The following is a 126,079-nucleotide window of genomic DNA, read 5'->3' on the forward strand; positions in this document are numbered from 1 at the left end:
ACCAAGTAAACTCAGGACTTAAATATGTTTCAATCCAATGTGTAGCCTACCCTAAGCATGATCATATGTTTATAGGGCCTATTTACAATTCTTTTTTGGAGATGGGGCCACACCTGGTGATACTCAAGGGTTACTCTTGGTTCTGCCTCAAAAATCACTTTTGGTGGTGCTCAGGGGATGTGTACATAGATATGTATATATACATGTCTATGTATCTATAGATATTGCATTTATGTGGCATGTATGTGGATATATATATTGACTAACATGCACATTAAAAACAAAAGTTATAAGATTTTTTAAATATTGCATTTATTCATAAGCAGAATATTTTCTTTCTCAGACTTCCCTACCAAAATAAAAGTAATAGCTTAAAAAAAATTAAATGGTAACAAGCTAAAAATTGTAAATAAGTCACTTAGCAGAGACAAGAAACTGAACCTTCCAATATAATCTGGGACCTAGTTTAGATCCCTAATCAAACTGAAGGTGAGCAAGTTGAACCTAGTGGAACGGCTCAGGGATGGCCCGGGACACAGAGGGAGCTTCCTGTGTCCTTATTTTTTCACACTTGTGCCTGAAACACTGGTGCCTGACATTCTGGGGACCAAGAAAGTTTCATGACTTTTCATTGACTTGAAAACAGTTCAGCCAAGAGAAGGAAGAAATGAAACCCATAGAAGAGGCCTTGCCCTTAGCAGGCCCCGAACCTGAGGCACGGAACTGCCAGACTGGGCAGCACCAGGGGTGACCACCCACACCAGCACCCCTGGGGATGGCCCTGATCATAGTGACCGTCATCACCACCTTCTTCATCTTCCTCTTCCTCATCTTCATCATCATGTCAGGCCAGTGGTGCTGAGGTGCCTTTGGTGGTGCTGCTGGCCCTGTGCTGGGGGGTGGGTCGCCCTCTAGAGTTGGTGGCGCCCCTGCGACTCTCACTTCCTGGTTGGCCGTGGAGCTCGCACACCTCCTGGTTTGGTCCTTGTCAGGGCTGGCAACCCAAGGTGGTGCTCACCGCCCCCCCCTTCTCCCGTCGCCATCATGCCAGGGATGACAGATGGCCAAGCTGCCAGCGTCGTGCTCGGGACACGGGGCAATGGCAGGAATTAAACTTGTGACCGTAGCCCGCAAGGCAGGTGCACCAAGCAACAGCGGTTTAAAAGGTTTTAATTTTGATTGATTTCATAGAAGAGTCAGGGAAGGGAGGGGCACGATGGCCAATCCTGGCCAGCTGGACCGGTCTGGCGGTTCCGGGGGCCAGAGAGTTTGCTCCCTGTTGGTAGGTGGGCCAGGCGTTGCCAGGCATTAAACCGCAGCCTTGCAGGCGGTCCAGCTGTGCTCTGCCACGCCCGGCCCCTGTCCTAGGGAAATGTGAACCACGCTTAGCAACAGACCTCACACCAGCCCCGTCCGGGACAATGAAGAACTGGGACTAAAACCCCCTGGTGGGGGCTAATGAGCCGAGAGCAGAAGAGTTCGTTCTACTGACACAGTAAAAAAACACAGTACATGTCCGGGGAGCAGAGAGAGCCTTTCACAGAGAAACGCCAGCTCATCAGCTGGTGTGGAATGACACAACTGGAGAAACTGATCGTGGCTGGGTAGCCATAGAGGGATGCACCCCGCGGGCCGCCCTGACTGGCTGCTGGAACCGCTGGTGGAAACTCAGCAGGGACTGAGGTCTTGACCTGCCCTCCTCCTCGCTGCCTTTGGACTCTGTACTGGGTTCCAGAGTGAGAAAGGCTCGACTTCAGGGGGAGTAGCGGGGATGCGAACATCCCACTGAAGGAACCAGGGTCCACCCCGCCTCTCCAATGACGTGGGAGAGATGGGAGAGAGCTGGAGTCGTCGGCAGATCCCTGGCTATCCCCCCGCCAAGCCATCACCTGAGTCTAACTGGGGGACACCAGACAAACTCACAACCCACATGGATGGGCCTTCTAGAAAGTTACCCGCCTGCAATCTTGGACAGTGCCGTGGTCCTCACAGTCAGGGGTAAACTGAGTCAAGGCCCTGGATGACTTTAAAGGAGAGGCACTCCAGGGGCTCCCTCTGGGTGCCCTGCAGACTCTCCACACAGACCTCTCCCGGCAGGATGTCGCTGGCATCACTGGGTGCTGAGGAGGGCCGGTGGTCACCAATCCTGTGATTTCCTGGTATCCTTGGCACTCTGGTGAGTTAGGAGGTGCCCTGGATCCCAGCAATTCCCCACAAAAGTGTTCAGGAAGCACAGGGCATTCCAGCAGGAAAACGTCCTTTGTGCTACTTTTAGAGTCTTCCTCTGCACGTGATAAATGTCCCACATATAAAAGCAAGGGGCGGGGGTGGGTCTGCAGACAAGGGGACGTTCCTGTGGCCAAGCTGCACGCTGGAACCCTGGGTCACAGGTGTGCGGATTCTTTTTTAAAAGCCTGGAAATAAGGAAGAGAGAAGCAGCTCGGGAAACTCCCCAGAAGGTGTTTTTCCTCCTGCCAGAGAAGCGTCTGGGCCTGGAGACCCTCTGTCCTGAGGTGGGAATTCAGTCTGTTATTCCTGCGTGGTGCAGGGTGACTGGGAATCTTTTTTCTTTCTTTCTTTCTTTCTTTTTTTTTTTTTGCTTTTTGGGTCACACCCAGCGATGCTCAGGGGTTACTCCTGGCTTTGCACTTAGTAATTACTCCTGGCGGTGCTTGGGGGACCATATGGGATGCCGGGGATCGAACCCGGGTCGGCTGCATGCAAGGCAAATGCCCTACCCGCTGTGCTATCGCTCCAGCCCCTCTTTTTTCTTTCTTAGTTTGTGGGCCACACCCAGAGATAGGCGTTATCCCCAACTTTTCACTCCTGAGAGTTTCCTGCCCACATGGGACAGCCTTGCAAGCTTCCCATGGTGTATTCATATGCTAAATCCAGTAACAAGCTGGATCTCACTCCCCTGACCCTGAAAGAGCCTCCAGTGCGACCTTGACATTATTGGGAGGGCCAAGTCCAGAGAGACTTCTAAGGTCTCAGGGAAAGGACGAGTGGAGAGGTTACTGAGCCCGCTCGAGAAATCGATGATTAACGGGGATTTTGTGATTCGTGATTTCACTCAGGAATGACTCCTGGCAGTATAGGATGCCGGGGATCGAAACCCAGGTCAGCCGTGTGCAAGGCCAACGCTCTGCCTGCTATCCTGCTGCTCCAGCCCAGTGTAACTGGGCATTTGCAGGGATACTTTCCTATTGTCCCCCCTGAGAGTAAGGGCCAGTGTGAGGGGAAGAGAGGTGGGACTTCCTCTGGTGCCACACAGTGACAACTACCCCTGGGCCATCGAACCACACCTGTGTCAGTCTCTGAACAGAGCTCCATGCCACTAACACACACTCGTTTTGCTTTTGTTTGGGGGACACACTTGGCAGTGCTCAGGGCCTCCTCTTGGACCTGCTCTCAGGGATCACTCCTGGTGCTGCTCTGGGATCCTGTGGGGTGCTGGGGGTCAAACCCAGGTCAGGCGCTTGAGAGCAAGCACCTTACGGGCCGTGCTGTTTGCAGACACCCACGGGCCTGGGCTGCTCGGGAGGGCCCGTCTCGGGGTATTATCTGCTGTGAGAAGCAGGTAGGGGTTGGGGCTGTCACCACACATCAGCCAGCATCAGAGGGGACCCCCGCCTTTGGAGGACAGGGACCCCTTCAAAGTCTGGGTCAGCTGCGGGCTCTGAGGATGGACCTCAGTGATCACCAATGGAGTCACCACAGTGCTCAGTCTTCAACACGTGACAAGCCGCCTTACAGGGGAAGTTGCTGAGGGGGGACGGCAGAGTGCGGGGGGCGCCAAACCGGCCTGCTAGGACATTTTCGGGGCAGCACCCTGGAACTCACGAGAGGGGACAATGTGCTTGACGGCTGCTGAAAGGGGACTCGCACAGCACTTGGGGAGAGAGTCAAGGAGATGCTGCCCAATCCAGACCCTTGCGCCCCTTCGGTGGGCTTAGGGGGTACCAGCTCCAAAAACGGGATGTGAAGTCCAAGTGCCTGACTTCAGTGTCCCAGCTGAGACACAGGGGCCCGGCCTTGTTCCCACCCTATTGTCTCCATGAGCCGAGACTTCCCCCAGGGCAGTCCCCGGAGGTGATACTGATTTTTGTCCAGAACAGAGTCCCCGAGAACGTTCCACTTCCTTGTTACCACCCAGGTACTTTCTTTGACTCTTGGAGTCCACGAAACCTTCCTAACCTCCTGTTGCTCTTTTGTTAATGCCAAATCAGTTGGTGTCAGTTACCTGCAAGTGCAGAAGTTAGTTTTTGAGTGAAATTAATTGATGGCCTTACAATCTGCTGCAGATAAGCCTGAGAGAGGACGAGGTGACTGACCCAGGGCCATCTGAGGGCCAGTCCCTGTGCGTTCTTGGGAGTTTGACTGAATCTCTGCTAGAGCATCTACGAGTCTCCCCTAAAATATGTGAACTTGCGACACAGCTAGACATGAGTGAGGAGGGGAAGCTGCGGGTGGGGGAGTTTCCTGTCTCTTCAGAGTGAGTGGGGTTGGGTTGAAAATTACCTTTTGAATCACACCCGTTGGCCCTTTACGCCAGCTCAGTCACCGTGTAGGGACTTCTGACTCCAGGAGGCCCTGTTAATAGTTGAGGACCCCCATGGTGATAAGGAAACCGCCTCTGCCCACATCTCAAACAGGCCAGCACCGGGAAACAGGGGCGTGACATAACCCTGGAGGGCATTAGGATGGCCTTGAGGTGGTCCTAGTCTTGCTCTGTAACCTTGGTAACCTGGAGTGTCCTCTAAAATGGGCTCATGTCCTCGAGATGGCCTAGGACCTGCTTTGCTAAAAAAGAAAAAAACACATCCTTTGGAACTTCTTCTTCTGCACTCTGTCCCATCAGATATTCTCTAGACTGGAGCACTGGCCTTCGTTTGGGGCCCAGTCTTTGGAGCCTGAGCTCAGTTGGGCCCATGGATGAAATAAACACGGCTCTCATGCTTCAGGTGTGCTGCTTGCCTTTTTACTGGCCTTGGGTGGACATTTCTACAACAATCAGAGCAAACCAGCTTGTTACTCTGCATGAGAGCTCAAAAGGTGCCTCAAATAGGGATGAGCTTAAAAGAAAAAAGAAAGAAAAGAAAAGCAGCATCAAACCCATCAGATGGCTTCCCACAATGTCATTCGAACAGGAGGCGCATCGTCCAATCAGGAGGAAAAACAATCTAACACGCACATAATTTTGAGGACATGGTCTCAAAACTAAGCAAAATCTATTTTCTTTGAAAAAAATGTAAAAAAGGTTTCTGGCTGGGGGGTGCCTAGCACAAGAGATTCAGAGCAGATAGATGCTAGCGTGTGTGAGACCCCACATTCCGTCCTGATACACCCCCACACTAAGCACCGGGTTTAGTCCTGGTGGCCCCTAGCATCACATGAAGAATCATACTGCTGGACAGAGAATATTCCACCCCTATAAAATATTTAAGTGGTGTTTGGGGGATGTGACTGCAGTGGTGGGCACACGTGTGAGGACCTGGGCTAGACCCCCCGTACTGCATGGCCCCTGAGAACCACCACAAGAACATCATTAATTAGATGCTTAATTTTCAAACTTTAAAAAAAAAAAACACGGTAGGGCTGGGGAGATGTACAGAGATTAAGCCAGGTGCCTTGCCTGTGGTCTATTCTGGTTAGATCCCTGGTACCACAGGGCCCCCAGGTATCATTGGGTGCAGCCATGGAGGCCCCCAAGCACTGCTGGGGGGACCCTCGTGTTCCCCAGCACTGCAGCGCCCTCGTAGCATCACCTTCTCAGGCCTGAGCCTTGAACCATCAGCCCAGTTACCTGAGAATCGCCGGGCCTGACCCCTGAGCACCGCTTGGAGCCCCCAAAGACAGCAACAGGCTTTACGAGATGAATGGAACATCCTGAGCCCTAAGTGGCGAGATGGGAAGGGAATGGCGGGGTCGGGCTGAAGCAGGCAGACACTCGGGGGCCCTGAGCTGGAAGCACCCTCGAGGCCTTCACACACCTCCCGGTGCTCAGTGAACAGGCCTGTGACTGCAATGGTGCAAACCACACGGAAGAATCTGGAAGGGAAGTTGGGGTGAACCTTGGTGCTCTGTCTCAGGAGCCATGTGAATTTCTTCCCTTTCTTAGTCCTTTTGTGGTGTGTGGGGTTTGGTGACAATGAACAGTTGTCGTGTCGAAGGTGGGGCTCATTCAGGCAGCCAGGAAGCTCACGGCTGCGTCTGGTTTAGAGGGCAGGTGGGCCAGCCGGGGAGAAAGCGGGCTGTGGCTGGCGGCGTGTCCCCACTCCAGAAGGGCCATCTTCTCTCCTGAGACCTGCAGCTGGGTCTCTGCCGCACCACCTGTGCTGGGGGAAGGCAGGAGAGACTCCACTCCTCAAAGCAACACCATCCTAAGACCATGACTGAAGGCCCCCTTGTGCTATGTGTGTGGGGGGGCAGGGTACATTGTAATTGTTGCTGAAACCTGCATGGCTTTGTAACAACACAATCTGATCATTAATTTTGGTGGAGCCAAGAAGTGTGCGCTGAGGTTTCAGCGTCAGAAATTTTGCACACACCTGGCCCTGGTAAGCAAAGACACTTTCTGGGTGAACGCTACGAAGCCCGGGCTAAGGGGGTGGTTCTGATTTCTCAGATCCAAGAGATCTTTCCCCCAGCCCCAGCACCAAGACCTCTTGCATGTAAATGGCCTTCAAAACCTGTCTACAGTAACCCCGTAGACATACCTGCTTCTTTCTGGGAACTCCGTCTACCTTCTCCCTTTGGGGGAACTTGTTGGTTGTCACCGTCAAAGAGGTGGGCAGTCTACTTTGCTCAGCTGACCTTGGTGTTGGTCTCCTCAATGACACCTCCACTGCCGTTTCCAGACGGGGGGTTTGACCTGATGTCTAGGAACTGCATCCAGGTCAGTGAAGGGTTTTCCAACGCAGTGGCCATTGGTTGGAGCCTGGGCATGCACTCGGGTCCTGGAAAAACTCTTGTGGAAATTGACCACAATAAAGCCAATGTGGGCCAGAGAGGCAGTACGGTGGGCAGAGCAATTACCTTGCACATGGCCAACCCAGGTTCAATCCCCAGCATCCCATCCGGTCCCCAAACATCTCCAGGAGGGATTCCTGAGTGCAGAGCCAGGAGACACCCCTGAGTATCATCACTGGGTGTAGCAAAAATTTAATAAATAAAATAAAGCCAAGCAGAGGAGCACCTTCAACCTCTTTGGGGCAGGGGTCGGTCGCAGAGAATGAGGCAAACACACAAGGACTGTCCGACAAGGACTGGGTCCCTCCGAGAGTGAGTCACAGGCTGGCCTTTATATAACACAGTACCGCCCCTGCCCTGGCTCCCACCACGTGGGCCCCTGTTCCAGTTGGCAGAGACCTTTAGGGTAGCAAGTAGGCACAGCAACACGCAGCGTGCATGTCGAGGCTGGGATGTTTCACACGGCTAATCAGCTGGCACCCCTAAAGTACAGAGAGAAGGCGTGACAACTTCCTCTTCTAGCTCTGCCTGTGTTTCCTCCCCGCCGGAGAGACCCTAGACCTTCACTCTGTCCTTTCCTGGGCACACGTCTGCTGCCTGTCATTTATTCTGTTCTTACCTGGGAGTGTCCGTATCTACTCTAATGACCCCCGCTGTGTTGCCCAGGGGACTCTCCTGGCCTTGGGGCTTGAGTTAGGGGATGTTTTTCACACCCCCCTCCCTCCCCCAGTAAGAAAGAGCACCCCACTGACAACACACACAAGGATGCCCGGAAGCAATAGGGGAGTGACACAGACTCAGAGAAAGAAAAACACGGGGTTCAGTGAATCTCAGGAGCAAAGGGAGGTGGAGGCTGGGGGCCACCTGAACCCATCACTTTTGTGCCATCTGTGGCTCCAGCCAGTCCTCTCAGGGCCCCCCCCCACCCCCGTCCTCTCCATGTCCCACCTCCTCTGTGTGGGGGTGGGTAACTGCACCAAGTCCTCCTGGCGCCCAGACCAAGTTTCACCCGCGACCCTCCCTGGGCCCACATCTTGTCCACCACCAAGTCCCAGCTGGGGTTCCCATCCCCTCTTCCCTGGACTGTGGCTTAAGCCCCAGTTGTACCTGTCCCCTCATTCTTCCCCTCTGTCTCTGACCATCTTCGACGCGCTCCCAGAGGTGAGCGATGCTGCCCCTGAGTCAGACCCCTTCGCCCGCCCGCTTTCTTGAGGGGCCTGGGGGATCCTCTGTGGAGACAGGCAGCGCCTGCTCAGAGTGGCCAGAGGGGACACTGGGCAACACACGGTGGCACCCTTTTACAGAGAGAGACGCTAAGGGCCCTCGCGTTGGCACCAGCACAGGGCGCCAATAACGAGTTGGAAGCTACAGGATTTCTTTGTTTGGTCTGGAGTCATGCCTGGTGGTGCTCAGGGGTCACTTCAGACATGCTCGGGGGGACGGCTGTGGCGATGGGATAGATCAGGGGCCACGGCCCAAGCCATATGCTAGGCAAGTGCGAGACATCCTTTGTTCTATTCTCTGGTGGCTTAAATAAAGCGACTCCTCCCACACAAGGAGGCAACACAAAGTTTAGACTGATTTTATTTTTCTCTGTGTTCCGATGTTCACTCAAGGCTGGAGAGAGAGAGTACTGCGGGGAGGGCACTTGCCTTGCAAATGGCCCACCGGGGTTTGATCCCCAGCACTTCATATGGTCCATCAGGAGTGAACCCTGAGCATAGAGCCAGGAATAAGCTCTGAACACCACCAGATATGACCCAAGCATTTAAGAGAGAAAGAAAGAAAGAAAGAAAGAAAGAAAGAAAGAAAGAAAGAAAGAAAGAAAGAAAGAAAGAAAGAAAGAAAGAAAGAAAGAAAGAAAGAAAGAAAGAAAGAAAGAAAGAAAGAGAAAGAAAAGAAAGAAAGAAAGAAAGAAAGAAAGAAAGAAAGAAAGAAAGAAAGAAAGAAAGAAAGAAAGAAAGAAAGAAAGAAAGAAAGAAAGAAAGAAAGAAGAAAGAAAAGAGAGAAAGAAGGAAAGAAAGAAAGAAAGAAAGAAAGAAAGAAAGAAAGAAAGAAAGAAAGAAAGAAAGAAAGAAAGAAAGAAAGAAAGAAAGAAAGAAAGAAAGAGAAAGAGAGAGAGAAAGAAAGGAAGAAAGGAAGGAAGGAAGGAAGGAAGGAAGGAAGGAAGGAAGGAAGGAAGGAAGGAAGGAAGGAAGGAAGGAAGGAAGGAAGGAAGGAAGAAGAAAGAAGAGAAAGAAAGAAGAGAAAGAAAAAGATTTTTACTCAATTGTCAATCCCAATTACCAAAGTCAGTCTTAACATTCCCTTGGCCTGTCTTTGTTTGTGCTCCTTTGCATATGCATTAACCTCTGTGAAGCTTTCCTGGGTCTGCCCTTGCCCCGGCAGCCAGCCGAGCATGGGGATACCCAGGTGTGGAGGGGAAGGGCAGAGGACCGTAGCAGAGCCCAGACATACATCAGCTTTTCCTGGCCAGAGGCTTGGAATTCCAGTGAAATTCTGAAGTGCCTTCCACCAAGACACAGAGCCGAGCACTGGGTCATCTGCGGGCTGAAAGTCGCTGCTGGAACTTTTGACGGGAACAAGCATCAGAGGATGTGGGTCTCTTTTGTCAGACCTGAAGAAGGACAAACAGGCAGCACAGTGTTGCCTACAGTTGTAATTATCCATCATTTCAGACAAGAAAGCTAAAAGCGCCCCCTCCCCCACCTCGGCTTTGCTCTGCTCTGTATGGTAAACCCATCAGGTAGGGGTTTTTCTGCCCTTGCTTGCATTCCTTCATCTCCTCTCACACCACGAGTCACTGACTCACTTCTCTTCAACAGATGTCGCAGTTACTCAAACGCTCCAAAATGTTTGTAAATCAGGAAGAGAAGCACACTTGTGCAACGCTATTCCTTGAGTTTACTTTTAGCTCTGCCCCTTTCAAGGGAAACGATGAAGTAAATGCCAACAAGTCTCTCTCAAAACACCCATCAGAGCTCATTTTCTAAAAGTCAAAAAGAAATCAGCCCCCCCCCCCAAATATTCCCACTTCCTCCAGCCATCTCACAACCAAGTCAAAAATGGCGGCCACGCAGCCACGTTGAACTGAGTCGGAAGTGGATGGTTCAAATCAATTACCAACCACTTATTTTCTCTTTGGAACGGAAACTCAGATTGCCCTGGCAACAGAACACTTGGGTGGCCCCAAAACAAACCCCAAAAAGATATCTGGGGATAGAATCTCTGCATTTCTGCTGGAGCCTCAATTAGGGGACCAGCCCAAAATGACATCTAGTATCAACATATGACATCCTTCATATTTTCTGATCACTGTATCATTGTATCACTGTCATCCTGTTGCTTATCGATTTGCTCGAGCGGACACCAGTAACGTCTCCATTGTGACACTTGTTACTGTTTTTGGCATATCGAATATGCCACAGGTAGAGAGCCCGGCAAGCTACCGAGAGTATCGCGCCCACATGGCAGAGCCTGGCAAGCTACCCGTGGCATATTGGATATGCCAAAAAAAAAGCAGTAAAAATAAGTCAATGAGAGACATTACTGGTGCCTGCTCGAGCAAATCAATGAGCAATGGGATGACAGTGACAGTGACAGCTTGCCAGGCTCTGCTGTGCAGGCAAGATACTCTCGGTAGCTTGCCGAGCTCTCCGAGAGGGTCAAAGGAATTGAACCCAGGTCGGCTGTGTGCAAGGCAAACGCCCTATCTGCTGTGCTATGAATTAATAAAACAAAATTAATTTGGCCGAACCGTAGAGTGAAAGTACAGAGAGTAGGGCACTTTCCTGGCATACTGCTGACTCGGGTTCAATCCCTAGCACCTATAGGGCCCCCTGAGCCCTGCCAGGAACAATCTCTGAGCACAGATCCAGGAGTAAGCCCTGAGCAATTCCGGGTGTGGCCCCAGAACAATAACCAAAAAAAGCTCTTGGAGAGATAGCACAGCAGATAAGACACTTGTCTTGCACCCCAACCTGGGTTTAATCCACGGTATCTGGTATGGTCCCCTGGGTCCCACCAGGAGTGTTCACTGAGGCCACACCCCTGAGCAAAGTCGGCTGTGATCCCAAAATAAAACCAAACAAAAAACGCATTATTGGAGTAATTAGCACCTAAGCACTGTAACAGCAAAGTAAGATGATGGACCATGATTACAGAAGGCAGAGCAGGGTCTACCTCGGAAGTTAGAGATAGGGGCCCAGCCAGGACTCTGGGCGCTGGGACTCCCCAGCGTACCTGCTCTTGCTTAAAGATAAAAAATCAGGGGGCTGGAGCAATAGCACAGCGGGTAGGGTGTTTGCCTTGCACGCAGCCGACCCGGGTTTGATTCCCAGCATCCCATATGGTTCCATGAGCACTGCCAGGAGTAATTCCTGAGTGCAGAGCCAGGAGTAGCCCCTATGCATCGCCGGGTGTGACCCAAAAAGCAAAAAAAAAAAAATAAAATAAAATAAAAGATAAAAAATAAAAAACGATCCTAAAGATTTTATTCTTGGGAGTCGCCAGTGGATAGTGATACATCAACCAATAGGTACCTTGTCAAATACTCATCTCCCAAATGTTATTAGCTCTCTTTTGCTTCGTGATAAGTCACCCTACTACTTAGCAGCCTAAAGCAGTCGACACTTATGAGGCGGCATGAGCCCAGTGGGTGCTTCTGGTTGAGGGTCTCTTGCAATCACAGTAAAGCTGCCAGCCAGAGCAGCAGCACCTCAGGGCTCTTGCACAGACGGAGGATTCACACGCAGACTCTCACTAGTGTGTCTGGCTTCAGAAGACCCTGCTGCCAGTGGGGACGTGTCTGTGGCTGGCCACGTGGAACCCTCTGAGGGCTGCGTGGATGATCCTCTGAGAGCACCGTACATGGAAACCACAGTCTTTTATGTCATCCTGGGGGACATCCATCCAGTTAAACGCAGTTCAATAGGCTCAGCCCTTTGTGGAATATAAAATAACACAATAGGAGACTAATACCCAAGGACAGTAGACACAAGGGCCAGGAAGATTGCTCCATGGTTGGAAGCCCGCCTCATGAGCTGGGGGAGAAGGCAGCTGGGATAGAGAAGGGATCACTAAGACAATGATGGCTGGAGGGAGGGATCGTTCGGGATGGGAGACGTGTGCTGAAAGTAGACAAAGGACCCAACTCAGTGTCTGTATTGCAAACCATAATGCCCCAAAGGAGAGAGAGAGAGAGAGAAAGAGGGAAATTGTCTGCCATAGAGGCAGGGAGAGGAGTGGGACGGGCTGGGGGCATTGGTGGTGGGGAATGTGCACTGGTAGAGGGGTGGGTATTCAATCACTCTATGACTGAAACTCAAACACGAAAGCTTTGTGACTGTATCTCACGGTGATTCAATAAAAAGATGGGGGGAGGGACAGGTTCAGCCCAACCCAAGAGGGCTGTGGCAGAGAGGAGTGAATTTTCCAAGAGAATGAATGAAACTAGGAGCAGGAAGAAGGGGTTAGCCTGCCAGGCCCAGAGGGTAATGGACAGCCCATGAATATGTGAGTGACCAATGAGTGAAAGGGACAGGAACAGAGAAAGAGAAGTGAAAATGGGAGGAAATTCTGAGCCGGGTGACGCACAGAGCTGGGGCGTCTCCTCCCCTGGCCTCTGTGTGCAGTCAGCGAGACCACGTGGGCCCATGCCCTCTTCCCCAAAGCTCACAGCCAGACTGTGTCTGCAGACTCTGCATGCCCCAGACGAGCCCAGAAGCCTCTAAATGTAAGTGCCTGAGCCCCGGAAGGCCAATGTCCAACAAGGCCTTTCCCAACCTCCCAGTGGAGTCAGAGCATCGACTGCGGCTGAGTGTGCTGAGTGTGGAGCGTGTGGAATGTGAATTGGGCTCTGTCACAGAGGTTGGGTGTGGTTCATTGCTCCCGTAGATAAGCAGATCTCACACTCCAGGTGGTCAGGATCACTTGGTCTCACCACCAGTAGCATGGGCTAGAGCATCCAGGAGCGTAGCCCTGGGGTAGGGGGAGCACTTCGTAGAGCAGAGAGAGGACACGGCTTCCTTAATGAACAGCCATTAAGGGTGTCTGAAAGTGAATCCCACCCCCAGGCGCATAAGCAAGCCCACAACAGCCTCCCGTTAACAAAGCTGTCAACTGTGTCAGAACACAACGTCCTGTGTTCTCCTTTTCTTCTCAAGAATCCTCTGCGGTTAGATTGGCGCTGTGACTCCTCCTGGCCAATCTGGCCTGCAGAGAAGTGATATGTCACTTCCGGATTGAGGTTGTGATGCAGTGGGTGGCATCCCAGACATCTTCCCTCCCATCAGTTGGGTGGAGTAGGCTCGAATGATCTCAAACAGACAAGATGGTAGGGCAGAGAGAGAGGGTACAGTGGGTACGTGTCCAACCCGGGTACAATCCTTGGCACCACATAGGATTCCTCCAAACTACCAGTATTGATCCCCGAGCACTGTACCAGGAGTCAGCCATGATGAAGATGAAGTCAGTTTTGCCCCCCGGATGGTTTATGTGAGGTGGGGGCAGAGAGATGGTCACTTTCTCCTGTCACTTTGGGACAGGCGGGGAAAGCTAGGACTGATAAAGTCTGCTCTGAGCCCTGCCAGCCCCCCTAGCCACACCTGACGTCCTCGGGGTCTTCTGGACACACGGGACTATCTCATCCATCCCTGCCATGGACTCAGGCTGGGGCGAGGATCTGCTCTTTGCGGGAAGGGATAGTCAGTCCGCGGCCTTACCCATGGTTTTCCCGCTCTTGTCTCGCCTCGCAGAGAGGAATTTCAGGAGTAGACGAGCAGTGAAGTAAAAATAGAGTTTATATGGAGGTTTTTTCAAATCTGGAAGTTTATAATTTTCAGAAGGGGGAGGAGGGAGGGAAAGTCAGAGAGCCACACACTCACGTGAGAAGCAGCTTCCCCAGAGACGGGGAGCGCCCCACACCTCCCCGCATTGGCCAGGAAAGCACGAAGGTACAGTCTCGAGAGGGGAGATGCGGGCAACACATGTGCTCAGGCATGTGGGCACAGCAGCACATGGGCTCGGGCAGCAAATGCGCGCCCTTTCTTTGCTCAAGGTGGCTTTGAGAGGGTTCTCCCAAGCTGCCTACCTGGGCCTTTCTCACTAGGTCCGAGTCCATTGCTAGGGAGGTGGCCAACTGGGTGGTTGGGAGTGGCCGTGGTCCTCTTTGAAATTCCTCTCCTGGCCTCTTGTTCGTCCCGGAGCTTCTCTCAGAGTGGGGTCGTGTCTCCTCAGAGTGGGGTCTGTCTCCTCTGCTCGGTGCTAGTGCCAGGAAGACCTTATCAGCCCTGGGCCTTGATTCTTGCAGCTTCAGGACTATTGCGTTTATTACTTCTCAGAAATTCCATTGCCCTGGGGGCCCTTCCCTGTCTACTTGCTGAGTCAATACCACAATTAAAAGGAGCCTGGGCCCCCAAGTTACACTGGGCGCAGACACGCTTGGGAGAGCTGCCCTAATACTAATACTTACTTGTATTAGGCTCTGGGGACTGAATCGGTTTTTCTTGTGGTAAATGTCTAAAATATTAGCATCCAATTGCAATGGAACCTAGATTCTGAGAACAAAACTGGGAGGTAAAATTTTTAGGAGAAAAAAACAAAGGGTGACCTCAGAGTAAGTAAGAATTGCTTAAACAAGGAACAAAATTAGATACTACGAGCAGAAAAAAAAATGGATCCATAAGTTCACTATAAATAAGAAATTCTATTACCTATGGATAATAATAGCCTGGGAGGCAAGCTGCCCTTGGAAAATCATTTGTCACCTATCCCATATAACTGACAAAGAAGTGGATAAAAAGACTTCCTGTGAATCCACAAGTTAAAGACAACACCCAGCAGAGAAACGGACCAGGAGAACAGGAAATGCACAGACAAGAGCTCTGAATAACCCAGAAGAAAGCAACAAAAACTCTTATACAATTCTTCCAGCAGGGAGAAAAGAGACTTCCTGGCAAAGCGGAGAATGCGCATATTTTGTTACCCAATATCTCCCAGCCAGAGTCTGAGTCTATACCGCAAATCCTCCAACAACAGGATTCCATTCAAGCCGCCTTTTGTTAGAATGTTAAGAGGAAAAGCGAACTTGATTCCCAGCTGGAGCCTGGCGGGTACAGGCTGCACATTCTCCCCAAGTCTGCGTGGCACCCGCCCACACCCCAGAGATGCGCCCATGAGCCGCACTGGCAGGCCTCCATCCCGAGGAGGAGTCGGGGGAGGGGGGTGCTCTCTATGGGAGGGTGGCGGGTACCCACCCGGCGCTCTGAGCTGTGGGGATAGGCCCCAGCCATCCCCCACCGGAGCTGGAATAAACGCACTGAGAAACGAAATCAGCGAACACCAAGAACCGTTGATGATTAGGAGCACTGGAGCACTCCACTTAGGAACTTGTGATATTTTTGTGCCCAGAAATACACCTCGCGGGAGCTGGGTTCCTGCTTCTGTTTGCTCACAGTCCAAAACATTTTCTTTGGCCTGGTTTCACTTGAAGTCTCACTTTCCAAGAACAATTGACAGTTACGTCGGGACAGACAGAACATGGGCGAGAAAGCACAGAGGAGCCCTGTCCAGCTCACAAATCCACTGACAGCAAAGTCATTTGGAAGTACGTGGGACACTCACTGGAATAGCATATCACTGTGCAGATGAGCAAAATGGCCACGAATCCATCTCAAAAACATAACATTTCACACGTGTCCTGCCCCCTGTACCTCAAAAACAACCAGCACTTGAAAATTAAGTAAATCTCACTACAGGGGGGTAGGGAGTGGGTGGGAGGAAAACTGGGGACTCTGGTGAAGGGAAATGTACACTGGTGGAGGGATGGGTGTTGGAACGCTGTATGACCGAAACCTGATCATGAACAGCTTTGTAAGGGTCTGTCTCACAGTGACTCAATTAAAAATTTTTTTTAAAAAATTTTTAAAAATAAAAATGAAAATCTCATTTTAAGACATAAGAGAGGCCAGAGCACTAGAACAAGGATTTAGCTGCTTGCTTCGTGCACAGCTGACCTCGGTTCAATCCCCGACTCTGCCCCTAAGCTCAGGAGGGATCCCTGAGCCCTGAGCTGAGTTTAAGTTCTAAACACCGTGAGATGTGGCCCCGAAACAAAACAAAACAAATGAACAAAAAATAGGTGCCGATCAATGCAATAGCACAAGCCTTGAAACCTTCACTAAGTAAAACAAGTAAAAGCAAGACGACTGCCTGCTGGGGGCTGGAGCAATAGCGCAGCGAGGAGGGCGTTTGTCTTGCACGCGGCCGACCTAGGTTTGATCCCCAGCATCCCATATGGTCCCCTGAGCACTGCCAGGAGTAATTCCTGAGTGCAGAGTCAGAAGTAACCACTAGGCACCGCCGGGTGTGACCCAAAAAGCAAAAACTAAAAATAAAAAAGACTGCCTGATGCCGGCCGTGAAATGTCTTGAATAGGCAGTTATTAGAAGCAGGAAGGAGGGTTTCTGGGCTGGAGCAGAGAGGGGTGTCCCGCCCGTCCGGGGCTGAGCCTTCCTCGGGGTGATGAAACAGACTTGTGTTCCGAGGGCACGGACGGCTGCCCCGGCCCGTGGGTGAGTCCGTGGCACTGTGTCAGAAAGCCCAGCCACAGCCACTATGCAAGGGCCCGGCTGTGGGTACCTCGCCGCTCTAAAGAAATGGGAGGATTTCTAGGAAGGGTGTGTGCAGAGCGGGGAGGTGAAGGAATCGTGCAGGCGGAGGGAGGGAGCACAAGTGGCAGAGCACAGGCCTGGACCCTGAGTCTATGCCTGGCACGGCATGGTCGCTGGAGCACTGCCAGGCCCGAGTCCCTTGGCTCGGCTCCAGGCCCTGGCACTCCCCTGTGTGATCCCTATTTAAGAAGAAACAAGAAATCTGGAAGGGCGCATGCCAAAATCCCAATGGCTCTTCCTTGTCCTCATTTATTTATTCGAATAGCTTACAGTGTGTGTAAGTTTGTGTGTAACAGTGAAGCAATGTTTCAGCTGACCCTGGCTCTGACCCCCACATCCCATATGGTCCCCTGGGCCCCACCAGGAGTGACCCCTAAGCACAGAGCCAGGAGGCAGCCCTGAGCACCACTGGGTGTGGCCCCAAACAAGGAAACTGCATGATCCTTTTAGCACCATCACACCCTGTTCAGGTGGTCTGGGGCTTTGTGTTGATCCTGTAGGTTTGGGGAGCGGCTGAGCCGGGGTCCACACGCGCAAGCCCCTTCCCCTGCCTTTCTGCGGGTTAGAAGTCCCTTCTGGGCACCTTGCGTTTTCTCTCTGTGGTCTAAGGACCATGGTGGGCCCTTACAGATGAAACCATCGTCTTTCAGTTAGAAAAGGCTCTCCTGACAGTGGCCCTACCACTTCCCGTGGCATTGAAGAATTCTGCATCTCAGGGCTCAGGTCACTAGGTAGGGCATTTGCCATGCATGCAGCTGACCCGGGTTTGATCCCTGGCATCCCATATGGTCCCCTGAGCACCACCAGGAATAATTCCTGACTGCAGAGCCGGGAGTAACCCCTGAGTATTGCCAGGCATGATCCAAAAGCCAAAAAAAAAAAGTCTTTAAAAATATATAATGAGGGGGGCTGGAGTGATAGCACAGCGGGTAGGGCGTTTGCCTTGCACGCGGCCGACCCGGGTTCAAATCCCAGCATCCCATATGGTCCCCTGAGCACCGCCAGGGGTGATTCCTGAGTGCATGAGCCAGGAGTGACCCCTGTGCATTGCTGGGTGTGACCCAAAAAGCAAAATATATATATATATATAATGGGGCCAGGGGGCCAGACACTGTCTCTCTCATTTGAACTGAGCTAAAGACATTGTTTGTTCTACTCTTTGGTATTTGGGCCACTCCTGGCAGGGCTCAGGGGACCATGTGGGGTGTAGGGATCCAGTCCAGATCGGTCGAGTGCAAGGCAGGGGCCTCCCCGTTGTACAATCTCTCCGGCCCCTGTTGGCTTATTTTCATTTGTATAATTTCTGGGTTTGAGGGGCCACACCCAGCTGTGTTCACGGCTTACTCGTGGCTCTGTGCTTAGGAATCACTCCCGAGGTTCAGGGGATCAAACCCCAGATCAGACACATGCAGGGCGAGTGCCTTGACTCCAGGACTATCTCTCAGGCGCCAAGGATTCCAGGCCTCTGGAAGAAGGCAGTAAGGAGGGTTTGAAGAACGCCTCCAACCAAGGGGTGCTTGAGAAGACATCGGACAGGACAGACGGAAGACTGGCCCCCTCGGCCCGAGGACAGTTAGTTCTCTTTCATTCTTCCTGGAGAACCAGGAACTGCTGATGCAGAACCAGGAACTCTTGTAAGCGTCTTACCTCAGCTTCCTCTTTCTTCCTGTCATACCCCTTGACTCCAATTCCTACCGGGAACACTTCTTTTAGGATTTCTACCAGAACTGTAAATCCCAGATGGGTTTCAGGTGGGCACCGTTGTAACATCCCCCGGAGGTTCAGGCCGACAGAATCGCGCTGTGAGTAGGTTTTCTGGCATCCAAGGCCAGCAGGGGAGGAGGCCCCCAAGTGCAGGGGTGAGGGGGTGGGCAGGTGCATCTTAGCCTCTGGACTCATTGTCCTCTGCACCTTCAAACCAAGCCTACACCCTCTGAGGAAAAGCATTTGCTTTCCTCAAATAGGTCAACAGCTTTCATCTAATTATTACTGATTCTTGCCTTCCTAGAGCCACTTTATCTCTTTAAGACATCTTTAGATATTTAATATTTCTAGCTGTTTTAGCTCTTATCAATGTTGCCTTGGTGTCTAAGTGTCCAGTGACTGGGCTGGAGCGACAGTACAGCAGGGAGGGCGCTTGCCTTGCACAAGGCCAACCTGGATTCAATCCCCGGTATCCCATATAGCCCCAGGAGCCCCGCTGGGAGCGACCCCTGAGTGCAGAGCCAGGAATAAGTTTCATGCTCCACTGGGTGTGACCCCCCAAACAAGAACTCAGTGACTGTATTCGTGCTCTGGGTCCTGGGCTCACCCCCTAAAAGTCTTCCTCAAAAAAAAAAAAAAGCCTTCTTATATGCTTCCTACACATAACAGCTTCCAGAACATTCTCTGAGACTAATTTTTAATCCCTCCCTGTGGCCTCCCAGAGTTATAATCAATCTACCCCTTCTTTATGTTTCCAACTCCACGGTGGCAATATCTGAGCTCGGCTAGCTGACATTAACCAAATAGTCCCGGGGGAGCATTTAAAGAGACAAAGTCTGCGACAGCAGAGAACTGCCTCTGGTGGGGCGCAGGCTCCCCTGAGGAGTCCAAAGCCTGTCTGCAAGGAGGGGCGGAGGCCAGACTTTTTATAGGAACGTCATGGCCTACACACCATTGCAGAGCAGGGCACAGGCTCCTGGCGCCTCCGCAGGCTGCCCCGGGCCTCTTTGGCTCACTCTCTGCTGGGCCGCGTTGTATCAAACGGTTCCTCCTAAGGCAAAGAAGGCTTGATTTGCCTCCATGTCCAAATGACTCCACTCAGGTCAACTCCTCCCCTGACTCCAAGGGAATACAGGCCGTGCTGTGTCCCTGCTCAGGGCCTTGTGTCCCGTCAATGGCCGGCCCCTTCCCCCCGCCAAGGAATGGACGTTTCATCTGACTTTTAACGTACAGCTCAAATGCCACCTTCTTTTAGCAGTTACCCAGTTATGCCAGTGCTGAGTGCCCACTAGCTATTGTCAGGGCAGGGATCGTGGATATATGGACGGTCCAGTTGCCCAGGACCTCTGGAGGGCAATGCCCTAGAGCCCAGACCTCATGAGGAATGTCTTGTATTTTCCTTCCCAACAAGAGAATGAAAGGATTGGCAGAAGGCTGGTGGGCCTGGAGTCCTTGTCCATGGAGGCCCCGGATCCGACCCTGTCACTTGGCGGTCCCCTAAGAGCCTCGGAGTAATTGTTGCCCTGGTGACCACCAGCACTGCCGGGCAAGAAGCTCACATTGCTGACCTGAGCTTGGAACTCTCGGGCCTGCTCGGCCAGGCTGAGCGTTCCCAGGGGTGACCACTGGGCCCCTGAGCATTGCGTGGGCCCTCCCCGCACCAAAAGAATTCCCGTTAGACTAGAGCATCTAGGCTAACGTTTGTATGACGCAGCTACTAAGCAGAAATCAGTGTTTGTGCATTTACACTTCACATTATCATTGGTAATTTTTTTGAATCATTGGTAAATTTAAGATAATTTCATCCACCTTCCTTTCCTTTCCCTATCTGTTGTTATTATCACTGAGGTCACATAGTTCATAGTAGTGTTAATGTTTATGCTTTTGGCGTACAAAGTTTCTGCACCTTCACAAACATCAAAGAATCCAAGACTGTCCACCACTGTCCTTAGGCTTCAGCCTGTCCCTTCCCTCCCGATGTCCCCAGCACATTGGAACCTTTGTTCTGTGGTCAGAGTCCAGGAAACCGTCTCCACCGGCCATTGTCTCTTCCCGGTCTTTGCTTTAGATCCCACATAGGAGTGAGGTCATCCAGCGTTTGTCCGTCTCTCTGATCTCACTTTACACGCTCTAGTTTCACCCAAGTGGTAGCAAAAGACCAGGTTCCACCTTTCCTTAGAACCAAGCAGCATCTCAATGAGTACATAGGTCACAATTTCTATAAAGAAAATTCTGTGCACATGGTTATTGTTCCCGTGCCCTGGTTATGGTACTCAGAGTGACAAGGAACATAAGAGTGTGTGTATCTTTCTGAATTAATGCTTGTATGTGCTTGGGACTGATGCCAAGGAGGGAAATTACTGGATCATATGGTAGTTCTGTTTTTAATTTGTTCTGAAGTCCTCCTGCTGTTTTCCACAAAGGCGGAACCAGACAGTGATCCATCGGAGAATGAAGGGTTTCCTGCCATCGCATCTCACCAACACTGCCAGCCACCCTCACGCTCTGACCTCTTTTTAAAATGTTTCCTTTAATCTTGACTTAATTTGAATCAAGTGCTTTATTAATTCTTCCTTCTTTCTATAAACTAGTTAATTATCACAGGCACAAATCTTTATGTAGTTACGTAACTGATTAAAAGTCATGAATATGTTTATACAGTCTAGAGTATTATTTTTACACTTTAAGCACTATTAATTCTGTTACCCTTACTGACTTTTGTATTACTCTGGCTGTGCATTTTCATTCTATAAATATTTGAATTTTTATGAGACATTTTCCAATATTGTTTCAAAAATTAATATTTATTTTTTGTTAATTTTTGTATTCTTTCTGCCTTTCCATTTTTAAATCTGATGTCATTTCTATTTAAACTTAAAGACCCTCTTCTTTCTCTTTTTTCCTTTCTTTCTTTCTTTTCTTTTTTTTTTTTTTTTTTTTTTGCTTTTTGGGTCACACCCAGCAATGCACAGGGGTCACTCCTGGCTCATGCACTCAGGAATCACCCCTGGCGGTGCTCAGGGGACCATATGGGATGCTGGGATTTGAACCCGGGTCGGCCGCGTGCAAGGCAAACACCCTAGCCACTGTGCTATCACTCCAGCCCCCTTTCTTTCTTTTCTTTCCTTTTTTCCTTCTTTCTTGTTCTTGGATCAAATTCACTCATGCTCAAGGTTACTCCTGACTCTACACTCAGGGATTATTTTTGGGGTACATATGGGATGCTGGGGATCGAATCTGGGTCGGCCATATGCAAGGCAAACGCCCTACCCACTGTACTACCTCTCCAGCTCCTACCTCTCGTTTCCTTCCTTTTTCTTTCCTTTTTTTTCCCTTTTGTTTGTTTCTGGGCCACACATTGCTGTGCTCAGGGCTTACTCCTGGATTTCAGGGATCAGGCCCCTAGCGGGCACCCACATGTGGTGCCAGAGACTGAACGTGTGTCAACTGTATGTCAGACCGACACCCTACCTTCTGTACCATCTCTTAGCTCTTCTTTAGTATCTCACTAACTCAAGGCTGCCAGAAGCTTCATGTTTGAACTTAAGCTTTTCTTTTTTTATTTTTCCCCCCTTCAAATTCAGATATTTATTTTTTATTCCAACTCACTACACTGGTATTTTTTCTTAAGTCTTTCTTATATGTATTAGTGTTTTGATTTTAAGCAGTATTACTGTTAGTAGTATGATTATGTTGCCATCATTTGTAATTATTTAGTATTAATAGTAGTAGCATTAACAGATATAAAATGATTCTATATACTATATGGCATTAAAAGTAATGGATTGTTACTGCTAGTGTATTCCTGTCGTAATGATACTGATAATAATATTAGTAGTAACACTTCAGGTGTACAGTTACTACACACACCACTGCCAGAGTCCGAGTCCCTCCACTTAACATTCCTCACCCCCTCCCTGCACCCTACCATTCCAAACTTAATTTTTTCTGAATAAATCTTAATTCTGGAACAACTTTGCTGTTGACTGTAGAATTCTGTTTGGATTTTATTTTTTTGCTTTTTGGGTCACACCTGGCTCTGCACAGGGGTTACTCCTGGCTCTGCACTCAGGAATTATCCCTGGTGGTGCTCAGGGGACCATATGGGATGCTGGGAATCGAACCCGGGTCAGTCGCGTGCAAAGCAAACGCCCTACCCGCTGTGCTATCGCTCCAGCCCCTCTGGTTGGATTTTTTTTAACCGCTTTAAAAATGTGTTCCTCTGTTCCTTTACGTTGTGACCTCAGCTCTCGGCCATTTCTTGTGTATTTAGTCTGTTTCTGCTAAAACTCTTCATTATCTCCAAGGTTAAACTCGTGGTCTGTTGTTGTTTCCTGTAAACACTGTGAATGAATCACCACAATGAAATTAATGAACTCACTCATCACCTCGGGTAGTTTGTGCGCATGTGTGTGTTGAAAATATTTGGGAGCTACTCTCCTTTTATTTTTAGGTTCAAATATCTTATTTTTTCACAGTTACAAAGTTGTTCGTGATCAGGTTTCAGTCATATAATGTTCCAACACCCATGCCTTTGCCAGTGTACATTTCCCACCACCAATGTCCCCAGTGTCCCTCCTGCCCACCTCCCTGCCTCTACAGCTCTATGGCAGGCACCTCTCTCTCTCTGTCCCTCTGTCCCTCTGTTCCCCCCTCCTCTCTCTCTCTCCATTCCTGCAAAGCTCAAGCCGACAATACCTCCTTACTGACTACAGTCACCATACTGTACATTGTGCCCCCAAAGTCACTCCCCTTAATGCTGAGAGTTTGACCACTCCCTCCCTCCCCCAGCCCTGCAGCCCCTGTTCCACCCCTGGGACCTGTGCACTTGCTGTCAGATTCCACATGGAAGTGAGGAGGACGCTGTTTCTGATTTTCCCTGACTCACTGTTTCCACTTAGCCTGACATCCTCTGAATGCTCCCCCATGCTTGCAGATCCAAGGACTTCCTTCTTCTTTTAGGGCTAACTACTACAGTGGCGTCCACTGGCCCCTCTGTCTTGATCCATCTGTCTGTCAACCTTTTGCTTCCCTATCTTGGTCATTTTAAACAGGGCTGCAAGGAACACAGCAACGTGGCAATCTCTGGGAAAACAATTTCATTCCTTCAGTTCTGTCCCCAGGACTGGCAGTGCTAGTTCATATGACCTGGTGTCTTATTTGTTCAATAATCCTGTTCTATCAACAGTTCTATTCTATCAGTAGTCCTATTTGTTCAATAATCCTATCAGTAGTTCTCTGGTTAATTTTTTGAGGAACTTTATACTTTCCACAAAAGTTTTACCAATTTACATTGCCATCAGGTGTTCAGTTTTCTTTCTGACACCCTCACCAATAATTGTTCTCGATCTAACAGGTACTATCCCAGAAGGTACTAAGTGCTAATTCACTGTGGCTTTGGTGATGGGTATCAAATACCCATTCATATATATGATCAGACATCGTATGGTCCTTCAGATCCTTTGCCCTTTCTTCAGTGAGGTTATTGTCTGGTGTTCTCTATCTACAAAATCTTATATATTAATTCCTCATATATTTTGAATATTAATTAATCAGAAATAGGGTTTGCAAATATTTCGCCCTTTCTGTACGTTGCCTTTTCATTTTGTTGGCTGTTTTCTTTGCTGTGCAGTCTTTTAGCTTGATGTAGTCACACTTATTTTTGTACTTATTTTCTGTGATTTGGTGTCATATCTAGGCCACAGAATTAGTTCAGGGATAGAGTGTATGACTTGCCTACGTCTAGGATCTAGGGTTTCAATCCCCGTCACCATAATACATGATAAATAATCATTTTTAAAAATTGAAAGTCATTGGGCCAGAGAAATAATACAGAGATTCAGGGCCTTTGCCTTGAACATAATCAACCCTGGTTCAATTCCTGGTACTACATGTGGTCCTCTGAGAACTAGCAGGAGTGACCCGTGGACACAGAACCAGGAGTAAACCTCAAACCCCACACGTTGTAGCCCTAAAACAAAAAAAGGAGAAAGTCATTGCCAAAACCAGTATCAAAAAAGTTTTTGTCTTGGGGGCTGGAACAATAGCACAGCAGGTAGGGCGTTTGCCCTTGCATGCAGACAACCGAGGTTCAATTCCCAGCATCCCATAGGGTCCCCCAAGCACTGCCAGGGGTAATTCCTGAGTGCAGAGCCAAGAGTATCCCCTGTGCATCATCGGGTGTGACCCAAAATGCAAAAAACAAACTAACAAACAAACAAGTTTTTGTCTCAATGTTTTCTTCTAGAAAGTTTATAGTTTCTGATCTTCTATTTAATTATGGCAGGGGCAGGGAGTTGTTTGTGTTTGGGGTCATACCTACCATTGGTCAGGGTAGCTCCAATGCATTCCTGGCTCTATGCTCAGGAATCACTCCTACCAGGAATCACTCCCAGATATGGTACCAAAGTACAGGAAACAAAACAAAAACAAAAATAAGTGTGACTCCATCAAACTAAAAGACTCTGTACAGCAAAGAAAACGGTCAACAAAATGAAATATGGGACCCTATGGATGCAGAGGATCAAACCTGGGCCAGATGTGTGTCAGGCAGGTGCCCTGCCACCGTGCTCTCCTCCAATCTCTCCATCTAAGTCTTTAAGCCTTCACGTAAATATATGCATGTGCTGTAAGATAATGACCTAATTCTATTCTTTTGAAATTCTTACTTATTTTTGAACCAAAGTTCCTACATTTGGATGTTGCCGGAAGCCACGCGCATCAGGTAGCAGGGTGTGGGAACAGCGCCCGCTGACCCAAGAACTTGGGTTCTGGTGTATGTGAGCTGGGCCCCTCTCAGTGTAGATATCTGATTTCTACCAAAGTCAATGGTTACAAAATCAGTTCATTTAATCTACTGAATTTATCAGGCTTGCTTCATTCGGGGGACCAAGAACTCCTAACCACCACCCCACCCCCATAAGACGCATTTTCAAAAGGACCTGCTATGTTCGTTTCTACTTCTCAGATTCCAGCGGGAGATGTTTGAAATATCTGAGGCCGACTCCCTCGTCCGGGGTGCAGTGGGGTCTGAGGCGTGGCCACGGGGGTTGACAGACTCTCCTCACATCGTCTGCCTCTCCCAGTGTTCTGGTTCTCCTAGCTCTGACCCCCAGGTTCTCTGAGGGCAGGCATGGTCTCCTCCTCAGGGCTCCACAGGGAATCCTGCACCCCAAGAAGAAGAGGCATCGTCGTCATCGTGCAAGCAGAGTGACGGCCAGTGGATCCGGCCAGAGGCCTGAGGGTAGTGGCAGGGCCAGTGGCTTCTTCTCCTGGTGACAGTTTTCATTCTAGGAACCAGGAGATTGCACAGAGGTTCAGACACCTGCCAGGCGTGTGGGTTGGACCCTCAGAACCACAGGGACAGCCATGGAGGCCCTGGAGCTGGGCCTGAGCCAAGTCACATCCTCGGGGGCTTGCAGTGACTACCGGCTGGATTGGCAGAGTGGGTGGAGCCAGTCCCCGAGTCACCTAAGCATGACCCCGGGCCCCCCTTCTAAAAACAATTGCAGGAGAACACGGCTTCTCTTCCATGGCTTCGGGCTTACCTGTCACTGCTCTTTGCATCCTGAAGGCTCTCAGTAGACACCTTGTGAATAAAACAAGCGCCAGCTAACTGGGCCCAAACTTGCCCCCAGAAGAGCCCAGTTGTTTCAGAGGCCTAGTGTGTCCCCACATGGCCTTGGGTACAGCCTCTGGCCCGTGATGGGCAACTTGAGGTGGCTCTCTGCTCTGCGAATATGGACACCCCAGGTGGCCGCTAGAGCCGGCTGCCCCGGGGAGCCACGTGTGTCTCCCATCTTTTAAAAATCCAGTTAGGAATCTTTTTCTACGAGGAAAACGGGTTCCTCATTTGAAATGGGCATTTGTCTTGCAAGCAGCCGGCTCTGGGTTCAATCCCAGCATCACAGTCCCCCCGAGCACTGCCAGGCGTGCAGAGGCAGGAGCAATCCCTGACTGAGCATGGCCAGGTGTGGCCAAAAAGAAAATAATAATTGTGAGCTTTTATGCCTTTATTCACTTAAAAAGAAATTTGCGTTTTGACGCTTTCTGACTTTACTGAAAGGCTTGGGCTGGAGCGAAAGCGTAGCGGGAAGGGCATTTGCCTTGCACGCAGCCAACCTGGGTTTGATTCCCCGTCCCTCTCCGAGAGCCCAGCAAGCTACCGAGAGTATCCCGCCCGCATGGCAGAGCCTGGAAAGCTACCCGTGGCGTATTCGATATGCCAAGAACAGTAACAACACATCTCACAATGGAGACGTTACTGGTGCCCACTTGAACAAATCAATGAACAAGGGAATGACAGTGCGACAGTGCTACAGTGCTACTGAAAGGCTTATGAGGAAGCGGGGGAAAAAAAATCTGCCAGGCTGAGGAGCCCGCCGAGGGCTCAGCCAAGGTGCTTTGCATGTGAGAGGCAAGGGTTCCATTCCCACCACTGCCTGGCTTCCTGCGTACCTCCAGGAGGGACCTACCTCGTGCCACTCTGGGACACACAAGATTGCCAAGTGTCACCCCCTCAACAACAAGGTAAAAAGGAAACAGAAACATCGCAGAGGGGCCTAGCCGAAGCCCGGAATGAGACAAAGAAAGAGAACACTGAGGAAGGCGAGGAGGAGAAGAACGCTATGCCCCGGGGAGAAACTCAGGTGCGCCCTGAAAATTCTAAATTAGCCATAATCACCTGGGGACGGCAAATTAGAAAACTGGTTACACGTCTGTGAGCCACAATAACAAGCGAGTGTGAGTCCAGGTCCGTAACTGCTGGTAACAATTAAACTCAGTGGCAGTAGCAGCTGCTCCCATCCACGGCAGAAACACGGGGAAACAAAATCTAGCTACGTTCCCATTTTGATGAAGTTTTGTGAAACAATTGGGGACTAATATATAGAAAAAAATGTATATCATTGTTCCTTCTATATACGTCTGTTTCTTCAATTATACTCAATACAGAGGGACACATTTCCCTAAACTTCCCGTTAATATTATGCTTCTGGCTCCTTCTAAGCCAAATCTCAGTGGAAAAACATTCCCGGGTATCACTGGCACCGATAAGCACTGGTCATAGATGCGTAACATAGAGGTTTCCACCTTAAAATATCCCTCTTTCCGTGCCACTGGACCCCAGCCGTGCTGTTTTATCTGGGGCACCCCAGAGGAGGGCGGGTAAGGCCCCTCCCTGCCCCGAGGGACCCAGCCTGACAGCCGAAAACCTCCAGAACTCAACTGGCACCAGGCTCACGGCCACTCCCCACACTCGGGCTGAGGCTCACCCACGAGTGAACCTATTCCTGGACCGCACGGTCTCAGACCTCACACACCCAGACTCCAAGAGCAGCACCCCACATCTGAGGGGGTTTAAAGTAGGAGGCACCCGATCTTAGAAGGAAATATATATTTTTATTTATTTATTTTTTTGCTTTTTGGGTCACACCTGGCAATGCACAGGGGTCACTCCTGGCTCTGCACTCAGGAATCACTCCTGGCGGTGCTCAGGGGACCATATGGGATGCTGGGAATCGAACCCGGGTCGGCCGAGTGCAAGGCAAACGCCCTACCTGCTGAGCTATTGCTCCAACCCCAGAAGGAAATATATTTTTACAGATACAGACATAGATATAAGCACACAAGGCTCAATCTAACACATGTTAGTAATCTCTTATAGAAGGGCTTAATGGCTCCTGAGAGAAATTCAACAATCTTCACACACTTTCCCCTAAGAGAACATTTTTGGAGCATTTTCAGTGGTTTACTCATAGCAAATAACACAAAATAAATTATTTCGGTTCTGCCTTAGGGCAGGGGTTGGGGTGTGAGCTGGAAACATCCAGAAAGTGGTGATGGGAAGGTGTAATGGGGGTGGGAGTGGTATTTGAATGTCAAATGCAATCAAATGTTGTGAACTACTTTAAAGAAATAAAACACAATTTTAAAATGAATAAATTTGGGGGGAGTTTTTTGGGTCACACCCGGCGATGCACAGGGGCTACTCCTGGCTCTGCACTCAGGAATCACTCCTGGCGGTGCTTGGGGGATCATATGGGATGCTGGGAATCAAACCCGGGTCGGCCGTGTGCAAGGCAAACGCCCTATCCCCTTTGCTATTGCTCCAGCCTCTAAAATGAATAAATTTTTTTTTAAATGTTAAATATCTCTCTTAGAAACTGAACTTGGGAGATGTTTACTTTAGAGACAGGAATGCATTTGCCCGTAGCTTACAAAACCACCCATTTGTGAAATCTGTTTTTCTCCACTGTCATCAAAGCCAGCATCTTGCAAATAGACCTTCGGGCAGTCTCGGTGCCCGGGAGAGAACCAGGACCTGGGCGAACTCACACACAGTGTGGCAGCAGGGAGGAGAGTCCAGCCACGGACAGCTGTGCTGTCACCCACCAAGGGCACACAGGTGGCCCTTCCTGATCCAAGGCCTGGCTCGACAGGACTGCCAGGGACGGAGGGACACAGGCTGTAATTTGCAGGGTAAACGGCGGTGACAAGAACAAATGACCTGCACGTGAACCTGGCTTTGAAGTGGAAGTTTCTCTCTGTGGCTGCAGCCACGGCACGCGGACAAGCCAAATGTCCTTCATGGCCCAAGTGCTGCCCCCCGGCCCCATCACTCTCTGCCCCTTTCTCTGACTGAACACGTTTCTCCGGACTCACCCCCAACCTGTCCACGACAGATCAGGAAACGGGAGAAAACCCTAGGGGACGGTTTTAGAGGGCATCAGAGACCCTGGAGGCTGGAGGCGTCCCCAGACTGCTCAGCCCTTCCCTCTGACTTCCGTGCCGCCCTCCTCCTGAGACCGGGGGCCACCCCCGTCGGACAGGCGGGCACGGTGCCCACTGTAGCCTGGCCCAGCCTCGGCTCAGTCCTGCCGTGCCTCCCTCCCTGACTTCCCGGATCCTGGCCAAGTCCTGAGCCCAAGGTGCACGGAGCCACTGAATCGTGGCAGCCGGAGGGGGGAGAGGAATGTGTTGGTGAAAACGATGAAACCAACCCATTAGCGAGCCCACCCAAACAAAGGGGAACCGAAGTCGGCTTTCACCTGTGGCATTGGCTGGCCTAACAGCCAGGGAGCCTTCTAGAATCACCGCTCCCGCTCCCTGGCCCTGCCCCCTGCTGCATTCTCCTTCTTACACATCCTGGCGCTCCTGCACTGCGTGTGTCTGTGCCGTGGGGGCCGCTTGCCCCCTGCCCCCACCTCTGCAGACTGGAGGGCCAAAGGGAATGATGGTTTCCTCTGCCACACCCATGCCAGCGCTGGCCGGCCGTGAAAGCTGAATGTGCTGGTTGTGGGTAGAGGGCGACTGTGGCACTCATTCCCGTGGCTCATTTCCAAGACCCCTCCCACCCCCCCCCCACTTCCCTTTCATGCACTCATCAAAGGCTGGCAGGAGACGTGGCCTGGGTGGGCCCCCCTGGGGCCGGTTCTCTGCCCTGCATTGTCCAGCAAGGGTTGTGGGTGACGGTGTCTCTTCTCTTCCACCCGCACTTACAGTCAGTTTCCTAATTTCACGTTGACTTCACAGTAGCTGACCCTGCACTTGGCAGGACTGAATTACTGCAGCTTAAACAGCATCTGACTGGGGCCCAGGAAGAAACAAGGAGAATGTATGGCGATTACAGCACTGTTCACAATAGCCAAAATCTGGAAACACCCTGAGTGCCCAAGAACACACGACTGGTTAAAGACACTCTGGTACATCCACACAATGGAATACTATGCAGCTATTAAGAGAGACAAAGTCATGAAATTTGCTTATAAGTGGATGGACATGGAGAGTATCATGCTAAGTGAAATGAGTCAGAAAGAGAGGGACAGACATAGAAGGACTGCACTCATCTGTGGTATATAAAATAACACAATATGAGACTGACACCCAAGGACAGTAGACACAAGGGCCAGGAATATTGCTCCATAGCTGGAAACCTGTCTCATGAGCTGGAGGAGAAGGCAGCTGGGATAGAGAAGGGATCACGAAGTCAATGATGGTTGGAGGAATCAGTCAGGATGGGAGATGTGTGCTGAAAGTAGATAAAGGACCAAACATGATAACCTCACGATATCTGTATTGCAAACCATCATGCACAAAAGTAGAGAGAGAGTATGGGGTAAATTGTCTGCCATGGAGGCAGGGGGAGGGTGGGAAAGGGGGGGTATACTGGGGACATTGATGGTGGAGATTGTGCACTGGTGGAGAGATGGGTATTTGATCATTTTATGACTGAAACTCAAACATGAAAGCTTGTAACTGTATCTCATGGTGACTCAATAAAAAAATTAATTTATTTTAAAAAGAAAAGAAATAAGGAGACTGGCAGCTCCCATGTCCTGAGTGCGTCCCCAGTCCCGTGCACAGCACCCCCTCGCCCCGTGGACACCCTCAGTGCACCAGGAGGCAGGTCCTGTTACTACCCCCAGTTTCCCAGCAGGCAAGGGAGGACAAGAGAAACCGTGGACCGAAGGTCACGTGGTCGGTAAATCACTGCATCCGGGTCCAACAGCAGAGATGTCTGTGCTTCAGGGAGGAAGGGAGGAAACAGCCGGGCAGGTTGGGGGTGCGGCGGGGGGGGGGGGGTGCAGCCAAATCTGCATTTTGCAGGACCGCCAGCTGTAAGGAAGAAACTTTCAGCTTTTAAAAATGGGATTTTTCCAACTGCCGTTTCCGTGTGAAAGAATGCATTCGGGGCTCAGCGCTTCTGAGTCATACGATGGAGATGAACAGGTCACCGTGGAGACTGAGCACCTAACCGCGGCTCCTGCACGGACCCAGAGACCGTTCCCTCTCCGGCTCCAGGCCCCAGAATCCCCACAGAAAGTCTGTTTTGTTTGTACTTGTGGGGAGGGGCCACAACTGGTGATGCTCAGTGCTTCCTCCTAGCTCAGTGCTCAGGGGTCACTCCTGGCAGCACTGGGAGACCCAGGTATCAAGCAGGGACCAGCTGTGTGCCAGGCAAGGGCCTTCCTACTGCAGGTACGGACCAGCTGCACGCAAGGCAAGCGCCTTTGAATCCTTGTACTATCTCTCCGGTTCAAAGTTTCTGGCCCAAAGCTTATTCGTTTGGGGAGCTGGGGCCCCACCCAGCTGTGCTCAGGGCTCGCCCCCGGTAGGCTCAGTGCGGGCAGTCAGGCCCAGGGAGGTTGTTCGAAAGGCGAACACCCGAGTCCCTGTACTTTCCCTCCAGCCCCAGGACACAAGGTCTAAACGGATCCGCGCTGCCTCCCTCTTTGTCCTCGTGGGTCTGACGTGCAAATCACGGTTCTCAACTCATCAGTGGTGATGTCACCAACGGAGGCAGCAGAACCCGCAGGAACAGAGGAAACGGCTGTGAAGGCCGGGCTCACGGCGGCCCGAGTGAGACGGCCCAGGTGAGGCGCATCCTGTGAGGACACCTGGGCCAGGAAGGGGACAGTGTGTGAACGAGTCACCCCTGGGGAGCAGAGAGCACAGGCTCGGCCCAGCGGTGTCTCAGGTGAAGCCCATCCCTGGCTGAGGAGCCTGTTCCCAGCTGCTGGCCTTGGGGGTGGAAGGGGCAGGCTCCGACTCCCCGGGTGGACAGGCGGCCCAGCGCATGGCCCAAGGGCCTTGTCCTGAGTCACCAGTCACTGTCTTGACCTGTCAAACTGCTTGAGGAATGGGGCTCCCATCTCCGCTCTAACTTCCTGCACGCTGGGGTGAGTCACTCAACGACTCCGGTTTCCTTCCTGCCCCGGAAAATGGGGCTGTCAGCACTTCCTCAGCCCATGTCCTTGGGCCTGTCATGCAGGACAAAGTCCGTCCAAGAATGCAAAAGTCCCCCAGAAGCGGGCACTTGGCTGGCCGGGACCAGCATAGTCCAGGGCTCACTTGCGGCCTCTGAACAATGTATGAGGTGCCGCAGTGCAGCCAACAGTGCGGCATCGAGTGGTTTTATTCTCAGACATGTCACCATGTCAAGATCGACAAGACTATGTAAAATATTCTCTTAGAGCCAGGCCACTTCTGAGGAATATTTTCTTTTCTTTTTTTAAAAAAATTAATAGTTTATTTTTAATTAGTGAGTCACCGTGAGGGTACAGTTACAGATTTATACATTTTTGTGCTCATGTTTCCCCCATACAAAGTTCGAGAACCCATCCCTTCACCAGTGCCCACTCTCCACCACCAGTAAACCCAGCATCCCTCCCCCCCTCCCCAGTCCCGTCTCCCCCCGCCCCACACTGCCAATATGGCAGGGTATTCCCTTTTGTTCTCTCTCTCTGATTAGGTGTTGTGGTTTGCAATAAAGGTGTTGAGAGGCCATTGTGTTCAGTCTGAGGAATATTTTCAAAAACCCAATATCATTGAAGAAGGAAGCGGGCCGACAAACCAGGTGCTGTGTTTTGCATCCCGTGGGATAACGAGAGCTGGAGCAGAAAGCAGACTTCATTTGTTGACCGGTTACAACAGCCCTGACGCATTCCTGATTCTATCACAAAGAATTAGCAGGAGTGACAGAACATCCTAACCCGCCCCAGGCCGCCTTCACCAGGGCAACTCGGAAGGGGGCGGGTTGTGCTTCCCTCCCCACCCCCGCAGAGCCCCAGCAGCCGGAAACCTCCAGCACCCAACCACTGCCATGCTCACAGACGCTCTCCACAGGCTTAGGCGAGCCTCACCCTCAGGGGAATCTGCAGAAAAGCCCAGGTATGCAGGACCCATGACTGAAATCTCCGAGCTGCTCAGAGCAGGGCTGGGCCTCCTCCCTCCATCTCCCAAATTTGCCAGTGGCTTGGCAGCCACAGCCACAAACTGCCCCATGGCACCATATAATCTCATCAGTGGCCATGACCCAGAGACTCAGAAATAAAACTCCCGGAAGAGAGCTCTATAGGCCTCACCCATGGGTGAATCTGCCCTATAATCTAGATTTTAGAATTCCTGGAACACCTCTCATACTCTACACACTGACATACCAAAAGTAGCACACAACATTTGATGGGTTTAACAAACATGTCCATAATCTCTTATATCTCTTATACAAGGGCTTAAGGGCTCCAGGATGAAATACAACAATCTTCACACACTTTCGACTAAGGAAACTTTATTGGGCCATTTTCAGTGGATTATTCATAATAAGCAATGCAAGATTAATGGTTTCGTTTCTGCTTGGGGGGCACATTTTGGGATTTGGGGTGGAAGCATTTGAAATATGGTGGTGGGAAGGTGCAATGGTGGTGGGACTGGTGTTTGAATATTAAATGTAATGAAATATTGGGCTGAAGCAATAGCACAGCGGTAGGACATTCGCCTTTCACTCGGCCAACCCAGGTTCGATTCCTCCGCCCCTCTCGGAGAGCCCGGCAAGCTACCAAGAGTATCGCGCCCGCACGGCAGAGCCTGGAAAGCTACCCGTGGCATATTGAATATTCCAAAAACAGTAACAATAAGTCTCTCAATGAGAGACGTTACTGGTGCCCCCTCGAACAAATCGATGAGCAACGGGATGACAGTGACAGTGACAGAATGAATTATTATGAACAACTTTATAAAAATAAAATTAAAAAACAAAAGAATTAGCAGGAGCTTCCCTTGTGCCTGGTATGACTCGGGGAGCGGGAATGAGACCTGGGCGCAGAGCCCCCTCCTTACCTGCTGGTCTGATGGCAGAGGCAAGCCAGTGGTCGCCCTAATGAATGCAAGTAGTGCCGTTTGCAAAGGTGAGTGGAGGAGCACTGGGGATTTCCATCAGCAGGGGAAACTTCCTGAGGATTTCCACTGTGACACTGCGGGGAGCTCAGCTGGAGGAACACCCAGGAAACGGGAGGCGCTGCTGGAGATGGCCTGGCTAACGGTCAATGGCCAGAGGGAGATTTCAGGCCTTGGCGATGGCCCTGCAGGGAAGTGAGACCAAAATGTAAGTCCCTTATTGAGGACCACTGAGAAACTAAAGAGGGCGTCGACAGAGCCCCCAAACAAACGTGGGGTCCAGCTAAGCACAGCACAGCCCAGCCGGCCTGGTCCTCTCTGAGGAAACAGAGCACAGGGCATTAGGAGACAGGGAAGCCTGCAGGGCAGCACCCCGACTGCATGTCCATTGTGACCGACTGTGGAAAAGCTAGAAAGCTGTGTTAGGGCTCTTTATGGGAGCGATTTCATTTCACTTTATTTCAACCACGGTAGGCTGGGCCAGAGCTAGAACAGGGGCTCAGGCACTAACCCTGCTCAAGGCAAACGAGTTCAGCCTGGCATTGCATAGAGTTTCCCGAGGCTGGCCCTGGGCACTGGGGAGTGGCCGGGAGAAAGGCAGAAAGGTGCAAGGGCTACAGTATTTACTTGCCTTGTATGTGGCTCAACCCTTTTTTTTTTTAATTGCATCATCGTGAGAACAGTTACAAAGCTTTCGGATTTAAGTCATACAATGATCAAACACCCATCCCTTCACCAGTGCACATGTTCCACCACCAAGAACCTCAGTAAACCCCCCATCCCACCCCTCACCCTGCCTGTGTGGCGGATGATTTTCACTTTACTCTCTCTTTACTTTGATTACATCCAATGTTTGAACCCCCTATTATTATTTGGAATTTCCCCCCAACAATCAGACCTGCTGAAAAGGCATCATTAGATAATTTGTTTTCTATTGCTGGTAATGAAGAGCATATGATTTTGGATTTCTGGTATTTTAGTAATTAAGTCCAGAGTGATTTCTGCCAGAAGCCGCTGGGCTCTGAAATTGGTTTGTGTGCCTCTGGGATCATGGCCGTTCAGGAGTGGAGGAGCCATTTGTGGACGGCCACTCAGGGTCACGTCTGGGTGGGGAACAGCGCCGGTACCGCCAGGCCCCACCCCGTCCTGAGATTTCCCGTGGGCCCCCTCCCTGCAAACTCATACCTCTGTCCAATGGGCCCTGAAAGATGGCGTCGACCCAATTTAAATCCCCACACCGCATATAATCTCTTGAGCACCACCAGGAGTGGCCCCTAGGCACAGCCGGGCATGTTTCAAAAATAAAGGAGTGAAAATCAATACATTTACTGATTTGTGTTGGTCATCCTGAGTCTGGTGGCCCCTCGGGATGGTTCCTTCTGAAAATGAAACCAGGACTGTAGAGGCTTCTCAGCTGGAGGGGTTTGGCCTCTCTGCCCTGCTGGCTTTCTTGGTGCCAGCGTCCCGGTGACCTAGAACTTGGCCCTGAAGGTGTGCCAAGGCATAGGTGAAGGGGCGTTCCTGACTTTGTACCTCCCTATCCAAGCCTGGCTGAACTGCCGAGCGGAGCTGCCAGCTTTCCAGCTCCCAGGGATCCAGCCAGCCCATCACTTAGAGGGTGACCCACGCTCAAACCCAGATTCTTCACCTGCATCCAGGTGCTCTCGGTCAAGATCTTCAGTTAGTTAGTAAGATATAAACTCATTTACAAGATAGTTAAGACGAGGCCAGGGCGTCACTCAGCAGGAAAGCACTTGCCTTGCATGTGTGAGGCCCTGGATTTAAACTCCAGCATGAAAAATAATAACAAGAGGCTGGAGCATTAGAACAGCGGGTAGGGCACTTGCCTTGCACATGGCTGACCTGAGGTCAATCCCAGGGACCCCATATAGACCCCAAGCCCCACCAAGAGTGATCTCAGAGTGCAGAGTTAGGAGTAAGTACTGAGCACCACTGGGTGTGACCCCAAAACCAAAAAAAAAAAAAAAAGAACAAACCCTATAGTACATATAAATAATACATGAAGATTTTAATAAATCTGATAATAGCATCTGGTGAATCTCAGGGATTTTCTAAACATATAGAGATGTTCTTATTTTTCCAGAAACAAATTACATTGTTCATCTTCTTTTCGCCTTTACTAATAACTGAAGATAATACCATTTGGTTTGCTTGTTTTGGGGCAACACCTGGCAGTACTCAGGGCTTACTCCTGGTTCTGTGCTCAGAGATCACTTCTGGAAGACTTTAGGGAACATAAGGATTGCCAGAGATAGAACCCAGGTCATCCACAAGCAAGGCAAATGCCCTGCCCTCTGTATTGTCTTTCTGGTCCAGATAGTACCTTTTTTCTTTCTTTTTTTTTAACAGGCTACTTGGTCTTGGATTTGTAAGATGGTCTCAGTACCATCTTACAATGCATGCACACATTGCATTGCACTCGTGTGAATGTGCCAGCAAAATACATTCCTGAAAGTCGAGATGCTAAGTCCAAGGTTATAGCCATTTTCCATTTTGCTATCAATCACCAGGTCAGCCTGGCTGTGGAAAGAAACCTTGATTTCCTCATGTCTGCAAACAGGATAGTAGCGAGTGTCTGCCGTTTCCTACAGGGGCTAGAGGAGGTGAAGGCACTCGAAGTCTCTTATATACCCAGGGAGCAGTAAGTGAGTGTTGACCTCAACCTTCCTCTCACTCAGAACAATAGTGTTCACAAATGTTTAGATGGCTCTGGCTTTGGCCATGAATTCAGCAAACACAAAGATTCACAGGAAGTTCTGAGGCACTATGTCCATTTTAAATGGGGAATGGAACTCCACTGATGTATGTAACTAGTCGACTCTCTGGAGAGACCAAAGAGAATATTTTTGAAATAACTCACATTTGATATTAACTTCAATGTTAATATTGAAGTGTAGTGATAGTTCACTTTTTAACCTACATATCGCTGATAGTAAAATGAAAGCAAATGGAGCCGGAGAGACAGTATAGGGTAAGGCACTTGCCTTGCATGCTGCTGACCCAGGTTTTATCCCTGGCTCCAGATATGGTTCACAGAGCACTGCTAGGAGTAATCCCTGAGCACAGAGTCAGGAATAAACTCTGAGCACTGTGTTTGGCCCCAAAACAAAATTAAACAAACAAGTATACATAAGATAGATGGCCATAGAGAGTATCATGCTAAGTGAAATGAGTCAAAAGAGAGAGACGAACACGACTGCACTCCTTTGTGGAATATAAAATATCATAATATGGGACTAACACCCAAGGACAGTAGAGACAAGAGCCAGGAATATTGCTCCATGGTTGGCAGCCTGCCTCATGAGCTGGGGGAGAAGGCAGCTGGGGTAGAGAAGGGATCACTAAGTCAAGGATGATTGGAGGGATCGGTCGGGATGGGAGATGTGTGCTGAAAGTAGATAAAGGACCAAACATGATGTCCTCTTATTATTTGTATTGCAAACCATAATACTCATAAGTAGAGAGAAAGAGGGAAATTGTGGGCCATAGAGGCAGGGAGAGGGGTGGGACGGTGGGGGCTGGGGAGGTGGATACTGGGGACATTGGTGGTGGAAAATGTGCACTGGTGGAGGAATGGGTGTTCAATCATTGTATGACTGAAACTCAAATGAAAAATTTGCAATTGTAGCTCATAGTGATTCAAAAAAAGAAGATAGATGGCCAGTAGGCATATCATATCATACCAGTGAGAATGGCACACAGCAAAAAGACTGCAAACAAGCAGTCTGGGCAGGGTTGTGGGGAAAAGGAAGCCCCGTTCCCAGCTGATGGAAATGCCGTCTGGCTCAGCTTTACGGAAAACAAGTACGGCTGCTGGAGTCCCCATGTGACCTGGCGACGGCGCCTACCCCCAAATGCAAAAACATTAATTTGAAACTATACCTATGCATACCTGTGTCTGTTGCTGTGCTAAGCAGAATAGCCAGGAAAGAGAAACAACCCAAATGTCCAGTGACAGATGGATGGAAAAAGGAGTGATGCATATATATACACAACGGGATATTGCAGTTGTGAGAAAGAATGAAATCATGCCGTCTGCTGTAATGTGCGTGGAACTGGAGGGCACTGCGTTCAGTAAAATAGGTCAGAGGGAGAACGAATACCAGATGATCTCATTCCTCTGTAGCATGAAGAGACACAAAACAAGAAGAAGACAGAATCAGATGAACATCAACCCTTGGCCTTTGATTGCAGGACTGAGATTGCCAGTCTCAGCAAGGGTGAGGAGGAGACTTTGTGTGTGTGTGTGTGTGTGTGTGTGTGTGTGTGTGAGTGTGTGTGTGAGTGTGTGTGAGTTTGTGTTGGGGGGAGGGTGGGAGAGTGGCACGGGAGGACACAGGGAGGACACAGACCGAAAGTGACACAAGGACAGTGGGGGAAGGTCTTGGGAATTTGAGTGGTGGTGAAGGTGCAGTGACCTCAAACATCAAGGCCACAGATGTTAACACTATTATGGCCGTTACCTAAATAAGATATACGTAGTATGTGCTGGGTTGATTGATCAGGGAAGCGCTGTCTTCCAAAGACTGGCGAGTGAGTAACCAATCCCACCCCTGGGCCTTATCTGAGGAATCTTAAAAGGCTCATTCACAGGGCCATCTGGACCCCTCTGCCACACTATTCACAGTGCCAAACCTGGGATCAACCTCAGGCCCACCCCCAGAGGACTGGAGAAAGCAGCTGTGGTACTCACAGACTCAAAGGGAGACTGCTCTGCATTCAAAGAGATGCAGTTGTGCTGTTTGGGAGGGGAAAGGGATGGAACAGAGGTGATGGTGTGCAGAGGACTGAGTCAGGAAGTGAAAAACAATTACCAGACGGCTTCACTTCAGGTGGGATACAAACAAAGCAAAGCCCAATAAAAGCTTTTTTTCTTGGTGAAAACCAGGGGGGTTACCAGAGTCAAGGGGTAGGGGAGGCCGGAGCTCTAGAGGGGTCTTTTGGCGGAGCAATGCCTCTGCCGCCTCTGGGATTCTGCTGTGTAGATGGGAACTGAGGATGAAGGAATAAAAGAGGGGCGTGGGGTGAAGGAGGAAAAGGAGGGTTACGGTGAACAGGTAAATCAGGACAGGAAAGAAAACCCACTAGGATTTGGAGACACAATCGACTAAGTGGCTGACACTGACTCATTTATTTATTTATTTATTTATTTATTTATTTATTTATTTTTTGCTTTTTGGGTCACACCCAGCGATGCTCAGGGGTTACTCCTGGCTTTGCACTCAGGAATTACTCCTGGCGGTGCTTGGGGGACCATATGGGATGCCAGGGATTGAACCTGGGTCGGCTGAGTGCAAGGCAAACGCCTTACCAGCTGTGCTATCGCTCCGGCCCCCTGACTCATTCATTTAAAAAGCATCATTTCATGGGAGGTGTGTGCTGGAAGTAGACTATGGACCAAACATGACGGCCGCTTAGAACCTGTACTACAAACCAAAACACCCAAAGGGAGAGAGAGAGTAAAAGGGAATGTGCTCGCCACTTGGGGGGGATGGGATGGGGGTGACAGGAGGGACGCTGGGAACACTGGTGGTAGAGAAATGGGCACTGGTGGAGGGTTGGGTATTAGATCATTGACTGAAATGCAATCACCAAAGTTTGTAAGTCTGTAACAACTGTATCTCATGGTGACTCATTAAAAAAAATAAATAAATAAAAAGCACCATTTCCAGCACGGTGATTTACAATCTATAACAACTCAATGACAGAGTTTCACATATACAGTGTTCCAACGCTACAGTTCAACCCACTGATTCACTGATTTATGAAAACCATAACCAGGAAGGATGCTTCAACATTGGCAGGCTATGACGTCAGCGGACAACAAATTACTCCACCACCATGTATTAATTAACCCAATAATCTCCGGGGGGAGGGGAAAGGAAGCGGCAGCTTGCTCTCCCGAACACGTGGCTTATTTATGCTTGCATGAAAATCCGAGAACCCTCCTGAAGTCATAAAATTCATGTTTCCAACCCGGTAGGGAAAAACAGTTTTGTTTTGTTTTGTTTTGTTTTTAAAGTGGCCCCTTTCAGACGCTCCCGCTCCCACTGGGGTCACCTGTTGTGTCTCTCCCAGGCCTCGGGGACGCCGAGGGATTGATTGATTGATTAATTTGTTTTTTCTCTTTCTTGCTTTACAGTTTGCTCCCTTTCGGGGCGACGGGGCCGGCCGGGCCCAGGGCCCGGGAGCCGGAGCGCCGGGCTGTGTGTGTCCTTAAAGCGGCCTCTCCGCGGCGCGGGCCCGGCCGGGCGGCCCGCGGGCCGGGGGGCGTCGCGCCACCCCCTCCGGGGCGCCCCCCGGGGTTGGCGGGCCGGGCGCCGCGCGCGGGCGGGCGGAACAAAGGGCGCGGGCCGGGCGGGCCGGGGGCGGGCCGGGCCGGGCGGGCCGGGCCGGGGCGCGCTTCCGCCGGCCGCCGCCAGCCGCGGTCCCTGGGCGGCCGGGCAGGGGCGGGGGCCGCCGCCGAGTTTCAGGAACTGCAGCAGCGCGCGGCGGCCACTCGCAGCCCAGCGCGGGGCCGGACCGCGGGGAGCGGCCGCAGCGGGCCGGGAGGGCCGAGACCGGGCCGCCGGGGGACGAGGGGGACCGAGGGGGGCCGACAGGACCGAGAGGGCCGAGACCGGGCCGAGACCGGGCCGAGACCGGGCCGAAGGGGCCGCGCCGGGCCCAGCGAGTCCAGCCGGGCCGACTCCGCGCGCGGGGCCGCGCGTCCAGCCGCCGGCCATGGCCACCAAGGTGAGGGGCGCGCGCAGGCCGCCGAGTGGCGCCGCGGCCGGGGGCAGGGGGTCAGCCCGCCGCCCCCGCCCGCCCGACCCGCGGCCACCCCGCGGCCACCCCCGCGGCCAGGCCTTCCGCGGGGGAGGGGGGCCCGGGAGGGGTGGACCTGGCCCCGCCGCCTCTATTGATTACTGCTGGAGGCGGGGGCGGCACTGGGATGGGAGGGGGGCACTGTTGGGGGGTACGGCATTATTATCGGAGGGGGCGTTATTATTATCGGAGGGGGCGTTATGATCGGAGGGGGCGGTGTGATTCGTACCGAGTATTATTGCAGTGGGGGTCGACCCCCCCCAAGGAGAGGACGCTGCGCTTTCCGTCCTGGCCGCTGCGGGACGCCGCCGAGCACCCCCGGACCCCCCGGACCCCCGGCTGGGGGCCACCTTTTCGCCCGTTACGGGGGTGCCCGCTCGCGTCCGGCCCCCGTGGGAAGCGTGCGCCGGCCCCGCACGCAGGCCCCGGCCCCGGAGGACGTGGCGGGACTGGACTTGGACTCGGGCCGGGTCCTGGACCCGGACCCGGAGCCGGGCCGGCCCGCGCCCCACCCCGGCGTCCCGCGGAGCGGGGACCCGCCCTGGCTAGGGCCTGGGGTCTGCGCCCCCCGGGCAGCCGCGATGGGGGCTTGGAAGCCCCGAGTTCTCTGTGGGTGCCGGGACCCCTGAGGCTCGCGTGGCTGTAGGGGACCACCGGGGGACGCCCCTCGGACAGAGTCAGGAGGCTCCGTGCCGTGCCCCGTGTGCAGGTGTTCGTTATCTTCAAGAAACTGTGTGCGTGTGTGTTTTGGAGGGTCACACCTGGCGGGGCCAGAGCATCCGACCCCGAGCAGCTGCGCGCACGGCCAGCACTGACGGTGCTGCCCCTCTCTGGCCCTGATTTACTCGGGAGAGGCGCCCCTCCCTCCCCAGGGAACGTATCGCCTGCCGGGACGAAATAATGCCCCTGCTGAGGTCTCGGTGGCCGGTGGATGTAACTAGCTACCTTTTCCATGGAGGTCTCTTATTTTTGTACATTTTAGTATTATTTTTTGTTTTGATTTTGCACACCCAGCGGTGCTCAGGGGTTAGTCCTGGCACGCAGGAACTGGTCCTGGCGGTGCTCGGGGGACCCTATGGGATGCAGACAGTTAAACCTGCAAGGCAGGCCCTACCTGCTTGCACTCTCCCCAGCACCCTGGTTTTTCCCCCCCCTTTCCTTTTTCCGGTGGGGGACACACCCGGCAGTACTCTGGGCTAACTCCTGGCAGTGCTCAGGGGGCCAGTGGGGGGTGCCAGGGGATTGAACCTGGGTCTGCAGCGTGCAAGACAAAACACTGTGCTATTGCTTGGCCCTGGCGTGGATCTTTCTGCAGCAAAGGTCAAGCCCAGGGTCTCTGAGGAATTTGACTTTGTGGTCCATTGCCAAACATGCCAGAAATCACTAATCACAGGCCCTGTGCTGCATGCATCCTGCAACCTTAAAAGCTGCTTGTGGTCAGTGTCTGTGTGGTGCTCCTGGCTACTCTACGCTGGCCTTTTAAGTGGCTCTCCGCCCCTTGATGAAAATTGTATGTGACAGAGAGTGGTGGCAGCAGTCTCTGTGTTTGTCCACGCTTCCCTGGTTCTGCGATATTTTATTTCTTTCTTCTTATTATTATTATTACTTTGCTTTTGGAGTCACACCTGGAGTTACTCCTGGCTCTGCTCTCAGGAATTACTCGTGGTGGTGCTCAGGGGACCCTACGGGATGCCAGGGATTGAACCTCAGTCAGCTGTGTGCAAGGCAGGTGCCCTCCCCACTGTACTATTGCCCCGGCCCCAGTTCTTCAGTCTATTCAAGAATGAAAATACTCTTTGTTTTCAGGCCACACCTGGCAGTGCTCAGGGCTGACTCCTGGCTCCGTGCTCAGGGATCACTCCTGGCAGGGGCGCAGGTGAACACAGATCCAGGTCAGATCTGTGAGTGGCCAGGGCCTTACCCATGGTACCATCTCTTTGGCCCCCAAAAAAGCTCTTGTTAAAGAAGGACCTTCCTAAATTTCCAGTCCCCTAGCTCCGGGAGCATTGCGTCAAAGTCCTCTGCCCAGTTTCCCCATCAGGCTCCTTCCTGCCTGGATCAGCTGCTGAAAGGTTCACGTCTGGGCTGGGGAGAACGTAATGGGTGAAACGTGACTGCAACGTTTGGTGCCGTCAGAGCCGAGAAGCGCCCACGGGGCTGGCTCCTTAGCAGAGTGCCTCCCTGTGCACGGCCCAGAAGGTGGCTTAACCGTTTTCTACCAATTCCCTTTTCAAAAAACCAAGCGCCCCCCCAAAGCCAAAAATTCCACTGGTAGTTCACAGTAGGAACTGCTAGTTCCTTTGAGAAGAAAAGCCTTTCTTTAATGGGCCGGGCCTGCACTGCTCAAGAAAGTTAATCAGTAACTGCATATTTTACAAGAATCATCGGTTCCTTGCTGCTAATAATTACTCCGGAGACTGCTGAATTCAGCTGTAAGTGCAGACTCCCTCTGAGCCCTGTGCTCCCCGGGCCACAGCTGCATTGTCTTGGCTTCTATTAGCAACCTCGGAAGGTTATATTTTACAGTCACACGGTGAACTTGGGCATAAATTTAATGTTAATTAAAGGATCAAGTCTTGGAAAAGAAACTCCTTCCTTTCTCTCCATATATTTCAAAAGGGACATGAAAAAAAAATAGTTAATGGAAGCCCATCCATCATATATGCAGGGTTGTGGTTTCCATGTCAAAGTTAACATGACTTTGAGTCCTTTTGTGCTCACATAGTCACTTCTAGGAGTCATTGTAATAAGATTCTAGGTGCCCCTGATGGTTTATTTTTAACCATATATTTTTTTTCTTTTCAGCTCTACTCTGTAAAGTTTCACACTTACATATGCATGTGCGATATTGTGTGTGTGGGTGTGTGTTCTCATGCATGGCTTAATTCAGTAGGTGTGGAACATTCAAAATAGTTCAGAAATGAAAGAATTGATGGACTGTTCCATGATAAACATGAGTAAAAACAGTTGAGCCCACATGCGCACTCCTGATCAGAGACCTCTACTGAGGCATAAGAATATCTTTCGAGGGCCAGAGAGATAGCACAGCAGGTGGGGCACTTGCTTTGCATGCGGCTGACCTGGGTTTGGTCCGGCATCCCCTATGGTCCTCTGAGCCTGGAGTGATTCCTGAGCACAGAGCCAGGAGCATTGCTGGGTGTGGCCCCAAAGCAAACACACCAGAAAAAGTAAGTAAAAGATCTTTCTCAAGGTCCTTAAAGATTTTAACCAGTGGATCCTTAGAATTGATCTTTCCCAGGGGGTGGGAAGACTCTTTGGAGCCTTGGTGGAGGGAGATGCTGGGGGCCGTGTGTGCAAGATACTTCCTAGGGGGAAGGTAGATAAACATTCACTACGATGTGCCCAAAATAAGAGATTCAAGTTGCTTTAAGGCAGTGTGGAAAATGTTGATCATTCCGTTTCGCTTTACAGCAGCAGTAGTAGTGCTTCTAAAAGCATCTTAGGACAGATTAAAAAGCACAAACATTTTGCCAACTTTTCTGCTGTGCCATTTTTACATCGACCGTCTGAAAATCACATCCCAGTTTTACATGACGCGCCTGCCCACACCCAACTCCTCACACACGGGGCATTCCTGGCTTCTGGAATGCTCTCCCTGGTCTCCCCTGGGCCAAGTCTCCAGAGCCCCTCGCCTTCTCCTGCCCCGCCCCCCCGCGCCTCTGATGCGAGGCTGTCCCGGGTGCCACTGGCGGCCACACTGCGTGAGGGTCAGCAGCCAGGACAGGCTCCGTAAGCTTTATTACAGGAAAGAATGCTGGGTTTTCGAGCCTGTGCCTCCCTCTGGGTTGGAAGAACAAAAAGATAGTCCAGTGAGATTAGCGACTCTTATCTCCGACTATAAACTGTTGTTCTTTTCCTTGTGGACTTAAAGTAAATATTTTCTGAGAAGTACACAGGCTGGGAGAAAGCCGCGTGGTCGGGCAGGGACTTGCCGTGGATTTGCAGTGCTTTCTCCTGAAGAATCCAGCCTTGCTGAGGGTTCCTGGAGAAACGAGGCCCCTGACCCATTTTAAAGACCTTATAACACACTCCCTGCTTCTGACACTTTTCAAAGGAGTGGTAGAAACATGTTGATTCCCGTAAATACAGAGCTTTTCTCTCGATGGGGCGGGGGGGGGGGGGAGGAAACGGGGCCATGGTGGGGAGATACACTGTGATTATCTGTGATTAATCCAGGGCACTGTTGAAGCAAGGCAGAGATTCTGCCACTGAGCCACACCGCCCCCGCCCCCTTCATATTTTGTAATGATTTCTGGCTTCATTGGAACCAGGGAAATCTGACCCTAACCTACTGGAGGCTGGAGAGATAGTACAGCTGGGAGGGCACTGGCCTTGCCTGCAGCCGCCCGGTTTCAACCCCAGCATCACCCAGGCCCCCGCAGTCCCCTCTGGAAGGGGTCTCCACGCCCAGAGCCAGGAGAAAGCCCTGAGCCCGGCTGGGTGTGGCCCGCAACAAACAGATATTCTACATGAAATTTCCTTGGGCTGACCAGCGCCTAGCGCGGTCAGTTTTCAGATGCTCCAGCCAGGCCCAGAGAGGGCGATGCCTGCCCTGCTAGACCTTGCGCTGTGGATCTGGCCATGGGTGTGCTGACCCAGTGCCCTGAACTCTTTCTCGCTGATGGAGGTGTGGAAATGGCGGGTTCGAGAAACATGTCTTGGCCAGGGGAGAGGACTCAAAGAGCTGGAGCTTCTGCTGTGTGTGCGGGGCCCTGGGTCTCAGCACTGTGCCGAGAGTAGTCCCCCAGAACTGCCAGGAACTGCCTTCCCCGAAAAAAAAAATGATTAAAAATCACTCGGAAGCTTAGAATCAGTGTGCTGTCCGGGTGAATTAAGCTCCATCCTTGTGAAATGATCCCCCGTGTGTGTGTCTTCAGCGACGGCCTTGTCTGACGTGGTTTCACTAGCTTCCTCCGGGCAAGCACTGTGTACAGGTGAAAGTTGAATTTGACCGTTTGATCTGCCTGGTGTGGCCAGGTGCTGTCACCTGCTGCCTGGTTTCCAGCTCCCACCTTAGGGACTGACTGGGGGCTCTCTTCCCCTTCCTGCTCCATCTTTCCCCCCCTCCGTTGTTTTGTTTGCTTTTGTTTTGTTTGGGGGCCACGCTGGAGTAACTCAGAGGTTCCTCCTGGCTCTGCACTCAGGAATCTCTCCTGGAGGTGCTCGGGGGCCCAGATGGGATGCCGGGGGTCGAACCCAGGTTGGCCAGCGTGTTCCCTGCAATACTGTTGCTCCAGCCCCAGCCCCTTTGCTCGACTCTCTGAAAGCTCCGTCTGTATCTGTCTTTTCTCAGTGATTGTCATGTACGTGTACGTTAGTATTTCTAAGCTGAAGTCCAGAATCACTCTGTCATTGCCCTCCCAAATTACGGAACGAACTTAAAACCTCAACTCTAGCCACCTCCCCTAGTACTGTCCCGTGTGGTTAAGTTTACCTTATCTTCACTGATTTTCGTTTTTTAAATATCTAATATTTTATATTAAATCAATTTTTTTTCTTTTTTGGTCATACCCGGCGATGCACAGGGGTTACTCCTGGCTCATGCACTCAGGAATTCCTCCTTCAGTGCTCAAGGGACCATATGGGATGCTGGGAATCGAACCCAGATCGGCCGCATGCAAGGCAAACGCCCTACCTGCTGTGCTGTCACACCAGCCCCAATATATTTAATCAAATTTGACCATGTCTTTGATTATTATTGCTTCGTACATTTTATTATTTATTTATTTTTTGCTTTTTGGGTCACACCCGGCAATGCATAGGGGTTACTCCTGGCTCATGCACTCAGGAATTACTCCTGGTGGTGCTCAGGGGACCATATGGGATGCTGGGACTCGAACCTGGGTCGGCTGTGTGCAAGGCAAACTCCCTACCTGCTGTACTATCACTCCAGCCCCTTTATTATTTTTTTAATGTAGGAGTACTGCTGTTTATTCAGCCATTGATTAAGCTGATTGAATTGGACATGAACTCCACATTACTTCTTTGTAAAATTTTTTTAATTGAAGATCTGTGAAATAGACCATCACAAAGCTGTTCATAATTGGGTTTCAGTCATTCAGTGATCCAGCACCCATCCCTCCACCAGTGTACATTTTCCAGCACCAATGTTCCCCGTTTCCCCACCACCATCCCCCACCAATCTACCTCCCACTTTCCTTCTTGCTCCCTCTCCTTTTCCTTTTATGCATTATGGTTTGCAATACAGGTGCTAAAAGGTCATGGTGTTTGTTCAGGGCATTCGGTATTTTTATGGGGACAGTAAGGCTGGAGTAGCTTTTCAATTGGGTGGCCGTTTTGGGGTGTGGATATGACTGTTGAGGCTTCTGGAAGTACAGGGAGGTGGGGGGTGGTAGCCCATCTGGACCCTGAGAAGGCCTGGAGATCTCAGTCACAAACCCACATACCCAAATTTTCAGCAGATTATGTCTTGAGACATGTCCTGAGATGGTAGAGTCAGGCCAGGGGTATGGTGGTGATTTTGGATTGTGGGAGCAAGCAGCTGCCAGGGGATCTGCTTGGGCGGCCCCCAGGCTAACCTGCCCCTCTGATCAACCCGGTCTGTTCAGCCATGCGCGGGTTCAAGATTAACTGCAGCTTTTGATCTCTTTCGATATATATTTATGGGTCTCTGAAGCAAAGCTGGTAGTACAGCTTACAGGGTGGCACTGGAGTTGGTTCGTGGGGGATGATGCCAGTGCTCCCAGGAGTATTGGGAAGTGGGGGGAGGTAGCCCATCCCGACTCCGAGAAAGCCCAGAGATTTCAGTTGCAAAGCTTCGTGCATTTCAGTCCTTTCTGGGAACATTCATTTCCCTTGGAGAAGGTCTGTCACTGGCGACTCTCAAGTGAGATTCTGTCCACCTCAGTAGGTGTGTTTCTGGCTATGGACTTCTGTGGGTGGGCAGCCTTCACGCTGGTTTTCTCCCAGCGTGCCCCGTGCTGCTCAGGAGGTCGCCCTCCCTGCTGCGGATGGCCTGCCTGCTCCTTGTCCATGTCCTGGGGTCTCAGGGGTTCACCCGAGTTCCCCTGCGGGACGCACTGGGCTCGGCTCGGGATGGTGTTTCCAGGAGTCCAGCAGAACTTTCTGTGCTGTGGGGGAGGCCCAGCGGTGGGCGGTAGCCGCTTCCCAGAGCCGGTTCTTGGTCTGCAGCTAAGGAACCGTGTTTGCGATTTTCATTGAAATAGCTCTGAGTGGCTGATGGCCACTGAATTGCCCCTTGAAGTTCCAGAAACCCCCCTATTTAAGCATGTCACAAATGTTGCCTCTTCTCCGTTCTCTTGGGAATTCTTTACCGGCTCCGGAACCAGTGGGCACCTACCTTTGTAACTCTCCTGTTTTCTTTGTGCTGCATCCGATATTTGTTTCCTTTTCTTCTGTGCTCTGAGTCTCTCCTGACCCTGTGCTCAGGGATCCCCCTGGCAGTGCTGGCGGGGGGTGAGGGGGCAGGGGGGTGGGGAGGGGAGGGGAGGGGTGGTGCTGGCAGTTGAACCTGCGCCATGCGAGGCAAGAGCCCTCCCCGCTGTGCTGTCGCTCCAGCTAAGACTGACCTCTTTTGCCCTATCATTCATTCTTTTTCTTTAGTCAAGCCTAGTGCTCTTTTGTGCTTTATTTGGTTTTATGTTTTTAATGTCTTTTTTTTTTTAACCCCAGAGATGCACAGAGGTTACTCCTGGCTCTGCACTCAGGAATTATTCCTGATGGTGCTCAGGGGACCATAGGGGATGCGGGGAATCGAACCTGGGTCGGCCACGTGCAGAGCAAACACCCTACCCGCTGTGCTATGTTCCAGCCCCTTACGTCTTTTTAAAAATCTCCTTAAGCGTATTCTACATTTATTTATTGTCCGTTTCATCGCTGTGTGGAATCTGGCTTAAAGCCTTGTTTTCACTATGATGGTGATTTTACTTTTTCTGTGAGTTGCCCATTGGAACTTTGGGGGAGAATATGTTGGTCGAGGTTCCCTCCACCTGGAGAGTTGGTCTGGCTTCGGCCTGTCTCCGGGGACTCTGAATCTCCGGAGCATTGTCACTCACCCTCCTGATGCCTGAGCACTCGTCCCTGATGGAGCATTGTCACTCGTCCCTGATGCCTCCTGGACATGCTGGTGGTGGCACTGGCCTTGTGGTTGCGAGGGTAACGCTGCTGTTTGGCACACTAAGTGTTTTCTCTTTGCTCCTTCAGGTCCCAGTTCAGCCTGACGGGAGTCTGTCTCCAGCCCTGCTGGACTCACCCAGCTGGAGTCCGGGTGCCCGGGGTGGGGCGGGCGCGCTCCATGGGGTCCCTCGGCACGTTCTGCCCAAGGGTATCCGCGCTTACTTCCCGCTTCCCCTCTGAGCCCGTGGGTCCCTCTGGGCCACCAGCAGTCTGTGTCTCACTCTGCAGTCAGCACTGCGGTCCCTGCTGCCTGCCACCTATGTCTGCATGCCTGGGGGGCCATGAGGCTGTGATGGGACCCGGGGTGGCGTCTGCGCCAGGGACAGGAATAAGTTGCTGGAAGGGCTTCTGATGGGAGCAGCGCGGGCACACACACAGCACACCCTTCCCGCCCAGTGCGTGTCACACACACACACACACACACACACACACACACACAAAACCTTTCCCAGTGTGTGTCTCACACACAACCTTTCCCAGTGTGTGTCACACACACAACCTTTCCCAGTGTGTGTCACACACACAACCTTTCCCTCCCAGTGTGTCACACATGCACACGCACACACACACACACACACACACATACACCTTCCCACCCAGTGCGTGTCACGCACACACACACCCTTCCCTCCCAGTACATGTCACACACGCGCACGCACACACATACACCTTCCCACCAAGTACGTATCACACACGCACACACACACCTTCCTGCCCAGTGTGTATCAAACACACACACACACGCACACACACACACACACACACACACACACACCTTCCCGCCCAGTGTGTGTCACACACACCCTTCATTTCTCTTCCAGTGTGTGTGTGTGACACACCCCCTTCCTTCATGAGAGGCTGAAGACAGCGGATGTTACTCACGGTGACTTGCTTCTTGGAGCTATTTTTAGTGTCCCCAGTCCCGTCTCGGACCTGCAGAGGCGGCCGGGGAGGTGCTATAGGGCCCAGCCCTGCCCTTCGGGGGAAGCTCAGAGGCTGGGGCATGCCCAGCCGCCTCAGCCCAGATGGTGTTGGGGCGCAGTGCGGACTCTTGGGGCGTTGAGGGGGGGATTGCTGCGCCTTGGAACACCCGTGTCCAGGCCTGGCCTGCCCCGGGGAGCAGGTGGCGGGTGGGGAAGTGGGGGAGTGCAGTGCTCCTGACAGCGTCTGGGACCATCACGACCCCTCCTTGGGTTCACTGGTGGCACCTTAATACGCATCCAGCCCAGCAGGACAGCGTATCCAGGGCCAGTCTGGGGAGTCCAGCCCCCGGCTCAGTGGACACCTGCAGCTCCCCTGTGCGGCTGGATGGGGTGGAGGAGACCGGTCTGGGTGGGAGCGCTGGCGTGGGGCTGGGTGCCCGGTGACCACCCAGAGAGGCAGGCGCAGAGCCCGTGCCAACAGCTTCTTGCTCATTTTTACCCGGTTCTGTGTCCTCGGGATTCAGAGTACCGAGTGTGCACTGCTCTGGGGGTAGGGAAGGGGGCTGCCTCCCATGCCCACTCCTTTTTTCTGGTTAAAACATACGGTTCCAGGGGGCCGGAGTGATAGCACAGCGGGTAGGGCATTTGCCTTGCACGCGGCCGACCCGGGTTCGATCCCCGGCATCCCATATGGTCCCCCAATCACCGCCAGGAGTAATTCCTGAGTGCAAAGCCAGGAGTAACCCCTGAGCATCGCTGGGTGTGACCCAAAAAGAAAAAAAAACATAGGGGTCCTCAGCAGTCTCACCAGAAGATGCCCACTCGTCACCACCTTCTCTTTTGTTTTGTTTTGGGTCACACCCACCGATACTCAGAGGTTACTCCTGGCTCTGCACTCAGGAGTTACTCCTGGCGGTGCTCAGGGGACCATATGGGATGCTGGGAGTTGAACCCGGGTCGCTCCAGCCCAGGTCAAGTGTCTTAACCCTCTGCTATCTCTCTGCCTACCCCCTCCCCACTCCTGCCACCAGTTCCTCTTTTTTGACTGTGTGGGGGGGGGTGTGGGGGGAGGGAACACCTGGTGATGCTCAGTGGTTATTCCTGGCTCTGCACACAGGGATCACTCCTGGAGGCTGCGAGTAAACCTGGATGGGCTGTGTGCAAGGCAAGCACCACACCCGCCGAACTCTCTCTTGGCCCCTCGCTCACTTTCTTGTGAGTGAACACGTCGCTCGTGCTGCTGCAGTGTGTAGTGTGAGAGGGACAGGCGCAGGTCGTCTCAGCGCAAGGGCTGGCCCGTACTCTCCACGGCCAGGGCCCAGTAGGGATTTCTGCTGCAGAGCGGTCCAGGCCCAGCAGTGAGCACTCAGAATTGAGCTCTTGTTACAGTGCCTCTGGACTTGTGGGTGACAGATGTGTCCTGAGTTTTAAGCATCAGACGGGGAGCCCCTAACTGTGCCAGTCACCTGGACACTTACCGTCACTGATTGGGAAAGAGCGTGGGTCCAGTTCTCAGGTCACCCCGAAGCCCAGGCTGTCGAATGGGAGCACGCCGGCATGGGGGTACACCCGGCATGGGGGTACACGCTTGTTTCTCATGTACAAGTCTCAGGGTCACGAGCTCGGGCCGTGTTCTTGGGAGCGCCCAGATGCTGTCGGCTGGGGCCTTCCGGGGCTGCTCTCCGCCGGCCCTTTGGAGTTGGCGTGAAATGCCGGCTCCTGCATTTCTTCGCTGTTAGGGTGGGAGTGGTAGGTGCTTACCGCCTTTCCCGTTGTTTCCAGTCGCCAAGCAAACCTGCCGTGTGGTTTTGTACCTCATCCTGGTTCACAGGAATAAGCCCAGGTGTATCTTGTATGATTTGTCCCTGAAGTGGTTGTGTGACCAGGGCTGGGGAGATGGCTCGATGGTGCTTTGCATGCAGGAGGCCGGGGTCTGATGGTCCCCGAGCACTTCCTGGTGTGGTCCCCAGACAACACACACACACACAGGAGCGAGGGCCACGGACAGCGTCGCTGTGCTGCCGTGGTTTGGAGCAGGTCTGCTCGTGGGCTGCTTTCCCCAGCGGGGGAGCCTCCCACCTAGCCACCCTTGCAGTAGCCTTTAAGGAGCGCGCTCACTGTTCCCGGTCAGGTACCTGCAGACAGTGCCGTGACTTCTCAGTACCTTTCTGCTCTCAAAGTTCTTCTCTTTCTCCGTGAAGCGTATGTCATTGTCTTTTGCCCGACAGTGGGGGGCTGCGTTTACGTACTGTGTTAAGTTTCAGGTCATTGGCATTTCTTCCTGGTTCACAGTAGACGTTGCAAAGTTTCCTTGGCTTGATGTTCCTTGGAGGGTGTATTTTGAGGTGTTGTCACTCCTGATGGAGCGGTGAGTGCGTGGAGTCAGCCTTGCATGTGTGTGATGCCCGTGTGCTGGGTGATGTGTAGGGGTGGGGGGTCCGGCCCAGCCCAGCGACTCTGGGAAGTGACTCTCTGTTGGATGGGGAAGAGTAGCACCTATGCCAGGTGTCCCCGGCCTGACTCGGGTCACCACCTCTCGTCCAGGGCTCAGTGACGTCTGCAGGTGGGATGTTGATGGAATTCCGGGGCCTGGGGGTGGGCGACTCCTGTCCCCTTGGCCCTGGCCGCTCAGCTCCCCCCTGTGCCCTGCTGGAGTTGGCAGCGGGGCCTCTGCCAGCTCGAGCCGTGTCCCCTCCCGCCGTGCAGCTGGGAACGGCCGGCCCCCCTGCGTCTCCAACCGCCCCGCCGCACGGGCTGGCCCAGATCTCACCTTATTTGGGGGCCCTGGAGCCTCGGGCCCCCGGGCCCCGTCCTTGCAGATGTTTCCAAACTAGGCTCCACTTCTCTGTTCCTGCAGCCCCCGGGGACGACCCTGCTCTGCCGTGTGGTATCCTCTCCCCAGGCAGAGCGCCAAGCCTGAAACGGCATTCCAGAGCATTCTCTCCCGGGAGGGGTGGGTGGGTGCGTGGGGTGCTGGAGGGCCCAGACGGGTTTCTCTGAGCGCCTCCTGCTGCTGCTGCTTTACCAGAACCTGCCCAGTCCCCCAGTCCAGCCCCCGGCGCGGGTTCACCGGCCCTGGGGTGCGGGTGTGGGCTGCACCCACGCGCGGGGGCATCTTTTACACATTTCAGCACAGTGGGAACAAGGCGCTGAGCCCCGTGGGACCGAAACCCGGGGCTTCACCAGCACCCCTGAGAACTGCCGCCCACAGCCCTGCGTCCCACCACGGCAGAGTGCTCTCGGAGTCCGGGTCACGGCTCTCACCCAGCTCATGCCCCCAGCCGAGGGGAGCCGCACAGGTGCCAGGGACCGTCCTGAGAGCCCTGAGCACGCGCATTGGGGGATGGGGTGGGGGTGGCTTCGGGCCCCCATGACTTTCCCCCGGAAGGCCTGCGCCTGCCTTTCCTGGCCGGAGCAGAACTGCAGGACGCCAGGGCTCTGTTCACTTGGGCCTTGGCCTCGCCTCAGTTTCTCTCTTCTTGAGACTGAATTGGTTGTAGCTCGTCAGAGTCACGCTGCGAGAACCCCGCTCCCGACGACGGCTTTGCCTTTGCCAGCGTCTCTGTGCAGGGTCCAGCTCGGGTGGGATTCTCACGCCAGGCCTCCTGGTGGGGCTGCAACTTGGCAGGACTGCCCTGACGGAGTAGGGGCAGAGGGCGGGCTTGAGTCGTTCTTCACCAGACTGACCCTCGCCCAGTCAGGTGGTCGTCCCCAGAGTGCAGGTGTGACGTATTCCTGGTCGGTGACAGGCGCTGTCCCTGGGGGGAACAGAACCTGGGCATGCCCTGTCTCAGGCCAGGGTGCTGCCGCCCCGGCCCCGAGGACAGCGGCCCTCTGTCGGGGCAACCCAGAGAACTGGGCCGGAACGTTCCCACCTGCTGAGAGAAACAGCGCCATCCTGGGTTACGGCTGGGAGAGTCTTTAGACTTTTCCTGGTACACTTAAGTGAGTTTTTAAATCTGTGCACTTTGGGGCGGATAGTACAGCATGGCCTTGCCTGTGGCCAACCAGATTCAATCCCTGACACTTCTGTGGCCCACCAGGAGTGTGACCCCTGAGCGCAGAGCCAGGATAAGCCCCGGGCATCACCGTGGTCACCCCAAACCAGCCTTGGCAGTAGGTGGTGACTGCAGATAAAACACACACAGGGTTCTCAGGGTGACGGGGCGTTAGCGTGTGGAGGGGCTGGAGAGGTGAGGGTGCACGTGTGTGTCTGCGTATCCCCCATGTGTCTGCGTGTCCTTCCGTGGACACTTGAGTCCTTAGCAGACCAGGTCCTTCCCCAGCAGGGCCAGGGCCAGGGTCCAGGAGGGAGATTGTATGTGCGTTTTCCAGCTGGGTGGTGAAGGTGTGGCCTTCCCTTAAAGGTTTAAGAAACTGGTTTAAAATGTTTGTGTAGGGGGTTGGGGGGGGTGGCTGGAGAAACCCTGAGCGCCACCGAGTGTGGCCCCCAAAGTAAATAACTGTGGGGAGAGAGCGCCACAGACTGGGCTCTTGGGGTACGCAGGAGCCGGTGGTCCCAGCGCCACACGGCTTCCTGAGCACTGCCGGGCATGACCCCAAAGCAGAACAAACGCCTGGTGGAAGATTGCAAAGGAAACGCACTTGCATTTTAACTTAACATATAGGAATATGCATTTACTAACCAGTCCTTTGCTAGAAAGCCAAAATCTTTTGTAGAGATAAACCTTGATAACCGAGTTATAAGTGATCTCTTGGATAGTGTCAAAATAACTTCCATTTTTTGTTTTTAAGAATTTAAATTTTAAAATTTCGTCAGTTAGGAATCCTGTGTATTTTAAAGAATTCTTTGGGCCAAGAAGTGTGCTTGCCTCGCACACAGCCGGTCCTGGTTTGACCCCAGCATTTGCCCCGCCAGTGTGCAGTGCTTACCTGCATGCGGCAGATCCGGGAGTGGCACCTGAGCACAGAGCCAGGAGTAAGCCCTGAGCCCACCAGGGGTGATCCCTGAGTGTGGAGCCAGGAGTGATCCCTAAGCACCTCCAGGGGTGATCCCTAAGCTCAGAGCCAGGAGTAAGCCCTGAGCACAACTGGGTGTGACCCCCCCCAAAAAAAAATCCAAGAAAGAAAAATAAAATGGTGTTACAGTTCTTACATTCAGCGGCTCTTCAGCGTCCGTGAAACCTGAGCTCTGTGGGTGGCGGTGAGGGGGGTGAGGGGTCCCTTCCTCGCGGCTTTGCTCCAGCTGGGCTTGGGGCTTACTAATACTCGCGATCAGGGTACCTGGGTTACCTTGGGGCAGAGACAAGCCTTGAGCCGGTGCCCTGAGCCTGTTTCTGCCTTTCTCAAACCCAGCAGCAACCCGTCTTGTTGGGGTGCGGAGCCACCCCGCACCTGCCTCTCCCTGGGCCTCTCACCCCGGCATCTGCTCTGTGATTTGCCCTTATGCTGGCTCAGGCCTGTGGCTTGGGGCCTCCTGAGGTGCCCCCAAGGGTGATGCTCAGCCAGCCCTGCCCACAGAGCCGGGACCAACCCCAGGAACCCCGGGCTGCTGGAACAGAGAGGCCGAGTGAGGCAACGCATAGGCCCCGACTTCCCAGTGCCCAGGAGACTGGGCAGCTCCAGGGCATGCACTCTGTCGCTCCCCGCTCCTGCTCTGAGCGTCCTGTCTGGCGGCGTCGGGCTCCTTCCCCGTTCCCTGCAGCTCTGCCCGCCCGTCTCCGCGGGCAAGCTCATCTCGGCCTGGTTCCCGTGGCGCGTGCTCCGGGCCCGGCTGGCTGCACTTGTGCCTGTGTTTCTGGCCCCGAGCGCCGCTTCTGCACACACAGGTGGCGAGGGAAGCCGGCGGCTCACGTGAGCCGGGCCACGGGCTGTCAGCAGTCCCGGGCTTCTCGCAGACAGGCCACAGGCACAGCGACCAGCTGCTGGTTGTCCGTCGGGACATTCTTAACATTTTCACTGAGGGCCACGCCCAGTGGTGCTCAGGGGTCACTCCTGGCGGAGTGTGGGAGAGTTTGCCATGCCAGGGTTTGAAGCGGGCCCGGCCACGCGCCAGGCAAGGGCCTTAACCCCTGCACCATCTCCCCCGGCCCACTGGAAATTTATTTTCAACTTTTTTTTTTTAACGTAATACAATTACATGTAGGTTGTGACCCACTGCTTAAGAAGCTAGGATCTAGGGGGCTGGAGCAATAGCACAGCGGGTAGGGCATTTGCCTTGCACGCAACCGACCCGGGTTCGATTCCCAGCATCCCATATGGTCCCCTGAGGACCGCCAGGAGTGATTCCTGAGTGCAGAGCCAGGAGTAACCCCTGTGCATCACTAGGTGTGACCCAAAAGCAAAAAAAAAGAAGCTAGGATCTAGATTACCTTAAATGGAAAGTCGTTCGAGGGTTAAGATCTGCACACGTGCACGTGTGTAAGGTGTCTCTTTTCAGTTCTGTGAACAGACTCCCAGGACACACACTTGTAACCCGACATTTCTCACAGGTGACAGCCGGGCCCTGGGCATCCTGGGTCGTGGTGGCTTGGCGTGGCTGTGTTGTCAGGGCAGTGTGGTTCTGAAAGGGGAACATGCGTGATACAGACGAAGGGCCAGGGACAAGGACGGGCAGGCAGTCTGGAGTGAGGCCTGTGCTTTTCATTCTGTCGGGTGGAGGAAGGAAAAGCTTAAGAGTTTCAACCGGTTTGACTGTTGAGCGCTCAGCACGGAGGCGCCGCGGGAGCGTACCCTGGGCCCACCCACTCCCCCGCAGCTGCCCTGTCTCCCGGGCACCGGGAAGAAGGGGCCTGCGTGTCACCTCTTTTTTTTTTCTTTTTGGGCCACACCCCTTGATGCACAGGGGTTCCTCCTGGCAGTGCTCGGGGGACCATATGGGATGCCGGGGATTGAACCCCGGGTCGGCGCGTGCAAGGCAAACGCCCGATCGGCTGTACTATCGCTCCGGCCCCAGGAGGCCTTGGTTTCTGTCCTTCCCCGCAATCTGTTTTGGGTGTGATCTGAGTTACATTCGGCTCCATCTCCTTCCTCCCCTGAGCGCCAGCGGGCCCGCGGGCCGGGAAGGCTGCGATTCTGAGCACTCGCAGGAAGGTGGTGATTCAGAACACGGACTCTGACATCTGGCCTGGAGTTTGCGCTTCTCTGCGGAGCTCCCGGCCCAGCTGTCCGGGTCTTTGCAGAGGAGTGCTCGCACCCTGGCCTGGGCCCGGCAGTTCTCAGCGCAGGTGTCCCCCGCCCAGAGGGCCGGCGTGTGGCCGCTCGGGAAAGTGTGCCCACACTGCCCCCCCGTCCACAGCTCCATCCTCTCCTGCTAAAGCAAGCGCTTCTGTGCTCCTGCCCCGCCCGTCCACCGGAGCCGCCTGGCAGCGTGGCCACCCCTTACCACTGGGCTGACTCACTGGCCGGCCCATCGCCCCCACCTGAGCAGCCACCAGCATCTCCCGTGGGCTTGAGACGGCCGGACAGCTGTCGGCAGAAGGGCCTGGGTGTTGGGGGAGGGTCAGGAGCCGTGAGTAAGTGTTTGGGACAGTCATTGGCATTTCGCAAAATGAAATCCAGATCGTGAACTTCGGAGATTTGTGGTTACCTGAGAAAGTGTTCCTGTTCTTTCTGCTGGGGTACTGAAGCTATACTGGATGATCATCCTTTATTTTTCTTTTTCTGTGGGGGTCGGGGGAGGCCAACACCAACGGGGCTCAGGGGCCAGGGGACAGTCACCCAGGGTTGGCAGTGCATGGGCCAGTGTCTCAGCTCCCACCTCGTCTCTCTCGCCCATAAATCTGTCATCTCAAGAACATCACACTTGTCATTTCAGAAGTGAAATGGCCCAATTGAGTTTCCATGGAAATAGCAGTGATTCGTGGCCTTCAGCACCCGAGGCTTGTAAGAGGGCGGGGATCCTGCTGTGGCTGGCTCTGCTGCTCGGAGAGTGAACACTGTGTTGTGGGCAGCGGAGGGGCAGCACATGATCTGCAGAGACCCCAGAGCTCCCCGAGAAAGGGCAGTGGCTGCCCGCGTGCATCAGGGTCGGACCCTGCGGCCTTCTTGCCTGAGCGGAAGCAGGAAGGGGCAATTCTGTCAGAGGACAGGGCAGCACAGCTGGATCTGACGCTCTCTCGGTGTCCTGCCAGCCTCGGGGCCCCTCACCCGAGTGGAGGCCGTGGCCGGGAGCCCAGCCCTGCTCCTGCTTTGGAGGAGCTGCAGTTTCGGGCTGCCGTGGTGCTGTCCCCTTGGCAGGGAGCGCGCCTCCGCCCAGCTTGCACGCAGTCCTTTCCTTTGGTTTGATTTGGTTTTGGGGGCCACAGCCGGCCGTACTCTGGGCTTAGCCCCGAGGGTCTGCACTCAGGGCTCACTCCTGGCGGGCTCAGGACCAGGTGGGATGCTGGGGATCGAACCCAGGTCGGCCACCTGCAGGGTAAATGCCCTCCCGGTTGTAATATCGCTCCGGCCCCCAGATTGCAGTCTTGAGTCTCGTCTTTTATTGTAGAAGAGAATTTGGACACTGGTGAAGGGATTGGTGTTGAAACGTTCTATGCCTGAAACTCAAGTGAGTAACTTTGTAACTCTGTAGCACTGTCGTCTAGTTGTTTGCTCCAGTGGACACCAGTAACTTGTTGTTACTATTTTTGGCATATCACATATGCCCCGGGTAGCTTGCCAGGCTCTGCCATGCTCAAGATTACTAAGTCATCATCATCATCATCATCATCATCATCATCATCATCCTGTTGATCGTCGAATTTCTCGAGCTGTCTCAGTAACATCTCCATTCGTCCTAGCCCTGGGCTTTTAGAAGCCTCTAAAAGATTACTCAAGTAATCTCAAGATTACAAAATATAAATTTAAAAAGAGAAAGATTTTCCCGAAATCAGGTGTGGAGCAGAAAGTTTTATGGGAGAGAGAGAGGAAGGGGGAAGAGAGAGGAGAGAGAGAGAGAGGGAGAGAGAGAGGAGAGAGACCCATCTCTGGACCGAGGAGTGCGCCCTTCCCTAGCCAGCCGGCCGCAGAGCTGGGGCACAGCTGCCACGTGTCCCAGGGGGCTGTGCCCGGCTGCCCCGGGAGGTGGAGTCTGCGGAACCCTCCCGCTGCTCCCTCGGCCTGTCTGCAGGGCAGGGTACTGGCTGGCCGTTGTCAGGGAGCAGGACTTTGAGCCCTGGCCGCCTGCACGTCCGGAGTCCAGCCCGGCTCCCTGGGAGTCGCCGCGTGCGCGGCTTCCTCTCGCGCTCCGAGCCCGTCTCCGAACACGTCTCGGTTTTATGACTTCCTGGAGTCGTCCAGGACCCCGCGCCTCCCGGACAGTCTGCTTTGTCCAGGTTGGGGGCTCAGTAGCGTCCAGACGGCACGTGCCCATGCCCTCGTCCGGGAGGGTGTCACCCGGGGAGAGTGAGGAGGGGACTAACCTTGAGGGACCCGGGTTCTAGTGACCAGCAGGAGGACAAAGGGCAGAGTCCAGCGCCCACATTTCAGGAGTGTCTAGCAGTGTCGGCAGTGGCCAGGACGTCCCCAGGGACAGGCTGGGTTGGACAGTAGCCAGCCAGGTGACTGGGCAAAACTTGGGAATGTTCAGGTAGAGGAAACGTGCGCAGATGTGGCCAGTTTGTTTCGTGGCTGAAGAGAAGCCTCGGGCCAGGGAGTGTTTGGGATTGAGAGAGGTTGTGTGTGTCTGTGTGTTTGTGTGTCTGTGTCTGTGTGTGTATGTGTCTGTCTGTGTCTGTGTCTGTGTCTGTGTGTGTGTCTATGTGTCTGTGTGTGTCCGTGTCTGTGTGTGTCTGTGTCTGTGTGTGTGTCTGTGTCTGTGTGTGTGTCTGTTGTGTCTGTGTGTGTGAGGCAGGGGCAGGGGGTGGCCCAGCAGTGTCAGGGCTTACTCCTGCCTCTTCTTGGGATAGAACCCCCACCCTGCTGCCCCCTTGTGCGAGGCAAGGCCCTCAACAGCAGTTCTCTGTCTCTGTCTCTCTGTCTCTGTCTCTCTGTCTCCGTTTCTCTGTCTCTCTCTCTGTCTCTCTCTCTGTCTCTCTGTCTCTGTCTTGTCTCTGTCTCTCTCTCTATCTCTCTATTGTTTTCCTTTTGGGGGTGTGGCCGCCTGCCCAGGGGGATGCCACTGCTGGGCCCCAGGCTCCGCCTGAGGGGCAGGTCCATCCTGGGAGCAGCGGGGTGTCACCACACACCGGGCACCCCTGTGGCCCTGTGCTCATGACACTGGAGCGACAGAGAACTCTAGGGCCTGGGGGGTCCGGTGGTCGTGGGCCGTTGTGGTGTCCACACGTGGGGTCACCTTAGGGCACCATCTTGGTGACCTCTCAACCTTGCTGGTGAGCGCTTACTGGCTCTCGCTTCACAGGCACCCCTCAGAGTCAGTGAGGTAAAGGGGGTCCCCCACCCCCGACCTTGCATGTGGAGCATGCCAAGGGGGGCGCAAGACCCTGCCCCCACCTGCCCGGAGATCCTGAAGACACAGTCGTGCTGGGGTCCAGGGCACTGTCACCTCTGGGAGGCCCCTTGGCCCCCGGTGGCTCCTTGCCCCAACGGAGGAGACAGAGTCTCAGGCGAGCCCCTCCCATGCTAACCTAATGCTGCTTTTTGCCTCCCAGACAGGTGGGTGGGGCCCGCCTTAGCCACGCCCACGCCTACTGGCACCTCCTGCTTGCCTCTTGGTCACTCACAGGTGCCCCGTCACCAGCCCCTGGGGACCCTGAACTCCGGGTCACTACCAGAATCTGCTCATCTGTGACGCACAGGTACCAGGACCCCGCTCTCAGGAGCATTCACCAAACCCATGCCCGTGCATCATGGCTTCTGGGTGTTTGCAGAGGCGGGTCCCGCCTATCTGCCGGGGCTGCAGCTGCTTCTGGACCGTGTGCCCCGACCCCCCCACCCCACCCCCGCCCCAACCCGTCCGGCTTGGACAGGCAGCTGCTGCCCGGCACTGGCACACTGGCAGCCAGGGTGACCCAGAGCGGGAGGACGAAGGCTGTATTGACACTCGAGTGGGAGCAAATAGACGTCAGCGTCAGTACACGAGGCTGGCGGGAGCTCAAGCCGGCCCTTTGAGAGGGTGCGCGCGAGTGAGAAACCCCTGACTGGTCTGACAGGAAGGAGAGACTGATGAACAGGGTCCGAGTGAGAGCGGAGAAAGCTGAGGACACAGAAGACTTACAGCATCGCAGGACTGGACCGTGAAGAAGTGAGGAGACAAGAGCCCTCGCTGGTGCGCTGGGCTGGACACTGGCCTTGTGGCCAAGTGGGGCACGATGCCCGGTGCTGCCTGTGGTTCCCGAGCACCACCAGGAGTGACCCCTGATCCAGAGCCAGGAGTGAGCCCCGGGCACTGCCGGGGTGTCCCCTCCCCCCAGCACCCTGAGGAACAGGCCGATTAGCAGGAAAACGGAGCAGTCAGAGCCCCCCCAGCCTGAAGGCCCAGATCCAGATGTTCTTACCGGCGATTCCTAGCAAATCTTCGGAGGTGACCGCTGTCTGCCCTTCCCAAGCTCTCCTGAAGCAGCCGAAGAAGAGGGAGTTTTTCTAAATACCCGTCACGGGCCAGCGTGGCCCGAGCAGGCGGCACGGCCCAAGGAACGACAGGCCAGTGTCCCGGTGAGCCTGGGCACGGTCCTCAACAGGACCGTCAAGACTGAACTCAGCAGCACATTAAAAGGATCATCCAAGGGGCCGGAGCGATAGCACAGCGGGTAGGGTGTTTGCCTTGCACGTGGCCGACCCGGGTTCGATCGCCAGCATCCCATATGGTCCCCCGAGCACCGCCAGGAGTAATTCCTGAGTGCAGAGCCAGGAGTAACCCCTGAGCATTGCTGGGTGTGACCCAAAAAGCAAAAAAAAAAAAAAAAAGGATCATCCATGGGACCAAGTGGGATTGATTTCAGCAGTGCAAGGGCGTTGGCCGAACAGACGCAGATCAAGGAACGACTCGTCAGCAGGAAGAGCGGTAAAAATTATACGATCATTCCAGTCAATGTGGAGGAAGCTTTTGGCAAAATCTGGCATCCACGTATGCTGAAAGCTATCACGGTGGGTTAGAAGGAGCATGGCGCAGGAGTGAAGAACGTCCTCACCAATCCAGCGAGCGCGCTGTTGAGTGGCAGACAAGGCCTGTTCTCTAGCGAGGCACAGGAACACGGGCTCCCCACTGTTACTCAGCCGAGTGCTGGATTTCCCAGCCGCAGAGATGAGGCAAGAAAGAGAGTGAAACTGTCAGTGTTTCCACTCATCGCGGTGGCATACACAGGCAGCCTTCGGACTCCACCAAGAGCGTTAGGAATAGTGCAGCAGTGCAGTGCCCGGCGGCACAGTTAACCCATGCAGACCTGTTGCATTTCTTTGGAGAAAAGCATGGATGTTCCTTTACACGGTTTCTTTTCCAGCTTTTGGTGGTCTAAAGAGAACTGCCTCGCCTCATGTTTAAGGGGTGCTGTGCTGGCTCTGGGGTTCTGGGGGGCCGCGAGGGTCACTTTTCAGCAGCCGCCAGATGGGCTTGAGGTGTGTGGTCCCAGCTGAGAAGCTGCGGTCAGTGTTCTCGCCAAGCCGGGCGCTGGTTGCCCAGGAGGGACAGCCCTTTGCCCTGGTGTCCTGTGGTTGATTGCGATGCCTCTTTGCAGACCCGTGGGGTTTTTTTATTTGGATGATTGTTTTGATCATTATTTGGATGATTGTTTTGTTTTCAGTTTTTCAGCCCTCCTGCCTGGCAGTGCTCAGGGCTCACTCCTGGCAGTGCTGGGGGGAGAGGGGACGAAATATGGTGCAGGGATCAGACTGGGATCAGCCGCGTGCAAGCCCGCGCCTTTCCGCAGGCCACCTCATCAGCCCTCAGCGTGTTTGTGAAACCCAGTCGCCGCTCAGAGCTGTGGGCTGCAGTTCTCACAGACTCTGAAGGGCTTTACCACTTCCAGAAAATGATGTTCTGTCTGCTTCCCGTCCTTGTGGGATTGGGGTCGCGTGGCCGTCCTCCCAGCCCCCGAGGCCCATTTTTCAGCCTCCTCTTGCCCTTCGGACAGGCACAGCCCAGCCTGATGCGATCCTCGGTCCCTGTCTTCCCACCCGGAATTCCGCTTCTCCCAGGCACTCCGCACGCCTCCCCTCCCAGGCCTGGGCCAGAAAGTGCCTCCTGGCCGTGGGGGGCTCTGCTCTCGGCCCCCCTGCCGCCTCTCCGGCTTTCTGCTGTTTGATCTTGGCTCGTGGAGTTTTGCCGCTTGAGTGCCACATCTTGCCTGCCCCTGGAACGCATTAGTTTTCTCATTCTCTATTCTCCCGGCTGTCCTGGTCACTAAGGGCCAGCCGAGCAGTGCTGTGCCCCTCGGCCCCGGGTGGGTTCCTTTATGCTGGGGACAGAGGCCGAGGGCCAGCGGCACGAGCTGCTCTTCCGCCAACTCCCGTCAGTTTGGGGTTCCTCAGGTTACCCACAAGGTCTCCGGATGACAGTGGAGACCGTCCTGGGGTCACCCCAAGTTACCCCCAGCAGTTCCCCCGGGAGCCCTGCCCTGGCACACCTGCCGCGTCTGCCACCTCTTCCGGCGTCCAGTTGAGCATCTCTGCACCTGTGAGAACTGCACCTGAGGGCGAGTGGGCTCTAGTCCTTTGTGAGGGCACTTTCTCTTAACGTCTCTGATGCCGGGGGGTCGTCCCTTGGCCGAGTTGCCCGAGTTCTCAGGATACAGTGGCCCGGGGAGTTCAAGTGGAAGAGCTCTTGGCAGCGATCACTAGCATGGAAAAAAAATAAATGACACCAAGTTCAAACAGGAATTCTCTTTTTGGCACCGTGTCACCTGAGGTTCTTACTTACAGCGCCGGGGTGTGTCTCGGGTTCGAGTCGGAGATGCTTTGGGCCGTCCTCGAAACCCTGCTGAGCTGGTGTCACGGAGCCGGCGGACGGGCTCTGTGGGGGAGACCTGTCTCTGCTTCTGCTTGACTCTGGGTTTTGTTGCAGCTGGGACTCGTGCCCACTCCCACCCCTCACCATCCCACCCACCATTATGTTTTTCTCAGGTTGCTGTTTAGAGAAACGAGGGGTTTTTGCCAATTTATTGCAAATTGTTCATTTCTTACTCCGTGCTGGTTATTGTGACTTGTCAGAGGGCTGGGTGCAGGGACCCCCGAGGGTCATACCCCTCGGCCATGCACGTACCCCACACCGGATAGGCTTCTGGGTGACCAGAGTCCCATGCAGAACCGCACAGCCACCCAGGCCCGAGCCCTGAGATTTCTTCCAGAACTTTCCAGAGTTGTGGCCCAGAGCACTCTAGCATACGGACTGCGCTGCTAGGTACACCCGCCTCGGAGGTCAGGGACGCCTCCTGAGCCCGGGGCCCCACGCCGCTCTGGGGCTCTGCACACACGTGCTCCCCGCTCCCTGGGCCTGGGCGGCTGAGAACCGGCTGTGCAGCGCTGGGCCCACCGGGCTGGTGCTACCAGGGATTCCCTCTCTCGTGGGGGTGGGGGGCACTGGGGAACATGCCCAGACGCTGTTCTGGGGGGGCCAGTTTTCTCCCGCTTGGCTCCGGGGTTGGATCTGGGGGGCTGCTGCTGGTTCTCTTGTTTGTTTACTTCAGTGCACAGGTCACTTAACAATGAGGAAGCAGCAAAGCTATTTTGGTTGGGGCCGGGCTTTTCCTGAGGCTGGCCAGGGCGTTGCCGGGCATGGGAAGGCCGGCTGGGGGAGCAGGACTGGGGAAGGAGGGTGGGGGGAGCAGGGCTGGGGAAGGAGGGCGGGGGGAGCAGGGCTGGGGAAGGAGGGCGGGGGAAGCAGGGGTGGGGAAGGAGGGCAAGGGGAGCAGGCTGGGGGAAGGAGGGTGGGGGAGCAGGGGTGGGGAAGGAGGGCGGGGGGGGGGCAGGGGTGGGGAAGGAGGGCCAGGGAAGGAGGGCTGGGGAAAGGAGGGAGGGGAGCAGGGCTGGGGAAGGAGGGCTAGGGAAAGGAGGGCGGGGGTTGCAGGGCTGGGGAAGGAGGGCGGGGAGCAGGGCTGGGGAAGCAAGGCTGGGGAAGGGAGGGTGGGGGTGAGCGGGGCTGGGGAAGGAGGGCAGGAGCAGGCTGGCACCGAGCACAGGGCTGTCAGCTGAGGGGCCGTGTTTCTGCCAGGACAGGGGACCTGCTGCCAAACAGTGTTTTAGAGGCACTTTCCAGTCCTTGGCAGAACGTTTGCTTTTGTTTTTGTTTTTGCTTTTCCTTATTATTATTTATCTTGCATCATGTGGCTTGTGCATCTGCGGTTGTGAGGGCTACATAGATAGGTAATGTACTCAGAGTGTGTTACACCACTGAGATCCTGCTCGTAGGGGCTGGGTCAATCGTACTGAGGGCAGGGCACATAGCCGATCCAGAGTCCCCCGAGCCTGCCAGGAGTGATCCCAGAGCACAGAGCTGGGAGTCAGCCCTGAGCACCACAAGGTGTGGCCCCAAAGCCCAACCAAACCAAGCCAGCAAGATTCTGTTTTCTTGTCTTTTGAGTCAAACTTTGAGGCGGTTTCTTTGTGCTTTGCTGTGCGGAAGTAGGGAAGGGAAAGTTCCATGATCTTTGTTATCCTTTTGGCAGGCGCCCGACTTCCAGGAAGAGCTCCAAGGCCAGAGAGCTGCTCCGCGGGCTCAGTCCAGGCTGACCTGCAGCAGGCCTGGGCTCCGCCCCCAGTGCTCAGTGGGCTGAGTCCAGGCTGACCTGCAGCAGGCCTGGGCCCTGCCCCCAGAACCTTTGGGAGTCGCACCTGAACACTGTCAGGGTGGCCCCTACTCCCACCCCTTGGGCCTGAGAGGGTGCCCACGGCATGCAGCAGGGAGGGTACTGCCTTCCGAGCGCAGGCCCTGGACAGCCCCGGGGTCTGACTGGCCCCACTTGCAGCCCTGAGCACAGCAAGCTCCTGTCCACCTTCCACAGAGAAGCCGACCCTCTCCCTGGCCGGAGCCGGGTTTTCCCCTGTCCGAGTCTCACCCCCGGCCTGGAGCCCTTGGCCCGGGGCCCCTCTGCGGTGTAGTCTGGCCCACTGCGAGTGGGGCTCAGCAAAGTGGGGGGGCACCCCCGGCTCAGGAGGGGCCCCTGTGAGTGCGGCTCCAGACTCTGCCGAGTGCTGCCGCGCTGTCCCGCGGGTGGGAACCCTGCCCCGGCGTCCGCTTACCGCAGCCTGCAGACTCGCTTCCATAAGCCCGCCAGCAAATGCAAGCGTCTGTGGTGTCCAGTTGCCCCCTCCCCGCCGTGAGTAGTGGCTGCGTGGGGGGGAACAGCCTGGTCTGCGGCTGCACTGGGGGCGGTTTCCACTTGGACGTATTTTAGCGTGTTTGGGTTCGGTTTTGTAATTTTCTTTTTTGGCCAAGCAAAGTGGATGCATTTTAATTGGAATAAAAAGAAAATTCTCTCCCTCTCTTAAGGACTCCAGTATTTGTCGTTTGTGTACTTTGGGACCACACCAGCTGTGCCCCGGGCTCAGTCCTGACTCCCCCCCTGACAATCTCCCTACCCACTGTGCCATCCAGCCCATGGCTCAAGGGGTTTGTTCCCGTTTGATGTCCTCTTTACAACACTCCCCTAAGACTTCCTTTGGTACATTTATAGCTTCCTTAAAACCCCTGTATCGGGGACCCGTCCAACACGCTCCCAAGTAGAGCCTGGGTGGAGTCTGAGGGGTCTCCCTCCCCCCACCTCAGGGCCCTGCACTGCTGGCCCAGCCGCGCCCCCACGCCCGGCCTCATCTCTCACACACTGAAAGGGATGTTTCCAAAGACGGAAATCCTTTTAAAATGCCGTCAGGTAGGACAGAGAAGGGACCGCTGGGACAGTGACAGTTGGGAATGATCACTCTGGGAGCTGAAAGGAGGTGAAGGAACATGTATGATCCCCTTTCAGGAACAGCATTGCAAGCCATGGTGACTAAGGATGGGGGGAGAAACCGAGAGAGAGAGAGGGAGTCTGCCTAGAGGCGGGCTGCAGTGGGTGGGTGGGTGGAAACTGGTGGTGACATGTGCACTGGTGAAGGGATCTTGGAACACTGGATGACTGAGATTTGATCATGAACAACTTTGTAACTATAGATCTTATGGTGATGCAATTAAAAATTTTTTAATTAAAGTTAAAATGCAACCAGGATACCAGAAATAGGGTGTGTGTGTGTGTGTGTGTGTGTGTGTGTTTGGGGCCACACCCCACTGGCTCTGCACTCAGGGATCACTCCTGGCATGACTCGGGGACCACGTGGGGTGCTGGGGATCCGACCCGAGTTGGCCGGGCAGACCCCTCCCCCTGCTGCCACGCCGGCGCGGAAATCAAGTCTGTGGCTACCACCCAGCTCTTCAGCAGCCAGACCCTCGGGTCTCCGGCGTCTCGTTGGGTCGGAACCCAGGTCGCGTCCTCCCTCTGAGGTGGGCTCCTAGCCCCTGCCCGAGTTCCTCCGCTCCCACTCCCCCCCTTGGCTGGTTGTTCGCGTATCTCGATTCTCTCCCTCGTCGCCACTGTGTAGTTGGACAGACCCCTGTGTAGTTTCTGTAGGTCAGCGCCAGGACTCCAGGGCGTCTCCCATTGGCGGCATTCCCTCGGCAGGCAGGCGGTGACGCCGGCCCTCGGAGGGTGCCTGGAAGCCCACGAGGGGGGCCGGGGGAGGCCCCTCCTTCTGTCACCCCCTTTCATTGCTCAGCCGTTCTCAGGCCTCACCCTTTCTGTTTTGTTTTGCTTGGGGGCCAGGCCGGGCCGTCTCAGGGCTGGTTCCTGGCAGTGCTCAGGGGCCACGCGGGGTCGTGTGCAAGGCAGTGCCCTCCCCGCTGTGCCGTCGCCCGGCCCGGGACTTCTCTCTGTGCCGCGGTGGAGAACCTTCCCGTGCCGTGGTGGCCCGGGGAGGGTGGCCGGGATCCTCCCTGCTGTGGGCATGACCCAGTGAGACCGCCACGTGGCCGCGTATGTGCAGTCAGGCCCTTGTCCAGTGTCCGAGGGACGTGTTTTCCCTGTGATCTGTCGCAGAGCTCTCTGGTGTGTCAGAAAGTCGGACCCTTCCGGATACGAGTCGCAGGAAGTCTTTCTTCCTAAAGTCGCGTTTTCTCTGTGCAGGACTGTAGGCCCTGGAGCCTGGTCCCCGCCGCCCCGAGGTTCTGTCGGGTTGTAACTGGGAAGCAGGGACGCCTGCCTCCTGGCGCCGGGGGATGCTGGCCCTGCAGCTGCAGAGGCTGGCGGTGGCCGCAGATGGGGACTGCTCCCCGCAGCCTCCACCGGGAGAGAACCAGCCCCAGCTGGCAGCAGCCACGCAGCCTCCAGAGCACAAGGCCAGCTGCGAGAGTCTGTGTGAGTGAGTGTGTGTGTGTGTGTTTGAGTGTGTGTGTGTGTGTGTTTGAGTGTGTGATACGAACTATGGGCAGGGCAGGAGGCAGTCACACGTGTCAGAAGTCTCTGTTTGGCTCATTGGTGAGAGCAATGTTGGACCCGTGTTACAGACAGTTTGATGTGACCACATCAAAGAAAACTTCTTTTTGATGGCTCTACTATAGTCAACCTAAAGAAGCTTTCATCTGTTGAGTTTGGTTTTTGTTTTGGTTTTGTGGCCACACCTGGTGGTACTTGGGCTCTGTGCTCAGGGATCACTCCTGGTGGCCCCAGGGGACCGTGTGTGGTGCTGGGGCCGGGATCTGGGCTGGCCTCATGCAAGGCAAGCACCTCTCTCGTACTGCCTCTGTCCTCGCCTGCCGAATCGGTGAACAGTACCGTCAGGTCACTCCAGCCTCCAGCACGGCCTCCGCGAGGACACTTGCTCAGGTCTGGGGCTGCCCAGGACTGTGGGTGGGGACAGGGTGGGGTGGAAGTGAGGGGGAACTTTGAGACCTTCTTTTCAGTGGGATTGTGTAACTGCACTTTGTTACACTCAGATTTAAGATTATTTCAAATGTTCCTTCTGCATTTATATTCCTGCATTCCGTGAACTTCTACTTACATTTTTGTTCATGTTGGAAAATTCTCAAACTTGACCAGTTAAAAAAAATTCCTTCAAGTGTATCACATTTCAGGATAACAGATAGAAATCCATTTCAGGGAAAATATTTTTGGAGAGCATACCAGTTTTTGCTGACAGTGAAACTTTGTGCATAACAGAAATTAAATTTCCAGCCATTCTCAGCAGACCTTTTCCTTCCCAGACATCAAAAACTAGGAATCACACGTCTCTTACGGAGGTCGCTTCCCCTGGGACAGCTGCGGGCAGCTGTGTCTGGGTGGTATTCTTGACTAGATTACGAAACACATTGTTTTCTTTCCTTCTTCGTAATGGGGTGACCACCCTCTGGAGCTCTCCCAGACCTCCACCTGTCCTGGCTGGCACAGGTGAGACGTGCAGAGCTGCACATCGCTGTCTGAGGACCCTCAGCCAGAAGTTAGGCGGGGTGAGGCCAGAAGTTAGGCGGAGGGAGGCCAGAAGTTAGGCAGAGGGAGGCTCAGGACCCAGAGGGTCCTTCCTAGGCTCGGGGGGCTGCACCTACCAGGACGAAATTTTCCAGGGGTGTTTTAATTCTGTATTTGATTCAGAGACGCGACAGGTGAAGCCGTGACTTCTGAAATCCCGGGTGGGTTTCAGAAGTCTGAAACCCTGCAGCTCCTCAAGCCTGAACCGCTTTGAATAGAGGCAAATCCTCCCTGGTCCGTGGGAGACCTCAGTAAGGCGTGTTACATTGTTTCTCCTGGTCAGCTTGTTAGGTGAAAGGGACACTGGGAAGCACTAAATATGTCAGATCTTACAGAAACTGGGGCGAGTGTTGGTTCCATGAGGCAAGCCTGAGTTGGAGAATACCTCGATTTCCTTGCGTGCAGGAGGCCGGGTTGGATCCCTGCTGAGCACAGAGCTGGGAGTAGCTCCCGGGGGCCACTGGGTGTGGCGCCCCGCAGAGGGTGACGCATGGGTTAGAATCCACGCCCCCGCGCAGGGTCTCTCAGGCTCCCGGCCAGCGGCCCCTCGTTCCCTTGCCTTTCTCAGTGCTTGGGTGCATGCCCCGTCCGAGGTGGGAGGGCCAAGCTGAGCTCTTGAGTCTACTAAGGTCTAGTGTGACATGTGCAAAACCCAAGAGCAGCAGCTCCGGCCCCACCCCGGCTCCTAGCTGGGGTGTTGAGTTCCGTGGCTGCTCCCTCAGGCTCTGGGCTTGGGCTGGTGTCTTTCCCCCTCCCCGAGACGAGCAGGAGTGAAGCGCCTCTGCCCAGCCTTCCTCCTCTGCCGTTCTCTCGGCCCCTCACGGTGTCCACTACACCCCTCGTTCCGCGGGCCGGGCTCTAACTCCCGCCTGCTGCAGGCCCGGCCCTCACGTGTGTCCCCGTGCCTTCTGTGCCGCCTTGTTCCTCGGGCGGCTTCTGCAACCCCAATTAGGACGCTGCTCCCCGGGCCCCAGAGTCGGGTGGGGCCTCATGACACTGTCACGGATCCTAGGACAGGGGGTCCAGCCGGGGTGGGACAGGGCGCGGGGCACCCTGGGCCCGCCGCCTGGGCTCAGCTGCCCTCCTGGCCTTCCCGTTACCGGCGGGCAAGGGAGAGAGTGGCCGGGCACTGGCCAGGGGCCCTTTCTGGAACCCTCGCGCTGCCCTTGTAGCGGAGGCTGTGGCTGGTGGCCGCGAGCGTGAGGCCGGGCCGGGGTCTGCGGTGGCCGTGTCTTCCCAGCTGGGGGGGGGAGGTCGGCGTGGGGCCGGGAGGGGAGAGGCGTGCACCCAGGTCTGGGCCCTGCGGGGGGCGCCCTCCCCCAGTCTTATCCTCAGAGCTGCTGCTCTCCCAGGGTGCCTCCGCCACAGTTCTGCTGGGAAAAGCATCTGTAGGTGTGGAAAAAAGTGTCTCAGCCCATGTTGAAATAAGCTTACCGTGTTGAAATATACACGTGTGTACAGCTGTGCGTGGAGGGAACGTTTAGTCGTGTGTAAGCGAGTCGGGGTTTTCTTCTTTAAACATTTGACCTGTTTCCCCAGGCCCTAAGTTAGGACACTCGGCGCTGTGGCCTTCTGCCCTCGCGGTCCTCGGGCATTGGCTGCATTTCAGCAGGCTGTGGGAGGACCAGGGAAGGGCAGGGGCCTCCTCAGACCCCCGGCCCGGCCGCCCTGTCCCCTGGGCTGTCGCCCCTGTCTGCCGAGTTCCCGGGAAATCCAGATTCCCCCGCGCCTGCTCCAGCAGTTCCTACCTGAGAGTCCGCTCCCGACCGTCTCTGCGGCGGTCTGCTCTGAAGCTCGCCGAGACGCCCACTCCACACCGAGCACCTGACTCGGCCCCTGGTTGCTGCGGACCCGCCCCCCTCCCTTGGGCGTCTGGTTACTTTCTGTGTGTTTCAAGGCAGGGTCGTGGTGTTGGTCCCCGCCCCCCCATCCTGACAGAGCTAACACGAGTGCCCACCAGAGCCTGGCCGGCCCAGCCGCGTGGCGGGGGGCGGGAATATTTGTCAGGTGAGTGCCAGTCCGTTGTTCTGCTTGACTTGTCCGCTGTGTGAAGCTGAAAACGATTTTGAAAACAAACCAGGTTTCTTACATCGTGATCGCCAGTTTTCCAAATGCACTTCCTGCTCAGAGAGACGGCGGCCTGGGGCTTGCACAGGGAGGTCGACCCCGCGTGTCCAAGTCTGTGCCCGGCCCATGGCCGTGCTCTCGCGGGTCTGCGTCGCTGGGTCCGTGCCCAGGTTCCTCTGTGGGAAGCAGCTGGGTTGCTGCCTGTTTCCTGTGAAGTGAAGGTTTCCCTGCAGGAGACTGATTGCAAGTGGCGACAGCACCCTGGGTCACGGCGGGGGCCCCGGGAGGCCGTCAGGAGGGTGGAAATAGACCTGGTGCTTACGTCTGTGCTGGCCCTGAGAATTTACCAGCCTCTGCGGCTGAAGGGTGGGCCGAAGGGCGAGCTTGCACGGGGCCTGCCTGCTTCCCCACCCTCCTCCCAGGGCGTCCTGCGTCCTTCTGGCCTCTCCTCTTCCCTTCCCGGAGCTCAGGGGTTTTCCTACTTGCCGCTGGCACTGTGAGACATCCAGGTTCTTCCTCTGCGTTTCCTTCACAATTCCCCCTTTTCCTCCCCACAGGCGCGGGTTTTGTATGATTTTGCTGCTGAGCCTGGAAACAATGAACTGACAGTTAACGAAGGAGAAATCATCACGATTACAAACTCGGTAAGAGCGTCACTACCTTGAGCTCCAGTTGTCCCTAGGGCTCCTTGGAGGGTTTTATTTGAAAAGTTGATCATCCAAACCCACATGAAGTTTCCTCCCCATTGCTTGGACGTCTTCTGGAGAAGTGAGTCGGCCACATTGACACAGGAGGGGGAAGTCCCGGGGCGGCCAGCCTGACGGGCCTCCAGACAGACAGGGGGACACCGCAGCCAAATCGGGCTGCAGCATCTGGGTTTCTCACAAGGCCCCACGTCCACTCGTCCCCCTGCGTGTGTCAGGGTCTGGCCACCAGCCCTGCCCCGAGCCCCAGGACCTCGGGGTGTCGTTATGAATGTGCCGGTGCCACCCAGAGGAATGGGGCAGTTCCCCGCCTCGTTCTGCTCCAGGTGGCCAAAGAAGGACTCCAGGCCACATCGGCTGACCACCCCCCAGCTCCCCGCCCCTGCCCCCTGCATGCTTCCTCTCCTCTGCGGGGACTACCCCGGGGCCCGGCCTGTCAGCCTGGGCTGCTCTGCCCAGGGGGCTCCTGAAGGCTTTGGTCGGTTCTGTCAGATGTGGCTCCTAAGGGATTGGGCACAGGCAGGGGCCCCGCCCAGGGCTGTAGAGGCTCTGGTGGGCGCGGGAGGGGTGCAGGTGGAGTCAGCCCCACGCAGCCATCCCCCCGGGCCTGCCCGGTCTGGATGCACAGTGGCCGCAGGAGTGCGGCACGTCTCTGATCTCCCTTTCTCCCGCAGGACATCGGCGGAGGCTGGCTGGAGGGAAAGAACAGCAGAGGAGAGCGAGGGCTGGTGCCCACGGACTATGTGGAAGTACGCTCCTGCCGCGGTCACTCGGGGACACTGTCCAGCCCTGTCCCTTCAGAGGACACGCAGGGGGAGAGCTGCTTTTCTAACGAAAAACAAAAGCAAAAAAATACCCCCCAAAATCCTGTACTTGGAGTGAGACTGGGTGGTCCCATAAGATACCAGACCCTTGGCCCGGCCCGGCCCGCAAGGCCCCAGGCACCTCCCCGGGGCAGCCAGGCTCCCAGTTCCGGGCCCACTGCTGACCCGAGGACTGACTCAGTTACAGCTGCCCAGAGCCCACGTCACTCTCCCCGCTCTGGGCTCATCAGTGCCCTCACTCCGGCCCCGAGTCCCGCCCCCTCAGACAGGAGGGTCTTGAATGAGGTGATTGGTGCCAGGCACCGCATGTGACAGCGGGCACCGGGCACAGCCGCCCGGCTGCCTCCACCAGGCCAGCTCCTCGCGCCCCCTGCTGGTGGCTGCAGGTCCCTCGGGGCTGGGGATGGGCCTGCCGCCCCCCTTGGCAGAGGCTGCCTGGTGCTCGGCACTGCCTGGTGCTGGCGGGGGCGCTGTGAGGAGGCTGGGAGGGAGGCCCAGGCTGCAGGCAGAGGAGGCCACCCCTCCGTGAGACGCAGAGTCTGTGGGTGGTGGCAGGACCTGCTGAGCGCACGTGTCCCCGAGTGCCAGCCCTGGCAGTTGTCTCGGGTGCTGGGAGGATGCCGTGTCCGCATGGCCGAGGTTGGCTCTGTGAGCTCCATGTTCCTGCCTCCGCGATTCTAAAGGCCGGCAAGAAAGAGAAAACTCAGAGGGACCAAGTCGATATCCACGTTACTTGCAGTTTTTTTGTTACTGTTTTGTTTTGTTTTGTTTTGTTTTGTTTTCACTGCAGACGTGCCTGGGCTGCCTTCCCCTGGGCTCCGTGCAAACCCCTTCTCCCAGCAGATTCTGGTTCCTGCTTGTCCTTGGTGACCAGGCCGCTGGCGTCACCCTAATCTCTGAAAATAATTGTGGTTCTTTCTGATATTTAGATTTTGCCCGGTGATGGAAAGGATCAGTTTTCTTGTGGCAATTCAGTGGCTGACCAAGCCTTCCTTGATTCCCTCTCGGCCAGCACAGCTCAAGCCAGCTCAGCTGCTGCCAACAGTAATAACCAGGTGAGTGAGCCCCTCCCCCCGACCCCACCCCGCACCCCGAGGCGCGTGCCCACGCCCCCGGGAGCGGAGCTCAGCGGGGCAGGTTTGCGATGCACTCCGGCTGCTGACACCCTTGTGTGCACCAACCTGGGCTGGATGCTTGTGTGGCATTTGTGGGGTATTAACACCGAGCTCACCGGGGAGGCGGGCAGAGACGGGCAGGCAGGCTTTGAGAGGGACGGCGGGCCACTTCCTGGGAGTTGGTTTTCAGTGAGTGAACGTAAACCCCTAGAAATGCCTTTTTGGCTAAGGCAGGTCGTCAGAGAGAAAAGCAGGGTCCCGGGCTGCACGATAGCACAGCGGGGAGGGCGTTTTCCTTGCACTCGGCCGACCCGGGTTCGATTCCCAGCATCCCATAGGGTCCCCTGAGCACCGCCAGGGGTAATTCCTGAGTGCAGAGCCAGGAGTGACCTCTGTGCATCGCCAGGTGTGACCCTAAAAGCAGAAGGAAAAAAAGAAAAGCAGGGTCCTCTGGCTGAAAGCTTATCACTTGCCAGGCAGCGACTTCCTGGCCCAGCCGCGCTCCGACACCCTCGGGAGGGTGGGCACCTTCTCTGGCAGAAATGGCCCCGTGGAAGCTGCTGCTTGTCCACAGGGCAGGGTCTATGCGTCACTCCTAGAGAACTCCGTGGAAGGGGTGACGCGCACAGAGCACGCTCAAGTGTCCTGTGGTTTTCTTGAGAGCCGAGCAGGTCTGTCCCTGGCCCTGTTCGGGTGCTGCCCCGGAGTGGCTGCGGGGAGAGCGGCTCTCCGGGCGTCAGGCCGCCTGCCTGTGCGGGAAGGAGCGGGCTAGGCGCGTGGCTCTGGGTACTCCTTCACCGGGTCACACTAAGGGCAGCGTTTGCCCTCGGGCCTCTGAGTGCAGAATGCCTATTCCTCAGCCTCTGAGAGTCCCAGGACACTGTCGTCATGCGCTAACAGGTCTTACATACGCCACACAGCGCCGGAGCAGGCGGCGTGGGGGCTGGCACCACACTCCGAGGGGCCCAGGGCTTGCTCCTGGCTGTGTGCTCGGGGAGCGCCAGATGGGGGACCAGCTGCATCAAGGCAGACGCCCCTGCACTGTCTCTGCATGTTGTGGACATCTTGTATTACAATTAGTCCGGCTCAGAGACTTAGGATCCAGAGGCCGGGGGATCCCATCGGATCTCTCGGCCGGTTTCCTGCATCCTCTGGCTCGGCAGCACCCAAAATACCAAAGAGGACGTGAGAAGCAGCGTGTGAAGAGCTGGCCTCTGGCCGCCCCTGCGCCTCCTCCTCGGGCCCTCGGCTGAAAGGGCCCTATTCCGCGGGGCAGACCAGGAAGGGGAAGGGACAGTGGTGGAGGGAAGTGTCCCTCAGGAGGACTGGACTGTGGTGCAGGGTCATGCACGGACCCTATCAGTCACAGAACTGTCACCACAGTGCCGGAAACTTATTTTTAAAAGTGCCAGTCATAGAGGTGGGCTGGAGGGCGGGGGAGGGAGACTGGGGGCCTGGGTGGAGGGAGGTGGGCACTGGTGAAGGATCATTGTCTGCCTGACACTCTGTCAGGAGTAATCCACGGTGGCCCTCAGGGTGGGGGGATAAACTAAAGACTCATGTGTCTGGGTGTGCCTTGGGGGTGGTGTCGGCCCGGCTGGAATTCTCAGACAGCTGTCTTTCACCAAGCCACACTCGGTGGCCCCGTTGGGCTCCTGGTACCATTTCAGAAGCAGGGACTAGCCTGGGTGACAGCGCAGAGGCGGCAGGCCGCCTGGGCTGAGGGGACACTCAGTCAGAAGCAGGGACTAGCCTGGGTGACAGCGCAGAGGTGGCAGGCCGCCTGGGCTGAGGGGACACTCAGTCAGAAGCAGGGACTAGCCTGGGTGACAGCGCAGAGGTGGCAGGCCGCCTGGGCTGAGGGGACACTCAGTCAGAAGCAGGGACTAGCCTGGGTGACAGCGCAGAGGCGGCAGGCCGCCTGGGCTGAGGGGACACTCAGTCAGAAGCAGGGACTAGCCTGGGTGACAGTGCAGAGGCGGCAGGCCGCCTGGGCTGAGGGGACACTCACTCAGAAGCAGGGACTAGCCTGGGTGACAGTGCAGAGGTGGCAGACTGCCTGGCTGAGGGACACTCAGTCAGAAGCAGGGACTAGCCTGGGTGACAGCGCAGAGGTGGCAGACCGCCTGGGCTGAGGGACACTCACTCAGAAGCAGGGACTAGCCTGGGTGACAGTGCAGAGGCGGCAGACCGCCTGGGCTGAGGGGACACTCAGAAGCAGGGACTAGCCTGGGTGACAGCGCAGAGGTGGCAGACCGCCTGGGCTGAGGGGACACTCAGTCAGAAGCAGGGACTAGCCTGGGTGACAGCGCAGAGGCGGCAGGCCGCCTGGGCTGAGGGACACTCACTCAGATGCAGGGACTAGGCTGGGTGACAGCGCAGAGGCGGCAGACCGCCTGGCTGAGGGGACACTCAGAAGCAGGGACTAGCCTGGGTGACAGCGCAGAGGCGGCAGACCGCCTGGCTGAGGGACACTCAGTCAGAAGCAGGGACTAGCCTGGGTGACAGCGCAGAGGTGGCAGACCGCCTGGGCTGAGGGACACTCACTCAGAAGCAGGGACTAGCCTGGGTGACAGCGCAGAGGTGGCAGACCGCCTGGGCTGAGGGGACACTCAGTCAGAAGCAGGGACTAGCCTGGGTGACAGTGCAGAGGCGGCAGGCCACCTGGGCTGAGGGACACTCACTCAGATGCAGGGACTAGCCTGGGTGACAGCGCAGAGGTGGCAGACCGCCTGGCTGAGGGACACTCAGTCAGAAGCAGGGACTAGCCTGGGTGACAGCGCAGAGGTGGCAGACCGCCTGGGCTGAGGGACACTCACTCAGAAGCAGGGACTAGCCTGGGTGACAGTGCAGAGGCGGCAGACCGCCTGGGCTGAGGGGACACTCAGAAGCAGGGACTAGCCTGGGTGACAGCGCAGAGGTGGCAGACCGCCTGGGCTGAGGGGACACTCAGTCAGAAGCAGGGACTAGCCTGGGTGACAGCGCAGAGGCGGCAGGCCGCCTGGGCTGAGGGACACTCACTCAGATGCAGGGACTAGGCTGGGTGACAGCGCAGAGGCGGCAGACCGCCTGGCTGAGGGGACACTCAGAAGCAGGGACTAGCCTGGGTGACAGCGCAGAGGTGGCAGACCGCCTGGCTGAGGGACACTTACTCAGAAGCAGGGACTAGGCTGGGTGACAGCGCAGAGGCGGCAGACCGCCTGGGCTGAGGGGACACTCAGAAGCAGGGACTGGCCTGGGTGACAGTGCAGAGGCGGCAGGCCCCCTGGGCTGAGGGGACTCTGGCTCTGAGGGGACGTGAGCCTTTCTCTCCGACTGCGCTGTGCAGGTCAGCGCCCCTTCCTCGGGGACCTCCGTCCCGTCTCTAGCAGCGTGCTGATGGCTGTGACGGAGCCGTTGTGTGTCAAGTGGTGCTCCCAGAATTCTCTCAGCGAGAGCAGGTGCTCCTGTTTGCCCAGGCGCCTGGCGCTCGTGGGACCAGCTTGATCTTAAATGAGACCCCGGGTTAGCATCCGGCAGTTCTGACTGAATTAAAGGACAGGTTTAGTCACTTGAATTTGGGGGGTAATAGCCAATGAGAAGCCTTAGTGCTTTTTTGTTTTGGGGTCTCTCAAGCAATGCTCCAGAGACCGGGGGGCCCCGCCAGGGAATCTGGGCTGGCCGGGCCGGCGATGTGGTCACATGCCATCTGGCCGTGAGCCCGAGCGTCACCATGCTGGCCTCTCTCTGGCCCCGGGACCGGCTTTGAGTGGATTTAGTCTGTTTTGAGAACTTCCCTATTTCAGCAGACTCTGCAGGTTTTATATTTCTCATAGGGATTTTCTGGAGTCAGTGGAGGCTCCTTTTAGAAGTAAGTGGTGTCTTCTGAGCAAACATCTTTTAAAGATAAGGACTGGAGAGAGTACAGTGGGTACAGCACTTGTCCTGCACACTGCCAGCCTGGGTTCGATCCCTGGCACCGCATAGGATCCCTGAATGATCCCTGAGCACAGAGCCAGGAGTGAACCCTGAGCACAGAGCTGGGAGTGAGCCCTCAGCACTGAGCCAGGAGTGAGCCCTGAGCACAGAGCCAGGAGTGAGCCCTGAGCATTGCTGGTTATAACACCCCCCCCACACACACAAACCAACCTTTTAAAGGTGGGAATGTGTAAATCCTCTCTTCCCTTTAGCTGAGATGACTGGGATTCCCCCTGCAAGAATGCACCCTGCAGACCCTTTCCAAAACAGCTGACTCGGCCTTTGTCGGGCACGGACGTGGATGTCCAGGGGCTGGAGGCCAGGGGTCGAGGAGTTCCGTGCAGGGCCGTTGCCCCTCAGCTGTGCAAGGGGTGGCAGTGATGCCCCCCGGCCTCCCAGAGCCGGGCGCTGCTCTGACTTTGTCTCGCCCCAAAGTTCGTGTCTGAGTCGCTGCCGTCCGGGCAGAGGCCAGCCCTTCTGGCTTTGCGCTCCTCCTCTTTGAGATCAAGTGTCCCTCAGTGACCACCTGGTATCTGCCTGTACACAGCCGGGCCCTGCCGCCCCGCCACACCTGACACCCCTGCTGCGCCCCCCTTTCCCCCCCACTCATGTCCCAGCACCCCCCTGGACTCTATCGCCCTCTAGAGGCAATGCTGGACAATGCCAGGTGGAGCTGGTGAGCCCAGGGGTGTGGTGGCACATGTCCAGATGCAGGGTCCATGGTGCCTTCCTCTGACCCTGCCCTGGGCTGGGCAGGTCAGACGGGGCGGGGAAGGCAGCCCTGCCCGCGGCCGTGTCCCCCTTCTCCCAGCATAGCCTGTCCGCGAGCTGTGTCCTGCAGGGGGTTCCTCCTGGCTCTGTCCGTCTGTGTGTCTGTCTGCTCACCAGAACCAGCAAACCCAGCCAGGCGTCACCTCCCGGCCCGCCCTGTGTCTGGCCAGCGGGGGAGGTTGAGTCTCACTAGCCCCATCCCCGAGGATGCAGCCGGGAGCACACACGGGGCTGGAACACAGCCCTGTGTGGCCTGGGAGGGCTGCGGGGGCTGGAGCACGTGCTCCGTCCCCTCTCGGTCCCCAGCACCACCGGGGGTGGGCCCGGCAGCCCCACAGCACTGCGCCACCGGGTGTCACCAGGAAGGAGCCCTGGCTGCCACCCCAACCCCATGAAAACAAACATCCCCCCTCACACATACACACACACACACACACACTCACAGACTCACACACACACACACACATACATACACACACGCACACACACACACGCACAACAGACTCACACACACACGCACACACACACGCGCACACACACACACACGCACTGCTGCGGAGCAGATTCCCTCCGCCCCCGGGAAGTGGGGAAATGCACAGGCACAGGGCGTCACACGTGCCACATGGGGTCCCTCCCACACGCGCCTGTGGCCCTGTGTGTGCACGTCACCTGTCATGGGGACAGGCCTGCGTTAGGGCGTGAAGGTGACTCCCCAGTAGTGGTGGTTTGTTTGGGGGCGACAGCAAAGCACATGATCTGCATCAGCCTGCAGTGGTGCTCAGGTCTGACTCTCGGCTCTGTGCTCGGTGCTGACTCCCGGCTCTGTGCTCAGGGGTTATTCCTGATGGTGTTCAGGGAATCCTGTGGGGTGCCGAGGCTAGAACCCGGGCCGGCGCCCTCCCTGCTGTACCATTGCTCCGGCCGCACTTCTCAGTTTTCAACGTGCCTAACTTTGAGGCCGGCTCACACTTTTCCAGCCAACCCCATTTCCTTAATGCCCCTGACTCATCTAGAGGCCAGTGCCCAGCCCCGCCCGTCCCTCCTGTTCCTGCTCTCACAGCACGGCTCTGGCTGGGCTGCCGCTCCTTGCTCGAGTGCTCGAAACTGGGCAGACCCCAAAACTCTGCATGTGCCCCCGAAACTGGACAGCCTTCAAAACTGTATGTGCCCCCCAAACTGGGCAGACCCTGGAGCTGGGCAGCCCCTGAAACTGTGTGTGCCCCCGAAACTGGGCACTCCTCTCTGTGGCAGCCTCAAGACACGACAGCGGGCCTGGAGAGCAGTGGTACCACCTAGCCACAGGGAGGTTCTGGCCGGCTGGCGTCCGGGTCCTCACTTTGGACTCTGTGGCTTGTCATTTTGTCAGTTGGAGCCGTCCCACCTGCCCCGTCCCTCTGGGAGGCTGGGACTCCGCCCGGGGCTCAGGGTCAGTGAGATGTTCTGGGCAGGACACTTTCTGCTGGGGGGGGTGGACACTGCGGCCCGAAGACATGTCCTGGGTCGGGACTGCCTGCGCCCTCGGTCCTGAGCGGGGGTGACCTGTGTGGTCTCAGGGCCTGTCGGCCACTCCCCTAAGTGTCCCTCCCTGCCTGGCAGCCGGCAGCCTGACCCCAGAGCCCAGCTAGGGTGTCCGAGCTCCCTGAAATCCAGTCCCTCAGGCTGGTTCGGGGGCAGTGTCTCCCTGGCCCACCGGAAGCGGGTTTTACTCTGAGCGAGGGGGTCTTGGCCACCGTCGGCAGCGATGAGTGCGTTTCCCGTTCACGCTCGTTCCCGTTCCCTCGGGTTCTTACCACATTGGATCATTGGATCATTTCTGTTCACTGAGCGGGTTTCGGGAAGGGGCTGGTCGAGGGGTCTTGCTGCTACTACTTTTGTTTTATTTATCCGGATGATTTTAAAATCGTTGCCCTGAATGAATCCCACTCGTGGTGTTTCTTTCCCCGAGTGGGCACTGCCCGCCCCCAGATGGGGGCACTTTCTGTTTATCTGCTTCGGGTTTCTGGTGGTGTGGGCGCCGGGGGAGGTGGACGGGTGGGGCTGGGCTTTTCCTGGGCCTCCGAGCGGCGTCCAGCAGGCCCCAGGGTTCTAGGCCAGCGTGAGGGTTTGAGGGGCAGTGCGGGCCACCCTGGGCCACCCTCGCGGTCGTCAGGGCCCTCCACGGCCGCCCTTGGCAGTGCCCAGGGCCCTGCAGGCTGAGCCCGGTGATGCTCGGGCTCCAGGCGCAGGGACAGAGCCAGGCTGAGCCCCCCGCCCCTAGCCCGCCCCCAGTCGGCTTCCCTTTGTGTTCTGGGTTGCTCCTCGCATGCCTGCTGATTTGCTTCCGTCCTGGGCGCCTGGTGAGGGACCTCAGGACGAGCCAGCTGAGATGCTCGCGTTCCCCGTGGGCCTCTCTGAGCCGTGTCCCGACCGCAGTCACTCGGCTGGTGAAGGTGGCCCCGGAGTGCAGTGTGGCCAGCAGCCCCCTGCAGCGCTGGCCCTCGGGGCCCAGCAGTCACCGGCGACGGGGCTCATGTCCTCCGTCACTGAGGGGGTGACCAGCACCGCTCCGCACGGGTCAGCATATCTGCAGCTGTGCCGATGCCCCCTGCCCCCCGGCCTGCCAGACCCCAGTCCAGAGACCCCCGCAGGGCGAGGAGCGTGGTCTTCCACCGCCAGAGTCGCAGCAGCTGGCGTCCGGCGGGTGGTGGACAGCTGGGGTCCAGAGATGCCTTCTCGGCCGCTGTGCCCGTGCGGGCCCCGTGCTGGCGGGGCAGGGCGTCCGGCCTCTGACGGAGCCCCCCTCCCCCCGCCCAGCGGGCCTCGCCCACCCACCTGCCGCTCCGGGGGCTGCCCCCTCCTCACGCCGCTTAAGCTTGCCCGGGTTTTCCCCCACGCGCGTGCCGCGGCTGTCCAGCCTGCATGCCCCCGCTCGGCTCCTGGCGTGTGCGGGCGCTGCTGATGGCCCGCCGCCCCGCTGGGCTTGGCCCCTGCATGCCGCGCCCCTCCCGCCGCCTTCCCGCCATTCACTCGGCAACTTTTTCACTTCAAGGTGGATGTTCTGGCTCAGGTTGGCTGCGCTGAGGGTCTCAGCCAGTCCCCACCTTCCTCATCTTCTCCTTCTCCTCCTCCTTCCGTAAATAAGGTAAAGCCCACGCGTGAGTGCCAGGGAGCGAAACGTTTCACGCCCCTGAAACGGCGCCTCCTCTTCCCACGTGTGCCAGCTCCCTGCGTGAGCCGGGGCCAGGGAGCGGGGTGTGGGGCCCCAGGGGCCGGGGCCTGGCTGGTCGCTCCAGCCCCAAGTGAGGGACCTGCACGCGCAGGGGGTGGGCGTCAGGAGGGGCACGGGACGCCTCCGCGGGTGGCGCCCACGCAGGAGCAGGGCGGGCCCGTGTGTCAGCGCAGAGGAGAAGCAGGGAGCCAGGAGACGGGAGGGAGGGCTGCCCCGAGAAGGTGACAGGAGGGGTGTGCCGTCGGGGGGACCCCGGAGGTCAGCCAGAGGTCCTGGGAAGAGCCTGAGCGCAGATCCCGGGACAGGCACCGGAGAGGCTTCCAGTGGGTTCCAGAGAGTTCCTCAGCAGGAGGCGAGTTGAGACACGAGAGGTAACGTTCCAGGGAGAATCCCAAGGACAGAAGCGAAGGATCAGAGGATTTGCAGGCGTTGGCGGTGCAGGGACGAGCCCAGACCCGGTCACGCGGCATCTTTCTAGGCATATGAAACTGACGGGGAGGCTGCCGGGCTCGGATTCTGGCCCGGTGTATCCAGGGAGGGAGGGAGCCGGCACCCGGCTGGGGTCCGGGGCCCCTTCACCGGGGTTCTCGCCTGACCCTCGCCCAGGGCCACTGAGCTTATCTCGCTCACGACCCTGTTGCCCCAGTGGGCCGCGCCAGAAGCAGCTCACATGCACCGCACGGTGGATCTGGTCGTCCAGAAACTTCTTCCTGGTGCCACACACACACGGAATCCCACAACCCCAAGCAGGGTCCCAGCCCAGCCTCAGCCCTGCATGTGTCACCTGCACCGCTGTCTGCACTCAGCCTGTCCCTGGGGGAGTTTTTATTTCAGAGGCGAAGGCAGAGTCTGGGTTCCGAGGCCCGGGGGATCTGCAGGAGGAAGGAGGGAAGAGGCTTCCTCCGCCCTCGGCCTGACCGCCGGCCTGTCCAGGGTCCCGAGGAGGCACGAGCCTGGGACGGGTCATGGATGTCACTGTTAGACCTTCCTCCTCCTCCCGCGAGGGACAGGCACAATCGCTGCCTCTGTAGGTGCCCGTGGCCGGGGAAGGGGCGGAAAGGCCAGCCACTGCCCCAGCACTGAGGTCAGCGGAGAGACGGGAGGAGGTTCGGGTCACAGCCTGCGGGTCTTTTCCCCAGAACTGCTTTTCTTCACGTCACCTTGGAACCTGGCGCAGGTGCCCCCGTGTGGAGTTCGCCCCCCGGGAGCCGGGCCGGGTTCCACCAGGCCTGGAACCTTCCACGGGTTCCAGCCGAGGAGCAGGGGCCCGTCCGTGTCCCGAGACCAGCAGCTTGCGTCTGGGAATTGTTTGGTTTTTTAAAAACACTGTTTGTTTTCCCTGAATTTGTCAGTGAAATTAAGATAATTGAAAATGAAAACTGATACATTGTTTTATCTGTTTTCATAACTGTTAAGATAATTCAGAATGAAAACTGATACATTGTTTTATCATTTTCCATAACTGATACATGAAAACTTGCCTTTCCCGTGCCTGAAGTCCAGGTTCTTGGAGCGGGAATATGTGACGCTGTGAAAATCCCTGGGTGACGGCAGAGGCAGGGTGTCTCACTCAGGCCTGGCAGTGCTCCCTGGCATAGCTCCTCGGAGTGTCTGCAGCGGCCGAGCCAGCCCTCGGGGTCACGGGTGCAGGGGAGGCCACCACAGCCGAGGCCAGGCTGCACTGGGGGCTGCTGAGATGCGGAGGGGAAGCTCTACTGTCGGTGGCCGTAGCTAGAAGAGCTGAGCTGCCTTCCCGTACGTTTCACGTAGAAGGGAAAGAGGGAAAACAAAAAGCCCCACTGGTGAGGGGCACAGCGTGGAGCTGGCAAGGCCTGTGTTGCGGCCTCCTGGAAATTGTGTCCTAAGTTTCTCCTGCGGTATTAAGAGCCACACAGCAGGCCCCGGGCACCTGTCTGGAGGGTAGTTGGGGAGGCTCGTTGGCAGGGCCTCGGGCTCTCCGGGACAGGGTGCGAGGCCCACCGCTCTTGCGGGCGGTCTCCTGAGCCCCGGGGCTTCCTCCGGAGAGGGCCACACGGATCTGCCGGTGCTTGTGGACAGAGGGACAGGACATGGCTGAGTTACCGTCAGGAGCAGAACGCTGAGAACCAGACACGGACACTGGCCTGAGCTGGGAAAGTGCTCACGGGGGCTCGTAAACCAGCAGAGGTGCCCACTGACTGCTGCCCCCCGGGCAGTGCATGCCAGGCAGAAAGCACCTGGGGGCACAGAGCGAGAGGGCCCACACGCCTGCATCTGCACAGGGGACGTATGACGGACACGGGCCCCGGGGGCTGGGGGCAGGATCTCGGCAGGAGGGGACCTCTGACGGTTTGAAACTCGTATCCCGTTATCCTTGGCATTTCAAAGTGGGCGTTTATCATTTTCTCAAATAAAAGTCTAATGAAAACTACAGCTGAAGGCTAGAGAGCAGGAAAGTGGCAGAACAGGCCTCACCATCAACACCTCAGAGGCGTCTGGTGTGTGTAGGGCGGGAGCTGGGGTCCGTGGTGTCCCCGGGGGAAGAGTATGACCCTCCCCAGCAAAGAAAAGTGGTTTCCCGGGAAAGGCGGGGCATGGGGAAGCCAGTTCTGGGCCGGGATTTCTCGGTGCCCAGTTTGGAGCTTCCCGAGCAGACGGGACACGCTGCCGGCGAGTGAGTCACCGCTGCGGGCGTCCTCCCCCAGATCCACGCGTTTCTCTCACTGCACCTTCACCGCGGACCATGTGGATGAGTCTTGTTGAGCCCCCTCTGCTGTTCCCGTTCGTGCATCCCCAGTGAGCTAGCGGAGTGATTCCTGGGAGCCACAGAATCTCTCTCTCCTTCCCCCGAACAGCAGGTCAGCGGCGGCAGTGACATCTGGTCAGCCTGGAACACCAAGGCTGGGAACTGGGACGGCACGGATGGCTGGGGGGCCAAGCCCGAAGGGGCTTCAGGCCAGAGGAGCACTGCCAATAACTGGGACACCGCCTTCGGCCACCCCCAGGCTTACCAAGGACCAGGTGAGGTGGGGAAGGGCAGGGGCAGGGGAGCCAGCCGGGGGCCAGCTCAGGACCAGGCCCCAGGTCAGCATGATTGTGTCCCAGAGCAGCCACACTGTCCAGCCGGAAGCTGAATTCCCAAGTGTCGGAGGCAGCCGTGGGCACTGTTACCCAGGGTCCCTGAGGCCCAGGAGGCGAGGGGCAGGCAGCTGACTCAGTGGCCCTCTGTGCCCTGGGAGGGCAGCGGGCCTGGGCGTGCAGGCCCCCCTGCAGGGCTCCTACCCCACCTTTCAACCCCTCCCCCACTCGGTCTTCCTGCCCTGCCGGGGGTCTCCCCTCTCCCTGCTCCCCAACTCCCGCCCCCCCCCCAGGCCCTGTCTGGAAGTTCTGCTCTCTGGAGGGGAAGTGGCAGGACAGACCCTCATTATCAGCACATCTCAGGGGCGTCAAGGGTGTGTGTGGCCGGTGAAAGGACGTGAGAAGCTAGGGGTGGGGGCCGGAGCGACAGCACAGGGGGGAGGGCGTTTGCCTTGCATGAGGCCGGCCCAGGTTCGATTCCCAGCATCCCATAGGGTCCCCCGAGCACCACCTGGAGTAATTGCTGAGTGCAGAGCCAGGAGTAACCCCTGTTCATTGCTGGGTGTGACCAAAAACAGCCAAAAAAAATTTTTTTTTTAATTAAAAATTTTATAAAACAAAAGCTCGGGGTTGCCCAGTGCTGTTCCCTGTCTAAGCTGGTCCCCGAAGCAGGAGTCGCACGAAGGGGCCGGGAGCCTCCTGGTACCGCCCTTCCCTTTGTCGCTTTCCTTCTGGGTCTATCTCCCAGCTTCTCCCGGGGCCTGCTTAGGGTACAGGCCCAGGGCTGGTCCTGCCCGACAGGAAGGGACCCACCCCCAGGACCTCTGCAGACTGAGGCTGAGTGAGGCCCAGGAGTCCACTGGCCGCCCCTTCCCAAGTGCTTTGGCGGCCGCTGGCTACTCTCACTCCTTTCGGGGGGGGGGGGGGCGGGCGGGGCCTCGTCCCCCTCCACGGCTCCCCCAGCAGCATCAAGGCTGGGGGCGTCCAGAGCTACACTGGTGGTGCTGGTTTGGGGAGGAGAGCCCGCAGTGATGGGGGTCAGGCTCGAGGCGTGTGCCGCTAGCCCCAAACTGTGTCCCCGGGCCCTGGGTGACCACTTCCCGTCTCCGTTTTCCCTCTTGCCCTGCCTGGTGCCCTTCAGTCCCTTGTTAGTACACCAAGTGCCCCCACCCCCCGTCCCCAGCTTCTGGCTTCAAGTGTCCAGTCCGCTTCTCTCCAAGCTGCTGCTCACTCCGGCCCCGGCCCGCACTGCCCCTTAGCTGTTGGGACGAGATAGCCGGCCGGTAGTCCCGGGGACAGCCCAGTCACTCCCGTTTGCTTATCTGCGCTTACTCTCTCTGCCCACGTCCAGCAACTGGGGACGACGATGACTGGGATGAAGACTGGGATGACCCCAAGTCGTCCTCCCCCTACTTCAAGGACACGGAGTCTGCGGATGCAGGGGGCGCCCAGCGGGGAAACAGCCGGCCGGGTGGTGCCTCCATGAAGCTGCCCCTGAACAAGTAGGTTGGGAGGTGGGGTGGCGGCCGGGGTCCCGTGGGTGCCTCATGATTCGGTCACTTTCACTTGACTCTTGGCACCGGAAGCTTGTTTTGCCGGGAGCCGTTTTCACGGGGAAGTGGGCGTCTGGTCCTGGTCCTGCCCCTGGCGGGGGACGATTTGATGCCAAGGTCCCAGGAATGCCCCGAGATGACCCTGCAGCGAGTCCATTCGAGTGGTCAGTGTCCAGGCACTGTGCGCGGTGGTGGGTGTGCGTCCCTGGTGGCCCCTGAGCTTGGGAGCAGGGAAGGCGGAGAGGTGGGCAGCTGCAGACTCCCGCAGCTGGCCAGAGGTGGGCACGTCCGGTTGAGGTTCCCTCGGACACTGCAGGCACAGCCCAGAGCACTGTTTGCCGCGAGAGCCCTGGAGAAGTCTGTAGTGACCCCCAGGCAGTGTGACGGAGACAGAATCCAGCGGTTTCCATGAGGCAGTTCAGGCTTCTTACAACAGTCCCAGTGGCAGGTGAAAGTCCAGCTTAGTCCCTGTGCTTTGCTGAGCATCACGGGGGCGGCAGAAACCACCGCCACCCCCGGACAATAAAACTGCATCCAGGGCAGAGGAGACCGTGCTGGGTTTGGCTCTGACCCGGCTCGACCCCCGGCACTGCACAGCCCCAGCGGTGGCCCTGCAGGCCCCCTGAGCACTGCCAGACCCCAGGCCCAGCAGCCCCACGGCCTGCCGCTGCCCCGTCCACAGCCCCTGGGAGTGACCCTGCAGCTGGACACTGCTTGGGAGGCCCACGAGGGTGAAAAGGGACTTTATTTTCCAAAATTGCTGATGGTTCTTCCTCTCCTCTGTGTTTTGGCTTTTGGGCCGCACTGGCTGTGCCCAGGTGTCACTCCTGGCAGGCTCGGGAGCGGACGGGCTGCGGGGTCAAGCCTGGGCTGGCCGCATGCACACAAACGCCCTCCGCGCTGTGCTGCCCCTGCGGCCCCCGTTTCTCTGTGTTTTAAGTGTGTGATTTAAGGCACACAAAGTGCTCTGTAAGACGCAGTGTTTGGTGGGTCTGGAAGGCCTGGTCGGGGCCGGCCTCGGTTCCCTTCAGGCTTTGAATTAGCACCAGGTGATTGTCACGAGTTCTGGCTCTGTCTGTCTTCCCCCAACCCCATCCCCCGGCACTGCCTGGGGGTCCCTAGACGATGCCTGGGGGGCTGAGTGGAGGACCCCCTAACTGTCTCTCCAGCCCTCAGTGGCGTGTCTTCAGCTACGCCCTTTCTGCCTCCCCGTGTCCCCGGCACAGTAGAAGGGGTCAGCGCCAGCTCTGCTCGTTCTCGAGGCCCGGCTGGAGACTCGGGCTCTAGGCATGTGACCCCCCTCCATAGAGCAGACCCCTCAGCCCCGCTTTGAGAGGGGAAGATGGCACTTCCCTGGCCGACCCCGGGGCGGGGGGTGACCGCTCAAACCCTGTCTAAAGTGAAGATTCTTCCTGCACTAACGTGTCGGGCCACGTGGATGCAGAGGGGACAGACCTGAGCCACCCATGGGCCTTTGTGCTTCTCTCCGAGGGCAGGAGCCTTCTGAGCGCCCGTGTTCTCGGCACCTTCTGATGGCGAGGTGACTCAGACGTAAGGCAGATGAGCAATTTACCTGTACTTACGAGCACTAACCAGTTTCACACGAGAGCCGTATTCTACCCGTGGAACATAAACCTGACACTAGGGAAAGCATGGAGGGGCCCCGGGGAGAGCACAGTGGGAGGGCACTTGCTCTGCGCACTCGAACCCAGGTTCCATCCCCAGCAAACCATACGGTCCCCCGAGGACCCCCAGGCGTGATTCCTGAGCATTGCCAGGTGTGGCCAGAAAAACTAAGAAGAAAAATAAAAGGGAAATTATCACTCCATCCTGATACGGTTTAAATAGTTTGCCTGGGCTTGGTGTTAAATGCATGCATCCTAGAAGTTTGCTGTGATCCATAAAATCACCAACACAAGTGCAAGATACCACCCCTGCTCAGAAGCTCCCAGTCTGGTCAGAGTTGAAGCCCCCTCCCCCCAGTTTTTCCATCAGCGTTCTCCACCAGAAGGGGAGGCGGGCTATTTAGCCAAAGTCGTCCAGGCCAGCTCCTTCATCAAGTATTTAGTGTATCCGCACGGCAGCTCAGGTGCCTGCTGTGACGTGAGTGAACGGGGCAGGTAAGCTCCGGAACTGGCCTAGCAAAAGTGCTCGGACTGTTGGGGAAATGCTTCGGGGCTATCGAGAATATTGTCCGAGAGATACTGTAATACTATAGCCAGTCTGCACTAGACGCTTCACACAGCATCTTTGTTTGCTTCCCGTGTCTGTGGAAGATCTGTCCTGTCGGCCCCCTCCTTCCCGCGGTGGGGCCTGACGCAGGTCACCGAGCCATGGACCTGCGTTGGAGCTGGAATTCAGGCCAGGCCGTCGGCTGGTCCCCCCTTGCCCGCTGCCAGCAGGGCTGTGGTGCAGGGGCTTGCGAGGAGCAGTGGGGAGCGGAGGTGCGGAATGCGGAGGGGACAGCCGCAGAGCGCCCCCCGGGCTGGGTGCCCAAGCGAGGTCGGAAGTGGGGCGCACAGTTTATCGGCGGATACACTCTTCCTGTGTGGGCATTTGGCTCCATGGGTGGTTTTTTTGCCCTGCTAGTTTATTCAGAAGACAGGACCGAGCCCCAGCCTGATTTTGCCGTCACGAAGGACAGCTCTTGGATTACACTTCCCCTCGCTGGGCCCCTCCTCGAGCTCGCCTGGGTGTTGAGCAGGTTCCTCCCGACGGGCTGCTAGGGCCTTGCCAGGGACGCTGGTCCCCTAGGCCTCTGGGGGCAGTTCTGTGTGGGAAGGTGCTTCTCTCCGGGCAGTGTCTTTGAGACAGAGGGGGCGTCACTCTCTCCTCCTGTGCCCCGGGCTCACTTTGTCACTGATCTTTGTGGGTGACAGAGTGTTGCGGGCCTGGGCAGGCAAACCGAGTGTCCTTAAATATCACACCTTCTGCAGGCAGACTCTCCCCCGCAGATAACGCCTAATGAAGTGGCCGATTGGCCACAGGACCATCTGATGACCTGGCGTTCCTTGCCACTTTCCTACCACCGGCTCGTCTGAAGGGCCGGGCAAGGCTTCAAGGGTTGCATTGAGGAAAGAAGCGTGGGGGACACTTGTGGCATTCCTGCGAGGGGAAGGGGACTCACGGCACTTCTCTCCATGCTCAGATTTCCTGGATTTGCAAAGCCTGGCACGGAACAGTATTTATTGGCCAAGCAACTAGCGAAACCCAAAGAGAAGATTCCCATCATTGTAAGTGCATTCGCATTCTCAGTGTTTGTTTCTGATTAAGCTGTTTATAATATCTCAAGCAAGAAAGGTATTAGTCATTTGGAAACTATTCTTAGACACATTGAATGTTACAAGTAACTGTCTTGTGTTGAATCTGCCTGGTTTTGTATTAGGTATTCTGGGTTTTTATTAATCTTTCAGACTCTGAGTAGTATATATTAGTTTAATCATTTCCCCCTGTGCCACACCTTGAAGCACCTTTTCCTTGCTCCTTATCGAGCAGCTCTGCATACTCAGCTGGTAAGCCCAGTTCAGATATGAGGGTTTCTCCCCACGGCAGTGTTGGCAGGAAAGGTGACTTCCCACCGTGGTGAGATCGGCTCCCGGTAAACGCGCCCCCTGGTCTGGACGAGGAGCTCCCAAACCAAGCCGTCTGCCAGGGCCGCGCTCAGACTGCCCACAGCAGCTCCATCATTGTGTCACACAAGCTCTTTGGCTTCACCCAAATTTTCACTGTTGGCAGATTTTTCTAGATGTTTTCAGGCAGCAGGTGCCTCACTGCATCATCTGGGAGCAGGACAGCTGGGCGCACGCTGTGCGGAGGGCCCGGGGTGGGGGGTGGGGGGTGGGAGGGGGTCAAAGTGAAGGAAGGATACCGGGGGCCGGAGCCCAGCGCTGCAGAGAGGGCGCCCCACCCCCCTCCCAGGGAGCCGGATGTGTCGTCCTGGGGAGAACTGCCACAGGGTTTGATGCCCCCTAACCGAGCCCCTGTCCCTGGCACGCGGCAGGTCGGAGACTACGGCCCCATGTGGGTCTACCCTACCTCGACGTTCGACTGTGTGGTGGCGGACCCCAAGAAGGGCTCCAAGATGTACGGGCTGAAGAGCTACATCGAGTACCAGCTCACGCCGACCGTGAGTACCGCCGGGCTGGGCCAGCCCCGGGCCTGCCTCCCGCGCAGCCGCCGCCATTCGGCCTCTCCCGCCCTTCTCTCGTAGAACACGAACCGCTCCGTCAACCACAGGTACAAGCACTTCGACTGGCTGTACGAGCGGCTCCTGGTGAAGTTCGGCTCCGCCATTCCCATCCCGTCTCTCCCGGACAAGCAGGTCACAGGTGCGTGTGTGACCCAGAGCCCGTCGGCACGGCGTTTGCCCAGTGGGCACTCTGGGTGCGGTGGCGGGCACTGGGCCTGTTTAGAGAGGCACGTTCCCCAGGCCCCGGGGAGATCAACTCTCATTTTTCTGAACGGGGCCCGTAGGAAACCTTTCGTAGATCAGGAGCACGCGCAGCATGTCCGTGTCCTCCCACGGCTGACCCTGGGCTTCAGTCACCTCGAGACGGACCCTCGCAGAGGGCCCCGCACAGCCTGGGCGCACAGCCCGGGCGCTCACAGTGTCACTGCCCTGGTTACGCGTTCCTGTAACTGTGGGGAATGACCCCGAGATGTAATGGACCCCCTGGCCTGCAGTGGACACGGAGATGTCACAAGGCCGGAGTTCAGACACTGAGTGTTCGTGTCGGATGGCATTCTTCACACTCGGGTGCTTCCCTGCAGCCTCTTGCCCAGGGGCCGTGTCTCCGCGTCCGGCTGGGGCCCTCGTGTTTTCATCCTCAGCCTCGCGGAGAGCTCGGAGCTCGAGTTCCCGACTCCGTCTGTGTGTCCTGGGGTGGAAGCTGGGAGGGACGCTGGGCTGCCCAGAGGAGCTTGGGAAGAGCCTGACCTGTAGCTGGAGCATTTGTCCGGTGATGGACGGGAGGGGCCAGCACAGGGTGGGAATGAAGGCACACCCGGGAAGCTTGGGTGAGGAGGAAACTCGGACCCGAGGCCAGCGACACCCCAGGGAGAAGAGATGCACAGTCAGTGAAGGGGGAGGGGCCGCAGGGGTCAGGAGTTTGGGGCAGCACCGAGACCCTCGTAGCCAGAGGGCAGAGGGCAAAGGGCAGGCCAGAGCACACGAGGCCCCAGGACCCCCGCCGCTCTTCCCGGCCCCTCCTGGTGGCGTCACCCCCATGCCCCGGCTGGGACAGGCACGCCCGGCCTTCCCATGCAAACTCCTCGGCACCTTCCACCTCGGGGCCTGATTGCTGTGTTCTGAAACGGTCTGCGACGGAGACTTGCTTTTCTGGGAGTGAGTTTGGTTCATGCTGTTTCCTGTGTTGTCACTCGAGCTGAGCTGCCTGGCCGGCCCCACCCCCTCCCCATGCCAGGAACTCCATGTCCGGTGAGGACCCCTTTGGCGTTCTGGGGTCCTGCCCCTGTGCTCGGGCATAGAAAGGGAGGGCCACCCCCACCCTTCTCCGAACCCCATACTCTCCGTCAGGGATGAACGAGGCCTCTCGGGGGCACGGGCCCGTCTGTCAGGTTCCACTGAGGCGTTTACTCTGCATCGGGCCCCGCGGGCTGCGTCTGGAGCAACGGGGAGTCCCTGTTCTCCTGTCTACCCTTTACCTTAAAAAAAAAATGCAACTACACGGGGGCTGGAGCAATAGCACAGTGGGTAGGGCGTTTGCATGCAGCCAACCTGGGTTCGATTCCCAGCATCCCGTATGGTCCCCTGAGCACCGCCAGGAGTAATTCCTGAGTGCAGAGCCAGGAGTAACCCCTGTGCATCGTCGGGTGTGACCCAAAAAGAAAAAAAAAAAAACAGCAGTGCAACTTGAGGCCGAAAGCCAGAGGCTGCGTAGAAGAGCGAGGACTCAGCCCTCAGGATGAAGAAACCGAGCTTTGAGCCCCAGCTGGGCCGGGCGCCGAGGAAGCGGACGGACACAGAAGCCTCTTTATTGGCGCTTCTCCCCGCGCCGCCTGCCCGCGGCCCCGACAAGGTCGGCATTATCTGCCCGTCCCCACACGCGGTGCCGGCACTGATGTCATGGCCCACCCGCTCCAGGAGACCCTCGCTGTCTCCCTCCTCCGGACCCTCCGGGACCTGCTGGCCAGTGCCGACCCAGCCCTGCCGCGGCTAGGCCAAGTGGGAGGTGGTGCTGCCGAGTGAGCCACGGTCGGCAGAGGGAAGGGGGCAAACTAGCCGCCTGGTCTCAGGCACACCCCAGTGCAGGGGCAGCGGGACCTGGCTCCCTGGAAAGTGCTCCGTGGCGGCAGGAGGCGCCATCGTACTCAGAGAAACTTGTGTGTGTTCACACTCAGCGTCTCTGGAGGGAAGCTCGGGCTGGGGTGTGTGGATCATCTTCATTAATGGAGAACCTGACAGCTCCCGAGGGCCCTGTTGGGGTGCAGAGCCCCCTCAGCCGCACCCCCTGGAGAGACCCCTCACCGCCCACTTTCTGGACATTTGCTCGGTTGTTTTGTTTTTGTTTGGGGGCCACACCTGGAGATCCTCAGGGGCTTCTCCCAGCTCTGTACTCAGGAATCTCTCCTGGTGAGGCTCAGGGGACCATATGGGATACCAGGGATCGAACCCAGGTGGGCTGCGTGCAAGGCAGTTGCCCTGCCCACTGTGCTATCTCTCTGCCCCCAGACGCTCCCTCTTCATTTCGCCTGTCCCAGTTCCAGCCTGCAGCAGTGGACGGTCCGCGTGTCTCTGCTTTTACCTTCTCCCGAGCTTCGGCACAAACCGGAGCATGCTGTTTGCTTCTGTGCCTCGCGTCTTTCCTCTCACTGGAAGCGTTTCCAGCGGCATCCACCTGGTGTGTCGCGGTGCCACTGACACTGCGGCATGTGGATGGTCTCATAGATGGTTTTCCTGTTCCCTCACTGAAGGACGTTTGGGTCTCCAGTTTGGGGCCGTTACAGATAAACCTGCTGTAAACTTCTGTGTGCAAGTCATCGTAAGCGCATCAGTTTTCCCTTCTCTTGGGTAGAGGAAAGTGGAAGGAGCGGAAAGACGGATGCACATGGTTGGTGTCGGTTTAATGTTTGAGAAATCGCCCATCTCGGGGCCAGGGATACGGCTCAGGGGCAGAGTGCTTGCCTCGAATCTGTGAGGCCCTGGGTTCAAACCCTGGCACCTGCAAGGCAGGGGGAGGGGCGGGGGCACCGTGCAGTTCCCAGGGGCACTGGATGGAAAGTCACCGGGGGCTCCACAACCTTTCTCCTTTCTCTGGGGGGAGCCTAAGGGGGCTCCCAGATAGTGCAGGAGGCCCAGCCACCCTTCCCAGCAGTTCTCAGCCGGCCAGCCTGACGGTTCAGTTCAGGGTCCCGGAGACAGGCCTGAGGACGTCCTGGCCTCCAGGGGCGCACTCGGCAGTGCTCAGGGGACTGTGCGGCACCAAGGAGCAAACAGGTCGGTCACACACAAGGCAGGCCCTCTCGCCCCGCCTGCCCCTTTCCTGGTTGCTCATATTATAACCTAACAGGGCTATGGTGTTATCTGGTCTTGGTTCTTGGTTCTGATCAGCGTATGGGGTGCCCAGGTCAGCCCCTTGCAATTTTTTTTTTTGATGACATGTCTGTTCGCCTCCTTTTTTTTTTTTTTTTGCTTTTTGGGGTCACACCTGGCGATGCTCAGGGGTTACTCCTGGCTCTGCACTCAGGAATCACTCCTGGCAGTGCTTGGGGAACCATATGGGATGCTGGGAATCGAACCTGGGTTGGCCGCGTGCAAGGCAAATGCCCTACCTGCTGTGCTATGGCTCCAGCCCCTCGCCTCCTTCTTTTTATTTTCTTTGGGGACACAACCAGTGGTGCTCAGGGATCACTCCTGGTGGTGCCTGGGGGACCAGATGGGATGCCAGGGATCAGACCCGGGCCAGCCACATGGGGTTCAAGCTTCACAACTCCCGGACAATCCAACTGCCATTCAGATCTCTTGCCCCTTTGTGTTACATGGTTTTCTTGTGTAATTTTCTGAATTCTTTACTCTGGAAACATTCTCTGTCAGACAATGTGTCTTACACGTGATGGAGATGTGGCTGTGTCCTCTCCGAGGTGCCTGTTGGACCCAGAAGCCTGTGGGTGTTGTCTTTGGGGACCTGCCTGGTGGTGCTGAGACGCTGTGCTCAGGAGTCACTCCTGGTGGTACTCGGGAGCTGCGGGCTGCTGAGGCCCAGGCCCAGGTGAGCCCTGCACAGTGGACTCTCCGCAGGCCCCCAGAGCTCCTCCCTGGAATAGGCCCTGTGTGTCTGCTGGTTCCGTCGTGGATGGCGCTGGAGGGGTCGTGACCGAGGGCAGTGGCGTTTCCTGCCGGCAGTTTTGTAGCTGTGGGTCTGACTGTGGCCTGCGATGTGTCCTGACCCTGGGAGACTGTAAGGCAGAGGCGTCGGTTCCCCCCCCCCCCCCCCCGGGGTAGCAGCCTGAGAAGATGCCCCTTTCTCTGCAAGTTCCCGCAGCCTTTATCACCATCACCGGGCTGTCCCTGTGGAGCACTTTTCCTTGAGGACTGCTCATACCACAGTTTCTCTTTGTGCATTTTTTTTTTTAATTGAGGAGTAGACGTTTTAGAGAAAAAAAATCAGCAGCCCTGAGGTCTTATTTTCTTCTCTGAAGGTCATCCTCACTGCTTCCTATGTGCGCAGTAGCCGTCTGAGCCTTGCGTGACTATGTGCACGCGTGTCTGAGCGCCTGGGGGCCGGGACCGGGGCTGCCGCCCCCACCTCGTCTCCTGTTTCAGCTCCGCCTGGAGGCTTTGCCTTGTTGGCCAGCTGGGGCCGGGGCTTCCGGTTCGTCGATGCTGAATCGTAGCATTGTGTGCCCTGCTGCAGCTGCTCCCCACCCCCACCTCAGAACCCCACCTGGAGCAGGGCCCTGGGGAGCCACGGCCAGGCGCAGGTACCGGCACAGCTGCTGTCAGGCCCGGGGGGGCGGAGAACGACTCCCACCACCCAGCCACAGTCCCATCCCAGAAGGGTCGTCACGGAGAGGGACTGATTTTGTTTTTAATTTCATTGACTTACCGTGAGATAGTTACAAGCTTTCATGTCTGAGTTACAATCTCACAATGATCAAACACCCATCCCTCCCCCAGTGCACATTCCCCACCACCAATATCCCCGGTATACCCCCCCTCTTCCCATCTTCCCTACCTCCATGGCAGACAATATTCCCCACACTCTCTCACTACTTTTGGGCATTATAGCTTGCAACACAGACACTGAGAGGTCACCATGTTTGGTCCATTATCTACTTCTGGCATGCATCTCCCATCCTGACTGGTTCCTCCAGCCATCATTTTCTTAGTGATCCCTTCTCTATTCCATATGCCTTCTCCCCTCCGCTCATGAAGCAGGCTTCCAGCTATGGGGCAGTCCCCCTGGCCCTTGTATCTACTGTCCTTGGGTGTCAACCTCATATTATGTTATTTTATACACGGAGAGGGACTTTGTTTCGTGGCCTTAGAAAGCTGCCTCGTGTTCTCCTGATGCTCAGGTTTCTACTTGTGAAGCAGAAATATCACGCGGGCGCTGCCTTTCAGGGGGAGGGTCCAAGCGTGGTCCTTTGCTTTACTGCACTAATTCTGTTTTCAGTTAACTTAGTTTAAAAAGCAAACGGAGAGAATGGCTACAGCCCTGAGTTACTTTCTATAAAACGGAGTCAAATATGAGCTCTGTGTTTGAACAGCCTTACCTGACACAGTGTCTGTGTACTGCAAGAGCCTCTATAGTACGTTCTGGCTGCCCCCTCAGCACACCCTCCTGCCCCCCACCAGCACACCCTCCTGCCCCCCACCAGCACACCCTCCTGCCCCCCACCAGCACACCCTCCTGCCCCCCACCAGCACACCCTCCCTGCCCCCACCAGCACACCCTCCTGCCCCCCAGCACACCCTCCTGCCCCCACAGCACACCCTCCCTCCCCCCACCAGCACACCCGCCTGCCCCCCAGCACATCCTCCTGCCCCCCAGCACATCCTCCTGCCCCCCAGCACACCCTCCTGCCCCCACAGCACACCCTCCCTCCCCCCACCAGCACACCCTCCCTGCCCCCCAGCACACCCTCCTGCCCCCCAGCACACCCTCCTGCCCCCACAGCACACCCTCCCTCCCCCCACCAGCACACCCTCCTGCCCCCAGCACATCCTCCTGCCCCCCAGCACATCCTCCTGCCCCCCAGCACACCCTCCTGCCCCCACAGCACACCCTCCCTCCCCCCCCAGCACACCCTCCTGCCCCCCAGCAACCCTCCTGCCCCCCAGCACATCCTCCTGCCCCCCAGCACACCCTCCTGCCCCCCAGCACACCCTCCCTGCCCCCACAGCACACCCTCCCTCCCCCCCCAGCACACCCTCCTGCCCCCCAGCACACCCTCCTGCCCCCCAGCACATCCTCCTGCCCCCCCAGCACATCCTCCTGCCCCCCAGCACACCCTCCTGCCCCCCAGCACACCCTCCTGCCCCCCAGCACACCCTCCTGCCCCCCAGCACATCCTCCTGCCCCCCAGCACACCCTCCTGCCCCCCAGCACACCCTCCCTGCCCCCACAGCACACCCTCCCTCCCCCCCCAGCACACCCTCCTGCCCCCCAGCACATCCTCCTGCCCCCCAGCACACCCTCCTGCCCCCCAGCACACCCTCCTGCCCCCCAGCACATCCTCCTGCCCCCCAGCACACCCTCCTGCCCCCCAGCACACCCTCCTGCCCCCACAGCACACCCTCCCTCCCCCCCAGCACACCCTCCTGCCCCCCAGCACATCCTCCTGCCCCCCAGCACACCCTCCTGCCCCCCAGCACACCCTCCTGCCCCCACAGCACACCCTCCCTCCCCCCACCAGCACACCCTCCCTGCCCCCACCAGCACACCCTCCTGCCTCCTGCCCCCCAGCACACCCTCCTGCCCCACAGCATACCCTCCTGCCCCCCCAGCACACCTTCACTACCTTCCATGGTGCACCCTCTTTCTTGGGCTTTGCGTGGCCACACAGGAACTTCATGATGCTAGCATATAATACTTTCCTATTGAAATAAGATTCATGTTTAAATGTGTTGAGTGCCACAGGGATCCTTGGAGAAAGCAACACTTTGATACTTCGCTTTTTCTCTTCACAATTTAAAAGCTTGTTAATTGGGAAATTCACTCTCATTGTTTTTTCCCATGGGTCTTCAAACAGGCACTGGGTGGCTTGTTTTGATTTTATTTTTTAATGTAGGAGTACTGCTATTTATTCAGCCATTGAATTAAGCTGATTGAATTGGGTATGAACTCCACATTACTTTTTTTTAACTTTTTTTTTAAATAAAATTTTAATTGAGAGGCTGGAGCAATAGCACATCAGGTAGGGCATTTGCCTTGCACACAGCTGACCCAGGTTTGATTCTCAGTATCCCACATGGTCCCCTGAGCACCGCCAGGAGCAATTCATGAATGCAGAGCCAGGAGTAACCCCTGTGCATCACCAGGTGTGACCCGAAAGGCAAAAAAAAATGTATATATATATATATATATTAAAATATTTTTAAATTGGATATCTATGAGATAGACCATTACAAAGTTGTTCATAATTGGGTTTCAATCATACAGTGATCTAGCACCCATCCCTCCACCACTGTCCTGTTTCCCTCCCACCATCCCCCACCCCAGCCTCCCTCTGTGGGAGACACTTTCCTTCTTGCTCTCTCCCTTCTTTTCCTGTCATGCTGTATGGTTTGCAGTACAGGTGCTAAAAGGTCATGGTGTTTGTTCAGGGCACTCAGTGTTTCTATGGGGACGGTAAGGCTGGAGTAGCTTTTCAATTGGGTGGCCGCTTTGGGGTGTGGGCATGACTGCCAAAGCTTCCAGAAGTCCAGGGAGGTGGGGGGAGGTAGCCCATCCCGACCCTGAGAAGGCCTGGAGATCTCAGTCACAAACCCGCATACCCGAATTTTCAGCAGATTCTATCTTGGTGAGGTCCGTCCTGAGACGGTGGAGTCAGGCCGGGGGTATGGCGGTGATTTTGGATTGTGGAAGCAAGTGACTGGGGGGGCTCTGCTTGGTCGGGCACAGGCCAGCCCGCCCCCCTCCAATTTACTCGGTCTGTTCAGCCATGCGTGGGTCCGAGCTGAACTGCGGCTTTTGATCTCTTTGTAGATTTGCTTCTGGGTCTCTGAAGCCAGGCTGGTGGTGGAGCTTACAGGGCTGTGCTGGCGTTGGTTCGTGGGGGGGACACCGGGGCTTCCAGGAGTGTTGGGAGTTGGCTTGTTTCCGATTTATAAAAACTACCCCGGGTTACTGCTAAGTAGACAGATCCTTCAAGAAGCCAGGAGCAAGAGAGGGCTGTCCAGTGGCAGTGCCGGTGACCCGTGCCTGGCCCACACCGTCCTCCCGCTGGCTCTGCCCTGCAGGTCGCTTCGAGGAGGAGTTTATCAAGATGCGGATGGAGCGGCTGCAGGCCTGGATGACCAGGATGTGTCGCCACCCGGTCATCTCTGAGAGCGAAGTGTTCCAGCAGTTCCTGAACTTCCGGGACGAGAAGGTGGGTCTTCGCGGGGGTCCCGTCACCCCACTTTGTCCTTCCAGGGGCTGTTTCTCGTCTCCCCCGAGCCTGTGGGGCGGTGCTTGCGGGATGGTTTCCCAGGTGGCCCGGGGACCGAGGGGAGTGACGGCTGAGGAATTCTCCCCACATGCTGCGGAGACAGCCCCGCACTGCCCTGGACATGGTCACAGCCTGATGGTTTGTCAGGGCCTGGTAGGGGGAGCCTGGGGCTTTAGACGCTCGCCTTGTGCGAGGGCAACCCAGGTTCGATCCCTGGCACCCCATGTGTTCCCCTGAGCCCTACCAGAAATGAACCTGGAGCACAGAGCCTGGAGTAAGCCCGATGGGCCTCCCCACCCACCCACTTCCACCTCCACACTCCTTCCCTCCTTCCCTCCCCCTGCAAAGAAAGAGCAGAGAAATGCTCTCTCTGATACCTTTGGAAATTACTCTCTCCTAATCAGCTTTGGGCTGGAGCGATAGCACAGCAGTAGGGCATTCGCCTTTCATGCAGCCGACCCGTGTTCGATTCCTCTGCCCCTCTCAGAGAGCCCGGCAAGCTACCCAGATTATCGTGCCCGCGTGGCAGAGCCCGGCAAGCTACCCGTGGTGTATTGGATATGCCAAAAACAGTAACAATAAGTCTCACATTGAGAGGCGTTACTGGTGCCCGCTCGAACAAATCGATGAGCAACGGAGCGACAGTGACAGTGACAGTGAATCAGCTTTGCCAAACGATGTATTGTACCTTCGTATTCTCTGAAGAGGTTTCCTCTCTCATAGCAAGTGCTGCATAGCCTAGAAAGCCGTCTAAAGAATGACAGCTGAAGTTGTTAGCTCAGGTACCAAGAGCAGATATGACTGCTACTGTGTTCCTGGAAAAAAGTTACGAGATTATTTTTGTGCTTACTGAGGTAACAGTGTTAGACACCTTGTTGCAGTGTGAGGAGGTTCACCTGCCCAGACCTTTGCCAACAGTGCGTTCCCAGTCTGCCAGGGGTCTGCAAGTACCGGGCCTTCCCCTCAGTTTCCGCTCGTGCCCACAGGTGGCGGACCCTCCTGACTGTTGGGGATCACCAGGAAGGGAAGTGGGGGCCATTCTGCAGCCTCTCCCTGCGCCCTGATTCTGTCTGAGATGGGCCCGGCCCTGGCAGCTGCTCTTGGCGCCTTTTGCTGTGGAGACAGATACTCCGCACGGCCGGCCATGCCGCTCTGAGGCGGTCCCAGCACTGCAAATCTGCGTTGCTAGTTTGTGGTTACAAAAACAGCGTAGAAGCCTCCACATTCGTTTCCTCCCCGGTTAAAATCCCACAGGAATTTAACATGGGCTTCCTTGGTTGACGTGCCAGGAATTTGATTAGCAAAACCCACCCAACTCCTAAAGGTTGGGTGGGTTTTTTTGGTTTTGTTCAGTTTGGGAATTTGAGCCACACCCGGCAGTACTTGGCTTACTCCTGGCTCTGTGCTCAGGGATCCCTCCTGGCGGGCATGGGGGACCCTTGGGGACCCAGGAGTCTAACCCACATCAGCTGCATGCAGGGCAAGAGCCTTCCCTGCCGTACTGCCGCTCCGGCCCCTAAAGTTGCATTCTGGCTAAATATGAAAACTCGAGCTATTGGTATTTTGATATAAAAAAGGGGGGATGGCAGAGAGACAGCTCAAAGACTGGGTGTTGCTTCGTAGCCGCCGGCCCCCAGCACTGATGGATGAGTCCCTAAGACACATGAAAGAAGCGAAGGAAGAGGTTGTAGGCAGGGCTCCCGGCTGAGCTGGGCTGTGCTTTGAACTCCCTCCGTGATCTTGGCCAGTTTCCTCACCCGCCAACAGCAGCGTAGCCCTCGACAGCACTCAGGACCCGGGTTGTGTGTTTCAGGGTCGCTGGACTAGATGCATGGCCATAGAAGTGCTGAAGATTCTACGGTGAAATCATAGAAACGTGTGGCTAGTGAGGTGCAGCTGTATACAAGACACTGAATGTGTATGTCAGCAATACATAGAAAAAGAGAATCTATAATCAGTGATTTACAATAGCATAAAAAATTGATCTCTAGGAACAAATACAAGTATACAAAAGTCAGTATGAAAAATGGACATGTTGTTGAGAGAAATAAAAGAAGCCCCCAAATAGAACTGCCGTTGCTGTGTTTCATGGAATAACAGAAGTGATGTTAGATGTAGAAAACTCGAAGAGCTAAAAATAGTCAAGACGGGGCTTGGTGACCCCCTGGGATGTGCAGGCCAGGAAACAGCTCAGCGCTTTGCCCACGGCCAGGCGGGGCTGGGCAGATGGGCCGTAAGAGAAGCGGGGCCACTCCCTGTGGGCTGCAGAGTGGGAAGTGTTTCCAGTGGGCAGCAGTCCAGGGGCTCACGCTGCCCCAGGAAGTGGTGGCAGAGAAGAGAGGCTCGGGGTCCCCATAGCGGGGGGCTGGGAGGTGACAGGACGGGGGACAGTGACACTGCAGGGCGCTGAATCGTTCCTTTCTAGGTCTTGGTGGCGGGTCAGACTTTTCTGTGGGGGTCCCAGGAGAGAGCCTGACCTGTCCTAAGGGGGGTCCCAGGAGAGAGCCCGGCGGGTCCTGTAAGGGTCCCAAGAGAGAGCCAGCCTATCCTGTGGGGGTCAGGAGAGAGCCCCGTGTGTCCTGTGGGGGTCCCAGGAGAGAGCCCGTGTGTCCTGTGGGGGTCCAAGGAGGGAGCCAGCCTGTCCTGTGGGGGTCCTAGCAGACAGCGCCCCTAGCCCGTGACACAGCTCTGCTGTCCATGTGAGCCCCATCAGGCACAGCCTGGGCCTGCTGTGGGTGCTGTGTTCTAGCCCGTCCTGGTTCCTGACCTGGTTCTGACAGGTCTTTGTCAGAACCCGGGGACCGTGCTTCACCCGCTGTGGGAGAGGAGACACACCCTCAGCTGTCCCGGGAAGGGCTGGGGCGGGCGACCTGAGGGGCGGGTCGGACCGAGTCCTGCCTGCTCACCCTCGTCTTCCTTTGCAGGAGTGGAAGACAGGCAAGCGGAAGGCTGAGAAAGACGAGCTGGTGGGCGTCATGGTCTTCTCTACCATGGAACCAGAGGCGCCAGACTTGGACTTGATCGAAATGTGAGAGGACAGGCCCCGCGCGGCTCCCTTTCACGGGGCGGGGGTGGGGCTGGAATCGCAGTGGGCACAGGACACAGGGTCAGCTGTCCAGGAAAGCGGGAAAGCCACGTGTGCATGTGTGTACGTGTATTTGCACGTATGTGTGCATGTGTGTGTGTATGCATGCATGTGTGTGTTCATGTGCACGCACACTCCAGCCCCAGCTGTCCAGGAAAGCAGGAAAGCCACGTGTGCATGTGTGTACGTGTATTTGCACATATGGGTGCATGTGTGTGTGTGCGTGTATGCATGCATGTGTGTGTTCATGTGCACGCACACTCCAGCCCCAGCTGTCCAGGAAAGCAGGAAAGCCACGTGTGCATGTGTGTACGTGTATTTGCACGTATGTGTGCATACGTGTGTGTGTGTGTGTGTGTGTGTGTGTATGCATGCATGTGTGTGTTCATGTGCACGCACACTCGGCCCCAGCCTGAACACCCTTTCCCTTGGCTGGGGCAGGCAGTGTTCCCAGGAGAGGGTGGTGAGCGTCCCAGAGCGACACCTCCGAGTGGTCTCGAGAGGAAGCTCGCAGCACCTTGAGCAGAGCCTCTGTTGCTGTGGCGCTGGGGGTGGTTGTTTTGGTGGGGGCGGGTAGGGCGCCACCCAGCGGTGTTGAGGGGTATCCGTGGCTCAGCGCCTCCCCCCTGTACTATCTCCCTGGCCCTTATTTTGTTTGTGATACTGATTTTTATCATGTGATTTTATATATATGTATAGTCTTGGTTGGAAATTTGGAATGGTTGTAATTCCTATGTAATGACTAATAGAAATTTGGGGTCTATTTTATTTTGAGACATTTTTCTTAGCATAAAATCAGTATTTTTGTGTTACCAATTAACAGCAATGAAAAACATTAAAAAGGAAGGAAGGGCAGAAGATAAAAATAAGTAACAGTGGGCAGATAAAAAGATCTCTTGACCGAGAGAGAAAGTCCGTGTTAGTATGTTGGTTACTGGCCACAGAACCATCTTCTGATCTTGCGTACCACGAGCGGGAACTCTGTCCACACACAAGTGGCTTCACACGACAGTCTTGATGCTGTGGTCTGGTTTTGTGTTTGGACGCTGTGTTGGGATGAGTTTCCCAGGTTGCTAAGTGGCTTTCTCACACCACGCGCTGCGGCATTCACCAGCTGTGCGCAGGCCTGTTCCCTGACCGGGCGGGGAAAGCTCCGCGTGTGATTGTTGCAGGGGGTTGCGGTGGTCCCCGACCGAGTCTCCCTGAGCCGTCCTAGAGGTGGTGGTTGAGTCACGTTAGAAATACTGTGGTTGGCAACACCTAACCAGAGAGAGAGAACAAAAGGGAATTCCCTGCCATAGTGGCAGGGTGGGGTGGGGGGAGACGGGACTGGGAAGGGGGCGTGGGATGTTGGGTTTACTGGTGGTGGAGAATGGGCACTGGTGAAGGGATGGGTTATCAAACTTTGTAAGGGAGAAACATGAGCACAAAAATGTATAAATCTGTAACTGTACCCTCACGTTGACTCACTAATTAAAAATAAACTATTAATAAAAAAAAAAAAAAAGAAAAGAAATACTGTGGTTGGAATTGACATGGAACTGGGGGAGGGGCAGCTGAGTCAGAGCTGGGGGCAGTCGGGAAGGGGCTCTTCGCATGGAACCTGTGTCAGGAGTCACGGGCCGTGGCCTGTTCCGGGAAAGCAAGAGCAGGATCCCTCCCCTCCCCCCTGCACGCCCGTCTCACGCCCCCCTGTGTGTGTTCGCAGAGAGCAGAAGTGCGACGCCGTGGGCAAGTTCACCAAGGCCATGGACGACGGCGTGAAGGAGCTGCTGACCGTGGGCCAGGAGCACTGGAAGCGCTGCACAGGGCGTGAGTGGGGCGGGGACGGGCTCCTCTGCCCGCTGGGCGTAGGTGCGGCCTCCGCACGGACCGTGGGAACAGTGATGGCCACTGCCCTCCCAGGAACCCGCTCCAGTGAGCTTGTGCCGTCCCAGGGGCCGGGGCTCGGGCACCTCTGGGGACCCCTCCCCCATGTAGAACACGCTTGTGGTCATCCTCAGCCCTCGAGCTGACCGTCAGTCTGGGCCTTGGTACAGCGCTGCTCACTGGACCCAGCCCTGCTTATCAGGGTGTGGCCAGAAAACCGGTCCCAGCTGCCCCTGCTCAGGGGTTACTGGGCAATTCCCCGCCCGTCCCACCCTGTCCCCACCTGCCCCTGACTGCCTGCTTGCTTCCTTCATTTATTTATTTATTTATTGCTTTTTTTTGGTTTGGGGTTTTTGGCGGGGGAAAGCGGTGTTTTTTGGGCCACACCCAGCTGTGCTCAGGGATCACTCTGGCATGGCTCTGGGGACCCTCTGAGGTGCCAGGGATGGAACCCAGGCTGGCCACTGCAAGGCCAGTGTCCTGCCCATGAGACCATTGCTCCAGCCCTACCCACCCCCACTCAGAACCTTTGTTACCATAAAGGTTATGATAACATATCATTATCATCAGACCAGGAAGGAGTGTACGTGTTTCTTGTGTGGGGGGAAAGAGGTAGCCATGGAAATGAAACATAACGGGAATGACCAGGAAGCGAAGGTGGGGGCTGGAGCCGGAGCAGGAGGGAGGCTCGGGGGTCACCTGCTGTGCTCCCAGCGCCGCAGGCGGTCCTGGGTACAGTCAGGGCAAGCCCTGAGGCGGCCAGCGCCCCCTCCAAAAAATGAAGAAGCTGGAGGCGGGAGAATGCGCCGGGCCCGAGGTCACAGCTTCCTGCTCCGGGCGTGCCTGGCCTTGCTGGTGGCCCAGCCGCCGACGAGCCTTTCACGGCCCTCGAGCTGCCGTGCCAGCGCCCAGCTTCCGGTAGAAACCTCCCGCCTGTGAGGTCAGCAGCCCGGGGGACAGGCCCCAGGGAGAGGCGGCTCCTGGCCCGAGGACACACAGCCCGGAGCGGTGCTGGGGAGCACAGTCCACTCGGATGCCTCGCTCCGTCCTGTCCACCACGCCTTGTTGTTCCATTATTCTTGGTGGTTCCTGGAACATTCCCACCTCTAGGCGGGACAGTGAGAGCTGTCCCTTCCGGAGTACTTAGCCGAAGGCTGGGCACAGCCAGCAGCCTTAGTCTTTAAAGTTTCTTTTCATTTGCTTTGTTTTGTTTTGGGTCACACCCAGCAGTGCTCAGGGGTTACTCCTGGCTCTGCCCTCAGGAATCACTCCTGGTGGTGCTCCGGGGACCCTGTGAGATGCCGGGGACTGAACCCAGGCTGACTTCGTGCAAGGCAAACTCCCTCCCCCACCCCCCGCTGTACTATCCCTTGGGCCCCCACAAAGAGCCAGTGTTAGAGAGAATCCTTCTCCTGAGAACACCTGGGGCGACCCTGGGACACGAGAGCCTGGGGACGCAGGCTGACCTGGCCCTCCCGCCGGAGGTGTTGCTTGCTCCTTTCTGCGCAGACTGACTAACCGTGCCCTTCCCCTTCTCCCAGCCTTGCCCAAGGAGTACCAGAAGATCGGGAAGGCCCTGCAGAGCCTGGCCGCCGTGTTCAGCACCAGCGGCTACCAAGGTGCGTCTTTCTCCGTTCTCTGGGCCCGCAGACCGAGGCGTTTCCATCTCCTCTCCGCCAGACCCCGGGGTCCAGCCGGCCCAGACTGCCTGTCCCCGTGTCAGACCGTGCTAAGGTCGCGGCACAGGAGTCTGTCACCGGCCCCTAGCCCAGAGGGAAGTCTGCACGGCGGGCACAGCCGGCATTGCCCCGCTGGGTGGCGGGGTGGTCAGGCCGCGTCTGTCCCTGTGGTGCCCCGTTCCCAGGGAGCCGCGCACTCCGTGCCCGTCCCGAGTGTGCAGGGATGAGGGGCCCTCTCTGGGCTCCCGCAGGGCCGGTTCTCACCATGGGCAGCGTCTCGGCTCCGTCTGTCACCCCGACCTGGCGCTGCAGGTGACCGGGCCGCAGCGGGGGTGTCGGCCTGGAGCCGGGAGTCGTGTTCGAGTCCCCTCGGCCTTGCGGGATGTGGCATCTGGTGCCTCGGCCAGGAGAGGAAACATGGGGCGCAAATTCAGATGGGGCCCCCGGCCAGCGGCCCTTGCGGGGAATCGGCAGTGGGGGGCAGGCCAAGGCCCCTTCAGCTCCTCCTTCCCCTCACTTAGGTGACTGTCCCACCCCACGTGCCGCAGCCACGGGGGCACAACTGCTGTCAGGGGCCCATGCAGTCGGCCAGCGGGCAGGGCGCCCGCCCTGCACACAGCTCCCCCAAGTTCAGTCCCGGCATCTCAGAGTCCCCCGGGCACCGCCAGAATGGTCCCTGAGCACAGAGCCAGGATTCAGCCCTGAGCACCGCTGGGTGTGGCCCCAAACCAGAGAAGCCACAGCCTGGTCTCGGGCATGCCGCCGGGTTGTCCCGTCCTTTGGGGAGTCTTCCTTGGTGATGGAGTGGGCAGGAGGGGGAGGCTGGCCGGCCTCAATGGACAGGGCTTGGCAGTGCTCTGGCACTTTCTTTAACGGCCTTGTTCACAGTTGGAGGGATGAGCGGCTGGCCAGCCTCCTCTCCCCTGCACGCGCGGCTGCCCGCCTGACACTTGGCGTTCCTGGCAGCTCCAGGAGGGCTGGGGAGGGGTCTCGGGGCCCTGAGCCCTCTGCCCATCCCGGGGAAACGTGCTTTCAAGTCCCGTGTCCTGGAATGCCTTTCAGGTGAGACAGACCTCAACGACGCGCTCACCGAGGCGGGCAAGACCTACGAGGAGATCGCCACCCTCGTGGCGGAGCAGGTACCGGCCCGGGAGTCGCCCCCTCAACCCCCACCCCACCTACAGCCCCTTTCTGTTCCCAGTCTCACTTCCTTGTGTTTGGCAACAGTGTTTCCTGGGTTACACTGGGGTGATGGAAACTTTCCCGAGAACCCTAAGGGAGGGCCGAGGGGGTCTCCCTGGGGCACTGTCTCCCAGTGCTGCGCTGCCCGCCCTCAGCTCTATAGTACTGGACTTAGGATGAGGGAAGAGTCTGAGTCGGGGCCATTGAGGCCGTGGGGCAGGAATCCCTTCAGCCCGTCCTTGCGCCTCCGGGGCCCCTCCCCACGGACTCTCACCCCTGGTAGGGGGGTCGGCTGCCCCCTCCCGCGCCCCCTCCCCCCAGGATCTGGGCTCAGACCCTGCTACCCCACCAGTCCCCAGGCGGAGCCTTTGTCGGACTCGGAGCCCACCCGGTTCCCTTCACGGCGGCAGTAGCTCCCTGGTGCGCTGGGGAGGGAGCTGGTCGGGTGCTCCCAGCCCTGAGGCATGTTCCTGTGGGGTTCGTCTGTCTGTCTGGGGGCCATATCCGGTCATGTTCAGGGACTCCTGAGCACCGTTGCCCCCGCCCTGTGCTCCGGGATTCCTCCTGACAGGGACCAGAGACCATCTGGGGTGCTGGGGATTGAACCCAGGTCCGCCCTGTGCAAGGCAGACTTCCGGTTCGCTGTACCACCGTGCCGCCCCTCGAAGCCCAGGGTTTTTTATTTTTAATTTCTTCAGATTGTTCTCTTTGGTGGTTTCTGGCCGTGGCTCCGAGGGCCGTTGGAAACGATGGTTTGGATTAGGGGCTGAGGGTGGACCGCAGGAGCTGGGCTGGCCTCTGTGGGCTGTGTGTGTCCAGGCCTGCTTTCAGAGCTGCCGGAACTACGCTCAGAAAGCGGGGAAGGTGCAGGTCATCACTGGCAGCGATGACCAGTGTTTTACTGCACCTGAGGGGAGACGCTGACCGCCAGCGTGTGGTGTGGGCCTCGAGTTCCTGCTCGTCTCGTCAGCCAAAGGGTGGCAGTCGGCACCCAGCCCTCACAGCCCCCCAGAGAGTGGGGGCCGGAAGCCGGGCCGAGTGCCCATGTCTCCCCTTAATTGCGCTTTCCCCGTGGCTGGGCTCAGGGAGGCCGCGAATGTTTCCACGCCTTCGTTTCTCCTCGTTGTCTGAGCGAGCCCGCCTGCCGCTCACAGCCGCCCCCTCTCTCCCGCAGCCCAAGAAGGACCTGCACTTCCTGATGGAGTGTAACCACGAGTACAAGGGCTTCCTCGGCTGCTTCCCCGACATCATCGGCACTCACAAGGTAACGCGCCCGGGAGGGCCGCTGAAGGCCCGTGGGCGGGTGGGACGGAGCCCCCAGAGCTAGGCTCTGTCGGGAAGCACTGGAGGGTCAGCCGGGACCAGCTCCCAGACTCCGCAGGCCAGGGTTGTGCCTCTCAGCACAGTGAGGTTGGGGAGAGGGTTTGCTTTGTTCTTGGGGGAGGGGGCTGGGGCCATGCACAGCAGTGCTCAGGGGCTCCTCTGGGCTCTGTGCTCGAGGGTCACAGCCGGTCGGGCCCAGGGGATTGTGAGGGGCAAGGTCTTGGAGCCCAGCCCCCCACATGCGAAGCCCGTGCTTCAGTCTCTCCGGCTCCCTCCAGTCCAGTCCGGCAGCCGTGTTGTGTGACCGGGAACCTCCGGTCACAGCAGGTTCCGTGTCGGAGACTCCAATGACTGTTTCCCTGTTTGGTGGCACACATGTGGCAGAGCATGTTTGCATTGCTTCCTTCTTAGCTGACAGCTGAGGGCCAGAGAGATAGTCCAGCGGGGAGACGCTTGCCTTGCACACGGCCAGCCCAGGCTCCATCCCCGGCGCCTCTGAGCCCTCCAGGAGCGATCCCTGAGTGCAGAGCCAGGAGTCAGCCCTGGGCGATGGGGCTGCGGCCCAGGAACCAAACATAAACACATAAACACAAACCAGCAGCTGATCCTTCTAGCTGGGCTTAACCTCGCTGCGTGTCGCACTCACAGGGAGCCATCGAGAAGGTGAAGGAAAGTGACAAGCTGGTGGCCACGAGTAAGATCACCCCCCAGGAGAAGCAGAACATGGTGAAGCGCGTGGGTACCATGTCCTACGCACTGCAGGGTGAGTGAGTGCAGGGGGTCATGGACGTCGGCTGCTCGCTTGCTCGGGCACGTTCCCCACATCAGCGTGATCCATCCTGTGCGTACGTGGAGACCTCCCCGCAGTGCCATGGGGTCCCGGCGCCCAGAGCTGCCTGGCTGGCGCACAGCCTTAGGGCAGGACGTGGCTGCCTGCAGAGACGGCCCGTGGACAGGCGCTGTCACTGCCCAGGAGGTGGCCCTTTGGGCTGGAGTGATAGCACAGCGGGTCGGGCGTTTGCCTTGCATATGGCTGACTCGGGTTCGATTCTCAGCATCCCACATGGTCCCCTGAGCCCCACCAGATCCCTGTGCATCGCTGGGTGTGCCCCTTTACTTCGGGCGTCAATCACTCCAGCGAAAGCCCACCAGCACCGGTCCAGACTGAGCAGGGAAGCGGGGCTGGCCCCGGGGTCTCCGCCCGCGCCTGATTGGTGTCTTGGTTTGGGTTGCAGCCGAGATGAACCACTTCCACAGCAACCGGATCTACGACTACAACAGCGTCATCCGCCTCTACCTGGAGCAGCAGGTGCACTTCTACGAGACGGTGAGCAGAGCCCGGGGGAACAGCAGCCGCGCGGGAGGGCGGACACCTGTTTGGTTTGGGGCCACACCCGGCAGTGCTCGGGGCGTATTCCTGGCTCTGTGCTCAGGGGCCCTCGGAGATGCCGGGGATCCGGCCTGGGTCACCACGTGCACGGCCAGCACCCTCCCCACGCAGTGTCGCCCCCGCCCTGGCTCGGGCGTGAGCTCTCCCCACACCTGCCTTCTCCTCCTCACGCCCCTGGGTTCTTCCCAGGAAGGAGCACGGGGGCTAGTGCAGGGGCTCCCAGGAGCCCTGCCCCGCACGGGGATGCTGGGCACAGTGACCTCGCCCTGCCTGGGGCCCCCAGCTGCGCCCAGAGCCCGGCACGGCGGGGAGCCCCACCGCCATCTCTGCGGGAGCTAGGGCCCAGAGGCCTCAGCGGCGTCTCGGGGAGAAACCAAAAGACGTCACAGGACCCGTAACTGTCTCCAGAAAGTCCTCGTGTCCGCTTCTCCCCCTGTGCCAGGGGCTCTGCTGGGGCCAGCCCGTCCTGGACTAGCGACAGCCCCGCCGTCTGTGCCCGGTGTCAGGGCAAGCCCTGTGCATGACCAGGCGTCCCCTCACGCACGCCAGGGACAGGCGGGCCCTCGCGGCCACACACAGACCCAGGCGCAGTGTCTGAGACGAGTCTCCTGCCGAGCTCCGCGCGAGACATTGTCCCCCTTGGGGTCTGGGCTCCTGGGCTCCCGGCACCACGGTCACTGCTGCCGTGTGGCCTCCTGGCGCACTCCAGAGCCGCAGGTCACGCTGGTTCTCTGAGGCCAAACTCGGGGGCCGCCTCGGGCCCCTGAAAATGCTGCTCCGTGAGGCAGGTCTCGGGCGCAGTGCAGCCTGCGCATGGGTGACCGCGTCACTGGGGGCACACAGCTGGCGGCGGTCCCCGGACTCACGTTCGCTCTCTCATCCGCAGATAGCGGAGAAGCTGAGGCAGGCCCTCGGCCGCTTCCCGGTGATGTGAGCGGGAGCCCTCGGACCCGGGGCCACTCAGCCCGTCTCCAGGAAGAACAGGACAGCAGAGCCATCCTCGGGGATGGCCCGACTGCTGCCTCTGCTCTCGGGCCTGCAGCGTGGACCGAGGAGGGTGGTCTGTCCCTTCCCGTCTGTCGGCGAAGCCAGTGGAAATGGTCTATTTTCGGAAAGTCCTTCATGTTACCCAAATTCTTGGTGGAAAATTAAGGGTTTCCCCCACTGATATTTTACATAAATCGGTAATTTATACGTTACCCCGATCTCTCAGTTCTTACCCAACGTCAGATAGTTACTAATTGCTTCGGTAAAGGTATGAACTCTGCCGGAATAAGCAGCCGCGTATGTTTGTATATTTTTATAACTTCCCCCGCCCTCCGGGCTGCCTGTCGGCTGGGAGCGCCTGCCCCCTGGCCCTAACACATCTCTGACACAAGTGCTTACAAACGTGTGGGGCCAGGAACCGGGGCCCTCCGGCGTGCGCCCCGAGCTGAGATGCAGTGACCACCTCTCCGGGTCACATAACCTGGGAGTACTCTGTCACCCTGCTCGGTGCCTGAGGAAAAGGAGGGTGAAACCCCTCAGGATTGTGGCCTCTCCCGGGCTCCCAGACCCCCTGCGCCTCCCCGTCCCCTGGTCTCGGGCACCAACACTCACTTAGCACTCGGACCTGGAAACTGCACGAGGGCGTGATGCCAGTGCCCCGGGTGTGCAGGGTGCTGGTCAGTACCCCGCTCACCCTGTGCACTGCCCCTCCTCTCCCCGCTCAGTGGGAAGCTGTGGGCAGATGTGTGGGGCCGCCTGACTGGGCAGGGCCCAGCTATTCTTGAAGACAGAGCGCAGCAGCGAGTACCTCAGTGAGTGCCTCAGTGAGTACCTTAGTATCTCAGTGAGTGCCTCAGGAGTACCCTAGTGAGTACCTCAGTGAGTACCCTAGTGAGTACCTCAGTGAGTGCCTCAGTGAGTACCTTAGTATCTCCGTGAGTGCCTCAGGAGTACCCTGGTGAGTGCCTCAGTGAGTACCGCAGTATCTCTGTGAGTGCCTCAGTGAGTACCTTAGTACCTCAGTGAGTGCTTCAGTAAGTACCTTAGTGAGTGCCTCAGTGAGTACTTCAGTGAGTTCCTCAGTGAGCGCTCCAGCAAGTGCCTCAATGAGTACTTTTTTGAGTCCTCCAGGAGTGCTTCAGTAAGTACCTCAGTGAGAGCTTCAACGAGTTCTTCAGTACTTGAGGGAGTGCTTCTGGGAGTGGCACAAAGCAAAAGCGAGTCCTGACCGGTCCTGTCAGCTTTGCACCAACCCACACAGACCATGTCTGCCCCATCTCCCACCCTCTCCACAGCGGCCTTAAACTCTCTCACTGCTTGCCACCGAAGAACTACATTGTAGAAAATGGGAAGTTTGGGCCAGCACCAATAAAATGAAACCAAAAAAACAGGAAATCAAATGAATATGAGAACATCCTGTTCTTCACGCTCACGGGTTTTTGTTAATGTTTTATAAGTAATTTTCCCTACTTGATTTTTCTTTTATAAAATCTCATAGAAAGTGTTTATGATACAGCCATTTAATATATGTACAAATTGTAAAGAATATGTATAAATGTTTTACACAAATATAAGCATGGAGAAGCCAACATATAAATTGTTTAAAAAAAACTGTACAGTAAATTCTCAAAGCACTTTTTCAAAACACTTCTCGGAGTTTTTGTGTGATTTCTTTCTTTTTTTTTGACCATTGCTTCTTACTGCCAGCTGCTGAAAATAAATAATAAAATGTCCCCCCAAATTCAACCCCTGAGTGTCCAGAGTGATAGCACAGCAGGTAGGACATTTGCCTTGCACACAGCTGACCCAGGTTCGATACCCGGCACCCCATAGGGTCCCCAAGCCCTTCAAGAACGGTCCCCCGAGTGCAGAGCCAAGAGTAAAAGCTAAGCACTGCCGGGTGTGGCCCAAACCCAAAGCAAACAAAAGTCTAGCTCTGCTGCGAGGAACAGGCTCGTTCCTCCCCCCGGGTTTCAGTCCTGGAGAGCTGTCAGTTATCCAGAGTGGGGGCTGGGCGGGTGCGCCTCGGGCACATGACCGACCTTGGGATCCCCACAGATCCCCTGGGCACAGCGGGGTGTGGCCCGCAAACGACAGAAGTCAGGCAGAGAGCAGGTTCTGGCACGCGCTCTGTGGACTCGGGAGACGGGGCACGGCCGGGGTGGGTACCCGGGTCTTGGGGCTGCTGTAGGAGCCCTGCGGGGGGCTGGGATAGGGCTCAAGTAGCACGTGCCGGGGGCTGGGCCCCGAGGGGTCACCCCAGCAGCACCCTGATAGGATGAGAGGGACGAAGACCCGGGGCCGGCCTTCCCCGCGCGGCCATTCCTGCCTCCCTGTGTCCCCGCTGCTGTCTGCTCCACCTCCCAGGCTCCTCAGCTGCCCGGGCTCTCCCCGGGAGACCGCCACGGTTGTGCCATCTGCGTCTCTCGGACCTTCATCACAGGACATGGTGCTGCTGTTAGTCAGGGAGTCACGGGCCAGTCAGGGCCGGCCACCCCAGAAGACCCTTCTCCGCCTGTTGGTCCAGAGGCCTGAGGCGTCCAGAGGGGCCGGGACATACCCGTATCCAGTTTGTGCCGTTGTGTCTCCTGACAGGCCATACGAGGGGGAGCAGGTGGTCCCGGGGTGCTGGGGAGGGGTCCCTCCTGCCCGCCCTGGTCCCCCAGTCTGTGAGTCCCGCCTCGGGCTGGGAGCTGCACTGTGGCCTGGAGAACCCGCCCGCCCCGCGCATGGTCATACCAGGGTCCAGCCACCGCCGAGGACTGGACGGTTCAGTGTCACACCGTGTGCCTGGCCAGGTGTCCCCGAGCAGGTGGCACCTCGAGGAAAGCACTTCCGGCTGCTCTCACTGTCCATGAAACCAGGTGGCTGCACAGCTGCCCGGGCCTCGGGGACGCCTTCGGCTGAAAGCAGCGGGAGGCAAGCGACAGGCCTGTGGCAGGCTCACGGGCACAGACAAGTGGGTGTGCCAGCAAGGCCGAGGGCTACGGGGTCTCAACTCCCCACACTGGCTGTAGCCACGGGGCCGTGTGCAACCTGTTGTGTGGCCCCTGTCACCTGGCGCGGCCTCCTCTGAGGGAAGAGCGTCAGCCCAAGAGAAAGCAGACCCAACAGAGAGAGGGTGAGAGAAGGCTCCAGGCCCGGCGAGCCTTCCCCAGACGGCTGTGGCTCCAGGCGCAGTCGCGGGTGTCCTCACGTGTCCCCAGACCCGCAGCTGCCCGCCAGCCTGCCTGTGGCGACATCGCTGACGCCTTCCCGCCCTGAAGGCCCGTTTCTCCCCGTGTCTGGGGCGCCCTCAGGCGGGCCGCGCCTCTAACCACCAGCACTTCTCCAAACGCCCCCAAAAACTCCACACGGCGCCCCACGGGGCTGTCGGCTCAAAGGGACGGGGGAGGGGGAGGACAGGAAATATGCCGCGTCCTGGGGCCCTGTGGAGGTGCCAGGGAACGAAGGACAGGGAATAAAGACGTTATTTTGGAGCCACGCCTCGCAATACTCAGAGGCTACTCCTGGTGGTGCTTAGGGACGGTGTGGGATGCCGGGAATCGAACCCGGGTCGACTGCGTGCAAGGTAAGTGCCTTCCCTGCTGCACGATCACTCTGTTCCCACACATCTCTTTTAAGGTCAAATACATGGAAACGTTGCAGTGAAAGCTACCCTTGATTCAAATGTAACCAGGGCCTTGAGGGCAGTGTGGATAGCCCGGGGCCGCAGGAGACCTCACCCCTTCCCTCCTCTGTCTCTGGACCCCCAGGCTGGTCTCTCTGCACTACTTTTCTGTTTCAGCTGCTGTGATTCTTCCGTTTGGTGGTTCCCGCCGCCTTGTTTAATCAGAGACCAGGGAAGTCTTCCTTCTGGGACGTCACTCTGATTCGCTCCCCCTGCTGGTTCCACACCCTCCACCACCAGCCCCGTCCAGAGGAACATGTCCCTGGGCACGATCTCTTCGTCTCCTTAAGTCCCATGGCAGAACTGCCAAGGGCAGGTGGTTACAGACCTGGGTCTCTCCGGGAGCAAACCCCAGATCACTCCTGTCCGTCCCACTCCCAGGATTGCCTTGGGAGAAAGTAAATGATGTGGAAAACAGAGACCAGTACTAGTCTTGGGAGGCCACAGTAAGGCCTGCGCACACCAGGAGTGGTTCCTGAGCACAGAGGGGACGCCAGTTAAGGCCCAAATCCACCCCACACCTCCAGCACCCCCCAAAAAAAAGCAGAAAAAAACAGTGGGGACACCCAACCCTATTCTGCCCAAGAGTCTCTGGCGAAAAGGTGTCAGGGGCTTTTCAAGAAGGGTATGCCTTTCTCTATTAAAAGGGACATAGTTGATGTGAATCCGTGTTCCTTCTACCATCAGATGTGATGCCTGGAGCTATAGCAGCCCTATTGTGATCATGAGATAAAACAACTGGCCAGTTTAGGGCCAGGGGAATAATACAGCTGGTAGGGCACTTGTCTTGCATGCCGCCATCCAGGGTTCTGTCCCCAGCACCTCATATGGTCCCCCAACTCCCACCAGGAGTGATCCCTGAGTATAGCCAAATGTGGCTCCCAAATCAAAATAACAAATAGACCCGCTAAAGCTGAGACATCTGAAGGGAAGAGTTTGCCTGGCTGAAAGGACACTGATGACCCGATCCCCGATTTGGGTGGGAGGGGCACGGCGGGGGGGGGGGGGGGGGGCTTACTTTCAGGCTCATGTCAGTCTTTGATCGCTGCGTTTTCTCTATCCTCCAGCCCAGTTCCAAAGAACCCCCAGCTCAGGGGCTTTGAGACATCTTCCTGGAAAATGTAAAAAGATTAATTTGCCCAGAAGTGAATCAGCAATTTTAGTTTTCAAAAGTAACCGTATGAGGAAGCAAAATTGAAGAGCAAAGTGTTAAGAGCTTGGCCTGAACCCTTCTCCAACAGCAGAGGGGAAGCAGAAGGCCCCGTTTATTCCCCATGTGTATTTTAGTGTCCGCTTATTTTTGCTTCACTTCCATTCATGTTTATATCTTGCAAGTTTTCAAACCTACAGATGGAAGCAGACGTTCTTCCTCTCTCCCCACTAGTCAGGCTGCCCCCCAACCCCAGCTGGGCGCTGACCCTGTGTCCAGCACCCTTGCACCCCCGCGGCCCTGAGGCTGCTAGGAAGGTCGAGGCCTTTCTACTGCATTACGAAAGTCGAGACCACGCATCCCCCTACAGCCTCTCTGTGTCTGTAGACAACACATGGAATCTTCTCTCTCCGGATCATGGAAAGGGCCGAGGACGAGCCAGCGTGAGAGTCCAGCAGGGGGGCCTTTGCCTTGCACGTGGCTGACCGGGGTTCGATCCCCGGCCTCCCTTAGGGTCCCTCAAGCCCAGCAGGAGTGGCCCCTGAGCATCACCGGGTGTGACCCCAAAACCAAAAGAGGCTCAGGCCAGGCACACTCCTGGGGACGGGCACTTTGGGAGCCCCTGTCCTCAGGGGGGTCTCGGCAGCCCACCCTCGGCTGACCCCCCTGGGCACGGACAGGCAGGCACCACCTTCACCGTCAGAGCCTGTCCTTCATCCTGCCGTCCCCGCCCCCGCTGTCTCCGCGGCTCTGGGCTCTGGGCTGTGGGCCAGCTGAGGGCGGGGCTGTGGCCGCCAGCCCTGCTGTGTGCGCCTTGGGTCAGCCAGCCTGTACCAGCCCCACCCACAGGCAGCACTGATTCTCAGAGCAGGGGTGGGGCGGGGGCCGCGGTGACAGCCCTTGGTGCAGGGACTCTGACAGGGTCTGTTGCTGTGGGGCCTCATCTGAGGACGCTCAAGCTCAGGGCACACAAAGTGGCACAAAAAACAGAGACTACGGTCAGATGTCACCTGAGGTCCCGTGAGCTCACCTGGGGTCCTGGGCCCTGTCCCATGACCTCCCCTGGGGTCCTGAACCCTGTCTTGTGATTCCCCCCTGGGGTCCTGAGTCCCATCTCGTGATCCCCTCCCTGGGGTCCTGAGCCCCATCCTGTGACACTCCCCCCCAGGTCCTGAGCCCCGTCCCGTGACCCCCCCCCAAGCTGGGGTCCTGAGCCTGTCCCTTGATTCCCCCCGGGAGTCCTGAGCCCCATCCTATGACCCCCCCTGGGGTCCCGAGTCCCATCCTGTGACCCCCTCCCTAGGGTCCTGAGCCCCGTCCTGTGACCTCCCTGGGGTCATGAGTGTAGCCATGTACAGGAATGTGCGTGTGTGAAAGACAGATCATGACAGACGACAGGTCACGCAGACCATGGCAGAAGACAGAAAGACGGGCAGATGCTGAAACAAGCTGGGGTAAGTGGGTGCCTGGTGTCCGGTCAGCGGGCAGTGCTGGACGAGAGAGTAGGGTTGAACGGGCGCGGCACACACTGGATGGTCAGTAGATGGTGACAGCAGGAGGAGCAGCAGAGGCCAGAGAGACACTGCACGGGGTCAGCTCTCGCCCTGGGACTGGCCTGAGCAGCCAGGAACTGGAAGGCTGCAGGTGTCAGCGCCTCCTGTTCTGACCCGAGTTCCATCCCCGGCATCCCACATGGTCCTCGGAGCCTGCCAGGAGTGAGCCCTGAGTGCAGAGCCAGGAGTGACCCCTGAGCATCGCCAGGCGGGAGGGGGCTTCTGAGGGAGGGTGGGCTGCCGAGACAGCTGCTTCCTCGAGAAGCTTTTCAGAGCAAAAGGGGGGCTGGAACGATAGTAGGGTGGGTTGGGCGCCACCCTGCATGTGGGTTCGATTCTTGGCACCACGTACCTCCCCAAGCCCCACCAGGAGTGATCCCTGAGCACAGAGAAGGGAGGAAGCCCTGAGCACTGCCCGCAGGCCGCCCCTGGGAGCCGCTGTGACCTGGAGCAGAGGAATCTCGGGGGCAGGTGCCAGCTGAGGGGGTCTGGAATTCCCGCTCCCAGAGGCGGCATCAGACGGGCCCCCGCAGGCACCAGCCCCAGACACAATCCCGACAAGCCCTAGTCACCCTGGCAGCTGCCCCTCGGGGACGCCACGGCACACCCAGGGCGTGCCAACCTGGCCCACCTTTATTTTACAGGGGGAGGGCCTCCTTTGGTGCTGGGGAAGGGGGCACGCGGTCCAGGGGGCTGGCCCATGCGCCCTGCTGCCTGCCCCACCTCCCAGAGAACAAACCTGGTTTCTCCAGCAAACAAGTTCCCGGGTGGAAGAGAGGCCGAGTGAAAGAGATTTCTTTGTTTGCCTTCGGAGAGGAGAGGAGGGGCGCGGGGGGGGAGGGGGTGTTGGACTGTAGCTGGGGCAGTGCTCACACATTACTCTTCTCTCTGTGCTCAGGATCACTCAGGGGACCGGGTACAGTGCCAGGGGTTGAGCCAGGGTCAGCATGAGCCGCTGCCTTACCTCCTGTTCTAACTCTCCGGCCCCTACGACAGGCTTTAAAAGGGACCTCTGTTTACGTGTGGGCATTTTCTTCCCGTTCACACAAGTAGTGAAAGCGGCAGTGGTGGCGCCCTTGGAAACCAACCACCACTGCAGTGGCCGCGCTAACTGGCTGCTGTTTACCAAAGCGACACCTGTCTGCAAGATTAGGCAATCTCTCCTATCATATCAAGAATGCAACAAGAATATTGTTCTGCTATAAAAGATGAAAGTTTGCTGCGTGTAGCGAAGCGGAAGAACCCCAAGGGAATTATGCAAAGTGAAATAGGGTGAGAAAAACAAATACTGAATGATTTCACCTATGTTTGCAATCGTAGAAAACAGCAGATGAAAGAGCTGAACAAAATTAAACCCAGAGGATATAGAAAACAGAACTGGGGGCACACAAGGACAAGGGGGCGGAAACAAATGCCCAAGGGTCCGATGGATACACACAGCATGATGTAAAAAATAAAATTAAAAGGGAGCAGGCAACAAAGATAAAGAAGCCCATGATGGTCACAGTGTGTATGAATGCACTTATTAAGAAATTAAGATGGGGGGCTGGAGCAATAGCACAGCGGGGAGGGCGCTTGCCTTGCAGGCGGCCAACCCGGGTTCGATTCCCAGCATCCCATATGGTCCCCCGAGCACTGCCAGGAGTAATTCCTGAGTGCATGAGCCAGGAGTAACCCCTGTGCATCTCCAGGTGTGACCCAAAACCCCCTCCCAAAAAAAAGAAGTTAAGATGGGACCAGAGCAATAATAGAGTGGGGAGGGCATTTGCCTGGCACGCAGCATATCCAGACTCCATCCCCGCACCCCATATGGTCCCTGAGCACCACCAGGAGTAATTCCTGAGAGCAGAGCCAGGAGTAAGCCCTGAGCATCACTGGGTATGGCCTAAAACCAAAAAAAAAGTTAAGAATATTGGGGCTCTGCCTTGAATACTTACAACATTGACAATACTTAAGAAACTACTGTGTTTTATTTTTATTTTTTTATGGTGAAAAAAGGTTATATTTAGGGTTAGCCAGCCGAACTGTTTTGATGATGCCAACTCTGCCGGCAGTATCCAAGGCGCCATAGTCGGGAACCCGCAGGCATAAGCCGCCTTCTCTCCCCAGGCCCAATCAGGGTGTGAATGACCTTGGCCCATCGAGGCCCGGAGCTTCCTTGCAGCCTGTGTCCGAGGTGGCCTTGATCTCCAGGAGCCCAGTGTGCTGTTATCGTCTGCTTCTTCGTGGCCAGCACAGTGGCCAGACAGAGTTGGTGATGGCTCCGTGGTCAGCCTCCCTCCTCCCGGGCTGCTCGCCCGAGGCCCTCTGGGCTGGCCCCTCGGCCACAGCGCCCTGGGGCCCCAAAGTTGGGGCACTCGAGGATCTTGTCTCTGTGGGGCTGGGGTTTTCGGCCTTCAGAGCTTTGGCTTCAGCTTTGGGAGGGCCAGGGGCTTCCTTCTTGGCTCCTGGGGCCTTCTTCATAAAACAAGAAGAAAAGTTGGGGCTGGAGCAATAGCACAGCAGGTAGGGCGTTTGCCTTACACACGGCCGACCCGGGTTCAATTCCCAGCATCCCATATGGTCCCCTAAGCACCGCCAGGGGTGATTCCTGAGTGCAGAGCCAGGAGTAACCCTTGTGCATCGCCGGGTGTGACCCAAAAAGAAAAAAAAAAAAAGAAGAAAAGCTGTTTTCAAAAAGTAGGAGGTTGAAGAGATCGGACAGGACAAAGGCCTTGCTTGCAGCCAGTCCCGGTTGGATTCCTACCACATCGGCGCCCCCCAGGACCACCAGGGGTCGCTCCTGAGCACAGAGCCAGCAACAGTCCCTGTGCACCCCTGGGAGTGGCGGCGGGGGGGTGCACTTTGTAAAATTATGGTTGGATTTTGAGGTGAAGGCTAGGGCTGGAGAGAGAGCTCACCTGGCAGGGCAGGTGCATAAGATCCTGGATTTGATCCCCAGAGCTGTGTGGCCCCAAAGACCCCCGGGTGGAGGCCACCACATCCCTCCAGTTCATGCTGGACTAAGCACTGCCATAAGAGGCCCAGAGCCTGTGGCACTGTGATGCAGCCCCTATAAAAATAAGCGGATGACGGAATTGGAGAGATAGTACAGCGGGCGAGGCAGTACCCAGCTTCGATTCCCGGCAACCCCGAGGGTCCCCCAAGACACATCAGAAGTGATCACTGCTTGGGGCGGGGCCCAAAACCCAAATAAATAAATCAGGGCTCGAAATCCTTACAAAGCAGCCAGGGCCGTGGAGAGAGACTTCATGGAGCCCGGCAGCTGGCGGGGGCCCGTCTGCCAGCATCTGAGCCCGGTCTGGGACTGCCAAGGCGCTGTTTTCTTACACAGAGACGCGTTTAGATGGACGCGTGGGCCAGGGACCAAACTCAAGTCCTCCCTCGCCGTCCCCTGAGCCGTCCGTGGAAGGGGAGCACGCAGGTGTGGGGCGGAGCCAGGAGGCTTGTCTGTGAGTCAGCCTGAGTCTGCCTGTCCCTGGGGTCACCAGGGGGACAGGAAAAGCCACCGAGTGCTGTGAGCAACAGAAAATGGGCCAGCGGGGCAGAGGGTGTGGGACAGGGAGCGTGTCCGGGCAGCCGCTGGGGGCCTGATATCATCCCCTGAGGTGCACTGAGGGCTGACCAGGAGGACGCGGCCCGAGGTTCTAGAGGGGTAGTGCAGAGGGTAGGGCACTGCCAGGCATGCAGCCAACCCGTTTGACCCCTGCAGTGCATCGGGTTGAGTGACCCTTGAGCACAGAAGCAGGAATGGGCCCTGAGCACCACCAGGTGGGCCCCTCTCACCCCCTTGCCCCCCCATTGGCTGCACTAACCAGCTGTACCCACCTTTCCTCCAAAGCCTGCTAACTGGGTCCCCTGAGCCCACAGCTGACCCCAGAGCACCAGCCGTCCCCTACCCCGCCATGCTGCCCATCCGGGTCCCACGGAGCCTCTGCATTCCCGGACTCCGGGCCATTGTCCCCCGCCCCCAGCCCTGGCGCCCAGTTCGTGCCCTGGTCCATTGCTCTCTGACCGGACAGCCCATGTGAACCAGCCACACCCGTAGCCTCGAAGGGCCCCGTGCTGACCACGTCCATATTGTTATCTCTGCCCAGACCTCGCCCATGGACTCCTGACTCAAGGCGGCCACTGCACCCCGACCCACAGCCTTCGTCAGCACGTGGACACGCCCCTCGGGCCCCCTTGCACAGCGCCCCTCCCCCGTCCCGGCCAGCAGCGAGTCCATGTACCTGCCCTCCTGTCCCTGCTGTGTCCACCCCGGAACCCAAGCTGCCCCCCCACTGAGGGCCCCCACCTGCTCTGGGCTCTGGGCTCTGTGCTCCCCCTCTTTCAGTGCCCGCCCTCGGGTCTCAGCAGGCGGGACCAGCGAGGTGTGGAACGGTCTTGCTTTGGCCCACTCAGCATCTGGCTGTGTCCCCTCTGGCCTCCCCTTCCCTCTGTCCCCTCCATGCCCATGTGGCCTCCTCTCCACTGCCCCCGCCCAGGTCAGTCCCCAGGCTCACCCGTGCCCTCTGGGTGTAAGGATTGAGGGTCGGGACTGTCCAGCTGGGAGGCGCATACATCAGCCCATCCCAGGGGAAGGCAGGAGTCGGGGGGCTCAGTGAGGTCTCATTAAGGCGACAGAATTTGGGGCGGGTGGGGGCCCGGAGCAGTGCTCTCGGAGCAGTGCTCTCGGATGTACCCAGTGATACTCAGGGGAGCAGCCGGAGTTGTCCCCGAACCAGGCATGCACCTTGACCCCTGGACCATCTCTCTAACCTTTGAGACAGGGGCCACATGCTGGTGGGGATCTCCCCGGGGTCTCGCTCACACTGGGCGAGCACCCCACAACCTCAGCACGGCCTGATCTCACGGAAACACCCAGCAAAAGCCCGTGGAAGCCCAGGCAGTGCACGCCGGGAAGGGAGGGAGTGTTCTCGCCCCCCACAGACCCGGCTGAGCTCCAGAGATGGGGCCCCGGGGAAGGGGAGCGCCCGTGTCACAGCGCAGCTGAGGGCCCCGGGGCGTGTGCAGGCAGCTGGCAGGCCAGGCCAGAAGCGGGAGCTCCCCAGCGCGTCATTTTGCAGAGCAGGGCCTGGACCACCTCAGGGACGGGAGCCCATGTGGAGGGTGTTCCCAGGTGCCCAGGGCTCCGGAGCAGGACCCAGGGCACCCCAAGGCCAGCCCAGACGCGCTCCACGGCTAGTCACGGCTGTGTTGCCTGCTCAGGTGTGGACGGGCTCTCTGTCCCGAGGGGGCAGCCACCTGAGCAGTTTGCCCAAATGCGACAGAGAAGCAGCCCCGGGGCATGTCGGAGAGGGGCTGGGCGGGGACCCTGAGTCCAGGCTGGAGAAACGGGCTGGGGCCCACGTGGCCGGGCACGCTGGAGAGGGCGGCCAGGGCCCGGGGCTGGGGGCTGTGGGGCCTGGTGGGGCTCCAGGCTGTAGACAGGTGCGGGTGGGCAGCCGTGGAGGGGACCAGACTCACTTCTGTTCTACACAGCCTGCTCAGGGGCAAGCACCGGACTGGGCTTTGCCGCCCCCGTGGGAACCCACTGGAGGGGGCCCGGGATCAGTGAGTGTGCGTGGGCACTCAGCGTGCTCCTCCTGCTCCTCCCCACACCCCCCTGCATGCACCCCGGCTGAGAGTCTGGCCCTGGGAGCATGCGCATGCATGCACATGCTTGTACACACACACGCACACACATGCACACATATACATGTGGACACACGCACGCACATGTACGTGCACACATGCATACACATGCACCACACGCATGCACACACATGTACACACACGCACATGCACACACACGGACACACAGTGGGAGCCCACGACCACGGTCAGACCCAAGCCCTCACTCACCTGCGACTTGCTCTTCATTTCTAAATGAGGAAGCAGACAGATGGGATTAGGCGGCCTTGCGGGACCCCTTTAGAACAGGACTTGGACCCCCCTCTCCTCACCGTGCCCATCAAGGTTCTAGAGGGAGCCTTTCCTGCTCCTTCTCCTGCTCTCTCGGGCCTGTTGGAGACTCACCGAGGAACAGGCCTGGGCAAACAGGGTAGCTGAAGCTCTGCCCCCAAACCGTGCGTTCAGGACCCAGTGCCAGGGCCAGGGCAAGGGACGGCGGTGGCCAGCCTTGCCTTGTTTGGGTTTGGTCCCCAACACTGCAAGTCCGGTGGCTGGCCCCTCACCCCCACCCCCATCCTGGCAGCTCTGCCCTTGGGGGTCCCAGTGAGGGCCTGGGAATAGCTCAGAGGCATGAAAAGGGCCCAGGGCGCAGGACGAAGGCCGGAGCTCCACCCTGGGGGTCCCTGCCGTCTGAGACCGGCTGTCTGGGGGCTCCAGGATTTCCCTGTCCCTGTCACCTGCCAGCCTTGCTGGCCTTCCCGGGCCCAGTCCTGAGCGGCTCCTCGTGCCTCATGACTGGGCAGGGGGCTGCCGCGTCTGGTCACAGCCGCAAGGTATGAGCCCGTTTCTCCACCCCCACGTGCAGGCCAGGTGCCGGAGTGACCACTTCCTGCGGGTGACCGGTGTGGCCCCCGCCCCCACTGCTCAGTCTGGTGACATGGGGGTGGGGTGGCAGCCACTACACACCGATGAGGACCCGCTGACAGTCTCTGCGGCCTTTGTACTGCAGCTCTGAGGCCGAGTCCTGAGCTGAGAGGGTCTTGACCCACATGGACCCTTCTCAGGCGGACGGCAGGGCCCTGGGCAGAGTAAGCGCTGGGTGCTGCTGGGCAGGCGGGAGCGAGGAGAGATCCTTTGCGGGCCCCGGGGTGGCCGTGCCAACAGTGCCCGGCGCCTCTGACTCTGGGCTCCGTGCGTGGCGGTCCGTGGAGTGCCCAGGCTGCAGCGGGGGTGTCCTGCATGTGGCAATGCTCGGCCCCTCGGGCCAGCCCTCCAGTCCTGCAGATCACACGTGACAGCCACTTGGTTCCCTGACCACCTAACTTGTGAAAACAGGGTGAGAGAAACGAAATAGGAAAACACCTCTCGGGCCCCGTGCGGGCGAGGGGAAAGCTCCTCTGTGAATCTGAGTCTGCAAACTCGCCCAGCTGGAAGGCTTCCTGGAGGAGCGGGACCTCCACAGAGAGGAAACGCAGCCACAGGCGAGGGCTGGGGGTGGGGGCTCACTTAGGGGGGTGTCCGGTTCTGGTGAAGAGGCAGCACCTCTGGGTCACAGAGAGAATTGGGTGAAGCTTCTGAGCAGCCCAGGGGCTATACAGTTTTCTTCTGTTTTTCTTCAAATTTTGATTCTTGAGACATATATCACTTTCATCCCATTGTTCATCAATTTACTCGAGCGGGCACCAGTAATGTCTCCATTCGTCCCAGCCCTGAAATTTATTTATTTATTTTTTAATAAGTGAGTCACCATGAGGGGACAGTTAGAAATTTACCCATCTTCATGCTTGTGTTTCCCTCATACAATGTTCGAGAACCCATCCCTCCACCAGTGTCCATTCTCCACCACCAATGAACCCAGTATCCCTCCCACCCTCCAATCCCGTCCCCCCACCCGCACCCCACCCCGCCTCTGTGGCAGGGTATTCCCTTTTGTTCTCTCTCCTTTTGGGTGTTGTGGTTTGCGGTAGGGGTATTGAGTGGCCATCGTGTTCAGTCTCTAGTCTACTTTCAGCACGCATCTCTCTTCTCATGCGGGATCCTCAATCACATTTTACTTGGTGTTCCCTTTTCTATCTGCCAGCCCTGAGATTTTAGCAGCCTCCCCTTACTCGTCTTTCCCAAGGATTGGAGGCTCTTTCAGGGTCAAGGGAATGAGACCTTATGTTAGGGAATGTTATTGTTACTGTATTTGGCATATCGAATACGCCAGAGCAGCTTGCCAGGCTCAATATAGATTGAGACATAATATATGTATATATATATATATATGTTTTTAAATTTTGACCCAGCGATGCTCAGGGGCCACTCCTGTCTCTGCAGTCAGGGGTCACTCCTGGCGGTGCTCAGGGGACCATATGGGATGCTGGGGATAGAGCCAGGGCTGGCCACGGGCAAGGCAAGCTCCCTACCCTCTGTACTGTCTCTCAGCACACCCTCCACAGTTCCCAGCAAGGGGCGGGAGGTGGAGGCAGGGCTGACTCAGCCCAGAGCGGCGTCAACAGCTGAGGGGGATTCCAGGGCACCGCGTGTCCTGCACGGCATGGGCGCTCAGCTTTTCCAGAACCGCACCTGCCACACCTATGTCTGCGCCCAGTGAGATGGGGGGTGGGGAGCCAGAATGGAGATGGCGCGGGCTTGCTGGAGGGAGGGGGTCTCCACAAGCGCCTAGAGCTGGAGACAGAAATAAAGGGCCCCGGCCCCAGGGGGATTCCAGGTTCCCATTCTTTTCTGTCTTCACCCCTTCCTTGTAGAGTGGGGACATTCCTGCTCCCGTCTGCCCCAAGGAGGGACTGAGGGGGGCGGGGGGGCTGACGTCCCTTACTATTCAGAGACCCAGAAACCGGTACTGATGGGGGACCAGAGGAGCGGGAGCCCCGCAAGCCAGAGGGCGAGGAGGATTGAGGCAGCCCACAGCATCCTGCAGGCACGTGGGACTTGGGCTCCGAGCACTCCGGGTGTCCCCTGAGTCACCTGATGGATCCCCGGCTGGGTTATTTATCTCCGGGAGACAACGCCCCACACCCTAATGCCCGCCCGCAGCCCCCACACCCTAATGCCCGCAGCCCCGCGCCCTGGAGACCAGAGAGCGGCAGAAAGCGCCCGTGGACGTGCGTCCGGGGACCGGCCTGGCTCCCCACGGCGGCCCTGGTGAGTCTGGGCGGCGCTGCCGGCCCCCGCCGGCCCCTCGGCCCATCAGGTGGGAGAGGAGGGAGGCCCGCGGAGGCCGGGGCGGGGCTGCTGGAGGGGCAGGGCCGCCCCCGCGGGCCCGCCAGGCCCGGGCTGCCCATAAAAGGCCTGGGGCGCCCGGCGCGCAGGGCCGCCGCCCCCGCGCGCAGGAATGTGAGGAATCTCCGCGCGCAGCTGCTGCCCACCGGCCGCGGGAGGGCACGGGGGGCGCGCGGGGGGCGCAGGCCCGCCCGGGGCTCCCCGCG

At 56.9% G+C, this 126,079-nt stretch overlaps 1 protein-coding gene across 3 annotated transcripts; it reads left to right on the forward strand.

Moving 5' to 3' along the window:
- Positions 1-40,432: 40,432 nt before the first annotated feature.
- Positions 40,433-112,306, forward strand: SNX9 (sorting nexin 9). Of its 3 annotated transcripts, XM_055135390.1 has the most exons (19): positions 40,433-40,775; positions 71,898-71,984; positions 72,719-72,793; positions 73,798-73,923; positions 81,740-81,832; positions 84,754-84,919; positions 86,328-86,478; positions 89,678-89,762; positions 90,530-90,655; positions 90,740-90,857; positions 98,954-99,084; positions 102,069-102,172; positions 103,938-104,041; positions 105,640-105,717; positions 106,840-106,916; positions 108,134-108,223; positions 108,931-109,045; positions 109,518-109,609; positions 110,559-112,306. In XM_055135390.1, exons 1-19 carry the CDS (start codon positions 40,764-40,766, stop codon positions 110,604-110,606), a joined length of 1,878 nt encoding a protein of 625 aa, XP_054991365.1. In that variant the 5' UTR covers positions 40,433-40,763; the 3' UTR covers positions 110,607-112,306. The 3 variants fall into 3 exon arrangements, with proteins under 3 accessions (XP_054991365.1, XP_054991367.1, XP_054991366.1); XM_055135392.1 differs by lacking the exon at positions 81,740-81,832 and having other exon boundaries at positions 40,435-40,775; positions 84,757-84,919; XM_055135391.1 differs by lacking the exon at positions 81,740-81,832 and having other exon boundaries at positions 40,436-40,775.
- The last annotated feature ends 13,773 nt before the right edge of the window (positions 112,307-126,079 follow it).

This window comes from Sorex araneus, chromosome 4 (assembly GCF_027595985.1).
Source record: "Sorex araneus isolate mSorAra2 chromosome 4, mSorAra2.pri, whole genome shotgun sequence".
Classification (NCBI taxonomy): domain Eukaryota; kingdom Metazoa; phylum Chordata; class Mammalia; order Eulipotyphla; family Soricidae; genus Sorex; species Sorex araneus.

Excerpts from the sequence above, each read along its gene's own strand:
- SNX9 (XM_055135390.1), top strand. Across the intron at positions 73,924-81,739 it reads CTGCCAACAGTAATAACCAG|GTGGATGTTCTGGCTCAGGT; the intron begins GTGAGTGAGCCC and ends TTTCACTTCAAG. Across the intron at positions 102,173-103,937 it reads GACTTGGACTTGATCGAAAT|AGAGCAGAAGTGCGACGCCG; the intron begins GTGAGAGGACAG and ends GTGTGTTCGCAG.